General features: G+C 36.7%; 1 protein-coding gene across 6 annotated transcripts; it reads right to left on the minus strand.

Annotated features, from left to right (window-relative positions):
* Positions 1–1,232: 1,232 nt before the first annotated feature.
* Positions 1,233–104,184, minus strand: SNX7 (sorting nexin 7). Of its 6 annotated transcripts, none has more exons than XM_063799181.1 (10): positions 103,324–103,514; positions 102,418–102,537; positions 76,817–76,999; positions 70,718–70,828; positions 70,208–70,372; positions 66,197–66,395; positions 63,007–63,206; positions 59,999–60,085; positions 23,296–23,448; positions 1,233–1,679 (listed from the first exon to the last, which is right to left on the minus strand). In XM_063799181.1, exons 3-10 carry the CDS (start codon positions 76,985–76,987, stop codon positions 1,602–1,604), a joined length of 1,164 nt encoding a protein of 387 aa, XP_063655251.1. In that variant the 5' UTR covers positions 76,988–76,999; positions 102,418–102,537; positions 103,324–103,514; the 3' UTR covers positions 1,233–1,601. The 6 variants fall into 6 exon arrangements, with proteins under 6 accessions (XP_063655251.1, XP_054541211.1, XP_063655260.1 ...); XM_054685236.2 differs by lacking the exon at positions 103,324–103,514 and adding an exon at positions 102,853–103,149; XM_063799190.1 differs by lacking the exons at positions 102,418–102,537; positions 103,324–103,514 and adding an exon at positions 104,046–104,184.
* Between the last annotated feature and the right edge of the window lie 39,995 nt (positions 104,185–144,179).

Raw genomic sequence — 144,179 nt, forward strand, 5'->3', positions numbered from 1 at the left:
AATACTGTTGGGGCAATTTTGATAAACAGGAAGGACTCCCACCTAAAATTTGTTTTGGATGTCAAGACTCATGATGCCACAAACACACCAAGAGGATATGACAAGGTTTATCGCTTACATCATGAGGCTTTCTGGGGAGAGCAAGGCTGGCCTCTTGGACTGATTCAAAAATGGTTTGAGACATTTGGAAAAGCAGACCAGCTAAGGTTTTTATGGTGGTTAGCAGGTAGATTCCCATCTGTCGGGAGGGGCTTGCACGGTTTGAACTTTATTCCAGTCAGTGCCAAAGGAGGGAGCACTTGGGCTCTCCAAGCAGCTTGCCCAGAAGATGTGGGGCAGAAGAGGAAGACAGAGGCGTGGGACTTATAAGCTGTCAGCAGCCAAAGGTCAAAAAATGGAGGAAGATTTTTTTATTACAAATGGTTTAAAAATTATATTTGCCAATATTTAAGAAAAGTGTTTCATTTTATATTTATAGCTGTGTGTGTATAAGTGAATCTCGTGTCTTAGTTAAAACAATTTAAATGTCTAGTTTTGTGACACTTGATAATACCCAAAATATGAAGTCATATGTGTAAGACAGCAAGCATGACCAAACTCCTCAAATTTCACATAGTCCTGAGAAATATCTATTTCTGAAAATCAGCAAAAATTAAATAATCAACACATTTAGCTTTTTTATATGGTTATAAAATTAATAGAAAAAATCTGTATGATCAGTATTACTAGAATGTAAGCTCTGAAAGTATCTTTTTCATCACTACAGAACATAAGCACCTACAACTGTGCCTTGCATGGAGTAGACAATAAATGAATGGGAAAATAAACTTGATAAACACTGTATATCTTAACAAATAAAAGCTAGGTATGAATTGTAAAGAATATGCACAAATTTTACAAAGCCCAAATATATCTACTAGTGGGAATATAATTATATAAGGATTTCTAACTAATAACTCAAATAACAATTTAAATCTTGGAAACTTTTTAATTGTGGAAAACAATTACTTAACTTTTAACAAATTAATTTTTGAACAGTTATCAATTTTAATAATGTCAATTTTTAGATATTACTTTGAGTTCCTAATATTAAACTGAATAGTATTTCAGAGGAAATGATAATGAAATAAAAATGAATACGCAGTATACTTGTTAACACATGCTGAACTCATTTTAGAATGTTTAAGAGGCTTGAGCTACTAGGAGGAAAAGAATACACTGCAGCCAACCACTTCATACTAAACTTTTTATTAAAACAGTCCTTACAACATATTTAAAATGGCATGTTCCACAGTCAAATATTTAAGAAAAAAAATCTATATGCAATTATTGGCACACAAATTTAAGAACATAATTAAAACCAAGCCAGATATCTCTCTGTATTTATATATCTATATACATATAGATATATATCCATACAGATAGATATATCTTCAAATTCATGTCAGTGACCTGGAATACCTGAGATTTCAAGTTGTTGGTTTTCCAGATGGGTACGAAACATTTTTCATCCACTTTATAAGGACACGGCAGATCCAGAAAGAATAACTTTGGTTAATAAATGCTGTCTCCCAAAGATCAAACAGAAGTCCTCAATGGGATTAAGGTTTATCTTCAGAGGCTTCTTCCAAGTGAAGGTTGGTCTGTGATGTAAGGAATGATTCCCACGTAGCAAGGCACTGAATAATGGAAACACACCATGAGGCAATCAACAATAGTTTACTTTCAGTGTTAAAGGATTAATAAATTCTAACACATCTGTTCCTACTGCAATCTGCTCTTTTCTTCTCTCCCATCAGCTTGTCAGAATCCTTGTCATTTTCTACATATTTTAATTCTTAATGAGGGATGCTACTGCTAAGTAAGGGGAAAACATATTAAAGGTTAAAAAGATTAGCAAGGATTAGTTTGCTGAAATAATCTACTATTACCCCATATTAAGAGAAAAATAAGAGCTCCACGTTATAGAGGAAAAGATGGACCCAGCTGGAGCTGAGGAGGAGTGATGATACAAACATACTTCAGTTCGATTTGAATCCCATTATGTCAATTGTGAGTTTGAGAAAGTTGATTAACCTTTATTAGAGTTTCTTCAGCTATAAATTAGGTTAATGATAGTACTTACCACTAGCACAACTGTGAGAATTAAATGTATATAATCTGTATAAGTCTCTATGCAGAATGCCTAGCATAAAGTGAATGCTCCAAAAGTTAGCAACTCTTATGATGGTCTGTTGGGATGGGGTGGAAAGACTTAGTTATTAATGTGCCACAGGAAATGAAACAGGATTGTAAGGGTCTGAAGGCGTTGGGAACACATAAACATAAATGTGGCCTATTTGATTTTGCCTGGGGATGATCCTCCTAATAGACTAGTCTCAAGCATCTGTATGAAGTTTATCTACAGCATAATTTTAATAGTCTGTACACATTTAGGATTCTTGTAAATCATAACTACTCTAATGTATATTCAGCCTGAGCTATAATGAATTTGGAAACAAATTATGTTTTTTTTTCTTCAAATGTGGATAGACTGCCATAGACATGTATGTTTCTACATAAACACTCCAAAGCTGGACTGATTAACACTGGTCCACCTGGCCCAACTACCTCCATGTCACTTCTTCTGCCTCTAATCCTTTCACAGCTTTAAAGTGTCCATATCGGACAACCAGCACTAATAACAGACTAGAGATTTCTCAAACACTGTAAAAACTCAAACGTTTAGAGCTCTCAAATTATAAGTGTGTTGCATTTCAAAAAGTATGTATGTATATACTTATGTGTGTGTGTGTGTATGCACAAACAAATACATTTTTTTCAAACTGAAGATTTAGAATATGGGAAATACTATGTCAAATCTGATTTTCATAAAGATTACATACTGTGATTTAATTCTGAGATAGGCTCTAATAACTTAGGAAGCTAATAATAAAGCTAAAAGATTCGTATAATTACATGAGAACAGTAAAACACTGAAAGACCTAATTGTCAAATAAAAAGATACTGGGTAAAATTTACCCAATAAATTACTGGGTTAAATAGTGGGTATTTATTTTGTCATATATTTTGAAGGCCAGGCTTGGGGTAATGTAGGCCTCATTAGAATAATCAAGTTTATCAAGACTTTAAGGGATACTTTTTGCTTTAAATAGCTTTAGAAGGTACTGAAAGCCAAGTACAATCCAAGAAGCACAGTCACTGTAATGAATTGATTCTGGGATTTGCTTTTATCCTCCAGTAAGTTACTAACTTTATGATATTGTAGCTCCTCAGATATTTAATAATAATAGCCTCTCTCATAGGGATGGAGAAATAACAAAATAAAATAGGAAGAGGAGGGGAGGGGAGTAGAGGAGTCAGGGTCAGGTAGTTACTACAGGAGCCAACTAGTAAGAATGGCCTCCTCTTAGACGGTACAGGAGAAGAATTTAGATATCTTTAACTGTATCCAAATGTCTATACTCATGAAAAGGCATAAAAGATGAATACTTCACATATAGTATATTTTTCAAATTTTGGACTGTAATTTATAATTGTCCAAACTATGCATGATTTGGGGGGCATGGAGGGTAGACACACAAAAATCTCTTCACTCAACAAATATTTTGGAGTTCTTACTATATGCCAGGCACTGTGATGATGCTAGCACACAGCCCACAAGCTAATAGAAATTATGATTTAGCATGAAACCTAAGTAAGCAAATATAATCAAGTATAGGGTCTGTGATGGTACAGGACATGATGGGAGTAACAGTAATAGGATCTAAGTCACATTGGAGTGTCCTAATGTTTCCTAGTGGAAGTAATCACTGAATGCAGACTAAAAGATGAGCAAAAGGTAGATCCCATAAATCTCTGCATGTTTGTGAAAGGTCAATGTGAGGAAGTATAGTGTAGTGATCAAGAACTCAGGCTCAGGACTTCTGTTGCTGACCCAGAGGGTTTAACAGGGACTGGAAAGGCTCTTTTACCTCAATCAGTCAATCAATCAATCAATCAGGTAGAAACTATATATATAAAGCAATGGTTTTCAACACCCTGGAAATCAGGCAACAAAGGATAGTGGTCCCTGGGGTGGGGTGGGGAAGAGTAAGCTCCATGATTACCCCAGTGTTATGGACTGAAGCTCTAATTCTAGTACCTCAGAAAGTGACTATATTTGCAGATAAGGCCTTTAAAGAGGTAATTAAGGTAAAATAAGGTCATGTGGGTGAGCCCTAATCCAATATGACTGGTGTCCTTATAAGAAGAGGAAATCTGGCCACAGAGAGGAAACCAGAAATGTGAGCAAGGAGGAAAAATCATCTGAGGACACAGCAGGAAGGTGGGCATCTGCAAGCCAAGGAGAGGGACCTTAGAAGAAAGCAGCCTGCTGACACCTTGATCTTAGACTTCTAGCCTCTAGAATTGTGAGGAAACAAATTTCTGTTGTTTAAGCCACCTAGTTTTTGGAATTTTGTTATGGCATCTGTATTGGGCTGTTCTTGCATTGCTATAAAGAAATACCTGAGACTGGGTAATTTATAAAGAAAAGAGGTTTAATTGCCTCACAGTTCTGCAGGCTGTATAGGAAGCTGGTGCCAGCATCTTCTCAGATTCTGGGGAGGCCTCAGGAAGTTTACAATCATGGCGGAAGGTGAGGTGGGAGCAGGCATGCCGCATGGCATATGCAGGAGTGGTGGAGGTGGTGCTACACACTTCTAAACAACCAGATCTCCTGTGAACTCAGAGCAAGGGCTCACTTATCACCAAGGGGATGGTCTAAGACATACATAAGGGATCCACCACTATGATCCAAATACCTTCTACCAGCCCCAACTCCAACACTGCGGATGACATTTCAACATGAGATTTGGGTGGGGATGAATATCTAAACTATATTAGCATCCCTCTAATATGCCAGCTTATTGCCTTAACAGAATTTCGAGGCCATGGTGAAGGGAGACATTACCTGGCTGACTCACTGAGTTAAAAGGATAGAGCTAAGAGTTAGAGAAAATGCAGCTAGAGTTCATAGACCAGAGTATCAGAGAAGAGAGTGGTGCATGGAAAGCTCTGGAGATATGCAGAGGGTGCCCCACACCAAGCAGAGTACTGACTGGCACATGCATGTGAGAAGACTACCAGAGACAGGGGAAAAAGCCATCGGGAAGGATTAAACAGTATCCAGCATTCTCATAGGGCCTATGATAGTACAGAATCCCATCAGGCAGACTGGAAAATCACTTAATTCATTATCTGCAAAATTTATCACCAGCAGAACACACTACAACCAATATTAAAAAAAAAAAAAAACTCATCTGGCAGAAAAAAAAGAGACCAGATAGAAATATGGATCTATAAACAAATGACATAGTAACTACATGAGTACATATGATACATACTTTTCCTATTATTTAAATGTATTTAAAATCTAATGAATTAAAAATAGCAAAATCTTACAGGGCTTATAATACATGTATAGGTAAAATGTATGACAAAAACAGCATAAAAGCCAGATGAAAGGGAATGAAAAAACACATTTGTAGGTTCTTATATATGAAGTATAATACTACCTGAAGGTAGACTATGATAAATTTAAGACACATACAGTAACCTAAAAATAACCACTAAAATAATAAAAGTTATACCTAATACAAAAGAGTTACATCTAATACACCACAAAGAGATGTAAAATGAAATCATGTAAAATTGTCTATCAATTCAAAAGAAGGCAAAAGAAGAAAATAGGAACAATGTACAGACAGGACAAAGAAACACAGCAAGATAAAAGACTCAAATATATCAATAATCCTACTCAAATGTCTACATGCTAAACACACCATTAAAAGATGCAGATTGCTAACTGAATAAAAAAACAAGACCTACCTATACTTTGTTTAAATTTCTTATAAATATTTTAAATATAAGGACAAATATAGTTAAAATTAAAAGGATTAAAAAATATATATATGGGCAGGCATGGTGGCTCATGCCTGTAATCCCAGCAGTTTGGGTGGTCAAGGTGGGAGGATCGCTTGAGCCCAGGAGTTTGAGATAAGCCTGGGCAACACAGTGAGATCCTGGGTTTATTTTTTTAATTAAAAAAATATATATGTTTTATTGTAACATATGTCAAAAGAAAAGCTAGCATGGCTACATTAGTATTAGAAATGTAGATCTCAGAGCAAAGATCATTATCAGAGATAAAGATGATCATTTCATAATGATAAAAGGGCCAATTCATCTAGAGGACATAATTTAAAATGTTTACACACATAAAAGAGTTTCATAAAAACTGACAGACATACAAGGAGAAAGACAAATCTACAATTATAATTGATTTTGATACCCCTCTCAAGAACTGACAGAATGTGTGGACAGAAAATCAGCACTCATATATAAGATCTGAACCACACTATCAATCAAGTTTGCCTAACTGAGATCTACAGGACAAAAGCAGAATACATATTTTCTTTCACATGCCCATAAAACATTTACCAATATAGATCACATTCTGGGCCATACAATAAGTCCTGATAAATTTTAAAAGATTCAAGTCATATAAAGTATGTTCTCTGAACATAATGGAATTAAATTATAAATCAGTAACAGAAAGATATCTTTAAAATCACCAAATATTTGAAATCTAAACAGGACAATTATAAAAAGCCTCCAGTGTCAAAGGACAAATCAATGGAGAAATCAGAAAGAGTTTTGAACTGAATGAATATGAAAACACAACACATCAAAAATTTTGGTATGCCATTAAAGTAGAACATAGAGATTTTTTAGCACTAAATGCCTACACATGAAAAGAGGAAAGATTTCAAATCAATGCCTTTAGTCTTTACCTTGAAAACCAAAAAAAGAACAATTAAATGCAGAAGAAAAAAAAAAACAAAAAACAGAAAAGAGCAAAGTGGGACTCAATGAAAGAAAAAACAAAAACAATAAAGAAAAATCAATGAAACTGATATTAGATCCTTGAGAAAATTAATAAAATTATTAAACTTTTAGCCATGTTGATCATAAAAAAAGAGATGACATAAATTGCCAAGGTTCAGGAATGAGAGAGTTAATGTTAGTTCGGATTCCGCTAAAGGAAAAAAGAAAATTATGAAGATCTTTATGCCTATACATTTGACAGTGTAGATGAAATGGACCAATTCCTTGAAAGACATAAACTACCAAAATTCACCACAGAAGAAACCAATAACCCAAATGAATTTGAATTTGTAGTTAAATATCTTCATACACATACACAAATTTCTAGGCCTAGAGTTCTTCACTAGAGAATTATAGGAAACATTTAAGGAAGAAATCATACTAATTCCACATAATCTCTTCCAGAAAATTGAAGACATGGGGATGCTGTCCAAAATACCAGAGCCAAAGATATTCCAAGAAAAGAAAACTACAGACCATTATTCCTCCTAAACATAGATGCAAAACTTCTAAATAAAATTTTGGTAAATCAAAGGCAGTAATTTCTATAAAGAATTATGCATCATAACCAAATGGAGTTTATCCCACGAATGCAAGATTGGATTAACATTCAAGTATTTATCAAATGACGATATTAAAATCTCAATAGACAAAAAATTTATCAAATTCCAATGTCCATTGCTTATTAAAAAAAATTTCTCAGCAAATTAGGAATAAAGGAGAAGTTCCACAACCTGAGGAACATCTACAAAAAGCTACAATTAACATCATATGCAGATATGCAGTAAATATTAGCTGTTATTAGTATTTTATTGATTTTTCAATACCAAGAAAAAAAAAGAAATTAAAACTCAGTTTCATAAACCACTCACAAATCTCCTTCACCAAATGTCAAGTATAAAAAAGAAGGAAATACAAAAATGCCAAAGTATATCTTTAAAAAATCTACCCACAATGTTTATAAAACAGAAAACTATTAACTGGGTTGAAAGGGCTGACAGGAACAGCACCACACTTTACATTTAGAGAAAAGCCCTCAGTTTCCTTTGCAAACCATCTTTCTACTAGAGCGCTCTGGTTTGCTCTCTGCAAACCCATACACAATCTTGTATCTGGTACCCCTACAGGGCAGCCCCAAAGCAATTACTACTTTCAGAAGATATATTTTTAATAACTGCAAAACTATCATTTAAATAAACTTCTGAACATTCTCCAGGTAAAATTCAAAATGAAATTCTAAGCAGTCTGCTCTATTTAGAATTCCTGTCAAATAAGTGATTCAAACTGCACCAAAGATGGCATTAGTCCTCAAGTGAACAACCTCCTATCATTTTCATATTCTGCATTAACGATACTAGTTTAATAAAGATCTAAGATATTCAGTAGTCGTCCATGCTAATTAGTGATGTGAATTAACATTTTCCTTTCTAAATTAAGTACTAAAAGGGACAGTAAAACATGGTAAGACAGACAAATTAGCTACTTCACGATTTCCTTATCTTCCATACCAGAGGCAGAAAAAGTATGTGTTTTGAAATACAGAACATTATAGAACAACTGACATAGGATAGCAACAGAAATAACATTAACAACTGCCATATACTGATATGAATACTTGGTCAGGCATTATAATGATTGCTTTATGTATCACCTTCTTTAAGCCTCATAATGATTTCTGTGAATCCTATTTTACAGGTGAGAAAGCTGAGGCTCAAATGGTCTAAGTGTGTTTATATGATAAATCTCGTAAATTGTATGCCAGTATTTATCCATTAACAAATGGATAGTCAATGTCCTGAACCATCACCAGGGTACATTTAATAAGTCACTGGGCCAAGAGAATGAGATGCCTTTCTTTCACATAGTAGAAGGATGATTTTGGAAGGAGAAGTAGGTAAGAAACCCTGACTGCAGGGGCATCAGGCTGATCACATTTTAGGAAAGAGTATTTACAAAAGGTGAGGGTATGGAAATTAATTCCCTTTATATATCTTGGAAATTCTGCATATATTTCTAGGAACAGATCTATACTTTGAAGAAGACTGAATTAATACATGCCAGGAATATGGTAAGTGCTCAGAAAATGCAGATGACTCTATAGAGAAGGAATATATTGAACAACTGATGCTAAGATGCCGGCCATCAGAAAACTGCACTTTTCTATTTGAACACTAACCAACTGATATCTTGGTTTCTATTGCTCTCCAAACATGTAAATATTAAGTTTTGCCCTAAGAGCCCGATCCCCATTCATGTTGCTGACCAATATGGTTTTTTTCTAGGCCTGTAAAGCTGAGAATCTGACCTTGAACTATGCAGCTCCTGACGCTACCAGATCACTTTGGGACTCTTGATAGCCGATTTTTAATTAAATAAATGTAATTGCCTGTTTCCACCAATGTTTAATATTCACCTGTGTTACCTGATATCCTGCACATATATCAAATTAATGTACACAAATCTTTATAAACAACAAAAAGATGATCTCTAAGGCTCCTTAAATTTCTTTGCTCTTGAGTATGAAACCTAAGGAAAAACTCAAGAAATATATTGTTTATACCATATAGTTAGGTAATTTATTACAGTGAGTATTTACTGTCCTCAGGATCATAATTGGAGGATATAAAGAATCATTAATACAACCAAAAAAATCTCAAAACCTAGTGTGAGACTTGCTTATAAGTTAGTATTTTTAAAACATGTTTCTATTTGTTATTTGGCTTTGCATTGTCATCAATTTTTTTACACTTTTAAATCATTACAGTGAGTGAAAAAAGTTAGTATCTGTCAAAATCAGAGTAGTAATAAAAAATATCCAGCATCACTGCTGGCCTGACATTTAATAGTTCTGGTTAGCTCATTCTAGCTTTGGATTCTCATACTATCATGGGAGAACCAAGAACAACAGGAGTTCCACTTCCATTTGAATAAGATGTCATCATTTTCCATACATACTGTTTTATTTCATGCAATAATCTTCTGATGAAATCAGGTAATTTCATTTTACAGTTAAGAAAACTGACTCTCATAGTGAAGTGCTGTGTTTTTTCCAGTGCTCTACATGAAACTATGGTGAACAGCTCCTTCTCGCTGCAGAAAAAATTAAGTTGATAAATATGCTATACATGCAATTAGCCAGGATGTGGGTTGACCAGAAAAAAAGCTTATCACAAATCCTTGTTAACTGAGAATCCAGTACACATTTCCCCCAGGTGGCTGCAGTTGCAGCCAAAGTCAAGTGCAATTTCTCTTTGAGGAGAGAACTCAGAGAAAGAGAGCCACCACAGGAAGGTGAGCCAGAGGTGGGGAAAACAGACCCAACAGGTAAACAAAGCCTTTTTGTTTCTACACACGGGCTGAAAACCTTCCTAAATGCAGTACACACAGATGGAATACATAGAAAATTAAGTTTTAATTCCAAAACTAACTTTCAGTTTTGAAAATAAATCTCTTGCTACTTCGGTAAAGGTGGTGACATTTTGCATTAGAAGAGGTAAATGTCTCTTCGGCTCTCATAAGTGGGTAGTAATCCCACAAGCAGATGTGATCAAGTTTTCTAAAGAGTAAATGGTGACAATAATGGTATTTCTACAGATACGATACAGCTTTCAATGGAAGCTTCCACATTTGAGAATCACTATTTTCTCAAGCTTGTGGGATATGAAGATGTTCTGTCCTACAGTGTGACTTCAGGCAAATTTCTTTATTGCTCTGGGCCTGTTTACCTATTCATAGTAAGGGGTTTGAACTATGTGTGTCCATTAAGCTTCATCCCAGAACTAAAACTGAAGATTTCCAGAGGCTAACTGTGGCTGACAAGAAGTTGGCAAATGAAATCATATGTAATGTATAAATATGCCTCGCTCTGCTTTGCTTGACCCAGTGTGGAATACAGCAAACATAAAATTTTACTTCTCCTCCTAGCATTTGGTATTTATAAGATAACTGTCGTTATAATTTCCAAAGATAAGATTCATAAATATATGAGAAATATTTTCAGTACCACTACAGCTGCTAGTACTACTAGTAGCCAACATTTACTGAATCCTTATTAGACACTGAGTTAACTGCTTTTCATTCATTCATTCATTCATTCATTCATTCGTTTAGCAGCTTTAAAACCTATTTTCTATGGTGGCAATTTTGGGCTCAAGTAAAATTAGTGGCTTAAGGCATATGCTGGTTAAGACTCCTGGAAATACCTGATGAGCATAAAATCTTATAAACTATTTTTAGTGACTCACTGGGAATGTTAAACTTTGCTTCTAAGACTTTTCTTTCATCTTTACATATTCCTTTCCATAAATACATATATGTATATGCATGTACATTTATATTTTTAACACCCAAACAAATCTATGGCATTTTCATCACTTCATCAATGAGGATACTGAGGCTCACTAAAATAAAAAAAGTCCTCAAGGTCACTCAGCTAAAAGTCAGAAGTCATGCCTGTCCAAAGCCCATCCCCTTAGCCACCATGTGATGCCTACATAACAAGTTGATATCTCCATAGGTAATGACACCACACTGTTGATAGAAACAGCTAATAGAAAATTTACTTTCATTCGAATTATTATATAAGTCAAAATAAAATATAATTATATATTTCTGTGGTAATAAAGTAAAATAACTAGACATTTACCTAATAATAATAATGATACTTATTATTATAGAATATGTAAAAGCCACACCTTCCCATATATTTATTTTAAAACTGGAAATTCCCATATTAAGCCATATAAAGCTGTTGTGCTTCTACTTTTCACCTCTAATCAAAAAGCAACTTTTAGAGAGAGTACCATGATAACTACATCTTTCTCAGTAAGCTACCAATTGGAAATATGACTGAGTTTCTTCTAAGTATTTTAACATTGTCTCAAATGATCCTGGACACAGATAATATCACCTACATTTGAGAAAACGTTGAAGCGCAAATTCGCAATCATTTCTATACTAGGCCAATAGCACCACGAAATTATTTATCATCTATAAAAATTATTAGGTTATGCCTAAAATGAGGGCAATAGGGTGTGTAACATTTTAGTAACTTTTTAAATCTCCTAAACCTAAAATTGAAACACTAATTAAAACTTTCAGGAGCTACATATTTTCAAATTCTGAAATGTAATCAATCTGGAAATTAGAGTTGATATTGCCAGAGAAAAACAACTTCTATTATTTTGCAATAGCTCAAAATTATTCATTATATTTCATTTTTGGAAAAGTCTAAATTCAGCTTCTGAGAATCATCTGCCAACTTATAATTTTAGAAATACCAATAACTTAAAAATAACAGGATTTGCATATTATTTTTCTAAAAATTACTTTTACATATCTCTCAAGAATGTAAGTGATAAGTGTACACTTGTAATTATTGCAAATATTTAAATGACTGCAACACAGATAGTTAATGCAAAAGGACTCATTAGCTACAAACGCCATCTTGTGGTCCATTTTTTTATTATTCTGTAGCATTATTCTGTAGATGTCTAACTCAAGATTGATAAAGACAGATGGAGCCCTAGATAAAATTTATTCCATTTCTCTCATTTTTATACATGGGGAAATTGGGGCTCTGAAAGGTCTAATATATTGGAAATCTTTATAGGAGAAATTAACGTAAGAGCCAAAATTTAAATTCATATCCTTACAAACTCATACTTTTTCTATACCACATCATTGTTGTTTACTTACAGCTAAGCCAATTACATGAAGTTTATCCAGTTTAATGCTAGACACTTCAGACATCAAGCTTATCTGTTTTTGTGTTAGCATACGCTGAAAGTACAACCAACTGTACAGATAAGCACATTTACCTCTGGATTATTAGAAAATTATTAAGGTGCAACTATGATGTTGAAGCACATTATTTTATAGCATGTTATATATGTGTTCCAGTTTTATTCTCCTAAAGACTTGTAAGGGGTGTATGTGAATGGGATGTGGGGTGGGGGAAGGGAGGAATACCTCTATTTGGCAGTTTAGCAAACTGGGTATATGGAGAAGACATGATTAGGACTTTATAATTAGCTAATGCAGGCATCATGGTACCCAACTTTAATTTTTTCCATTAGAAGACCCACCTTTCTTATTTGTGATAAAATGCAGTGTGTGTGTGTGTGTGTGTGTGTGTGTTTAAATCATTTCTTCCTTTTCTATACAGAAACTATTATATTGGCCCACAGTATGTAGTCTGTCATTTACAAAGCACAATAAGCAGAATGTCCTTGATTCAGAAACTAGACATTTTTAGAAATTATTTCATTATTATGTGTAATCTCCTTCTATGCAAATCCCTGATTAACTACATAAAAACTTATGTAGCCCAAAGGATGGGAAGAAGCACAGACTATGCCATGATATAACTGTCTATTTCATACCTAAGCTCACTTTAGTTGCATAGATAATTGAGAACAAATTACATTACAGAATATAGGGGACTGATGAGAATATTTTTCAATTGAAGTTTTTAAGACTGCAGAAACCCGGCTGGGTGCAGTGGCTTACACCTATAATACCAGCACTCTGGGAGGCCAAGGCAGGCAGATCACTTGAGGTCAGGAGTTTGAGACCAGCCTGGCCAACATGGTGAACCCTCGTCTCCACTAAAAATATAAAAAATTAGCCAGGCATGGTGGCAGGTGCCTGTAATCCCAGCTACTTGGGTACTTAGGAGGCTGAGGCAGGAGAATCGCTTGAACCCGGGAGGCAGAGGTTGCAGTGAGCTGAGATTGGAGCACTGCACTCCAGCCTGGGCGACAGAGCAAGACTCCATCTCAAAAAAAAAAAAAGCAAAAACCTGTAAAACAAAAATATTTAAGACTTATATGACACATAATAAAAGGTTCAAAACTAGATGGAAACATGAGCTATAGCTATGGATTTTGAAATTTTAATTCAGAGCAGAAATCACACTTAATCAAACAACAAAATAAGTACATAATACTTAAGAATTCTAAAAATGACAACTAGTTGATTCTAAAATTTCCTTAGAAATAAATAAAAATAAAATCCTGCTGCATTTAAACTTAATTCTACCATTGACTGCGTTTTATATGCTTTATATGATGCTTCAATATTAAATCGACTATAAACTTTTAAATGAGAAAGGACACTATATTAAGTGTAAGAGATCAACAGACTTGTAAAAACCAGAAGGAACTTCAGGCAATGCTTCTTAAACTATCTGTGGTGAAGAACAATTGTTTTGTTTTTTCTTCTTTCAGTCATCTAAGGACCATTAAATGGTCTTACTGGCCATGACTAGTCTGTAATTCATGCCACATGCAAATCACCACAAAAGCTGGACAATATTTGAATTGTTCCATAGAATTCAACAAGTCAAACCTCCTAATCACCTACTTGGTTGTCTTGGCAATGTCTAATTGCTATCGAAGATTCCAACTGATTACTTTCAACTTCTAAATTGAATCTGTAATAACTTATGGAATGAATATCAGTCCACACTTAAAGTAGCATTAGAGATCAACACTATTACCCAAGATTTCCCAAACTATGTTCTGTAGAACACTCATTCTGCAAGAAGAAACACTGATCTAGTCAAGAAAATTATTATGTCTTCAGATTCACAACCATACAAGCACATAAAGTACTCTGAGAACTTCTTTAGTAAATAAACCTGCTTAACTACTTAATAATTACTTTTTTAAGTCAGAAGTGTCTTCTAATACAGCAGGACCTTAATATGACTCTCATAAAACTTAACTTTTGAAGAAAATTAAGTTTTTTTCAAAATTAATTAAGAGGTCACCAAAACAAATACCCAGAAAATTAAATAAATTGACCTCTAAAAAGCATATTATCATTCTCCATGCTAAAGATTATCTTATTCAAACTAACTTTGGCTTGAATATAAAGATTCCTGCAGAAAGAAACTAGTTAGATTTTAGATTTACCTCCCGGAATGTGAAAGCAGGACCTTATCAATAACATAGAAGATAATATTTACCTTCTTATTTGCTATGGTAGGGGAATATTCATCTATACATCAGTGAAAAGTTGCATCAAATTATGCAAACATAAGTTCAAAGGCAGTTGGCTATAACAGAGCAGTGTTTTAAGCCATGTTGAATTAAAATCTGCTCTGTCAAGACCTCATGGTTACCTAAGCTCGTTCAAGTGGTGTTAAAATGAACACTCTAATGAGCGTTAGAAATCTTATATCTCTATCATGTGTTTTCCCTGTTTTCTAGAGAACATTTCAGACAATGACTCCATAAATGGCTTCTGTGAGCACAAATTCGGTATGTGAGAGGATAAAGAAAGGTGACTAGGTTTCTTTCCTAAGAATTTCTTAGAAACTTAAAACAGGCTAAGATGCATTGCCAACCTTCTCCAACAAAATGAAACAGTATAACCTAAATGGGAGTAATCTGGCTATCAAGTTGCCATCCTCTATCAGTGGAAGTAAAGGATTGTAGGATCATGTATACCACAAATATACAATAATTCGAGACCCAAAGAACTATGCCCAGGGACTTCCTCTGATATTTATAATAGTCAATTTTTAAAAAGTTATTTGTGAAATGTCTTAAATGTAGATTTCCCTGAGTTGAGCTTACAATTCTTGCTTCTTCACTTATCCAAATTTCCTGGTAATAATGTGTCAAACTGAGAAGGCAGTTTCACGGAGTCTATGGTGGCTTGCCTCCAAAGATGTTCTAGAATCACAGAAGGCTATTCCATTTCTGTATCTTTTGCTCTGATCATTTCTATGTGCCTTCAGATTCTATTTGAAAAAAGAACTGATTGCTCAACAAAAAAGTGATATATTTGGTTAAAAGGACAAGGTTAATCATTAAATAATCAATAACAATGCTGGGCTCTCGAAACACAAGGAGAAAACTCTATTAAATGTGTTGCCATTTAATGGCATTAAAAAGATGAAAAGTTGTTGTTTTCCTTTTGATGATCATCCCTAAATAAATTAGATGATCCACAGAAAAGTAGCAATGATGTAACCTGAATTTCTTAATGCATTCAGGCTTCCAGTGAGTACTTCCCAATGAATAAGACGGTAGAATAATGCAGGTACAAGGATGTAACGAATTGGAAAAGTTAACTGGTATAAAAATGGCTAGACTGAGTAAACTTCTAAGCTTCTTATCCTCTCAAGCTGGTGTGTTTGCTTTGCCAGAAATATAGCCTACATGTAAGTGGAATCTATTCAATTTTAGGGTGTATAATGTAGTTCTGAGATATTCTGCACATAGTTCCAAAGATATAGACTGCTCTTTTCTGAAGGCCTATTTTAGCACCATCAGGGCGTCTGTCTCCTGAGGTCTAGGGTTTAGGTCAGGCTTCAGTTACTACTAGGAGGCATGACTGTAAAAAGAAATGCACCTTGTTATGGATTCAAAATTCCCTGTCCTGGATAACTCTGGATTATTCCAGCTCTAGTCAACTTCTTTGTTTCATAATAAGGAAAGAGAATTTAACTTTAAAGAATGTGCCTCTTGACAGAGATTCAGCCTAGGAGCCTTTTTTATGGCCAACATAAAAAAAATGATTCAATACAGACCATCTATTACACCTCTGTTCCAACAATTTAAAAGAAAACTCAAACACTACCTGCCATTTCTTAGGCTCAAAACTATGCTGAACAACTCTATCTGGGTAACTCTCCTACCATATCCATCCTTCTCTCTCTAAGACAGGCTATTGACAAAGGGTTGAGCAAGTATTAGGTGACTGTGCATGGTGTGTATCAGAAATTACAGAGGAGGTTACTTTGGAAACATTGTTCCAGTATTGTTGAAAACCTTCTCTGGGGGTAATTTTAGGATTCACCTAGGAAAGTAACATGGCCTGCATTTCTTCTGGGTAAGTAAAGGTCTGTCAGTCTTCCTTCTATGAGTACATTTAGAATTAAGAGCTTCAACTGGGGCTTTGTAAGTACTGCTTTCAGGTTGGTAAAGGGTGGGCTTTTGCACCACTCACTGAAAAACAGAAGATACCCAGCCATCTCTTTTTTGCAGCAATGGATAGTTTTTGTTTTATTACCTCTTCAAATGTATTGGATTTTAGTTAACTTTTATTTGTATTTGCCTAATCCTTTCATCTTATACTTTCATTCTCCTTCATGGAGAAAACAGCAGTGAAATAGAAATGAGTTAGTTCTGTTTTCTTAGTTTCCATTACACAGTTTCCACTAGAAATTCATTTTTATTAATATTTTTGGTAACATATTAATTCCTAATTTTCTTGCTTCCAAAGATGCTCCTCATACCTACTCTCATTTGACTCTGGTGCTGTTTGGAAGCTCTTCACATTTTTTCCCCCAAAACCCTCTTCTTCCTGACATATGCTTTCACTGACATTGCCTGTTTTTTTCTGTATTCCTTCTTGACTGTATCCTCCTCTATCATCTTTGTTTCCATGATCCATGGTCCACAGGTATAATTGTGTCAGATTCTTCACCTGCTTCATTCTTTTCACTTTTTAGAATTGTCCACTCCTCTCAAGTCATATTCTCATTTAGAGTGTATGATTTTGAGAAAGTATAACTAACTTTTATCTAATTTTTTAAGCTACTTTACTAAATTCTAGGAAATATGACTGAGAATGGCCAAGTTTTCCTTCCTTTGCTTTCACCTCCCAGATTCTGGAAATAGTACTGTCTCCTGATGGAACTGTCATGTTAAGAAAACAGTTCTTTGTTAATCAGAATTAAGTCTAGGGAGACTATTCCCCTCATTGCTCCTTTCAACTCACAGATGAGCACATATCAATACTTTTTCTGATTTTCAGCTTTGAATAGAATGAAATTTCTGACAGGAATCTAAATGCCATCCATCCAAATCTTGCTTAGGTAGCAGTTTTATCATCATTATCAATATAGTTTAACCTCTTAAGGTCAGAATACTTGGAAATTGTCCTAATTTGGACCAGGATGTTTTCAAGTAAATATTTACAAAATCTACAAAATGTTCCGAAGTATGTAGTGTAGTATTAAGTTTAAAACAAACAACCATGTCACTAGAATTTATTTCACCATTTTCCCAACACAACAAGAAATAAATCCCTAAATAAGTAAAACTACACTTGAAGAACCTTCTGGACACTCAGTGCTTATTCATACTTAGTTTTTAGAGGACTGCTGTGAGATCTATTTTTACAAAATTTCTGTAATTTTTAAATGAGCCATAACTAACTAGACTTGGATTTTAAGAAAACATTAGTAGTACTGTTCATCTGGCTAGACAGATACCCTTGTAACGATTTTTTTCTTTTCCTCAAAATCTTTCAGAAATTTTCCTTTGCTAGAATTGTTTTTCTGCTTGCTAGATGTCCATATAAATATATTTGTGTTATCTGCTAAGAATAGAACCTTTTATTCAGTCTATCCATTACAATCAAGCAAAAAAACTAATTTAAATACTTCACCATTAGAAAAAAATAACTTTAGGGCTGTATTAATCAAATAAATGAATAAATATTTTTATATATTATTTTTCCCTAATCAACTTTAGCCTCCTAACAGCAAGACTTAAGTGTGAATTTGGATCACCTCTCCCCATGCCACGCCACCCCTGTGTTTAGCACAGGGCTTTGAGGATAACAGAATCTCACATAAATGAGTTTATATGAGGTAACTGACATTCCTAAATAAGACTGATAGAATAAGAAATGCAGTAATCATAGACCTGCTTATTTCTTGAAATTCTTACCAAGTAAGTTTTCAAAAAGCTAATATTTATAATTATTTTTAATAGTAATGATAGAAGAAAAGAAAAAAACAAATGTTTAACTATTATTATCTAAGCTAATAAATATACATCAGTATGATGTATCATAAGAAAATTATGACACTGTGGAAACATATGTAAAATAAATGAAAAATATGGAACTCAAAATACTATTCATTTTAATCATTGTGACACAAAATAAGTAAACATATGTGTTTTTATGCTGACACATTCCAAAGACCCATGCAGAAAATCTAACAATAATTTAATCTTAAAATAGCAAATTATTTTCTATAATTATATTTAAATGAACCACTCCCTAGGAGAAAGGATTATATGGGTATTCTTTATCCTCATCACACATTTTTGTACTGAGCTTTTGTTGTTGTAATTGTTTTCAGTGAGCCTGTATTAATTTTATAACCAGAAAAATAAGATAATAAAACAAGCATTTCCATATATTTACTAATAATTTTAAAATAAACTATTCAAAGGAATGAACTATATTATAAAATAAGCTATGCAAAGGAATAAACTATATTCCTTTATCATATTCACTTAACGACAAACTGCGTAATTTGGCAAAAATTAACATTAGTAGAAACTTGGGCCAGCAAGACTGCAGAGAGGAGAGCGCTATCTCCAGAGTTACAGAGACGGTCATGTGAGATGCCACATGTGAGATATAGAGCAGGGCCGGATCATAGCAGGTACTCAGAAATGGTAATTTAGCAGGCACACATTAAGAATCTGCTATGTGCCATAGACACCTTTGAACATAGTTCCCTTTACTAGCCCTACCCTCATCATTGGGAATATTTGTGAATTCCCTACCCTTTCTTACTATCCACCTTGTCCCTGATGTGTTAGAGACAAAGAAAGCAAAGACATTAAATGACCAAAAGGACATCAGAGCTGTCTGTCACCTCCTTAATAACAAAGGTGATTTCACTGGACTGGGTAAATGGTTCCCCATTTTTTGTGCTCATACTGACAAAAGGTAATTGTTCTATTTTATATTAATAGTTGTTGCCAAGTCCAGAGCTATTCTAAAGCAGTTCCTAAATAGCTGCACTTTCCTGCCAGAATTTCCAAATAAGCCCTCAAAGTCTAATTGTAAGAGGACATTGGATAGCCAAGTGAATTCAATGACATTAAAATAAAGCTTTGAGAAGAATGTGCTCTTCCAGTTCATAAGATCAGCCAGGAATCACTTGCTCTCAAGCCTTCATCATTAGCATCATCAGCATTGACAGCAACAAAGCAGATATTCTTTTGCACCTTCAAGAAAAAAGTTAGGAAATATCCATGCCCTGTATCCAGGGCATGGATGTTTTACTGTTTTAGAATCCCTTCACATTAGCAGGAAGTCATTTTCTTTCATTATTTGGGTATCAATATACTTTGAAATCATTCACCCTGCTCAAATGGATTTTTAATTTTATTGTTTTGTTATTCGTTTAAAAAGACTCAACACATTTATCCTTAATTATTGGTCATACAGAACAAAATGGGAACAACATCATTTTACCTAGTAAAAGTTTCGTTTGAGACACCTGTTCTGGATTTAGAATCAACTCTCTCCCAATAAATTCATACATCTAAGTACAACATGACATTGATTATTACATGTTCTTAGATGTAATAGATGCCTCTAAATATAACATGACACAATTATTGCACAATATGATAATAACTGGAGTTGGATACAGACCCATACCATGTATTTATAATATAATTTCCCTCTGCCATTTTGATATTTAACTTTTAATTTCTAAACAATCTGTGACCAGAACTTAATACAGGTAAATCCAAAGGCAAATGTATATATACCCTGTTTCATCCATCACACTAGGAACAGACCGTTTTGGGAATACTGATGAAAAAAGAAGTATTTCCATTAGAATGTGATGAAATTAAACAGGAAATGAATGACCTCTGGAACATTTCACTTCCCTGTATATCTGAGATTTTCTGATGTTAATAGTTAGTGACAGATTGTTGCTGTTTAGGCCTTAATCTTTCTGCTAAGAATCCCTGATCATTTAAGGGCTCCAACTTCTTGATTTTGTTTTACTGGACTGATGTGCCAAATCTGTTAAAAGTTTTCCATTCAGGAAAAAATTCAACAAACAATTGGAGCTATAAGGATCTCTGGAAGTTATACAAAAGAGAAACAATGATCCCTCCAAATTTATACATTTAAGATGGAGGACACGATATAATTTTGTAACATTTAGAAATGTAGTACACTTGGGGAAAGAGTTAAAAACATCACACACTGATAGAAACTGCTGTGAAAAACAAAATTTGCAATATGGCACAGCGATGCTCATTTAGCTGTTTCTAAGAAAGGAACATTTTGTATAAACTGAATTCAATCAATGAGACTGAAAAAAAAATACATTTTTATGTGAGAAGTACGGTCAAAACCCAAACATTTTAGTTGAAATTCTGTGGAATTGTTATGAACACTTTTAAAAAAATCCAAATTTAGAAAAATTGGCAGATCTTAACATTTAAAGGAAAATAATATTAAGTGCATTTGTCATGTGATTTTTATAACCTAATATACTTAGATTTTATAATCATTTATAGAAAACTGCATGTTTTAATTTAAGGCATTTTCTTATAAATTATCTCAATTAAAATTTTGGTTTTATTGTTTTGTTATTCATTACAAGTTGACTTTCTCAACAATTCTGTAATGTAAGCGTAGACAAGTTCTACTATAAAGGAGAGGTAAGGTTAGTTCTGTGGATTTAAACAGTTAAATGGTAATAAAGCCTTATGTTGATAAATGTGCTTTATTAAAAAGAAATACTTTATATCATTCAAAATCTGAGATTTATGGGAAATTCATTTTAGATACTTGAATTTACTTACGGTTGTTACCAGAATAAAAAATTATGGAGAGATAGAAAATGATCTTTCCAGTTCTACCTAGTTAAAAAACAAAACAAAACAAAACAAAACCATGGATCTGTTCCATAATCTCTAGCCCACTAACATGAAACTCCTAGGTCAGTTCACATCTCTGCCTTTCCTGCCTCCTAACTAGTCTCATCATGTCCAGTGTTGCCTAACTCTGACCCATGTACAGTCAGAGCAATCTTTCCAAAAGGCAAGTCTGATCCGGTCAGTTTCCTCCTGAAAACTACTCAATGGCTCCCATTTCCCTTAAAGGTAAAAGACTAAATTTATAATGCACTCTTCAGCCTAATCTTTCAATTCAACACTACCTTCACTCCTTCTTCCTCCAAAATAGAACCTCAGTTATCTGAACATGTTCTCTCTCCCTTCTACACTTTTGTGCATGTGTTTTCTCTGCTCCAACTCCATTTCTCACACTCTTATCTGGCAACTCCTTATTCATCATTCAGGTCTCTGCATAAACATATCCTTATTTTTTCTAGATTAGGTTATATGTCCCTGCAATGTCTTTCTATACCGAACCTTATACCATTTTATCATGCTCTCTTTGTGATTGTTTCCTTCATTGGCTGTAACTACATGAGAAACGGATTGTGTTTGTCTTGCATACTGTGGTCTCTCCAGGGCCAGGCACAATGTCTGGTGATAGAAGGGGCTTAATTAACTCTTGGTGAATAAAAACATCAATATCAGTTAATCTTTCAAGATATATAATATTTCAGTTTAAAGTTCTTTTAAACGGATAAGCACTATATACTATAAATTACAGGGGTCCTCAACCCCTGGGCCACGGACTGGTACTGGTCATTGGCCTGTTAGGAACCCAGCCGCACAGCAGGAGGTGAGCGGCGGGTGAGCATTACTGCCTGAGCTCTACTCCCTATCAGATCAGAGGCAGCATTAGATTCTCACAGGAGTGTGAACGCTATTGTGAACTGCGCATGTAAGGGATCTAAGTTGCGTGCTCCTTATGACAATTTAACTAATGGCTGATGATCTGAGGTAGAGCAGTTTCATCCTGAAACTAACCCCGCCCCCCACCTAGGAAAACTTGTCTTCCATGAAACCTGTCCCTGGTACGAAAACGGTTGGGGACCACTGCTGTAAGACATAATTTTGTTAATGTATAATTTCATATATTCATTAATTCAGCCAGAGATAAGGTTAAAGATGTTATTTTAAAATATACTTCCTAGAAAAAGTATGTTTACAATAAAAAAAAACTTCTCTGAGAAAAGTCCGTTGTAAAAAAATTGAAATACAATCATCTGAAAAACAAAATGAACTTAAAAAAAGATGTTGTTACTCTTTTGCTGATGGAATGGTGTGCTCCTTTGTTGATGGTTTCAGAATAGCTACAGAAGACAGGGATAGCAAGGACATAGAGAAGAGGCCCTGAAATGATTTTCTGCTCATTCAAGTCTCTGCTCCTTTCCTTCCTTTGCAAACTCTTCATAAACGGAGAAGGGAGAGGAAAGAGGAGTAGTTAGGACAATCATTAGAAAGCATTATCAAATGCTTTTGAAGAATCCAAATCCAAAACAACAAACTGAGGATAAACAAAACCAAATGGTAACTGACAACTTCATCGAAACCAAGCTACCAGAGAGGCATTAGAATGTGACACTTGTTCTTTAATACACTCTTTCAACATTGGACGGACCAAAAGTAAATGAGAATATAACTTTAAAATGAAGCAATATCAAATAACACTAATTACCTGTTCATAATAATGGATATTCTCCTCAGCCATATCTGTAAATGCTAACTTGATATCATTTTGCATATTTTGTTTCCATCTCTCCCAATCTGCTTTCAGGGCATTATTAGCGCATTCCACTTTATCTTCAAGTTTTCCAATCTCCTCTGGAAGCTGAATTAAGTCACAAAGAGAGATACATTGATCTATGAATTCTTTCCATCAGGTGAATTCATCAAATTTAAGTTGAACAAAATACCAAAACAGCCTAAATATAACTCTTTTTTGTTTTTAATCACCAGTATTTACTCTGTGTACTAATTAAAGTAAAAAGAACAGGGGTTCAGTCAGGTTGAGTCAGGGTTGTAGAGTACAGTTCTATGGTTGGCCACCAACTAGCACCTGGCCTTGGCTAAGTCTCTCAAATCCTGGGCTTCAGTTTCACTATTTATAAAACAAAGGCAACTGAACCAAAAATTAACTCCAAAGTCTTTTGTATTAAGACTCTCCTTACAACTACCATTTCTGGTGATAATATTTATATTAAAAGATATGGTGTCTTTCACTTCAGATTCCCCATTCTGGTCCTCATTTTTTAATGGTTTTTAGCTGAAGCCTCAACTGAGAGGTTATAACATCCATACTCTGTAGTCCCACCTGGAGGCCCAGGGGATTAACCTGCAAGCTCTACTCAGATAGCTAGTAACAGAGGCAAGTTTATAACTCAAGATGCCCAAATCCTAGACCATGAGCCACTGGACAGGCTTAGTGTAATATTTACCCTCTTCCCCCCCTTATCAACTTTTGAGCATGTAATCCATTGATTTATTCTTTTATATTTGGCATATTCATATATATGTATTTTTATATTTCTAGCTATTCATATATTCAGTATATATTTACTAAGTGTCTTGTCTGTAGCAGGCATTCATCTAAGACCTGGAGATTCAGTAGTGAAGAAAATACACAAAAATCCCTGTTTTTACCACAGCTTATACTGTACTGGGGAGAGACAAACTACAAGCAAGGTAAATAAAAAATGGGAAATGTCAGCTGGTAATAAATGCTAAAGAGAAAAATGAAGCAGAACGGTAGACAGGGAATGTTAGGATGCTGCAATTTTAGATAAGGTGGCCAGAGAAAGCCTAAATAAGTATGACTTGAATAAATATCTGAAGTAGATGTGAGAATGAACCATGGGACTCTCAGTGGAAACACATTCTCAGCAGAGGAAACACCAATGGCAATGACCTGGAGGTAGAAGCATGCCTAGGTGATTTAAGAACGGAAAGACCAGCATGGTTGCAACAAAAAGAGAAAAAAAAAAGAGGGGGGAAAAGTCCTGGGAGATGAGGTTAGAGAAGCAGTGAGTGGCCAGATCATACTGAGCCATGTAGTCTATGGTAAGGTTCTTGGATTTTATGGAGATTCAAAGCCAGGAAGATTTGAGCAAAAATAACATCATCTCTCTTATGTTTTAAAAGGGGCCTTATATGTTACTACCATTTCACGACAAAGTATTTGTAAGAGGCCATCTTTTAAAAAGAATTCCCATTTCAAGATGCTAAAATGTAAAAATGTCTTAGAACCAATAAAATGTATTACTTCTGATGCTTGAATTAGCTCCTTTTTAAATATGAAATTTCACTTCTGTTCTTATTTCACAGCAGCCATGTGTGCTTTCATTTCTGAAATAATAGATATTTGGTATTACATAAATCTCTCATGACCAATGTAAGATGTATTTCAGTAGAAAGGCTGACTTTCATGTTTGTGTCTGTGTTTTATTTTTTCACTCTCTTGTTTAGTTTGTAGGGTCAAACTATATCAGTGAGAATACTGTATGGGAATCTGTAGTCTTCTGGGTATTTTGCTGAATCTTAAAGAACATGTCTAATGGGAAGTTACTGAATAACTAATAATGATAGGCTGTGGGTGTTTGGAAATAGGCACCCACAGCCATAATAAAATTGTTGAAAGGCCAAACTCAAACAGGATCTGGGTCTGCTAGGAGACCTCAGGGACGTTAGAGAGCCTCCTCTGGATTGTTGGATGGAATCCTTTCATTTGCAGAGCCAGGTGGGGATTATTAACAGAATGCCTCCATCTAGGATCAAGGGGTATGTACATCAATTGTAACCACACTGTTAACTCTCCTCTGCTTAGGCTTTGCAGTTTAAATTGCCATGCAATGGCATGGAATGCCAACAGAGTGGTTCTACTGATATCGGCTTTCAGGAAACACAGTGTCTAAATCACATAGTCTATCTTCCTCTTCTGCCTGATGGAGCTTATAATGGTGTCACTGCCATAAAGGATTTACTGCAGAGAGTTTTTTCATGTCAATCTGTAAATCCCCCTCATTAAAGCCTTTGAAGTGGTGGTCTGGTTAGTTGGTGGCTCTGCTCTAACCAACAGGTACTGTGTTCCTAGAGAAGAACTTAAGAACTCACTCTCAGAACTTTGCCCTCACTGTCACCTGCAGAGAGAAGGACTGTAGCCTTATCAGTACAGCATTGGGATTAAGAGGACTGACAGTAGGTTAGCCTGGTCTCAGTTTAAGTCCCACTTCTGTCTTTTACAAGTTATGTGACATTGGGTAAGACTATCTGTTGAAGCTCTAGTATTTTTATCTGTAAAATAAAGGTAAAATAATAACATGCATTTCATAGGGATTCTTATAAAAACTGCAGCATGAAACAATGACCATTAATTGACTTACACAGGGCCTGAAAATTTGCCTACTAAATGTTCTCACCACCATCATCACCATCATCATCAGTTGGTGAAAATGACATTAACTTCACTGTCTTCTTCCAGTATTTTAGTCTCTGGTAATATGTCATTCTTCTACTAGTGTCTAGGTATTAAGTCAATTTCTAGTGCAATTTCCTCAATCTATTTTCACCAGTGCAGAAAATGACACATATGCCTTAAATATGTATGATCAATTCTTGTCATTTTTTGGTGACTATATCAGAGTTTTCTTCTTTCTTTGACGAGTTATTCATAAGTTTAGTTGGAAAAAAGGAAGGTAAAAAAATTAGGTATTTCCTCACAGTGAATCATCTTTCCATAATTTCAATTCTAAGAAACACTAACATAATAAGCACAAAACACCTAATTCAAATTAAGAATAATCTGCACTACATCTTTCCTAACAACTTACAAAAGCATAATATAATTAGATGTCCTTCCCCTTAGTTGACTTCAATTTTACTACGTTCTTTGGTACAAAGACTATGCATTCTGACTGTGCTGTCCATCCAAGTTCTAATAGAACAAATATACTCAAGAAAAGTTAATCTGAGGGGGAGAATAGCCCACTGGCAGGCTAAAGTCCTTCTGGTATTTTATTGTTCCCTCCAACACCATATGTCGGGTTTCAATAACTCTAACCATAGGAAATTCAATCCATATACTGCAAAACAGCATGGAAAAGACTGGGCTAGATAGGATTTAAGGCTTGGTATTATTCTTCTTTTCACAAGTACTGACAGCAGTTTAGCCCTCTGTTATTGGAAAAATTGAAGAAGCAAGCAACCCTTGTTGCCAGCAAAACGTTGTAATGCCAAAATAAGTAATAATAAAAGACTGTAAGATAGTGAAAAAATGCTTTATATTTAATCGTAAGACTAATGGGTAATTTCTAGCTTCAGTTATATTCAGCTAGAAATTAGCCACACAAAGTCATTAATTCTAAAAGCTCAAACAAAACAATATGTTTCTACGATGGTGACTACATATCTATAGTAACAGTAACAGCAGTAATCATGACTATTTTTTGCATTCTGCCATTGGCTATATGCTTTCCATACATTATTCCACTTAATCTGCATAAGCATGTTACAAATTTGGTATTATCATCTTCCTATTACAAGCTGGGAAACTAGAAGAAAGAAGAGGCAGAGATTATATAGCTATTTGTGGCATATTAGGGATTCAAACCGATGTCTGCCAGTCAAGACACATGCTCTATTCATACGGACTGAATAGCACCAGCCATTGATTGGACAAGCTTGTCTGTGGCTTTCAAGCTTAAACTGATATCGCTGTTATCTCAAGGATAATCAATTAGGTACAGATACACAAAAGTAAAGCAAAAAACCAAAGGCTATAATAAAAAGTAGAATGGGATACATACCATAATGGAAGGAAAAACGTAGAAGTGGTATTTACAGATACAGAACGGAAGATTGATTCTGATTGTGGGGTAGGGGACATTTTGACTTTTAATTCACTAGGCAGTGACTGGGACAATGAAACACCTATCTGAGGGTATGATATGAACACAACCACAGAAATAGTATGCTGCAGAGTGTGACAGAAGAATGGACAAGAGGCTGGTCTGGAGTTGGCAAGGAGAAGCATGGGAAATACAGCTGCAAATGCATATTAGAGACTGACCAGTAAAGGCTGGAAATGATATTGAGCATGAAAAGGATTTTGCAAGAGATGATAATCCACTGAAGGTTTTGATCAAGGCAGAGCTGTACTTCAGACAGACCGAGTCAGAGGTATGTGGAAATTGTTAAGAGAGAAACAAAGGAGGAGAAGAAAGGAAACCAGTTCATCTGAAATGGGACTAAGGAATCAACCATAAAAAGCAATAGGGAGGATCTGGTTGGTTCTCACTCATTCACCCAGCAGCTTCCACTCAGCATCCATCTAGTCTGCATTAGGAACGAAAATGGAGGGGGAAGAAATGGACCTTGCCCTCACAGACTCATGCTAATGGGGAGAAATAAATAAGTAATCAGGAAAAGGAAACTTGAAAGGCATTCATGCAAAGCAAACTGCAGACGTTAGTTCACAGAAGCATGTTTACCTTGGAGTTTCTGAAGAACTACAGATAGTTCTTTAAGGTTGATACCTAGAGTACGAGTAGGTGAAGAGCTAAGGAAAAGGAGAGAGAGGCAGGCAATGCCAGGTCCTAAAGGGATTTCTCCTGCAGGTTGTTCGTCTTTTCACAGAAGACAAGTGGAGGTGCTGAAGGAGTTTAAGAAAGAGGACTAGAGACCAGTGGTAAAGATCAGACTCCTGATGCCACAGAAACTGAAAAGCAGCAACTGAAATGCTAGGAGGCAGAGTCAGGAGGGTCTAGCCCTGATCTAGATGGTGGGCACTGAGAGAAAAGTCTGCATTGCTGATAAGGTTAACTGGAAGAACAAATACCGTAGGGTGTGATAGGAGATGATGGCCTCAAGGCTAACAGTGGTAATACATTCACTGTGCCAAATAGTATCGCAAAGTGAGGGACACTGTTATATAAACATTCAAAACCACTCAGTTGCATACAGAGCAAAGAATTTTTGGAGGCTAGCAGGAATCAAGATTAAAGTTAAGCTTTGAAGCTTCCAATAACACTTTGCTACACTAATTTGGGTGGTTTGGGCAGGCTGGGAGGTAATATGGATACACCGATTGACATACCAGTTGCACCGAAGCAGACCTGACATTTTAAATTAAAAGCTACAGGAATATGTCTAAGGAAATAAGTAAAACTGATGTGCAGCTCTGCTCTTTTGGGAGAGACCTCTCTCCATTATCAAGGTTTTTTATTTGATGTTTCAATGATGCTTAAACTGATTTGGAATCTGTTCATTTGGAAACTGTTAAAACATTTGGTCCTCTAAAATGATAATCCTCCTCAAACACATAAATATATAAATCTGTTTTTATTTATTGACCCTGACCTCTTTGATACCTCTTTGGATACAATCAATTATGGATGCTCTTGACTTACCGATGTGAAAGAAAACAAAAACTCCAATCTGAACCCCAATTCACTATGCTAAAGGAAAAAGATTAAGCTGAAAGCTGAGTCATGCAAGAAGCTGCCTTTCCTTTTGTTCCTAAGCAGATACCTATAGATAAAAAGATTAAATTATCTCCACAGGTCGCTACTCTATGTTCACCTTATCTTATGTAAAGTGCCCATCACTGAGACGGAGAGGAATACATAGTTGACTACTCCTCTACCTGCTCCTTTTCTCTTGCAACAAGTGGATAACAGTACCCTCCCTATTTCCCCTCCAGCCCACTTTTCCCCTATAAATACTGAAGCCTTCAAAATCATCTTTGGAGAAAGTTACAGGCCATAGACTGTTTCTGTGATTCCATGTTTATTTCCTCCACGCATGTCCCTAACCTTGGCAAAATAAACTAAATGGATTAAGACACGTCTCAGATACTTTTTGGGCTACACCTACCTCCCAATAAACCCACTGTTAGTTGAAAATATTGTAAGCCAAAAATGTATTTAATGCTGGCAACACAGCAGACGGTCTCCAAATTAAAATCATTCAACTTAGGATTTTTTGACTTTAGGATAGTGAGAAAGCCAACCACATTCAATAGAAACGGTAACCCCATCTTAAAGTTGAATAATCCTAAATGGAACCATCAGAATTCAGGGACCATCTGCATTTTGAAGTGCTAAGCTTTCAGGGCTATCTGAAAACTTATATTTAATTACATAAAAGCTTTAAGTTTGATGTACCCATAGCAGAATCAAGTTAATAAGAAATGCAAACAAATTCAGGAAACTTTGTAGAGTCATGTGCCACATAACAACATTTCAGTCAATGACAATCTGCATATATGACAGTGATTCCATAAGATAATCATATGCTATTTTTACTGTACTTTTTCTATGTCTAGATACACAAATATTTACCACTGTGTTTCAATGGACTAAAATAACATGCTATACAGGTTTTTAACTCAGGAACAACAGGCTACACCACAGAGCCTTGGTGTGCAGCAGAGTATGACATCTCAAGGCTGTGTAAGTATACTCTACAATAGTCACACAATGATGAGAAAGCCTAAAAACAAATTTTTTCAGAACATATCCCAATCATTTAATAACATATGACTGTATAGTAATTGAGTTATGGAAAGTTTGACATGAAAAATAGCTGAAAATTTTTCTACTGAAGTCCAAAGACAAAGAGGGCAACATGAGGGAATTCTGAAGCAGCTCATGCTCACCAAGAAAACTACTTTGTGAGAATTATGAACTAAAACTATGAAGTTCATTCACTTAGTTAATAAATATTCTTCCTGTCTACTATGGGCCAGTCACATGGTAGATGTTATGAGAGATACAATCCAATAAGCACATAGTTCCTTGAGGCACTTGAAGCTACATAAAACAGTATTCTTACACTTTTTAAAAATTTTTTATTCTTATAAAAAACAGTATTCCTATACTTCGGAGTTTTCTTTTGTTCATTCTAAAAAAAAAAAAAAAAGGCAGGAATACATTCTGAATTGTTTTTTAGTTAAAACTATTTTTCCTGAGAGGGGAATATGTTACACAGGTAAACATGTGCCATGGTGGTTTGCTGCACCTATCAACCCATCACCCAGGTATTAAGCCTAGTATGCATTAGCTAGTTTTCCTCATGTTCTCTTTCCCCACCTCCGCCACCCTGTGTCCACGTGTTCTCACTGTTCAGCTCCCATTTATAAGTGGGAATATGTGGTGTTTGGTTTTCTGTTCCTGTGTTAGTTTGCTGAGGATAATGGCTTCCAGCTCAATTTAACAGGAATAGCATTGAATCCATAAATTACTTTGGGTAGTACGGCCATTTTCACAATACTGATTCTTTCTACCTATGAGTATGGAATGTTTTTTGCATTTGTTTGTGTCCTCTGATTTCCTTGAGCAATGGTTTGTCATTCTCCTTAAAGAGGTCCTTCACTTCTTTTGTTAGCTGTATTCCTAGGTATTTTATTCTTTTTGTGAAATTGTGAACGGGAATTCATTCATGATTTGTCTCTCTGCTTGTCTACTGTCGGTGAATAGGAATGCCTGTGATTTCCGCACATTTATTTGTATCCTGAGACTTTGCTGAAGTTGTTTATCAGCTTAAGAAGCTTTTCAGCTGAGACAATGAGGTTTTCTAGATATAGGCTCGTATCATCTGGAAACAAGACAGTTTGATTTCCTTTCTTCCTATCTGAGTATTCTTTATTTCCTTCTCTTGCCTGACTGCCCCGGCCAGAACTTCCAATAGTAAGCTGAATAGGAGTGGTGACAGACAGCATCCTTGTCTTGTGCTGGTTTTCAAGGGGACTGTTTCCAGATTTTGCCCATTCAGTATGATATGGCTGTGGGTTTGTCATAAACGGCTCCTATTATTTTGAGTTATGTTCCATTCATATCTAGTTTATTGAGAGTTTTTAACATGAAGGAATGTTAAATTTAATTGAAGGCCTTTTCTGCATCTATTGAGATAATCATGTGGTTTTTGTCTTTGGTTCTGTTTACGTGATGGATTACATTTATTGATTTGCATATGTTGAACCAGCCTCGCATCCCAGGGATGAAGCCTACTTGATCATGCTGGATAAGCTTTTTGATGTGCTGCTGGATTTGGTTTGCCAGTATGTTACTGAGGATTTTCACACTGATGTTCATCAGGGATACTGGTCTGAAGTTTTCTTTTTTTATTGTATTTCTGCCAGGTTTTGGTATCAGGGTGATGTTGGCCTCATAAAATGAGTTAGGGAGGAATCCCTCCTTTCCAGTTGTTTAGAATAGTTTCAGTAAAAATGGTAACAGCCTCTCTTTGTTCCCCTTGTAGAATTCAGCTGTAAATCTGTCTGATCCTGGGCTTTTTGGTTGGTAGGCTATTTATTACTCCCTCAATTTCAGAACTTATTATTGGTCTATTCAAGGATTCAACTTCTTCCTGGTTCAGTCTTTAAAGTGTCTAGGTATCCAGGAATTTATCAGTTTCTTCTAGATTTCTTAGTTTATTTGCATAGAGGTGTTTATAGTATTCTCTGATGGTTGTTTATGTTTCTGTGGGGTCAGTGATGATATCCCCTTCATCATTTTTTATTGTGTCTATTTGATTCTTCTCTCTTTTCTTCATTACTAATATTAATTTTTCAAAAAAAAAAAAAAAAAAAAACCAGCTCCTGGATTTACTGATTTTTTGAAGGGTTTTCTGTGTCTCTGTCTCCTTTAGTTCCACTCTGATCTTGGCTATTTCTTGTTTTCTGCTACCTCTGGAGTTTGTTTGCTCTTTGTTCTCTGGTTCTTTTAGTTGAGATGTTAGGTTTTTGACTGGAGGTCTTTCTAGCTTTATGAAGTGGGCATTTAGTGCTATAAACTTCCCTCTTAACACTGCTTTAGCTATGTCCTAGAGATTCTGGTGCGTTGTTTCTTTGTTCAAAGAACTTCTTGATTTCTGACTTAATTTCATTATTTATCCAGGAGTCATTCAGAAGCAGGTTGTTCAGTTTCCATATAGTTGTGTGGTTTTGAGTGAGCTTCTTAGTCTTGAGTTCTAATTTGATTGTGCTGTGGTCTGAGAGACTGTTATGATTTCAGTTCTTTTGTATTTGTTGAGGAATGTTTTACTTCCAATTATGTGATCGATTTTAGAGTAAGTGCCATGTGGCACTGAGAAGAATGCATATTCTGTCGTTTTGGGGTGGGGGATTCTGCATACATCTATCAGGTCCACTTGATCCCTAGCTGAGTTTAAGTACTGAATATCTTTGTTAATTTTCAGTCTTGATGATCTGTGTAATACTGAAAGTGGTATGTTAAAGTACCCTACTATTATTATGTGGGAATCTAAGCCTTTTTGTAGGTCTCTAAGATCTTGTTTTATGAGTCTGGATGCTCCCGTATTGGGTGCATATGTATCTAGATTAGTTAGCTCTTCTTGCTGAAATGAACCCTTTACCATTATGTAATACCCTTCTTTGTCTTTTTTGATCTTTGTTGGTTTAAAGTCTGTTTGTCAGAAACTAGGATTGCAACCCCTGCTTGTTCCTGCTTTCCATTTGCTTGGCAGATTTTCCTCCATACCTTTATTTTAAGCCTATGTGTGTCTCTGCCTGTGAGATGGGTCTCTTGAATACAACACACTAATGGATCTTGACTCTTTGTCCAGCTTGACATTCCGTGTCTTTTAATTGGGGCATTTAGCCCATTTACATTTAAGGCCAATGTTGCTATGTTTGAATTTGATGCTGTAATCATGATGCTAGCTGGTTATTTTATAGACTTTAGTGCTTCCTTCAGTAGCTCTTGCAAGGCAGGCCTGGTGGTGATGAATTCCCTCAGCATTTGCTTGTCTGAAAAGGGTTTTATTTCTCCTTCACTTATGAAGCTTAGTTTGGCCAGATATGAGATTCTGGGTTGGAAATTATTTTCTTTAAGAATGTTGAATATTGGCCACCAAACACTTCTGGCTTGCAGGGTTTCTGCTAAGAGGTCCACTGTTATTCTGATGGGCTTCCTTTGTAGGTGACCTGGCCTTTCTCTCTGGCTGCTCTTAACATTTTTTCCTTCATTTTGACCTTGGAGAATCTGAAGATTATGTGTCTTGGGATTGATCTTCTCATGGAATATCTTACTGGGATTCTCTGGATTTCCTGAATTTGAATGTTGGCCAGTCCTGCTAGGTTAGAGAAGTTCTCCTGGATGATATTCTGAAGTTTCTTTTCCAACATGATTCCATTCTCCCCATCTTTTCCAGGTACCACAAACAGTCATAGGTTTAGTCTTTTTATATAATCTCATAGTTCTCGGAGGTTTTGTTCATTCTTTTTCATTCTTTTTGCTCTAATATTGTCTGCCTGTCTTATTTCAGCAAGATAGTCTTCAATCTCTGGAATTCTTTCCTCTGCTTGGTCTATTCGGTTATTGATACTATGGTTGCACTGTGAAATTCTCATGTGGCACTTTTCAGCTATATCAGGTCATTTATGTTCCTCTCTAAACTGGTTACTCTGTTTAACAGCTCCTGTAATGCCTGTAATGTTTCATCATGGTTCTTAGCTTCTTTGTAATGGGTTAGAACATGCTCCTTTAGCTCAGTTGAGTTCATTATTACCCACCTTCTGAAACTTCTACTTCTGTCAGTTCATCCGTCTCAGCCTCAGCCCAGTTCTGTGCCCTTGCTGGAGAGGTGCTGTGATCATTTGGAGGAGAAGAGGCACACTGGCTTTTTTAGTTTTCAGCGGGTTTTTTTTGGTTGATTCTTTCTCATCTTCCTGGGTTTATCTATCTTTAATCTTTGAGGTTGCTGAGCTTTGGAAGGGTTTTTGTGGGGACACTTTTATTGATGCTGTTGTTGCTGCTGTTTGTTTTTCTTTTAACAGTCAGGCCTCTCTTCTACAGGGCTGCTGTGGTTTGCAAAATAAATTTGGTAGAAAAGTAAACAATCATTTTTTAAAAACTTTATTTATTTGAGACAGAGTCTCGCTGTGTCACCTAGGCTGGAGTACAGTGGCGCAATCTCAGCTTGCTGCACGCTCCACCTCCCGGGTTCACGCCATTCTCCTGCCTTGGCTTGCCAAGTAGCTGGGACTACAGGTGCCCGCCACCATGCCCAGCTAATTTTTTGTATTTTTAGTAGAGACGGGGTTTCACCGTGTTAGCCAGGATGGTCTCGATCTTCTGACCTCATGATCCACCCTCCTCAGCCTCCCAAAGTGCTGGGATTACAGGCATGAGCCACTGCACCCGGCCAAAAAAACTTTATTTTTAAGTGCCTATTATGTGCCAGGCATTGGCCTAGACACAGGACCAAGGGTACAGGATGAATATGAGAGGGAAGGTCCTGCCTCTGGGAGCTTACAGTCTAGCAGGGACTTAAGATTCACATTGCACTGGGCATTCCCTGGCATTCTACCTTAACAGTTGCCTTAGAGTTTCTCAATGAGTTTTCTTTTTAAAATAAAATAAGTACCCTCCAAACTAAATCTTAAGAAATCCAGACAATCTAGATCCAAAAAAATCCCCTTAAAAAGGAAATATATCTCCATATTCAATGGATATTCCTTACTGGACTAAATATTCACTTGATGAAATTAAGGTACATACTAATATAGATAAGTAAACAATCAGACATAATCAAGCTCAGTTGAATGACATCTTTATTTCCAGGACATTTTTACATGTCCAGTGCTCTGCTACATGTGGGGAGAAAGACATGTACCTGTTACGAAGAGGATGCAACACCTGCCTCAACGATAAGTTTCCTGTCTCCTAATAACAAATGCTTCTGGCTTTATTTAGGTCAAGACTCAGATTATACTGGCCACTCAGGCAGCTCCACTTTGAAGAAATAACATTTCATCTTTCTCAGTTGCCTTAGGGTATTAACAATTTGGTGTTACCTGCTTCTCTTGCTCCTTTCTTACTGAACTTTAAAAATTTACAATCACACATATTTATCAGTCAGTGATCTAAAGTCTGGGCTCTGAAGTCCTGTGGGTTCGAGTCCTAACTGTGTGAATGCAGACAAGGTCATTTCCTTCAGAGGGTGCAGTTTCCCCCTCTGTAAAATGCGGCACCCTGGTGTGATTATGAGAAGATTTTTCTTAAGGTATCAGAATTGTCCTAAATGAATCTGCCCTCTCCCTTATCCTGTGTTAAGGAATTGAGGACCTGTAAGAAAAGAAAACCACAGGAGAAACAAAGAGCTATGTTATTAATAACTCAGTGAGCTCCTCAATAGCCCTGACAAAGCCTGAGAGTGTTGGTGGGTGAACTGAACAATGAAATGTTTCAGGCCAAAAAGTCTTCTCCAAATCAGATAGTTGAAGCCAAAAAGCCCAGAAATTACCTCTATTTTAGAAACTTAGGTTGCCACGCTACCTCAATAAATTATTCCTCTCAAATCCAAGAAATTTTAGTGTCTTGCAAATTATGGAATGTAAATACCCTAAGACAAAAATATGCAAATGGATGTTTTCCCCCTGAATCTGAAAGCACTTTAGAATATACTTCCTGGTAACTAAAAAAAAGCTGTCTAGCAATCTAAGAAGAATAAAAGCCAAGACCATCCCTTTCGACTTCCAAACATCTTTTTAGGCCTTTAGTTTTTTATTAGAGATCAGTTTTTTTAAAGTATATTAACTCAGCCAACAACTATTTCTTCAGCACTTACTTCATGCCAAGTACCATACCAGGCACAGTGCCCCCTTGTGAAATGTTTTTCTTCCTTTCTCATTCGTTTTTGGAACACTTCTTTCATAGAGGCAAATCTTTGCCTAATATCACAAAGTCCTTCCAATCCGGATATAGTCTCACGATGAGACCACTAAGGAATGCTTTAACATGTTTTTCTCAAATTGGGATTCCTATATCTACATCAACACTCAGCGATGGCCTAAGGATCGCCAAAGTCATGAATAAACATGGAATAATTTTCATAGATATTTTACAGAGATTAAACCATTTTTAAATTAACAAATATAAATATATCATGGAGTAGTGATATTCACACAAGATTTAAAACAGGAGAGCTTAAAGAAATTTTGAGTTTGCATTGCCCATGAGGGGGTACCTCTCAGACTTACTGGAGCATATATTCCAACTTTCCTATACCATAGAAAGTAAACTCTTTTGGTAAAAATGTTTGAACCATACACCATATTAAAATATGTGTTAAAAGAAACTCTGCTTGACTGCTAAACTATACATTTAATAAATAATTAATATACTTTAGCATGATGATTCTAGAGGAGTTAATTTTCATAATCACTAACAGTTTTATCAAAGTATCAATTATAAAAATTATGGATTGAGAAATCAGCTTCCCTACAGTCTGTTTCTCTAGGAATAGCTGCCAGAATGGCAGAAAATATCCAGTCAAAACCTTTTAAAATCACTGCAATTTATTATTGCTAAAAAGCAATCTAGGGAGAAATTTCAGTTCTCTAAGAAAGAGCCACCCATGTTGACTATTTAATTAATAATCTTCCATCACTTATCCCTGATTTTGTAATCTAGAACTAGAGCAAATAAGCATCCTTTATCCTTATCCCGTGATTGTCTCTATACATACAATAGTAAGGTCATATGTTAGCACAATTAAAATTTAGAGTCTTTCCAATATTATTACTAAGCCCCTAATGTCTAAACATCTTATGAGGTCTGCTCCTAATACATTATGAAAAGAGTTATTTCTTCATTAACAAATAATAGCATTCTCATACAAATTAATCTAGTATGTAAAAATTTATGAGGCTAGCATAACTTTGATACAAAAAGCGGCATTTCTGGCAGAAGCAACTGTAATTACAAATCATTCTTATTCAGAAATGTGGATACAAAAGTCCTAAAAAAGAAAGTGAGCAAGCCAAACCCAGCAATGGCCAGAGTGGGTTTACCCAGGGCCCCAAGAATGGTTAACATGAGAAAATCTCTAGTGTAAGTTGCCACAAGAAAATAATAAGAAATGTACAATTATCTGAGTAGACACAGAAAATCATTCTGAAAGTTCGATATTAACTTATGAATCAACTCTCATCAAATAGGAGTAAGAACTGCCCCAGCCTGATTAAAAATATATAGGATAAAAAACTATAGCAAACATTATTACTTATGACAAAAATCTTAGAAGCATTTACTTTACAATCAGGAAAAATACAAGAATGTTCTATCAGAACATTATAATTTTTTTGCCAGCTAACAATGAAAAAGGAAATATGAAGTCTAATTATTGAATAAATAAGACAAAACTGCCAATATTCACCCATAATAGAATTTTCTTTCTTTTTTTTTTTTGAGTCAAAGTCTTGCTCCATCGCCCAGGCTGGAGTGCAGTTGTGCGATCTCAGTTCAGCGCAACCTCTGCCTCCTGGGATCAATCAAGCAATTCTCCTGCCCCAGCCTCCCGAGCAGCTGGGACTACGGGCATGCACCACTGCACCCAGCTACTTTTTTTTTTGTATTTTTAGTAGGGATGGGGTTTTGCCATGTTGGCCAGGCTGCTATTGAACTCCTGACCTCAGGTGATCCGCCCACCTCGGCCTCCCAAAACGGGTGTGAGCCACTGTGCCCGACCTAGAATTTTCTATGTAGAAAACCCGTCTATAAATTATTAAAATTAAAAATAACTTAAATCATTAAATATAGAATAGGTATGCAAAAGTGAATTACTTTTCTCTAATTCTGGCCAAAAAAAGGCCATAAAATGTTTTAAAATAAAAAATTTATGATAAATATAAGCCAAAAAAATAAGGTACTTAGTAATAAATTTAACAAAAAGTATATACAGCCTTTTTGGGGGAAAAAAAAATTTAAAACTTTATTGAGAGATACCGAAGGAGTTTCAAAGAGTGAAGTATCTAAAAAAAATCACCTATTTTAAGTCTTTTGCTGGTTTTCTTTCATCTCAGCTTAAATAATAGTTCCCAGATAATGCTTCCCAAAACATTTATGTACAAAGCAGGGTTGTTGTTCTTTTTGTTTTTTGTCTTTGTTTTTTGCTATTTCCTATCTCAGTCCGTTCATTTCCTTAGCATTCATTAGATCTTGCAATTATTTTATTTATTTGTCTTGTACTTTTCTGTTGGGATGTAAGGTCTACCATGAGGGGCCTGGGGTCTATTCATCTTTTCATTGTTATCCCCAGTGTTTACACTAGGTGGGAATCTGGTAAATATGTGTAGATTGAATGGGTGATTTTAGGAAAGTGAAAGGTTAGTAATTAATCCAGGCTTATTTCTCCTACTGGCTTTATGAGTATTATTTCTTTACATAGATGTGTATCTACATAAAGATATATCACCAACATTTTTGAGCAAAATAATAAAATTTGAGGATGATAGTCATTCTTACTTAAAAATATCATCATTGTTTTCCTTTTTAAATGGCTTATCTGTTATTTCCTTTTATGGAAAAAAATCAACCATTCAATCTATTTATTCAAATGCTAAAAACTTCTCTTCATAATCAGAAAAGCTGGGAAATTATCATTTTGAAAAGTTCTTGAAAATAATATATCTAAATAAAAGGATTAAGATTGCCACTCCATCAGAAGACAATAGAAAATTCTGAAATTCATTTCTAATCTGACAGCTACCTCTTCTTAACAAGTATTAATTAAATTGCAGGGGAAAGATAAGAGGGCTCTTAACAATAAAACTGTATTATTTTCTGATTCGTGAGAGAGGTGAGATGTGTCTAAAGAAATTAGATGCTTGATTATACAATGCTGCTTAAGCATACATGTGATTACTAAGTAGTACCTTTTTTACATACTTTACAATACATACTTTTCTTAAAAAGTGGAAACCTCTCTCTCTGAAACCCACTGCAGATTTTGTTATCCAAACGTAACTTGTTCAGTAAAACACAATGCATTTTCTAAAAATGACAAATTGAGTCATAAAACACCCACAAATGTAGTTAACGCATCACGTTTCAAGCCAGCACCTTCAACACCATTAACATCCCTCAAATCATGATTATAATTTTTTGTGACATTGCAGGAAACAGAAAACCAATTATTTAAAGGGCCACATTTTAGAACAGGTAGAGATCTCCTCAGAATCTTCTATACAACAAAAGCCACTAAATATACATCAGAATATAAAGGATTCACTTCTTTCTAGGTGCTTCCATCAGTCATTAATATATTTCTATTAAAAAGAAATGATGTGGCTCCTTAAAAATAAAACAAAAAAATTCACAGTCCTTTACCTCTTTAGATGTAATTCCCTGTAGTTTTCTGCAAAATATAACCTAAGCCTAGAAAAGCAGTATGTTCAATTACCATTAGGCTTTCCAAAGTTAAAAATTATTTCAAAGCCAAAAATCAAAATTTATTTATTTCACAGAACTTCACAGGCCAATTTTCTGTTATTAAATATTTTTATTTTACTCACTACTTAACTAAACAATATCTCATATATTATCTCATTTAGTTCTCAATATACCCTGTAAGGTAAATATTATTTTTCCCAGTTTACTTACAAGAAAAAATAAGGCTTATTGAAATATAAAAGTGACTTATTTTGAAACTTTGATCTAGAACCTAGGTTCTCTATAGCTTGTGATGCAAACCTTAACATACTACAAAACTCCAAAATTGGGTAGATGAGGTTTAAGGCATATACAAGACAGCTCACAATACTACATAAAGGAACTTCCATTTATATTTAACTGCTGTGCATTGTCTTTAATGTCTACTTACATGCACAGTTTATAACACAAGTGAAACATGAGTACAGTACAGGTTAAGTATCCCTTATCCAAAATTCTTAGGATCAGAAGTGTTTCAGATTTTGGAATATCTGCACTACACCTACCGGTTCAGCATTCCTAATCTGAAAATCCAAAATCCAAAATGCTCCAAAGAGCATTCCTGTGAGCGTCATGTCAGTACTCAAAAAGTACCAGATTTTGGAGCATTTTGGGTTTTGGAGAAATGCGTTGGGAATACTCAACTTGAGGTGCAAGTAAATAATCTGTAAATTAAAAATGAACATCTATTGGGAGGTGTGCTTAAAAAATATTTATTTGATGGAGTATGGGATCAAAAGAGTCTGATGACTACCATATTATTTTTGCTCTAGTACTGTGTACACTGTAGTTTTAATCAGGTGAATTCCCCTGATGTTTCTTTCAGACATTCATCTCTTTTCTGTCTGAATCCCTACCAAAGCTAAAACTTCCATGAGAAATGATCTCCCTTCTTTGATTCGATCAACCAAACTACCATATATAAAAGACAGCACCTAAGGCTGCAACACACTGTAAAACAAATCCAGCCAAATAGAACATTCTGTGATGATAGAAATATTCCATTCTGGACTGTCCAAAATGGTACCAATAGCCACATGTGACTACTGAAATTCAGCTAGTGTGACTGAGAAACTGAATTTTTAGTTGTGTTTAATTTTAATTAATTCAAATGTAAGAGTAAATAGCACATGTGGCCAGTGGGTACCATAATGTATAGCATGGCTCTAGAAAGTTGTGATCATGTAACTGGAATAGTGTCATACGTATAGCTCAAGTATAAAAATTAGGGGTTCACTCAAAAAAGTATCCTTTAATAAGGATAAAATTGCTTTCATGTGTTTTCTTAGAAATACTCTAATATTACTGAATATTTTCTCAATCACTTCATTTTGAAAAATGAGGTAATATTTTATAAGAAATATTAGCCTGAGGCAAATTCAATTAATGGTAGTTTTAGATATACATAGTAGTCTACTAACGGAGTTATTTTTTAAAGAAAGGAGACAAAGATTAACAACAGTTATTTCTAGGAAATCTCTCATGATTCAGGTATTTGATTATTATTATAAATATTTTATAGTTTACTTTTAAAAGCTCTGTAAATAGACAAGCAAGAGGAACAAAGAGTGGGGGTAGACAAGTCCTGCCATTTATCAAACATATTACAAAACCTCCATTATTGACACAGTATGGTCTTGGAGCATTAACAGACCAAGAGAACATATAGAAAGTCTTATCATCGTTGCATATGAAAACGAATTAAGTATATTTCGAAGGCAGCATCAAATCACTAGGGAAAACATGATTATTCAATAGATAACGGCTACGACTGGGACAGTTATTAAAATATATACAGTTGAATAATATATATAATATACATAGTTGAAATATATATAATATATAGTTGATATATACCATTAAAAATATATATTATATATATAGTTGACTCAAAAACCTCATATTTATAAGAATCAATTTCAAATGGCTCAAAGATTCTATTGTAAAAAAGGAAACTCAAAAATTAATGGAAGAAACCACGAGACATTTTTTTCTGTCACCTGAAGTAGAACACTCTCTAACTCGTCCTTAAAAGTAAAATCTTTAAGAAAAAGATAGATAAACCTGACTTCATAAAAACTAGAAACTTCTGCTAGTAAAAATCAGTACAAAAAATTACAATATAAATAAAAAATAAAGACTAATTTCCTGAATAAGAAGTTCCTATAAATCAGAAAGACAGAGATCAAGAATTAATAGAGAAAATATAATGAACAAAGACCAGACACTGACAGATAAAAGCAATACAAATTTTACTTAAATATATAGAGCAATGCTTAACCTCACTCATCAGATGAGAAATGCCAAATTAAACCTACAAGGGGATACCATTTTTCACTTTTGAGGTGGCAACGATTCAACGGTTTGATATCTCCTCTTAACAAGACTGGGGGTGGAGGGTACAGGAATAAGCCAGCTGGTGAGAATGTAAATAGCTTTTCTGTGGACAGCAGCTGGGTGGTAACAAGAACAGCAGCAGCAGAAGAGCTAATTCTGTTATCTCTTCCTATGGGCCAGGCAATATTCTAAGCACCCTACATGGGTTAACACATTTAGCACTATGAGCTAGGTACTATTATTATCTCTAATACACGAAGTAATAAACTGAGGCATGGAGAAGTTAGCTAATTTGCTCAAGATCACTCATCTAGTAAAGGGCTATCAAAATTAAATACCCTCCGATTTAGCAATTTCACTTCTAAGTATTCTAAAGATCTACTGGTATACTTACAAATAACGTGTACAAAATTCTTCAGTAAAGCATTATTTATAGTCACAAAATATCAGAAATAAATATTTACCAGCAGGGGTCAGGTTAAATAAATTCTGCACAGCCATACAACGGGATATCATGTAGCTGTAAAACACCAATAAATGGAATGATCTCCAAGATATCTTATTACATTAAAAAAGCAAAGTGCAGAAATCTTTAGAGTGTATTACCACACGAATTAAAAAGTCAGAATGTATATTGGTATTTATTGCATATGCATAAAGAAAGTGGAAGGCTACAGAAGTAACTAACAATAGGATGCGCTTATACTAATAACATGGGTAGTGGGACTTGGGAGAATAGGATATTGGGATGGGCACACTTTTCACTGGGTGTGTTTTCTAAATTTATGAATTTTGAGCCATGTGAATATATTATCTTTTCAAATAAATCATAATTTGGGGTTATTTTTATAAGCAATGCACTAATTATGTTAGAGATCAAGACTATATATCTTACGAGATGAATGAAATGTTGAAGTACCTAATGTTATATAAATGAGTAGTGGTGGTTGGGAAGTAATATTTGTAGGGACACATTACATCTGGATTCAGAAAATAAGGCATAAAAATGGAGACTCTGAGTTCCTTTTTCCTGATGTGTGTATATATTTCCTCTTCCAATAAAAGTGTTAGATGATAAAAGAAGTATTGAAAATGCATGTGAAAGTGGAAAAGGTGTTATTTCTATATTAATGTATTATTTAATATATATTAAAAACCACACATTCATGTGTGATCTTGACTCAAAGTTAATTTAAATATTGTAACTAAAAATTTGACATTGGACAAAAACTATGTTTTTTGGTGAGGGACCTTCTTCAGGAAGTGTGTTAGGGAAGCCTTACATTTGCACTTCTATGTGCAATAAGTAATTCGCACATCTGGCACTTCTCTCGCCATCTGACCTATGTGCATGCCCCTTTCATTTCCTCATTTATGGAGTGCCCATTATATGTCTTGCATTTTCCTGGTACAAGGGTCTGCAACAGCTCTTTAAATGCATTAAGGTTTATTTTGAATGCATTTCACGGATATCTGTCTTTTTTCTTACTAAGTTTACATTAAAAGCTTCTAAATAAGAAGGTCTCAGAAGCAACAGAATCTGCCTCCTGGGAAGGACACTATCTTTGTAATTTTGTGTATTTTGAAAATGCCTCTTACCCTCTCCCTACCCACACTGCTTATGAGAACCACTGACATACATTAAGGAAAGAAACTGTACCTCCTTATCTCATTTCATACCCTCTTTGTGACTGAGAGATAAACAAGGCAGGTCAATTTAACCTAAAATAAACACTATTAAGACTGCCAGTTCACTGTAATAAAATATTTCAAGTCACCAATGATGTTCTGGCAAAGAGAATTTATCACGTGCAAATTCTGATCGGTATTAATTATTTGAAGCATGTTGGTAAGTATTTTCTGAGGATTGTTCTGGGATTAGATATAGCGGTTTCTGCAACGGGTAAAGCAGTAGTAGGCTATGTACAAGTATTGTCTTGGAATACAGTTTTGAAGTCCTGAAATATAGTTAATAGCACAATTTCTGAAGTTCTGCTTCAAAAATTCCTGCATGTGCAATGTTGTTCAAGTAATTCTATTTCTCTGTTCCTCAACTGTGACATTTATAAAACATATAAAACTTATAAAATGAGGAAAATAATAGTACCTACACCCCATTGTATTGTGTGAGACTGAAGTGAAACAATACACATAGAACATTTAGGACTCTGCCTGGCACATCGTGTGTGCTCAAGAAATGTTAGCTATTATTATTGTTATCATCAATTAGTTTTAGTATGACTTGTTGATCTAGTTAACACATAATTCTATATAATAATTCCTTGAAAGAAAAAAAGACTTTCAACTCTCTGAGATAATTATAACTCTATGTATTTCAAAGCATTTCCTAGTGGCAATTTACAATTTATTATGAAATCCAAGTTTTCTTTTAAAGAAGATAAAAGAAGAAAACACCAAACTTTTATTCCTTTTTGCTTTGATTTTAGTAGTAGATAATTGTTACTTGCCTTAAAATTTTCTCATCTCCCTATGTATTTCAAAGCATTTCCAAGTTGCAATTTATAATTTATTATGAAATCTAAGTATATTTTTTAAAGAAGATAAAAGAAGAAAACACCAAACTTTTATTCCTTTTTGCTTTGATTTTAGTAGCAGATAATTGTTACTTGCCTTAAAATTTTCTCATCTCCATGGACTTCAGACTCACCCACTGGGAAAAAAAAAATTGTATTTATGATACATCAGGGAGTACAGAGTTAGGTTACAACTCTGGCTCTTCTATTTAGCTAGCTGTATAACTGTGAGCAAATCACTTAACTTTCTTACCAAAATCTCCACTACTACCTTCTTTTTTTATGCCATCATCACCCCCTACTCATGGTAGTGGATTCAACACAGCTTTCTGTTTTCCCATGCAGGAAACATAATGAGCATTTGAGAGTAACTATAAACTCTTCCTTTCTCTTTTCCCTTCATGAACAACTCAGCTCTAAAGGTTAATCACTGCAGGTAGAACAAGACTAATGTCCACACTGGTGGAGAAAAGGAGGCAAAGTCATGGTGGCCTAGCACAGATTGTCAAAGCAGCGAGATGAGGAGGTAGTTCCTGCAAACAGTGGCCTAGAGTAGGGAGTAACTGCCCAAGTAGGATGAAGAAGGCACCATATGGGGATAGGAGGCAAACCTACCATGGGGAAACAGAAGTGTGGTAAAGAGGAGGTATGGCCCTTGCAGGGTGTGAAAGCCCAAGTGGAGTGGAAAGTGCCACCAACTTAGGAAAGATGACTTGGGCTATACAGGATTGGTTATATACAGGGGGATTAATCAAATAAGTAGATATAAAAAAGATGAGAGCCTATCTCTCGCTGTCAGAAAGGGAACTACAAATACGGAAAATAAAAGATATCAAGAATGAATCCCTATAACTAGATTAAAATTGGAGGCACTGGTGTAAATTCATTGTTTTTATATATATGTAAATACAGAAATACATCATAGATATAAAAACGTGTGTGTGTGTGTGTGAATATGATTAAACAGACATACTCCCTAGCTCTACTCATACAGAAGGTCTTGGATAGTGATACCTCAATAGCAATGAACACATCTAATGCCAAGATATTGTATTCTAAACATAACTTTTTCTACCAAAAGGAACCAGGGCTCATTAGAGAAATAACTGATTCCAGGGCTGAGCCAGGTAAAGCATACGAGAGTCAGAACGTTTTGTTGTATCAGAAGCAAAGAGGTGATCAAAATGATGTGAACATATCAAAAGGGCATAGAAGCCAGCTTGAAGATGGTCCCACTCATCAAATTTGGGTAACTCATGCATCAAAACAAGTAATGATAATAAAACCCATGTCTTAAAATAAAAACAAATTCATACATGAATAAATTGAAAGTTAAAGTACGATAAGACATGGGATCATCAGTCTCAAAGACGCTCCCCACAAAACACTTACTAATTACATTGGAAAAAGAGTGATTTTTATAGTGGAGAAGCTGGACGGACATTGCCTTAATCAGTCATCAAAGGGCGCAGAATCATTAATGGGACAAATAAACATCATATACTACCTAAAAGGAATCAATGAAAGGATCACAGTAACACTTAAGTGACATTCCCGTCAAAGACTGATACTATAAATCTAAGCTTAAGGAAATATGAAACAAGTTAAAATAGGAGGCATTCTACAAAATAATCTTCAAATGTAGAATGGCCATGAAAGTTAAGGGAAGATGAAAGACTGTTCCAGACTGAAGGAGACATCTAACTAAATACTGTCAAAAAAACATTAGAGAACTGGTGAAACTTGAATGGGTCTGAGCATTTGATAATATAAATATATCAACTTATTGCTATTGATGGTTGTACTATAGTTATATAGGAAAATATTCTTGTTTGTAAGAAACACACTATTCAAAGGTTATTAGATTTACAACTTATTCTCCAATGGTTCAAAAGAAATGCAGGTCTTTGAAGTGTACTTGCAAATTTTCTGTAAGTTTGTCACTTGGAAATAAATTTAAAAACATGTAACACATCAAATCACAACTCTTCCCCACTTGAAACCCTTCAGGGGCTCTTCATTGCAAACAGAAGAAAACTCAAGGCCTACACATTGTTCGTCCACTCGCTTTCAGTCCTCATGCCATAGTGCTGCGCCTCTGTCCTTCATATTCTAGCTACTTGCAACCTAACAAACCTCCTGGAACATGTGAATTCATTCTCATTTCAGAGGATCATGGCTTTTCCTCCTTCTTCCAACACTGGTGCTCCAGAATTTGGATCAATGGCCCCTTATGATGATTCAGCTCTCTTCTCAAGGTCATCTCCTCAGAAAGGCCTTCTCTGATCACTCTAGATACTTCCCCTCCTGGTATTCTTTATCATAGTACCCTGTTTTATTCTCTTTATAGCACTAATCACAGTCTAAAATTATCATATTCATTTAATTTTTTTACTTATTTTCAGCATCCTTCCACTAGAGAATAAGCTCCTAGGGAGACGGGCTTTTTCAGTCTTCTTAAGAAGCTAAGAACTATTTGCTGATTGACTCTCTAGGACTCAATTTTCCCATCCACAAAAATGGGAACAAATTACTACCTATCTCACAGGATTAGACATTGGCTGATATATGTGAATGCTTAGCATAGTGCCTGGCATACAACATGTACTAAATAGATGTTAAATATGCTTATAAAATGAAAACACTAGTTTGGGTCTAGAAATTCTCTGAAAGTTGAATGGCCATGTGATTGGGGCATTGACACCCCTCTAAATTGACTACTGACTAAGATTCACCAGAGAGAAAAGGCTTACTCTCCAAAGTCTACTAATTATACAACTATACCTCATTTTATTGTACTGTGCTTTTCTGTGCTTTGCAGATATTCCATTTTTTTTCTAACAAATTGAAGCTTTGTGACAAGCCTGCACTGAGTAAGCCTACCAGCATCATTTTTCCAACATGTGCTTACTTCACGTGTCTGTGTCACATTTTGGTAATTCTTACAACACTTCAAACTTTTTCATTATTATCATATCTGTGATGGTGATCTGTGATAAGCAGTCTTTGATGTTACCACTGTAATTTGGAAGGGGGGACGGAATTGTGTCCATATAAAGTAGTGAATCTAATCCATAAAAGTGTATGTTCTGACTGTATCACTGACCATTCTCCTGTCTCTGTTCCTCTCCTTCGTATTCCCTGAGAGACAATAATATTGAAATATGACCAATTAATAACCCTACAATGGCTTTTATGTGTTCAAGTGAAAGAAAGAATTGAGCATCTCTTACTTTAAATCAAAAGCTACAAATGATTAAACTTAGTGAGGAAGGCATTTCAAAAGCTGAGACTGGCTGCAAACTAGGCCTCTTGCACAGAACAGTTAGACAAGTTCTGGATGCAAAGAAAAAGTTCTTGGAAGAAATAAAAATGCTATTCCAATAAACACATGAATTATAAAAAAGCAAAAAAAAAAGCCTTATTGCTGATATGGAGAAAGTTTTAGTGGTCTGAATAGAAGATCAAACCAGCCATAACATTCCCTTAAGCCAAAGCCTAATCCAGAGCAATGCCCTAACTCTTCAATTTTATGAAGGCTGGGAGAAGTGAGGAAGCTGGAGAGGAAATGTTTGAAGCTAGCAGAGGTTGGTTCACTAGGTTTAAAGAAAGAAGCTGTCTCCGTAAGATAAAAATGCCAGATGAAGCAACAAATGCTGATGTACAAGTTATAACAAGTTATCCAGAAGATCTAACTATGATCATTGATGAGGATGGCTACACTACAAACAACAGATTTTCAATGTAGACAAGTTTTTTTTTTTTTTTTTTTTTTTTTTTTTTTCCTGAGACAGAGTTTCGCTCTTGTTGCCCAGGTTGGAGTGCAACGGCACGATCTCGGCTCACTGCAACCTCTGCCTCCTAGGTTTAAGCACTTCTCCTGCCTTAGCCTCCCGGGTAGCTGGCATTACAGGCATGTGCCACTATGTCTGGCTAATTTTGTATTTTTAGTAGAGACAGGGTTTCTCCATGTTGGTCAGGCTCATTTCGAACTCCCAACCTCAGGTGATGTGCCTGCCTCAGCCTCCCAAAGTGCTGGGATTACAGGTGTGAGCCACTGTGCCCAGCTGACAAAAGTTTTATATTGGAGGAAGATGCTATCTAAGACTTTCATAGCTAGAGAGGAAAAGTCAATGCCTAGCTTCAAAGGACAGCCTGACTCTCTTGTTAGGAGCTAATGTAGTTGGTGATTTTAAGTTGAAGCCAATGTCCATTTAACATTCTGATAATCCTAGTGCCCTAAAGAATTACTCTAAATCTACTCTGTCTGTGCTCTATACCTGAAATAACAAAGCCTGGATGACAGAGTTATGTGTTTATAGTATGGTTTACTGAATATTTTAAGCCCACTCTTGAGATCTACTGCTCAGGAAAAAAGATTCCTTTCAAAATATTACTGTTTATTGACAATGTACTTGGTCACTGAAAAACTCTGACGGAAATGTACAAGGGGATTAATACTACCTTCATGTCAGCTAATGTAACTTCCATAGTCCATGAGTCAATGAGTCATTTAGACTTTTGAGTCTTATTATTTAAGAAATACATTTTGTAAGGCTGTAGCTGCCATAGATTGTGATTCCCTTGATGGAACTGAGTAAATTGAAAATCTTCTGGAAAGAATACACCATTCTAGATTCCATGAAAAATACATGGGATTCATGGGAACAGACCAAAATATTAACATTTATAGGAATTTGGAAGAAGTTGATTCTAACTCTTATAGATGACTTTGAGCAAAGGGTTCAAGACTTCAGTGGAGGAAGTAACTGCAGGTGTGGCAGAAATAGCAGAGAACTATAATTAGAAGTAGAGCCTGAAGAGATGACTGAATTGCTACAATCTCATGATAGAATTTGAACAGATGAGAAGTTGCTTCTTATGGATGAGCAAAGAAAGTGATTTCTTGAGGCGGGATCTACTCCTGGTGAAGATGCTGTGAGTATTCTTAAAATGACAACAAAGAACTCAGAATATTATGAAAACTTAGTTGATACAGCAGTGGCAAGTTTTGAAAGGATTGGCTCCAATTTCAAAAGCAGTTCTGTGGGTAAAATGCTATCAAACAACATTGCATGCTACGGGGAATTCACTGGTGAAAGGAAAATCAATCTCTGCAGCAAACTTCCTTGTTCTCATATTTTAAGAAATTGGCATAGCTACCCCAATCTTCATCAACCACCACGTGATCAGTCAGCAGCCATCAACATAAAGGAAAGACACTCTACCAGCAAAAAGATTATAGCTCTCTGAAGGCTCATATGATCATTAGCATTTTTAACAATGACATCTTTTTTAACTAGATTATTTACATTTTTTACACATAATGCTATTGCATATTTAATAGACTACAGTATAGTGCAAACATAACTTTTATATCCACTGGGAAGCCAAAAATTTCTTGTGACTTGCTTTATTGTGGCAGTCTGAAACTGAACACAGTATCTCCAAGGTATGCCAGTAATAAATCAAAATGCATTTAATTTAATATATCCAAATGTGCTAGAGGAAAACTACTGGTTCTCTATTTGGTGGGAATACAATTTTTGATTTGCAGTACTAAACTATTTATACTTTAGGCCAGTCCTGTAATCCCAGCACTTTGGGAGGTCAAGGCAGGCGGATCACTTGAGGTCAGGAGTTCGAGATCCAGCCCGGCCAACATGGCGAAACCCTGTCTCTACTAAAAATACAAAAATTAGCTGGGCGTGGTGGCGTGTACCTGTAATCCCCACTACTTGGGAGGCTGAGGCAGGAGAATCACTTGAACCCGGGAGACAGAGGTTGCAGTGAGCCAAGATCGTGCCATTGCCCTCCAGCCTGGGTGACAGAGCTCAAAATAATAACTATTTATACTTTAAATAATGTTTTATAACACCATGATGAATTATCTAACATTTTACATATTCATACTATAACTTACCAAAATTTTTACTAACACAAGTCCTAGATATATAAACGTTAATTCATCTTCAAAAAAAATTCTTTAAGCGTAATTTCTGCATGTTAATGGATAAAGAATAATTAATGTCTGATTAAGGTCACAAGTTAAATAAAAGTGAATCAAAGCCTTCTCCTGGCTTCTAATTCCTAGTGTGTTACTGCTCTAAGCATTATGAAATATTTATTAAGTGCCCAGGCAGGGCCAAGAGTGAAAGAGATATGTAAGACAGATCCTTAGGACATATTTCTTATTAACAAAAAGTCTAAATTAAAAAGAAATTGAATCTGGTTTGAGTTTCTATATACGAAAGCTATTTAAACTTTCTATCTACGTCAGGCAAACCCCATAAAATACACCACAAATCAAAAGGACACCGTAAGTAGAATTTCTTAAAACCCTGAGAAGAAATGACTGGAATTTTAAACTACCCCTTTTACTTGTCCATCTGTTACTTTTTTGGTTGCAGTTAAGGCAACAGAAAAAAAAAATCTTCCTAGAGAAAGACACAGAGCTTAGTCTTTCTTTAGAAATTATCTGCAACATTGTTACACTGCTTCTCTTTTTCCACAGTCTTTGTCTTCTTCCTTCTTCTCCCCTTTCACCCTCACCCACCACAAACATACACAGGCCTTATTCATCAAGACTGTACATTTTTATGTTCTACTTTCAAATTAGCAAACCTTAATATGCAGTTACTTCTCTAAGCAAATTTCATTGGTAAAATTTTGAAAATAGTACGGTATGTTTCACCTCACCCTCTAATATCTCTTGACAAGTTTTCTGGGTAACGGTTACATGAGTCATTCCGTGTTCAGGTTTGTGTTCATAACAGACATGCTGCGGTTTATGAATTTCAAAAGAAATGACTAAAAACACACTTGGGCAGGGTGGGTCACAGTATGTTGTAAGAAATGTGTGGTCTTTAAAATGATTTGGAATACTTTACCTCTAGTTCTTATTAATTTGTTTCTAATTTATTCCTTATTAGATTCCATATTCCATATAAGAGAGCTTCCACAATTGTACTCTACAAGTTTAAAGACAGAAAGTAAAGACATTAGTGCAATGAGAACATAAGAGTAAGGAAAAAAACAAGGTAAAGCCAAGGGTGAGTTTGACACAAAAAAGACACACTTGCTAGACAGAAGTGGATCAGAATTGGGGCTCTCAATAGTCTAGTAACTACTGTAAAAAGTGAGATAAATGGGATAAGATCAGGTATAAAACCCAAGATGTGTACAAGCTGAAAATACACTAGCTACTCAGGAGAAATGAAACCATATTGCTGGTGCTGAGATGTAAATGAAAGCTTTCTCATGAGGTCTCATAAAAGAAAAATATAAAATAGTGCTGTTGATGTTTATCATAAATAGATCTATGGTTCTCCTTAAAATGTCCTTCTGATGCATCAATGGTACAACATCGAGTGAGCTGAGTTAAAGTAATTCCGTAGGAGTCCAAAGCACAACCTCTCAATAGTCTGCATAAATTCAGATACAATTTAAAGTATCTATGCAACTGCCTAGAGCGACCAGGTAGGGCAAATGGGAGTGGTCACTATACAGCTAAAGCTAATTGCTGCCTTGCTTTTTCTTTTTTCTTATTTTAACACTGTGGAGGTCTCAGAAGCAGGACTGCAGTTAACACTTTCCAAACTTTGATCTAGAAGAATGAAACTAATATATACTTCAAAGAAAGTTCCTTTAACATCGTTTATAGAAATATTTACAATCTAATCCTGGTTAGGCACTGGACTAAGGTTTCAATATGCTCATTTAACAACACTCTACGGAAGGCATTACCCACATCTCTCACAGTTAAGTAAACTAAAGTATGGAGAATGTTAAGGAACTTGGCCCAGAACTACAAAGGCAGTAAATGGCCTCTGCCACAAAATGCTGTGCTTTAAATTACACACAACTCTGCAACTGGGATTAAGACCTTATATTAAATACTTTACAGAGACTGCTCTGTTGGGAAGTGGCCAGGGGCACAAAAATAAATGACAGAGAGAAAAATCCAATATGGTAAAATTCCAACCAGAGATCTCAGGCTCAACAGACTCCTATTCATAAGGTAGATATGGTGATTTTTGCAATTTAATCAAATATTCATTATTATCCTTTACAAGTTTATATAAATAGGAGAACACAGTTTTGCTTTTGTACCTACCACTCAAGCCAATGAAGCCTTGAATGAGACAGGGCTGCCCGAGAAGACAGAAAGGGAGAGGAATTCTAGGCACTCCCTGGTACTTTCTTCTGGGAGGAGCTGGCTGCTGAGGGCCTTCTTGATTACAGCATCACTCATGCACCATTCCAAATTCCCCGCCAGCTGTGTGTGTGCAAACCCACTACCCTGCTGCACTGTCTGTGACCAGCATTTATTAGTGTTTTACCCAGAATCCATCCTCTACTCTCCACGTTACATTCTGCAAAGGCCCCAGTTTTTTCAGGTATCTGTAACTGGGTGTGTATTGCAGCTGATAAGTAAATTCTGATGGCCACATTCCCACTCCATGTGACTGGTTTGATCCTGACTTTTCACAATTCTGACCAACAAGTTTTGAGGAAATGTCAGCCAGGTGCCTTTTAGGATAAACTGATAAAAGGAAATATGCAAGAAAAAAAGCCTCTTCTCATCCCACTGGACACTGTCATGTTCTTTACTGCTGTGTGTGTGTGTATATGTATACATGTGTGGATGGATATGTATCTGTGCGTGAGAGACAGACACATAGCTGTAAACAGACAAAAAGAAGCAGAGTAGAAAACAGATTATATTAGGAAATGAGGCATATAGAAAGGAATAATTTTTAAAAAGTTCAGGAGAGAAGTGAGCCAGAAAATATTTAAGAAAAGGAAGCAGCAACCTTCAGCTCTGATCACAAGCAAGGCTTGCTATGTCAAAATTATTTCTTTAAAGCTTCCTAGAATTAGAGAGAGAAGGCAATCTTGCTCTGTGCACCATTTATACACTACCAAGATCATCTGAAAATTAATAACCTCTATTTAAGGATGAGAGTAAAACACTAGCCAAAAATAGCATGTCATACTGAATAAGGACCAGCTTGAATAATCTGGTATCTGTTTGTATCTACTGAATGTGGCTGTGCAAAATTCCAGACTATGATGATCTTATGAAAATGCATTTCTTTGCTCACATAAATATACTGCTAAACAGCTATGGCATTATATCTAGATCCAACTTTCCAATTCTATGCACATATTGCTAAATGTCAAATGTATTCATATTCATTTATATTTGAATGCTGCTTTGAGTGGAAAACTATAAATCATCCATTCAGAAATAAAAATAAAATAGATATGCAGTATTATTTAGCACCACAGATGAACCTTATTTATTTTACAGTTAAGCAGTGAAGTGAATAAGCATTTTCAAACAGAAGCTCTGACTCTGAAAACTTATAACAAAATGGCAAAACCCATAAGTTTCTCCAAATATCTGAGTTTCCTCATAATCTCAGTTATTATTATACCTTTATCATCCCAGTCAAAAATTATGGCTTTCATAGGATGGTATCTATCACATTGAATATCTTCTTTACTGGTGCACATAATGCAACTCAATTACTCTTGAAATATTTTAATTATCATATATCAAATTGTTTTTTGAAATGCCTCATAAATGGAGAAATGGTTTAAAAAGTTGGATGACCCTAATCAGATCTGTTTAGTTAATCTTACTGGTGCAATGATCTATCACCAGACAAAGCTACATCAAATTCTTTCCCTTCTCCTCCTCAGCCAAAACTTCTGATTCTTCCATTATCATTAATCTCTTAATGTTGAAATATGCCAAGCCTCTGACAGGATAAAGTAAAGGCTCATACTTTAATGACCTTGACAAATCTTATAGCTTTAAATACCATCTATTTGCTAATAATTTCCAAATACATATCTTCAGCTGAACCTATGAATTTTTACATGTAACTCCCTACTCAATAGCTCCATTGGGTGACTAATAGGCAAATCAAACTTTACCTTTCCAAATCTGAGAAAATTATCTTCCCCATTAAACCTGTTGTTCCCAAAGTCTCCTCATCTCAATTAATGCCAACTATTACCTTCCAGTTGCTCTGTCTAAAACCTCAGAATCATCCTTGCCTCTCCTTATTGGCTCACGATCCACAGCCCACCAAATAGCAAACAGCTCTTCCTGTGAAATATACTCAGCTTCTGACCCCTTAACATCACTTCTGCTCTGGTCCAAGCTATTATGTCTCACTGGAAATACTTTAAGAGCTACTCTCCGGCTCTGGCTTTCCTCCATCCCATGCACATACCACATGCACATCATCTTGTGCTTTCCCCAAGCACAATAATCATCTTGTAACTTAAATATGATTATGTTACTCCTCTGTTCAACTATTTTCCTATCTCACTGAGACCAAAACCTTATAAAGCTCTATATGGTCTAACCCCTGGTTAGACCTGACTTCATTTCTCACAACTCTTCTACTTGCTCACTTCATTTCTGCAACACTGGTCTTCTTGCTTCTTCTGGAATGTACAAGCATACTTTCATTGTGCATGTACTGTCCCCTCTGCCTGAAAGGCTCTTCCCCCAGGTACACATATTACTAAAACATTACCTCCTTGGTGAATATTTTACTGACCCCTAATCCTAAATTGCACTGCTCCTCAACACTCTGTCTCCTCCACGCTTATCACTATATGATAATATATTATAAATTTTAATTATTTACTCTTTTTTTAACCCACTAAAACATAAGCCTCAATGAGGACCTGGTTTCTTTCCCCAGTGCTGGGAACAGTGACGTTCATATGGTAAATAGTCAATTAACTTTGCTGAAAAGTTTTTGTTGAATACCTCATCTTAAATATCATCTTATCATTATGTAAAGCTGCACACCTCCAAATTTCTTCTTCACTTTTTATTCTGTAGCTCAGTGTAGAGAGCCACGATCTGCCCTGCTGCAAGTTAGAAATGTTAGTTATTAACAACTTGAAACATTGGCTGCCCTTCATTCTTTAAGTGATGTGGATTCTACCCTCTGCCTACGTCTCTCTCATATTAACTCTTCTCTGCAACTCCACTGCCACCTCTTCAGTTCAGGTTCCCACTGCATCCATACTGAGCAAAGGATAAAGTACATATTTCTCAACCTGACAGATAAGGCCTCCTTCCCACCTGACTACAGTCCATCTTTAAGTCACATCCCCTCTTCCTTACTGTACCCTCCCCTCCACAAACCAATCTGGTTTAATCAATTTAGCATGCTTTTTGAGCTTCTAAAGCTTTTCATAATACCCATTCTACCTGAAATATTCCTTGTGCTTTGCAATGAATAATTCCATAGTCATTTTATAGGACCAATCTCAAACATTACCTCTATACTGTCATCAAAATGACAACAGCTAAAAGCTACTGAGTGCTTACTATGATCCAAGCAATTTATTTGCATTACACAATTTAATCCTTAAACAAGCCTATTAGAAAGGTACTAATAATTTCCTCAACCTACACATGATAAAATGAGGCTGAAAGAAGTTAGAAAACTTGTCCTGGGTCACAAAATTCATAAACAGGTAAGCTAGGATTTGATCTTTGATTTATCAAGTTCCAAAGCTTAGATGACAAAACTCTACATGAACAGCTGAACTGACCTTCAAATGAAGATTCCGAATGTCTTTACTGACTTAGGTAATTTTGAAACCATTAATTTTATTGCTGTGAGATAAGAACTACAAACCACAAACTCTAAGAAGGAGCCACTTTGCAACTAACCATGTAATGCATCAAGGACTCACTGTCAGATATTATTTTAGTTTGCAGAAAAACACATACCTTTTGTGGGTATATCTGTGTGGTAAGAAAAAGTAACTGTAATGCCATTATTGTTCAAATGCAGGATTATAGGAAAGGTAAAAAGACCAGAGCCCTTGTATTTGCATGCCACAAAACCCACACAAAGGTCACCTGACATAGTCAAATGTCCTCTGGAATGTTACATAACTGCTGTCTTTCTACCCAATAACTATAACTCCTCTAATCTTTGCTTTTCTTACTAGAGCTTCATTTCACTGACCTTTTCATTATCAGTTGCTTTGCTGGGTTTGCACGTAGCATCCCACCCAAAGGTGACTTTGATGGAGTCTCTGAAGGCTGCCCCAATGTCTCCACAGAAATGGCCCCTGGGTTGTCTCCAAAATGGCCCTGTCTGAGTTGCCATGGTAAACAACCAGGCAGACAGCTATATTCAGTTCTCTGCCAGGGTCGCCATGGTGACTGCAAAGGATGGCTCCTGAGAAGGACCTCACAAGGGCACGTTGCCATGGTGACCCTATCCTGCATATTTCTAAGCAACTTCCTTTCAGTCTTTCTGTGACCAATCAAGGCCGGTTCATTTTTAGAGTAACTCTGGTAGATTTCTCCTGAAGATACCATCATAAGGCACAGGGATTTTAAAAGTGAGAAGGCCTATAAACAAATTAATTATTTGAAAATATAAACAGTTCCATTCACAAATCATTAACTCAGTCCCCATAAACTTTAGGAAAAATTTGTTTTGATGATAAACAAAAAAATACCTGCAATGTCTCTGTTAAATGTGTCTGTTTTGAAACTTAATCAACCAAAAGTATCTTACAGAATATAATGCAGATAATTAAAGTTTCAAATTTTTCCAGTCTTACAATGTAGCAGCTACATGGGTATTAAACACTTTAGAGTAGACATGACACACACACCCAAGTGAAATCATAAATATATACTGATTAAGTTATAACAAAATATCAAAAAAAATTTTATACAGCAGAAGACAAAATATTTGCAAGCCCAGTGGAAAAATAAAGTGTTTTTTTTTTTTTAACTGAGTTGGGAAATCCCAGCCATATTTGGACCCAGGCTATTTTTTTCCTTGTGCTTTTGTGTTTGGAACAATCCCGGTTAATCTTCTTTTCATTTTAAAACATGAATATAGGCCATTCTTAAGTTATGCTTGGTTTTTCAGCCATGCTATTATTCTCCTGAAACTTTAAAATATTCTACTGTTTCTAGTATTTCATCAAGAGCAAAATTTTGTCTAACCACTAACTTCAATATCCTTACTTAACACCTAAAAACAAATTCTAAAATTCAAAAGATGCAATTACAATTTCTATACACATGTGCAGCCTTTCACAGTCAATTCTAGTGACTCTTAACTCTATATATATATAGTTAAGAACTATATGTATATATGTATATATGTTTATATATACACATATGTATATATATCTTTATATATAGACGTATGTATATATATGTTTATATATAGACGTATGTGTATATATGTTTATATATAGACGTATGTGTATATATGTTTATATATAGACGTATGTCTATATATGTTTATATATAGACGTATGTCTATATATGTTTATATATACATATATATATAAACATATATACATATGTGTATATATATGTTTATATATACATATATATACATATATATACATATGTGTATATATAAACATATATACATATGTATATAAATATATACATATGTATATAAACATATATATACATATATACATATGTATATATATGTTTCTTAACTATATATAGAGAGAGTGTTAGGAGTCAATTGTTTCTTATTAAATAGAAAAGGTTAATCTGGGGTTCTCTCTAAATAATAAAGATGAGTTTTCCCTTGAGCACTAGTTCCTCTAGTTCTACGTTTTCTGTTATTCTCTCTCACAGATTCCTTTCTCCTACTCTGTCTACAGCAGCCCACCACTCCCCACTCACATTCCACTGGAGAGAACAGAATTTCAGTTAATATACATAGTCAAGAAACGTGAGAATAATTCATAGTATAATAATTCTAAGTTGCATAGAGCCATGCAAGTTAGACTTCGTAGACACAAGGACTCTTTGTATTTGTACTCATCTTTTCTGGTTTTCACAATATTAATTAAATAATGAAATAATTGCACAGTCTGATTTTGTAGAGACTTCATGCTTCAAGCCTTCACTATGCTTGCACAAATCAGAGTAGTCACTGTGGCTTCCACTCATTCCTTCACTACATATTTATTGAGTGACTACCATGTGCCAGGCAGTGCACAAGGGTCTGGGAGCACTCCAGTGAACAAATAAAAAAAATCTGCCCTTAAGGAGTTTCAATTATGGAGAGGGAAAGACAGAGAAAAATATACAAAGAAAACTAATTAGGAAGTCATATGTTAGGAAGTGATTAAAGTTAGGGAGAAAATTAAAGCAGGGACAGGGAATGCAGAGTCCTTGGCCAGGTCAGGGCAGAGGAGGCTGCAATATTACAGATTTACAGGGAAGTTTCAAGGACTCCCCCACTCACCTGATGTAAGTGCACTCAATATTGTATTCAATAATAACCTAAATCCTTAAATTTAAAGCAAAATTTAAAAAATATTTCATAATGCACTTAGTAGAAGTTCGTTAGATTAAAAGTTCACTTTTCCCACTTCTATACCTGCTTTCTGATAGGCAGCACTGTCTGAGGCAGGCAAGAGACACCATCACCTCCAATCCTATTCTGCATTTCAAGACCTATATATAAACTTAGGCAAATTACTCTACCTTTCAAGTGTCTTCTCACTTTTAAAATGAGAATAATTATTCCAACCTGATAGTATTACTCTGAAAATGCAAAGATACTAAAATATAAATATAAAAATACCATGGATAAAATAATCTATATCTAGAATTTGCTTTAGAATACTTCAGTAAAAATTTAAAAATGAGGAGAGACAACAAAAAAAGTTGAGCCAAATGGTGAGAATTAATGAAGCCCAGTTATGAGTATATGAGAGCTCATTATATTATTAGATCTCATTTTGTTTGAAAATTTCCATAATAAAATATCTTAAGGTAAAGATTAAACTTGCAAACACAAAGATATTACCTTTCATAAAGATTTTAACAACACTTAGAAAAAAAGTATACAGGAACATTAATGTATATAAATATCTCAAAAAACTATAAAAAAGTAGATTTACTTACTGAGTACTTACTAGCCTGGAATAATGCTAGCATTGCCTTTCATACTTTCTTCCAACACATTATCTCCTTTTTACAAAATTATACTTTCTTAATAGTACGAGACATAAGTCAGAAAGGCAGAAAACCATCATTGTTAAGCTTGTAGACTCACATGGTATCCAATGTATAACAGATTTTAGGAAGAAATTTTACTATAATTTGCTGAATGCTTAGAAACAATCATATAAGAAACAATCATGTAAAGACAATCATGTAAGGACATTGCTAATAAAAATTTTAGACAATGAATTCTATATGATTGTATCAAGAAACTTAAAAACTTACCAGATCAGTATCTGCCTTTTTATAGGTCAAAGCTTCAACTTTGGAATCCAGTTCTGCTTGTATTTGGTCTCTTCTTTTCATAACACCCTTTACATTAAAACACACAGATAAAATAGGCCGTACTTAGTTTTAATAATCTTTCCTATAGCAAAAATATATATTTCAGAATACAAATAGCATCTCTTCCCCAAGCCATCAGTCATTTGGGGATATAATACATTTAAAAAGTTGTGTGTTTTTTTTTGTTGTTGTTACTCTCTAAAAACTAAATTGAAAGCAAGTATTTAAGAGGGTTTTTTTCCTATAAACGTTTTATTAGTTTTCCTAATGCACATTTTACCCATTTAAGCATTGTACATATGTACTACATTTGGTGGAATATGCATGTACAATTCTTCAAAAATAGTAAAGAGCAAAACAAACAAAAAATAGTAGAAGCACTGGAGAAATACACTATGGCATAAACTAGTTACGGGTGGGATGTCACATGGACCATATCTACACTCTGTGGCAACCTTCTTACCTGACTCCAAAGGATCAAATAATCAAACAGGAAATTATGGTAGGAAATCAGAAAATTGAAGTATGCATTCATATCCTAAGCATTTTATTTTAGCTCAAAATATAAAATATTCATCAGTTAGCCAAGCTTTGGATGAGAGATCATAGCCTCCTCTTTGATAGGAGTTTCATCTTGTTTTCTTGATTTCATGTTTCAGAGTTTTTAAACTTAAAGCACCCATGTGAAGAAATTTGAGTGCAGAATTCAACTACATCTTTCATTTTTGCCGAACTTTTACAATGTCTTTAAGTGATTCACATTTCTTCCAAGACATGTAACTTAGACTTTATGGATACAAGGACTCTTTTTATTTGTACTCATCTTTTACTGGTTTTCACAATATTAAATAATGAAATTCTAATAAGAAGCACAAATGGCCTGAACAGGTTAAGGAAAAAATAAAACTAAGTTTGGACAAGCAAACAATTCAACCAGCTAGAGAAGTACAGGGTATAAAAGAGAAGGGCCTCCTGGTGTTTTAAAGAAGAAGGAAAGAAACTAGACACAAATCAGTTACATGGAGGTCAAACTAGATGGCTCTACACTATTTAAATGATAACCAAAAAGCATTAAGGATTGAGAATCACTTAGTACAGTTTTGCACCTGGTGGAATGACTCTTAAGACATTCAAAGCAGGCCAGGCACAGTAGTTCACACCTATATCACCTCTCAGCACTTTGGAAGAAAGAGGTGGGAGGACCACTTGAGCCCAGGAGTTCGAGGCTGTAGTGAGCTATGATTATGCCTCTACACTCCAGCCTGTGCAACAGAGTGAGACCATGTCTCTTAAAAAAAAAAAAAAAATCAAAGGAAGCTAACATTTTTCCTAGTTGCAAAGAAGTCCATAGAAAATTCAACTAATATCTCAAATTCCTTTATATTTATCTCAATGTTTAAATACCATTAATGTCAAGAAAGCCCTTCCTTTCTTTGACCAAAATGACTCACTCTCTAATTCAGTCCTATTTATTTAAGGTTTGTTTCAAAAAAGATGAAGCACTGGTTTTCATATGCACAAATACATTTTAAGTAAAAGGTTGCTTCAGAGGACAACTGGTGAAAATTACATGAAATTAATCATTTTTATGGAAGGATTATTTTTCATTACTTTAGCTGAAATTGAAGAGAATGTTCCAATATCAAACAGAACAAGAAATGCAATATAAGTACTACTTATTATACCCTAGGCATCTAAAAATTAATTCAATCAAACGAGGACCTATAAAATAATTCTAATTTTTCCATACCCTTAATAATGTAATACTTCAATTACATAATTTCCATCTTGATATAATATAGGAGAAAACACTAATTAATGGAACAGAACATACAAATCTGATCTTCTTGAAGATTGACACAAGGGGGTGACCCCAATAATGAAGTGAAACCAAAGGATGTAGCCAAGGAAATGGATAGAGAGAGGAAAGAGAATCATCAACAGTGAAACATTGAAGGCTTTTGGGAAGCAAGAAGCTTTGTTTACAGGAGGACTCCAATAAAGTTAAGTATAGCCAAAGCCTGAAATGTCTGTGCAATATTTAATGACTCTGTCAAACTAAACCTAAACATGATCAACAAGAGAGAGGCAGATCTCATGCTGAAACACAAAGTGAGCTTTTCAGACCAAAACAAGGAAAAGTTTTTAAAAAAGAAAAAAATTGAAAGAAATCCCTAGAAATCAAGGGTACATGTCCAAAGAAACCATGGTTCCAATTATAAAGAATGGAAAAAAGGAGCTGTATCTGAATGCAAGCTGACTCCTGTCCCCATCACCACCCTAAAACACTGAGGGTGCCAATTTGCCTGTGCAAAGTATTGTAGGCACAGAAAAATACTGGATGAAAAATATTAGCTTTGCAGATAGCATTGCTAAATTCCAAATATCTGGAAACCTTAACTTGAACTGAGGAAGTAAAATGCAAAACTTTGATATAAGAGGAATAAAAGCCTTTTCAAGTAGTGAAAGAAAAATATTTTAACTTGAAAGATTTCTTTTAAAAGCAACCAGAAGGCAGAACATCAAGATCCAACTCAAGTACTTTCTACATAATGGTACTAAATATATTGCTAAATCAAATGTACCTAGAAGCAGGAGAGCAGTTCTTTCAAAATCCCCAAAACACTAAAAAATTTTAAAGTAAAATTTCACAAGGTTTGGAAAAACTAATCATATTCCCTATGTAAATTTTGATTGAGGATGCTTCAAGTCTATGTATAATCTGATAAATTGTTGGTGTTGCTATTGAGTATTCCTGCTTTTTAACAACGGATTCTTTCCTTCATCTATTTAGGGACACAGTGAATAAATATTTATTGAACATCTACATGCAAAACAACCTGCGAGGACAAAAAGATAGAGGTTTTAAAGAAAAGAAATACAGTTGCCTTTATGGAGCTTATAATCAGGTAAGGGACTGAGGTAAAATTAGAATTAGGTGTTCTTACCATTAACATTTCACTATAAAGCACATACTCATGTACAACAGGAAGCAGGGCCTCTGAGAGTCCAGACATCCGCTTTTCAGTGGCCTTACAGCATCTGTCAATGCAGCTGGCAACATCCTTTAGAGTATCAACCAGATCCTCTTCTGACGCTGACCACAGAATATGAATTGGGCCATATTCTTTCATTTCATCAAAATATTCTAAAAAAATAAAAGACTTAATAAGCTCTTCAATAAACAAAAGTTTTCAAAATACCTGTATCCTAGAGAGTAAGAAAGGGCCTTATTTCTCTCACAGTGCACATGTTCTTACACAAGAACATAAGAAAACAGATATCATCCTTCATTAAATCAACCAGCCATCACAGTTTGCCCCAGGTCAGTCTTTGAATGACTACTGTCCAAGTGTAATCAATAATAACATACCTTTTCAGTGTCAAAAATGTCTTGGCTTGAAAAATAAATTATATGACCATCATATCTATTTAGACTTCTGCCTACCACACAACTATATCTGAGTGCCTCACAGGCAACATGCCCTGAAAAAAACTTAGCATCTTCTTTCTCCCCTTCTTCTGACTATATATTCTACTTAGTGGTAATTACTATCCATAAATCTAAGCAAAAAATTGGGAGGTTATCCTAGAATCATACTTACACAGAGCCAGTAAATCCCCAATTCCAAAACTTCGAGATCTTAAACTATCCATCTACCTATGTACTTATCTTCACTTCCACCACCATCAGCATCTCTAATCTGTACTGCTTCAAGGGTCTCCTAACTATTCTCCCTCTATTTTTATCAGAGTATAGAAACATTGACTCTTTGTAGCTAAATTAGAATTAGTTAAATTAAATTAGTTAAATTAGTCCTCACCGTCTGCTTCTCCAGGTCCAATGTGAAATTCTCTGCCAAAGAATTTAACTCAAGCCAAATTGCTTGTTCATTCATGAATAACCCATGATTTCTCTTTACAAAAACATTTGCACATGTCCCTCTGCCTTGTCCTCCATTTCTATCACCTGACAAACTACTTCTAATCCTTTAAATTCCAGTTCAAATAAATCTCCTCTGATTCTGTTCCAAAGGATTCATAGATGCTTTGGCCCTCAATGAGCTTATCATAATTTTATACTTCTATTAAAGCATTATCCCACTGTATTATAGATGTCTTATAACTCAAATGCTCTTGGCCACATACTCCTTAAAACAGGGACTGAGTCTTATTATTTTTCTATCTCAAACCCTTATATGTAATGAGTTCAATAAATATTTTCATATCAATGAAAGAATGCATACATGAGTAACCAAAGACCATTCAGTGTTTGATACGCTATGTATTCAAAAATTTTTGGATTTCATTTTAAAATGTGACTGTCTTTACAATTTTACATTCTTACTTTCACACTTAATTTTCAATGATGTATAGCTTTTTGTGGTGGAAAATTTATAAGCAGTGACCGTTTTTTGTTCACTATCCATATAAATACAATCAAATTATCTATATTTAACCATCTTACAACTCATTAGGATTTGCTGATATCTGTCATATTTCTCTAAACTACTAAAACTTTAAAAGTCTGTATTAAATAAAAAGTTTAAAAATATGAAATTTAAAAACAATGGAGATACTAGTTGTTACGTAATGAACATTTAATCACCTCTGTAGTCCTTCCAAACTCCACCTTCCTGATCCTAGGCCTGTCTTTATGTTAAATAATGACCATACTGAACTAATTTCTAGAAAAGAAAATTTTCCACTTTCGTTTCTCAATTGAGTCAATTGAGAAATCTCAAATTTCTCATTTTCTCAATATATGTCAATGTCAGTCATTAAACCTGAATAATATTTATGTTTATATGCAAAGCTGCCCTAAAATTCTAAACTGTGCTTACATACCACTCAAATCAATCTGTATGCAAACATTTAGTTAGCTGCACTGTAATTTATCTGTTAATATACATATTTCCCAACTAGACTGTGAGCTTAACAGGTACCATCTTAATTACTCTTTGATACTCATTGATAGTTTATAAAGCTCTTAACTACCAATAGTTTCCAGACATCTCTTTGAATTGCCATACCACCTAACTATGCATCCAGAATCTACTTAATAGAACTGGAATCACAGAACCTAGTTAAAATAATTCACTTATTCAGGTTAAAAAAAAAGACAAATAATAAATGTAAGGGCAAACCAAAGAGGTTTAAAATAAATTATTATACTACTTTCAGTCACTACAGTAATCTCATCAGGGGTCAATGCATGAAAAAAAGGTAGATATGGGGCAAAGTACATGCAGTTATAATTTTTTTCTATATCTCTTTTTAAAACCAATCAATTCTTAATAAAGCACCTTTTCCTACACCATTCCAAATCTTATGTTCATTCGTGGTTTTTTTTTCAATCACTGAACAAATTTTAATTAAGTACTTATTATGTTTAAACACTGCCCGGATACTAGAAATAAAATATTTCCCAGCTTATCCTGACCGGCAGTACAGTTAAGAAGAGGTCAATTAACAAATAAGCCATCAACTTAGGAACTTTTGTTTGTCTTTATGTAGTTCCTCATCTCTAATAACAAATTATATTAGGAAATTATTTGCTGACTCAGTTATCTATTTTTTAATGTAAGTAAATGCGATTAGAAAATTAGGGGAAAAAATCATCACATGATTAGAATTAGAAAAAATTCACCAACAATTCTGATTTATAAACTAAAAAAAAAAAAAAGAAAATAGGAAAAGAGGCAGATTTTCCAATACGTAAATCTCTCTGCCATACTTCGACAGGTTTAATACAGAGTTATCTGTTCCCTCCAGAAAAAAATAATTACCAGAAAATATGAAAACCCTATTTCCTGAAACATCACTTCTTTGATTCTGAGCTCTGTTTCATGTTGAATACAAACAACCACATCCACAATCTTTAACTCGGGCTTACTTTACCACTATTATCTATGAATGGGAAGTAGAGCAGCTAGTGATTGATAAAAGTGAAAATGGAGACTGGCCATAACTACCTTCGAAATCATTTAGGAATCAGAAATGTCCATAAGATGGCTAGGAATAAGCCACACTTTGAAGCTGACATTCTAACTGAATGTTGCTATATTACACCAACAAATGTGAAGATTCATCAGAAACTGAACAACTTTGAAATCACATTTCAGTAATTCTACTTACCCCTTTCTTCCTTATAAATTCTCTGAGATATTTTATCTATCAAATTTATTTTCTGGCTAAATAGTTCAATAAAGTTATTCATTTCCATGAACTCCTCTGGGCGGTTTTTAACTCCTCTCATTGAGGACGCAACAGCTCTGACAGTTTGCCCCATCCTGCTTAGCAAGCCAGGACCTTGCTTCTTGTGAGAAGAGAGTTCCTAGAAACAAAAAACCAAGTATTTCTAGTGAAACAAGTCTCAATATTCCGAGACTCAATACAAAAATAAACCTAATTAAGAGAATAAAATTAAGATAAAATGGTTTCATAGGCATCAATCTTTTTTAATGTTAGCTTGAAGCAGATGAGCTTTATTAAGGTACAGTGTTTCCTCTAAGTGGCAGCTTCAATAATATTCCCTTTCACAGTACTCATGTAAAACAGGTATATAGTCTTTTCTCAGACGGTAAATCTTTAAAAGAACAGGGTTTAACAGACAGAATAGTGCTCAATGAGATACTAGAGGAGATAAGGATAATATGACATACCATCTATATTTTATAACAGGAATTTAATGGAAAATGATTGAGAGAAGATTTCTCAGGGCCTAAGTTATACTCCAAAAAAGAAAATTGGAAAACTTCATTAATTCTTTAGATGTAATAGTAGCTAACATTTATTTAGAGCTTAATACATTCTGGGCCCTATACTGACATTTTAATACACGTAATTCACCATAAACCTATGAAGTAGGTTTTATTATTTTCCTCATTTTACAGAAGAAAATAGAGGCACAGGAAAGTTAACTAACTTGCTCAAGATCCCAGAGCAGGCCGGGTGCAGTGGCTCACGTCCGTAATCCCAGTACTTTGGGAGGCCGAGGAGGGCATACATGAGGTCAGGAGATCGAGACTACCCTGGCTAACACGGTGAAACTCCGTCTCTACTAAAAATACAAAAAAATTAGCCTGGCGTGGTGGCAGGTGCCTGTAGTCCCAGCTACTTGGGAGGCTGAGGCAGGAGAAGGGCGTGAACCCAGGAGGCAGAGGTTGCAGTGAGCCGAGATCATGCCACTGCACTCCAGCCTGAGCCACAGAGCGAGACTCCATCTCAAAAAAAAAAAAAAAAAAAAAAAAAATCCCAGAGCAATTAAGTGGTAGAGCAAGAACTGGAATCCTGGAAGTCTGATTCCAGAGGCTTCACTATTAAGCACCAACTTGCTCTGCCCGCTTAAAGTCATTAGGATGGTTTGTAAATAGATACTACCTGAACATAGCACTTCAACCAAATGAAGTGGGTAAACTGTGACACCACCTTCACCAACTGGCTGTCTACAGAGAAAACTTTTTTTTTTTTTTTTTTTTTTTTTTGAGACGGAGTCTCGCTCTTTCGCCCAGGCCGGACTGCAGTGGCACAATCCTGGCTCACTGCAAGCTCCGCCTCCCGGGTTCATGCCATTCTCCTGCCTCAGCCTCCTGAGTAGCTGGGATTACAGGCGCCCGCCACCGCGCCCGGCTAATTTTTTGTATTTTTAGTAGAGACGGGGTTTCACCATGTTAGCCAAGATGGTCTCGATCTCCTGACCTTGTGATCCGCCCGCCTCGGCTTCCCAAAGTGCTGGGATTACAGGCGTGAGCCACCGCGCCCAGCTGAGAAAACTTGTAATAAGATACGAAACTAGTTATTTCATACTTAACCTAGGAGGGACGACTATAGACTTGCAAAACAGAAAACATCCTATAAAAGAATATACTACACAGAAACATATCCCTTGAGAAGTATGGCATAAGTTAAAAGAACAAATACAAACAAAAAAGGACAAGGGATTTTAATAATCATTGTGGCCCTTGTTGAAACACAAGCTTGGGATCGAATAAAATATATGATCAAATAAAATACTGCTGACTACCTAATTTACAGATAAAAATATTATATATTATTTACCCAAATATTAAATAACACATTGTCTATCTTCCTTCAGGTTTTCATTCCTGAATATCTTGCAGAAAATAATACATACAAAGTAAACTTGTTTATTTCCAATTCTGTGTGATTTCTTTTGTGCCAATAATAACAGATGCCATCCTTGACCAGGCAACACATCCATCCAAGAGTGCTACAGCCTCATTTGATAGAGTAAACATTATCAGAGACAGCTCACGTCACAACTGGCAAGCTGTTACTGAAACTGTTGACTGTAGAAAATATTTCTAACAGCTTCTATGGTTCTGAAGTCAGGCCACATATTCATTTCACATAAGTCACAAAGGGCTTCCATAGAAGACTATCTGTCAAGATTGAAATGAACCACTTTTTAGCTTCTACCACTGGCAACAACTGAGAGATATAAAACTCAACATTTGCCAGTAACTGTTTAATATTGACCCTTTGTCCTGTCTGGTATCTTTCTTGCAGAGTTATAGCTTTATAGAATAAAAGAAAAAACAAGTAGAATGGATAAGATTTCTGTATTAGAAATTAGACACTCCCCCACTTAGAAAATTAAAGGAAAAGTAAGGAGATTATATTATCTATCTGTCCGTCCATCCATCCATCCATCCATCTCCATTCATCCATCTACCCATTTAATAAGGACTTTTATCCTAACTTAAAAAGCCCTGATCCATTATTACTCAAAATAAAGTAGACCCTTGAACAACACAGGTGTGAGCTAAGCAGGTCCACACATGTGGACTTTTTTCAATAAATATACTGGAAAATTTTTTGGAGATTTGCGACAACTAAAAAAAACTCACAAACCACATAGTCCAGAAATGTAGAAAAAACTGAGAGAAAGGTATGTCATGAATCCACAAAATATATGTGGATACTAGTCTATCATTTACTACCCTAAAATGTGTATAAATCTATTATAAAAAGTTAAAATTTATCAAAACGTATGCACATATTTTGACTTACATGCCACCATATGCAGTTGAGAGAAATGTAAACAAACATAAAGATGCAGTATTAAATCAAAACTGCTTAAAATTAACTACACTACACACTGTACTATTGTACTATTTTTGTAGCCCTCTTGTTGCTATTTGTGGTGAGCTCAAGTGTTGTGAATATCTGCTTAAAACGCCATGTGACGCTGATCATCTCCATGTGAGTAGTTCATCTCTCCATTAAATTGGGTGTAGCAGTAAAAAGTGATCTCTTGTGGTTCCCATGTATTTTTTTTATCGTGTTTAGTGCAATACTATAAACCTGAAATAATACCATGGGACCCATATGAAGTGCCACTAGTGATGCTGGAAATGTTCCCAAGAAGCAGAGAAAAGTCATGTCACTACAAAAAAAGTTGAATTGCTTGCTAAGTACCATAGACTGAGGTCTGCCACTGTCATTGCCCTCCATTTCAGACGGACAATTCATCTTGTAAACAGACAACATAAACTTGGTATCAATAAATACAGTAGAATACTGTTGGTATATTTTGTCTTCCTTAGGATTTTCTTAAATAACATTTTCTTTTCTCTGGGTTACTTTATTGCAAAAAATACAGTATATAATACACAAAAGGTATACATATGTGTTAACCAACTGTTTATGTTACAGTTAAGGCTTCCAATCAACAGGAGCCTACTAGTAGTTAAGTTTCTGAGAAATTAAAAGTTACACAGGATTTTCAGTTTCATAAGGGGTTGGCTTCCCTAACCGCCATGTTGTTCAAGGGTCAACTACAGTGTCAATGAAAGAAATATATTTATACCTGTTCAGTATTTGCTATTTATGCAAGAAGCACCTTGACATAAAAACATTAGAGAGAGAGAGAGAGAGAGAGAGAGAGAGAGCGCGTGTGTGTGTGTGTGTGTATATGGAGAAGATACAAGATTTCTGTAATATTTATATGTAGATTTGACACAGGGTTATATCTGAAGGATAACTCTCCAGTGTTTCTGAAAAATTCCATCTCAATTCAAGTACACCACTGCGTGATTTGTAACGGTAAACAAGAGGAACAATACAATCTACTATAGATACAGACACTCAAAGATTATATGAGTATAAATAAAAATCATTTACCCAAGCTTGTGCAGTGAGAAAAATTTTGAAGTCTTCATTAAATGTTAAAGTTGGATGATCAGCAATTCGGTTCAAAAATTTATGTAAAGCCTTCCTGCGTGTCTCAATGAAGTCATCGTTAAAGCGTTCCACCATTCCTTTTACTATAAACTTTTCTGGCAATGGCTAAGGCAAAAAAAATTAAAAAGGTATTCAAGTATTATTAGCCACAGGTTTATAAGCAATTCTACGCTTTCCCTTTTTGGAAGACTAGTTGAACATCTGATCATTTCTTATAAAAATAATTTTTAAAAATTCACAATGTTAGAACCAAAAATGAGAAATCATAACACATTATGAAGAGTTTTTTTTTTTAAATGTACATTGATTGAAACATTTAGAAATAAATATTATTCCTAAGATAAATGAATTACAGTGAACTTAAGGTCTGAAATTAGGTTTTAGGCATTCAAAAAGACTCACTAGAAAACTCGTAGCTATTCTATGAAAAAAAAAATTTCGCAAACTTACTGGAATAATCAGAGTGGGGTGTGCTTCTTCTAGTTTTCCCTTCAACCAAAGGAAATCTTGATATCGTCTCCTAACTTCAAATTCACTGGAGTCAAATTCCCCACGAGATGTCTGAAGAAAGTAAGAGAAAATAACAGCACATGCAATATAAGATAGAAGATATTTGCCTAATGTTATTTTAGACATTGTGAAATAAATGGGTCTCTAAGAAAAATTAACACATCCTAATTATTCAGTGTTTGTCAGCCTGTAATTTTTTTCTTTTTTGTCATCTATTCATGTAGCAGATGAAATAAAGCAAACTTTCTGGTATTTCCAGAAAGAAAGCAAATATCATACTTAAATTTAAAATCCAAACTGAAAAATCTGTCTTACAACAACCATCTGCCTTCCACAAGATTTTAACTACTATTATCTTTGGCATGACTTTTTTGCTAACAAGCAAGTGTGTTCTGAATTTAGGTTTCAAATATATTTCTTTTCTCAAGATGATCAGAATTCAGAATTTGAGGAAAGTCCTATTTTTGCAATTTGGAAAATAACCTGAATGTAACTGAGAAAAATGTTTTCTTGGAATTTGCTCAAATGAATTGCTGTGCTAGGATTTGCTTTTAGTATATGAAAATTCTAACATTTTAGAGTGATTTTACCACTGTTTAAAAAGAAGTAATTAATAGATATTTGATGTGAAAAGAAAATCTTCCTGTCATTTCTCAAAGAATTTTATTTTGGGTTATATGCCTAAACTCCTAAAAATTAAGCAAATACATTAAAATATCTGTTCTCAACAAACCAAAAATCCATGCCAACACATATGACAAGAAGAACATGGGTACAATATCAACCTCATTTCTATTGCCTGAGTCCCAAGCCAAAGATAAAAATGTGAGTTATCTAATGTACACTCACCTCTCATAGGAAAACAGTCACTCACACCAATACCTTATTTAACTGAATTTCTGCATATTAAAAATTACATGCAGTAATATTTAGGTTGAAATTTTCCTGCAGAAGTAAACATGGAATAACACATTGCATATATATTTCACACTCACCAGAAATATCAATCACCCACACAGATGTACACAATTGTAAATTAAACAGTCCAAGTCATAAGATGCAATCTTCATTGTCATAAAATAAGGTCCATGAAAGCTATACTTTCCAAAGTTTATTCTCTTAAAATGAATGTTCAGAATATCATACAATGTATCTTTGTACAACATTCCCTTTATAATGGGAAAAAGTGGGAGCGAATGAAATGCAGAAATCTAAGAAACTAAATGTTCACAAAACACTACAAAATCTTAACTATTATGCAACATGGTACATGATATGGAAATGGTAAAAACAGGAAAACTAAATCAAGTACCAGCACAGTTTAATAATATAGACTGGTTGGTGTATGTCCATATGCAAATAGATGCATGCACACATACATACGCACCCAAAACATGGTTTAGAGTAACTCATTAAAAAATATTACTGAGCATCTCCTTGTACCGGGTACATACGTACAGGTCCACTACCAATTTCTAAGAATATAAATTGCCATAACGAACAATGAAGCACTCAAAAGAAAAAAAACAGCAGTTAAAATAAGATTGAGCTGTATATGTCCTTAAGAATATCCAACATTTTAAGTAAGCATAAAACAATCTAGTATAAATTCCAGTAAGAAGGTATAAAATCAAGTCAAATAATTGGTTCAGTCTATCCTCATCACTCTGTCACTGACTCAAAAGAATTCTCTAATGTAGTGCAACAGAAGAAGAAAACAGAGGATAAGTGCAAGCAACGAGAAGAATATGTTATTTCTTCCTACTGTAAGATTTCATTCTTCTCTTGAAGGGTTGTAAGAGACACACATATGTAGGAATATGATAAGGAAAACAGTCATTATCAGCAGGGTTTGGAACAAGACTAATTTCCCTACAGCAAGGATTAGAATCATTGTCCCTTCTAAAGTGGACAAATTTGATCATTGTAAGATGTCGCAGTGGCTCACGCCTGTAATCCCAGCATTTTGGGAAGACGAGGCAGGCAGATCACGAGGTCAGGAGTTCGAGACAAGCCTGACCAACATGGTGAAACCCCGTCTTTACTAAAAATACAAAAATTAGCCAGACGTAGTGGCACGCACCTGTAATCTCAGCTACTCAGGAGGCTGAGGCAGGAGAATCGCTTGAACCTAGGAGGCAGAGGTTGCAGTGAGGTAAGATCACGCCACTGTACTCTACCCTGGGTGACAGAGCGAGACTCTGTCTCGAAAAAAGAAAAAAAGAAAAAAGATGCACAAAAGCTTCCAAACTGTAGAAATAACTGGGTTTGATAACATATATCCAACTTAGAAATATCATGTATTTCATAAAGTGCCTTTGGAGTACAAATAATGCTTCTAACATAGAATACAGTTTTCTATGGAAGCAACATTGAAAATGCTGGCCAATTTTTCATGTTTGACCATAAAAGCTTGGGTACTTGAAGTTTAGTACTAATGAACTCGTGTGATCTCTACCCCCAAATGCATTTATTCCAAAAATACCAACCTTCAGTCAAGTGTGAACAGTTATTCTAAACTCATTATTTAGAAAACTTTTTTTGAGGGAAAATGAAACCTAATAGTTCAGCCAATCAAGAATATAGCTTAACTCCTAACTATACAATGACAGGCATTTATAGGTTTGTTTTCACAAAGAGGAAGTGGAAGGAAAGCACCTTGTTAAATCTCTTCATTCTTACTCTTATATGTACTAAGAGAACATACATCTTTAGATCTCCAAAAGAGAAAATACTTCTCTATAACAGTCACTTAAAATATGCTAACCCAGACAACAAAGGGTAATTTCCCATAAAAAGAACAGATGCCACAAATGTGGTCTTCCCGATACAATCATTTACAGTTGGATCATTCTTAAGTATTCCTAAATAGGTAATTGTCCATGTACGTATGTGTATATTCATTTACCCTTACAATCCTTAGTACCCATGAATATAAATATTTACAAAACTAAGATTTTCCCAGGAAAGCCATCTTTCAACCTCCAAATTAGATGGCGTATCCCATGCTCATAATATCCAATATTTTTCCTTCAAAATATTTATAACTATAAAGAAATAACTTAGTATATGATATGGTTTGGCTGTGTCCCCATCCAAATCTCATCTTGAATTGTAATAATCCCCATGTGTCAAGGGCGGGGCCAGGTGAAGATAATTGAATCATAGGGGCAGTTCCCCCATACTGTTTTCATGGTAGTGAATAAGGCTCATGATATCTGATGGTTTTATAAATGGGGGTTCCCCTGCACAAGCTCTCTCTTGCCTGCTTCCATGTAAGATGTGTCTTGCTTCCCCCTTGCTTTCCGCCATGATTGTGAGCCCCCTACTCCAGCCATGTAGAACTGTGAGTCAATTAAATGTCCCTCCTTTATAAATTACCCAGTACTGGGTATGTCTTTATTACCAACATGAGAACAAACTAACACAGTATAAAATTAATTATTTAATATCATCATATGCAAACACCCCTTCTTCAGAGTGAAAACACCAGGAAAGCAGAAAGTTCCTTTTGTCAGACCTATCCTGATCACTGATATATTCTTAATATATAAGCACAATACTTGGGACAAACGGGGTACTCAATAAAAGCTTGTGGAATAAGTAAGTAAATGATAAGAAAAGACTATTTGATAACATGATCTACCTGTACTATTTATATATTTGTATCTGTAATATATATTTCTGTATATATATAGTCTATATACTATGAAATAGTAAAAGTAATTAGAAGTAGAACAATGGAAGTCATTTATAATAGTTAAACTGAAAGTTTACCACATCCATACCTAAATGCACAAAAATATAATAGAAAAAATGTATACTATGAAAGTAAACTGTTTGGATTTAAATCTCAGCTCAGCTAATTACAATGTTGTGTAACCTTTAACAAGCTACTAAGTTTCAGTGTCCTCGTGCATGAAATGGGGGTAAATCATAATATCTATGTTTGAGGATTACTGTGAGCCTCAATGAGTTAACATGTAGAAACTGGTTATAATATTATCTGGCACAAAGCAGTCACACAGTAAATGTTTGCTAGTTTATACACTTTCATATTATTATTACTACTACTATTACTACTTCTATAAGACCAGTCCATTTAAAGTATGTGTAAATAGGAAAACTCAGAAGAACAGTATGTCTATGATCAGAATGAAACTCACAAGATGGCTTCAGAAAGAGTGTCTTTCTGAGAGACGCAAATGATGGAAAAATAATTCAGTTTCACAAATTATTTGCTAGAATGGATAATGACAATAGATAATTTTAACAGTAGTAATAGAAGAAATTTGGCTCTACTCTAGCAGTATGCCTGTATTAACATATTCAATCTTCATAAAGACCTTATGAGGTTAGTACTGTTATCCTATTTACAAACAAGAAAACTAACATAGAGAGGTTAATTAAATTGTCCAAGTCACATAGCAAGGAAGGAGAGAAATCAAGATTCAACTCCATGTTGTCTTGCTGTACCACATCTTGATATAGCTAAGATAATTCCTTCACTCATTCATCAACAAAATAAATAGTTTACTTATTATGTCCTAAGATTTGTGTTTGGAATTATGGATAACTTAAAATATAGTTACCTTCCTTGAGAAACTCACAAACTCACTGAGAATAAATACAAATAAACATCTATTCACATACAGGTAGATGGCAATTACTGAACACTTATTGTGTGTTAGGCACTTTACTAAGTGGGGTGTGCATTGATTACTTATTCTACTGCAACCCTACAGAAGTGAGTTATATTATCTTAGTTTCATCGATTTAAAAAAACAGCTTAGTTGGATTAAATATATGCTTTTGATATTTTGCTATATTGACTCTTATGTTTTACATTCCTTAAGAGTTCAATAGAACAGTATGAGAAAACAGAGGAAGAATAACTATTTCAGCCAGGGGACAGTAACAACTAGAGAAGCCTTCACAGGCATCTAACATCTTGAGTTGTATATTGAAAACTAAGCATGACTTCTTCTGTCTAAGAAGGGGATGGACACAGCAAACAGAAGGAAAACTATATGCAGTTTTGAGAGCAAGAGATCCCCTAAATATTCAGAAAACAGAAGCAGCTCTACATGAGTAGAGAGCAAGGTACTGAATGTGAGGTGTAACAAATAAGTCTTATATGGTAAGTGGGCACCAGACTGAGAAGCCTCTTTATATGTCATACAAGAAAGTCTGCACTTTGCTCTGCCTGAAATAAGGGGCCAAGAAAGGATTTTAAGAATTCAAGTGAAGAAATAAGATATATATATCTTCAGGAAACATAACTAATAGCAGTGTGGCAGTTTCATTGGAAGAAGTGATTATAGGAACATAGTTCAGAACTTTTTCAGCTAAAAAAAGAGATGTACTTTTTACATTTATGAAATATAAAAGTCTAGGGTGATGCTTCATAAACAAAATATTATAAAGAGAATTACTTTAAAATGCTATTAAATAAAGGACTTAAAATACAGATTATACTAGGTGGTTGCTTAATTGTGTCTGAGGTAAACTGTCTTTGTAGCACTTTGCCCTACGATTAAAGAGATCTGTGTTCTAGATCTACTTTGCTCTTGAATTATTGCACACATAACAGTATCTCATACATGAGACAAAGTGGCCACCCGCCCCACTTTGAAAAATAAATGGTACCATATTTTATAATCTTCCAAAGAAATCTGAATACGTAATATTGCGAACTGTTTAAGCATTTTCTTTTTTTATTAACAACTTGAGGCCCATCTTTTCCAAAGGTATTTCTTAATACTTTTTTAAACTAAAAAACTAGATATTATTATTCTAGGAAGTATAGCTGCTATAAAATGAGTGACTATTTCTCAAGTCAAGTTGAATTTCACTGACTTAATACAGAACAAGTGAAGGGCAGAGAATAAGCAACGTGTTAGCCAAAAGGTTTGAAAAAGTAAAAGTCAATTCAGCTAAGATCCTGGAATGTTGAGAATTATAATGAACAAGAGGTACTTACTTCCAAAGCTTCAAAAAAAGCAGCTATATTCAAGAAAATATTCATCCAATGTTTACCTTAGTAATAATCCTATACGTAATGAAAGTTTCTATTGTAGTAACATGACTTTCAGGTTCATCAACTGTGATGAAGAGATCCTTTAAATCTGATTCATCCTCAAACTTGATTTGGTTTATCATTGATAAAGGGGATGTTGGCATCATAGGGCTGAAGGAGTTCATGTCCATCAATGAGGCATCCTAAGAAATAAAACATTCAAAAATTAGTATCAACAGAAAAATTAAACTCTTCTATTTCTAGATGCTATCAATATTAATGAAATATATCAAGAACAAAAGGGATTATTGGACTTTTAGTTAAATGTGGTATACTGAACATGTATTTTTATCTGTTTCCTCTTGAAAATCCCACCCAAAAGATGACAGTAAAGAAAGAAACAAACAAATGAAAAGTATAAACCCTCAAGGATTGCTATGGTTTGAATGTTTCTGTTCCCTCCAAATGTCATGTTGAAACTTAATCCCCAATGCAACAGTATTAAGAGGTGGAGCCTTTAAAGGTGAGTAAGTCATAAGGGTAGAGCCCTCATGAATGGTACTAGCCACCTTATAAGAGGGCTGTCGGGAACGACCTAGTGCCTCTCCTGCCCTTTCACCGTCTGCCATGTGGGGACACAACAAAAAGACACACACCATCTTGGAAGCTGAGTGCATCCCTTGCCAGATGCCAAAACTGCCAGCATATTGATCTTGAACTTCCCAGCCTCCAGAACTGTGAGAAATCAATTTCTATTATTTATAAATTACCCAGTCTCAGATATTTTGTCACAGTAGCACTAATGGACTCAGGCAAGAAGAAGAAGAAAAAAACTATAGTAAACGAAATGTGCCAACTGCTTTTTGGAAACTGGAGATCTGATCGTCAAGTGGTAACTAAAATAGTAGTGCAGAAAAAACTGAAAAGCAATCTTTCTAGAAGAGAACAGTAAACTAGGAAGAAGCAAGGATATTTATGATGTAGAATGCCAGAAAGTTTCAAGAATTGGAGGCAGCAAGAACCTGTGGACATAAAGGTTGTGGCAGAGCAGAAACCAGATGATTGGTTATTAAGAAGATCTAATAAAACAAGAGTTAGAACCTCAGATTCCCTCACCTACCCTAGGCAATCAGGTAACTTTCCCACCCCAATTTGGTAGAATACTGGAAGTCTACTTTCTGAAAGGTCTGAACTCGAGGGCATCCAGTAGGATAGGGAAGAAGTCCTATGACAATACAGATACCAAGTGAAAGTCCTGCATACCAGACCAAAAGACATGCAAACCTGTTCATCTGGTCCCAAGAACGTTGGCAGGAAGGTGCAACCCCCACCCCATCATAGTCAATTCAGGCTGTTATTAAAGAAAACTACAATAAACTAGGTAGCTTACAAACAACAGAAATTTATTTCTCACAGTTCTTAACTAGGAAGTCCAAGATCAAGATGTCAGCAGATTCAGCGTCTGGTGAGGGCCCACTTTACAGAACAGCTTCCTTTCACTATAATCTCACATGGTAAAAGGGGGGAGGGTCTCTCTGGGGTCCTTTATAAGGGCGCCAATCCTAATCATGAGAGCTCCACGCTCATGACCTAATCACCTCCCAAAGGCATCACCTCCTCCTATCATCAGCTTGGCAGTAGCATTTCTATGTATGAATTCTGGGTGGACACAAATATTCATACCACAGCACCCACCACAGTTGGAAGTTTCCTCTCTTAGCTGATCTTGGAGAAAAACTGACAGTTGTAGTCCCCTAATGAATTAGCCAGGTCTCTGCATAACCACCCTACATCAAAGCCCCTACCATGCATGCAGAATGTCTACTCTGCTTTTTATTATTTGGTGTAGGATCTACCAAACATCCAAACATGAGGAAAGGCTCTGACGTGAAATAAAGTCACAAACAAACCAAAACAGAAGATTAGAGGAAGCAGATAGAACAGAGCATAAACACTTTTTAAAAAACCATGAAATCACCAGAAAGATAAGAGAAAATATTAAATCCATGAATGAAAGCATGCTCTTTTTAAAAAGAAAATTCAGAGAACAGCAACACCACCAACCAAAAAAGAGACTCATGAAAATTAAAATATGATAGCAATATAAAAACGCAACAGAAAGTGTGAAAATCAGAGCTCAAGAACTGTCCTACTATGTGAACCAAAAGAACAAGAGATGGAAAATGAGAAGATTTTTTAAAATGAAAGGATACAGGCAGGCAGTGCCTGAATAAAAGGAATTCCAGAAAATGAGAAAGAAAAATATCCTTGACATAAAGTTGATAGGGCCTGTGAGGTCTCCCCAAAATGAACAGGACACTGGTTGGGTAGGTTGTACTCCTACAAGCATCCATCACCATGACATTTCATAATACTAGAGATTTTTAAATTCCTGAAAGATTTAAGAAACAATATAAGTAAAATAAAGGAGGAATCTTGGGAATCAGAATGGCATCAGAGTTCTTAAATGGTGATGCTGGAAACTACATGATAATAAACTAATGTCTTCAAAATTTTGAGAGAAAAGTATTTTCAACCTAGAATTATACATATCCAGGCAATTGTCATTCAAATATACAGGTAGAATAAAGCCATTTCAGACATAGAAGATTTCAAAAACTTACTTCCCATGTACCTATTCTTTGGAAGCTTCTTTACTTCTCCAAAATAAGAGAATATGCCAAGAAAGAAAAAATAGAATCTAAAAACAAGAGATACAACAGAAGATCAAAGTAAAGGGAATTCCCTGGAAAATAATGTTCTACGTTGACAGTTTTGCAGCAAACCTAGAGAACAACCCATATACACTGGACCAGGAAAATAAATATCCAGGGTATCAAGGAGATGACAAGGAGAAAGAATAAAGGAAGCGAGGGATGAAGGAAAAGGGGATGGTGGAGAACAGAATAGGAAAGGGGAATAAGCAGAGGAGGAAAGGAAAAAGAGAAGGTGAGAGAGAAAAACAAGGAAGAAAGGGAATTAAAAAAAGGAAGTAAAAGAAGGACAAAAAAAGGAAGAAAAGAAAACTGATAGAATAATGACATAAATGTGATAGGAAGCATGCCTATGTTAGATCTGTAGATAAATTATAATTGGTACAAGAAAGTTAAGGAGAGAGAAAGCAAAAGAGAGAAAAGGAGGGATGAGAAAACTTTTACTTATTTAGAGTAAGCTAGAAACATGTTGCCCCATTATTCCTAAATAGGTCTGTGTGTATTTTCAGAAAACAAGAATACTCTCCTACCTAACCATAGTACCGATCCAGGTATTTGAATCGGGAAATTAGCACTGACGCAATACAACAGTCTAATCCACAGACCCTTTTGAATTTCTCTGTCCCAAAAATATCCTAAAAAGAAAATGTTCTTCCCCTCTAGTACAGAACTAAATCCAGGTTCATCTGTTACATTTAACTGTTATATCTCTGGTCCCCTTCAATCCGGAACCATTTCTCACCTTTCACTTTCTATTATGGTATAGACCTATTCGAAGCTACTTTATAGGCAATGTTTCCTTTCTCTCAAATATATACATACGTTTTTCTCTCTCCCATCATCTTAATTTATCACCATTTTAAGGTAGATAGAGGTTTAAGAAAAAAATTATTTTTATTCACAGCCAAGCCATATAGTGAATTATGATTACATTTTCATTCTTCTACTGCTTTAAAAAATATCTTATAGTGATAAGGTCTTGCTATGTTTCCCTGGCTGGTCTCAAACTCCTGGCTTCAAACAATCCTCCTGCCTTGGCCCGTGACAAGGTTTGGTTGTGTCCCCACCCAAATCTTATCTTCAATTGTAACTCCCACGATTCCCACGTGTCATGGGAGGAAACTGGTGGGAGATAATTGAATCATGGGGGCGGGTCTTTCCCGTGCTGTTCTCCTGATAGTGAATAAGTCTCATGAGATCTGATGGTTTCAAAAATGGGAGTTTCCCTTCACAAGTTCTTTCGGCCTGCTGCCATCCATGTAAGATGTGACTTACTCCTCCTTGCTTTTCACCATGATTGTGATGCTTCCCCAGCCACGTGGAATTGTAAGTCATTAAACCCTTTTCCTATACAAATGCCCCAGTCTCAGGTATGTCTTTATCAGCAGCATGAAAATGGACTAACACAGTAAATTGGTACTAAGAGTGGGGCACTGCTGAAAAGATACCTGAAAATGTGGAAGCAACTTTGGAATTGGACAACAGGTAGAGGCTGGAACAGTTTGGAGGGCTCAGATGAAGACAGGAAAATGTGGGAAAGTTTGGAACTTCCTAGAGACTTGTTCAATGACTTTGACTAAAATGCTGATAATGACATGGACAATGAAACCCAGGCTGAGGTGATCACAGATGGAGATGAGGAACTTGTTGGGAACTGGAGCAAAGGTGACTCTTGCTATGTTTTAGCAAAGAGACTGGTGGCATTTTGCCCCTGCCCTAGAGATTTGTGGAACTTTAAACTTGAGAGAGATGATTTAGGGTATCTAGTGGATGAAATTTCTGAGCAGCAAAGCATTCAAGAGGTGACTTGGGTGCTGTTTAAGGCATTTAGTTTTACAAGGGAAGCGGAGCATAAAAATCCAGAACATTTGCAGCCTGATAATGTGATAGAAAAGAAAATCTCATTTTCTGAGGAGAAATTCAAGCCAGCTGCAGAAATTTGCATAAGTAACAAGGAACTGAATGTTAATCCCCAAGACAGTGGGGAAAATCTCTCCAGGGCATGCCAGAGGTCTTCATGGCAGCCCCTCTCAGCATAGGCCCACAGGCCTAGGAGGAAAAAGTGGTTTTGTGGGCTGGGCTCAGGGTCCCCATACTGTGTGCCACCTAGGGACTTGGTGTCCTGTGTCCCAGCCACTCCAGCTGCTTCAGCTATGGCTGAAAGGGGCCAACATAGAGCTCAGGTCATGGTTTCAGAGGGTGCAAGCCTCAAGCCTTGGCAGCTTCCACACAGTGTTGGGATAGACAATGCACCAAAGTCAAGAATTAGGGTTTAGGAACCTCCACCTAGATTTCAGAGGATGTATGGAAATGCCTGTATGTCCAGTCAGAAGTTTGCTATAGGGATGGAGCTCTCATGGAGAACCTCTGCTAGGGCAGTACAAAAGGGAAACGTGGGGTTGGAGCCCCCACACAGAGTCCCTACTGGGGCACCACCTAGTGGACCTGTGAGAAGAGGGCCATCATCCTCCAGGCCCCAGAATGGTAGATCCACTGACAGCTCGCACTGTGTCTCTGGAAAAGCCACAGACAGACACGCAATGCCAGCCCATGAAAGCAGACAGATGGGAGGCTATACCCTGCAAAGCCACCGGGGCAGAGCTGCCCAAGACCATGGGAACCCACCTCTTGCATCAGCGTGACCTGTATGTGAGACATGGAGTCAAAGGAGATTATTTTGGAGTTTTAAGATTTGACTACCCCACTGGATTTCAGACTTGCATGAGCCTGTAGCCCCTTTGTTTTGGCCAATTTCTCCCATTTGGAATGGGTATATTTACCCAATGTCTGTACCCCCATTGTATCTAGGAAGTGACTAACCTTTCGATATTAGAAGCTCATAGGTGGAAGGGACTTGCCTTGTCTCACGTGAGACTTTGGACTGCAGACTTTTGAGTTAATGCTGAAATGAGATGAAACTTTGGGGACTGTTGGGAGGGCATGATTGTTTTTGATATGTGAGGACATGAGATTTGGGAGGCGCCAGGGGTGGAGTGATATGGTTTGGCTGTGTCCCCACTCAAATCTCATCTTGAATTGTAACTCCCACAATTCTCATGTGTTGTGGGATGAACCTGGTGGAAGGTAATTGAATCATAGAGGCAGGTCTTCACATGCTGTTCTCATGACAATGAAAACGTTTCACGAGATTTGATGGTTTTAAAAATGGGAGTTTCCCTGCACAAGCTCTTTTGCCCTGCTGCCATCCATGTAAGATGAGACTTGCTCCTCCTTGCCTTTCACCATGATTGAGGCTCCCCCAGCCATGCAGAATTGTAAGTCCATTAAACCCTTTTTCCTATATAAATTGCCCAGTCTCGGTTATGTCTTTATCAGCAGTGTGAAAACACATTAATAGTGTGAAAACAGATTAATACATCCTGCCAGAGTGCTGGAATTGCAGGTGTGAGCCACTGTGCCAGCCCAGTTTTTGTTTTCCTGAGTGTTCATTATTCATTTATTCATTCCCTCTCACTCCAAACTATATCAGTGTATATATGTATACTGCTATTTTTTATTTTTCAATGTTGATATCATCAATAGGTTTTCCACTAAGGAGACTAAAGAGTATAATATTTTGTTTAAATTAATTATATGACTATAGACTCAAATTAATTGTATGACTACAGATTCACAGATTCCTATTTTATTCAGTGGATATAATTCATTAACATCATAATTTATTTTGATGTCTAAACAGTCCCAAGTTTGACAAGTGGGAGCCCCTTAAAGCTGCACCAGTATGTTTTTGCTATGTCTTCATTATTCTTTGAGCACTTTACTTTTTAGAACAAGATGTTTCAAGTTTATAATATTTTGTTATTTCCCTGCCCAAGCTCTGGAATGAGACATTTCTCCGAGGAGCTCTGGTTCCTTTTAGAGAAGATTGGTATTTACAAAACCAAGATATTAGTGCTAGGAAATAAATATATGAGACATACACATACATATGTACACTTATATAGTTTGGATGTTTGCCCTCTCCAAATCTCATGTTGAAATGTGACCCCCAATGTTGGCAGTGAGGCCTAGTGGGAGGTGTCTGGATCATTAGGGTGAATCCCTCATGAATGGCTTGGAGCCATCCTCATGTTAATGAGTAAGTTCTCAGTCTATGAGTTCAGGCAATATCTGATTTATTAAAAGACCCTGGATCGTCCTCTTTCTCTTGCTCCCTCTCTGGCCACATGACATGCTGGCCGTCCTTCACCTTTCGCTACAATCGTAAGCTGCCTAAAGCCCTCACTACAGGTAGATGCCAGCACCATGCTTCCTGTACAGCATGCAGAACCATGAGCCAAAATGAACCTCTTTTCTTTATAAATGACCCAGCCTCAGGTATTTCTTTATAGCAATGCAAGAACAGACTAACACACACACACACACGCACATACACACAGACTCATACAGCTCTAGATCTATGGCTAGATACAGATATAAAATACCAAGAGTTCACAAATTAGAATGATATACCTCTATTTCTTTTTTTTTTTTTTTTGAGACAGCATCTCGCTCTGTCACCCAGGCTGGAGTGCAGTGGTGCGATCTGGGCTCACTGCAACCTCCACCTCCCGGGTTCAAGCAATTCTCCTGCGTCAGACTCCCGAGTAGCTGGGATTACAGGTGCCTGCCACCACGCCTGGTTAATTTTTGTATTTTTAGTAGAGACGGGGTTTCACCATCTTGGCCAGGCTGGTCTTGAACTCCTGACCTCGTGATCCACCCACCTCGGCCTACCAAAGTGCTGGGATTACAGGCATGAGTCACTGCCCCTGACCTATATGCCTCTATTTCTAATTTGACATGTCATGGCTTGTCTAGCCTTTCCCTTTTCCATATTTATAACTCTTTTAGTCAGCAGTGAGAAGCCTGGCTCCTATTATCCCAAATATGTTTACTTATTGGCTCAATTCCCCTGTATGTAACCAATCTCCCAACCACACCGGCTTCCTCCTCTGCTCTGACCACGTAGGCCAAGGCAGCCTTATTCTCAACCCCAACCATGCAGGATGCCTCCTCAGCTTCAATTTCAATTGGCAACACTGGTCATCTGCTCAGTCACCTTCAATAGTTTTGTCTAAATAAAAGAAAGAAAAAGATGGGAAAGGAAGGGCTACATGTTATTCTTTATAAATAAAATTAATTGAAACATAAGGATAATTACAGTAAACTTTAAATTCAAATAATGGTTCTTTCACATGCAAAGATAAAACTAACACTCTCAATAGAATATTTGAGTTATCTCTGCAGTGGTAGTAAGAACTTGTTCTCCAACTCTATACTTTTTCTTTTAGATACATTTGTTCCCCTAAAGCAGTGATACAGATGTTGGAATCAAAAGTTTTGTCTGTTGTTATGTGTAAGATTATAAAGTTAACTGATGTATTTGAATATTAAATCTGCAACAAAGCCCATTTTAGCTTAGCAACAAAGTTGGCCAGTACTGAGTAAAAAAAAAAATCATAAAGGAAGCCAAAAATGGCTTCTGGTCCTATCTCTGCCATTGACTAAGCAGGCACTGAACCACTAATTCAGCCTTTCTATGTTAAATTACAAAGTTGGACCTGATGATTTCCAAAATATCTCAGATCCAAATGCATTAATATAGTACAATGTAATAAATTCTGATGTTTTAGGAAGAGATACTTTTTTGTGAACCTATGAATAGGAAAAAAAGATGAAATCATAATATGGACTTGTTTTCTCTTCAAACCAAATCAATAAAAATGCTTTTGAAGCATCGATAATACTCAGAGCACTGCTTTAAAGGCTCTTCCCACAAAAAGTTTAGCTCTGTGAACTACAATGCAACATTTAGGTCATCCTTCAATGTAATAATAGAAGAGATATTATCACAGGATATGCTAACTGAAGAAAGAAGAATAACAATAGTCATAAAGATTACGAAGGTTCGGCCTATTATCACAAAAAGATTTGTGATCATTTAAGCATTACACAAGGAGTAGAAGATAAATTTCAGTTGGATTAATCAGACACAGAAAATTTAGAAGCAATAAATGTCTTGCAAAAAAAATTCAGTGAAATAAATCATTTTATATCTCTATGGGAGGATATAATGAATACTATCCATATGATAGAATACAACATAGTGACTTAAAGATGATTTAGAAGAACATACAATAACTTGGAAAAAGTTTCACAGTATGTTATTCAGAAAAAAATGGCAAAATATAAAATTTGTGTAAAACCAGATTCCAATGTGTGTGTATGTGTATGACTGGGGGGGATGGGCAGGGAGGGAGAGAGGGAATTTAGCAGCTATTAAAAAAAAAAGTTAACAGGAATTATTCCAGATGTTGGGATTGCTGTTGGGTTTAATATTTTTCTATGTGATTTTCTTTATTTTCCAAATATTCTAAAACATATGTTATATTTTGTAACCAGAAAAAACGTTAAAATTGTTAGAGTCAACATTGTACATGATGTGCTAAGAGACAGTAAGAACCGTAGTGATAAAACAGTTGCCTAGGGCTGTTTTGGCAGAATACCTCGGATTATATTTGATTTTTTTCTTAACAAGGTTGCATAGATAAATAATAAGTTATGGGATGCTAACACAATGAAATACTAAGCAGCCATTAAAACCAGAATTTAGAGCTTCCAAATAAATGTGTAATCAGCATGTACAAAAATCTCTCTCAAAAACCATTGCATATAAATAGCAACTTTGTAAGCTGACAAATTTTAATTTGGTGGGCAAATGTACTTTGTATTTTACTGACATTACGTACAAACGTGCTTTGGCATTCTTTTTGCTCATCCTCCCAACTCACCACAGCCTACTTCTTTTACCTACTACATAATTTAGCATTCTATTTCTTCCGCTTGAAATGCATCCTTTTGTGGAGTGGGAAAAATCTGCATGAATTTACAAAAGGCTCACAATTCCAATGAGTACAGTGTGGTGTCATAAAAATATGCTTCGATATCTAGCAAAGGCAGAAAATTACAGGCTGAAATTTAGCAACATCCAAGATTTCAGTAGAAGGATTTAAATTACTATGAATCACTCAAAAGCATTCTTAAAACCTCAATAAAACTGACTATCTAAAGTGTTTTATATTCACTTCAAAAAAAGGAAAGAAAATATACTAACAATACTTAAAAGACTTAACATTTGGACATGAATAACTGAAGAAAATAAGTGTTTGGGAAGATCCAAAGAAGCAATTAACCAAAAAGAACTCCATTTAACCTTTTGCGGTTGATGCGTTTCAGGAGAAATGGATGAATAAAATTTGTTCTTTCCAAACAAAGGTCTCACCTCCACAATAATGGATGTGTGTCTCTCTGTCTCTATTTGGATATAAGACCATTATCTTAGGGTCATTTAAATGGTGAAAATATATCTTTTTATTTTTTCCTTCAACAGATTACAGCATAATAAAAATTATCTGTGTGACAAATCTCTACTTCTTAAATAATGTTTACTCCTGTAGCTAGAACAGTGAAAATGCACACACACAAGAAAATCCTGGGATGGGTTCAGGCTGAGATTTGAGTGTGTTTCATAGAGAAGAAAGCCTGTGTTGCAAGAATTCATGGTCTCTTATCCTTACTCCAAAACAATACATCCACTGTCAGAAAAACCACTTAAATAACTTAACTGAAATAAATGGATTAGATTGGTGTTAGCATGATAATAGAATTTATTGCAAAAATCACAAATTAAGTGTAAGTTTTTCTGTTGTTACTCGGGGTTTATTATAAGCATTTGTTATGGGTTGAATTGTTCCCTCACCCAAATTTATATGCTGAAGCCCAAATCCCCAGTACCTTGGAGTGTGACCTTATTTGGACATGGGGTCCCTACAGATCTGATGAAGTTAAAATGAGGTCATTAGGATAGGCCCTAATCCAATTACGACTGCTATCTTTCTATAAAAAGGGTAAATGTGGACACAGAAACATGGATGGAGGGAAGAGGATGTGTGGAGACACTGGGAGAACATGGATCTATAAGCCATGTTGGGAAGTCTGGAACAGATCCCTCTCTCACGGCCCTCAGAAGGAACCAACTCTGCTGACTTCTTGATATCAGACTTCTGGCCTCCAGAACTGTGAGTCAATACATTTCTGTTATTTAAGACACTCAGTCTGTGGTACTTTGTTACAGCAGCCCTGGCAAACTCACACAGCATTTCTGCACTTAAAATGGTACACAATAAAAATCTGAGGATGGAGGCAAAGCTAAAAGGAAGAAATCATGATTAAAATATTTCAACTTTGCTCCATTCTTTTTGACAGGTTAGTAGTCAACTCCAGGAATTTCTGGGAATGTTTTTTTCCACCCTCCTTTAATGCAATTAGATGATTCCAACATTCTACCACTGAAATAAATAAAACAGATAGCTGAAATTTAAAATAAATGATGGTTTGTCAATATTTGAGTGCTCAAGTGATAAACACCAATAGAAATAGGTTAAAAGGTGAGATATGACCTCTTAAGAGGTTTCCTTCCTTAACGTCCCTCGCTGAATGCTACTCAGGAATGTCTCATAAATATAACGTGAATTACTCTGATAATACTAAATCACACCCACCATCTGTGCACAAACAGCTATTTTCTTTTTACAAGTCACAGGGAAAAAAATCCATGTGAGAAGTGTAATAAATCAGAATACTGGCATGAAAAGGCCATGCAAATAAAATTGCTGATGCACAAGAAACACACACACCCAAAAGACATCTGGTAAAAAAAGCAACTTAAGGTGGAAAGAGTTTGAGAAACCATGTTGTTAAGAAGGACACTCATATTGATAGGCCTAAATTTAGACTTGCCAGCTGTGTTTTGGTTTACAAATCCTTCCAATCTGCCTGCTTATAATAATAATAAAAATGAGAAAGGCTTTCTGTGGAACACTGTTGAAAATGTGACTGGGGGAAAAGTCAGCCTCTGTCATATTCTACAAAGGGGCATACAACACCCTAATCTTGTTTGACATGATTTCCATCACTACATAGTATATACACCCTTGCATACATATATCACAATTTATTTATCCATTCTTCTGTCTCTAGTTTTTCTACTTTCTAATGGTGCTGCCTTGAATATGCTTGTACTTCCTCAAGTTTTATATACCACAGAGCTATAGACTGACCTTAGAAATTTTTCACATAATTTTATTTAACATAATTTTCCCTTCTGGCAGAAAAAAAGAGTGGTATAATAAAAGAAAAAGTCTCTGTACATAGGCAGTGCTAAAGTTAATCCAAGTTTACACATGTACCAGCTGAGTGAACTTGGTCAAGTAACTTTTCTGAGGTTCAGTTTTCTTTTCCTTGCAACTTCTTAGAGAGGTCATAGCTCACCTTAGATCACAGAGGACTAACAGGACAAAAAGAGATAATAAATGAGTGGTACACAATGTCTGCTTGAAGGGTTTATATGAATTATCTTATGTAAACCTTACCACACTCCTGCAGAGCATATTTTTCCCCCTTGTTAGAAAGACAGAAATACTATTGGTAAGTGCTCTTTCCTTTCCCCTCTTATTTTCAGATTAAATTACTTGTTCAAACAGTAACTGCTATTAAGTGAAATAATCAGGATTTGAGCTAATGGCCAATAAGCTCAAGTATGACAGGGGTTAAAATCTTACATCAAAATATGACAGGGGTCCCTGGGACTCATCACTGAATTCAGCTTTTTTCAGTTTCCCATGAAGTTAAATAGAAATCTAAAGCAAAAATAAATAAATGTACGTGGTCAGTATACAGCTCTGTAGCATCCAGAACCTGAGGAAGTACAAGTGTATTCAAGGAAGCATTGTTGGAAATTAGAATACCAGAAACAGAAAAATGAATAAATAGTGAAATATGCATATAAGGGTGTGCATACTACAGAGCTATGAAAATAAACTACAACTTCATACAGCAATATGGCCAATTCTCATAAATTATTAGGAGAAAAAAAGCAAATTATAGGAGAATTTGCACAGGATGGTATCATTTTTGGAAGTCCTAAAACATTCAAGGCCCCAAAATCAGTAAATCTTTAAAATATATTACTTCAAGATACCTATATAAACTTCCATAAAAACCAAACAAATGACAAACATAAACTTCAGATTATTAGTTTCTTTTTCACAGGAGAAAAAATAATCTATGGAGGGGAACACAGGGATGTCAAAATTTTTGAATGTTTTATTTCTTAAGCTGAGGAGTGGGACATGGATACAAATTTTATCATTCTATTACCAAGAATCTGCAAAAATTTTCTGTAAAGGGCCAGATGGTAAATATTTTGGGCTTTATAGGCCATCTGGTTTCTGTCACAACTTCTCATCTTGGCCACTGTAGTGTAAAAGCTGTCACAGACAATACATAAATAATTAGGTATGACTGTGTCCCAATAAAACTTTATTTATAAAAGGTCAACCAGATTTGGCCCACAAGCTGTTGCTTGTTCCTACTTTACACTATAGATATTATATAGACAGCTATATAATATAGACAGATATTTTATAAACATGTATAGTGTTTCATATGTATGAAAAAATTACATAATAAAAATCATTTTGAAAGTTTTCAAAAGGTATGTTTGAGTAGGTAAAGTATACAGTGTCTTTCCACAGTTTTGTTCTGATTTTTGTTTTTTGTTTTAGAGACAGGGTCTTGCTCTTTTGTCCAAGCTAGAGTGCAGTGGCGCAGTCACATTTGAGGTTACTGTAACCTCAAATTTCTGGGCTCAAGAGATCCTCCTTCTTCAGCCTTCCAATTACCTGGGACTATAGGCAGGAGCCACCATACCTGACTATTTCTTTAAATTTTTTTTGTAGAGACAGGTCTCACCATGTTGTCCAGGCTTGTCTCAAACTCCTGGCGTCAAGTAGTGCTCCTACCTCAGCCTCCCAAAGTGCTGGGATTATAGGAGTTGGCCACCACACCCAGCCTCTTTTCAGTTTTCCAATGAAACTTAGAAATAAAAACAAAGTCCTCTTGACAAGTGGTAGGTAGGCAGAGGTAAGTTCCAGATTTGTAGCATTTCCCTTTCTGCTAGGGACATTTTTTACACTCAGACAGATACCCTCACAAATCAGTGTTTTTAATCACCACAATAAAGACAACTCCATATATAAGCAAGAACAAGTCAACAACAACTAAAATACTAAGACTGAAAGGTAGGCAAGGCTCCCTCCCCAACTAAGCGCATCCGCCAGCACACTGGTGCAGTTCGCACGTGTGCCTCAGCGATATGTCATATTATTGCATGTCAAAAATATTTTAAAGCCATGAATGCTAAATCTACAAACGATAGAACATCAACTGAAATTGCCTTAAAACAAGTTTGGGGTAATGGATACGCACTTAAAACACAGTATCAGCCAACTATCCAACTGTGTTTCAATGATGACTAGCTGGAAGCAAAACAAGCCAGAGAAAATAATTTCTCTAACCAGAACTTATGAAGAGGTTTAATATATGTTCTACAGACAGATAACGCTGCAGACCCAACTCAGGAATGTAATCAGAAGTGGTTTTAAGGAGCACAACCAGCTGACTATGCCCTTAACAGGCATGGCTAAAATGGATCCTGTCTTATCGTAAACTACAACTATTCCCCTAAACCAAAGTGTTGTCTTTATAGATATTCTCCAGAGAAAGGGCCTAGATATCTAACTCCACCAACAAATTGACAGAGAATTTCTCAAGAGACAATATATGCTTATACATATATCGGGAAAACCAGTCGGTGATTAAAACAGATTCACCAAACATTCTAATCTCCCAGGAATTCTAAATTGCCTGGCAGATATTACATGAAACGACTCACTCAAAGAGGGAATTATACACATACTGTATCACTTAAGAAACAATACTGTTGAAAGTGAGGCCAAAATTCTGGTAATTTAAAAACATGTGCTCTAATTATTTCAAATTAAAAGTACCCTACCCTCCTATGTTTTATCTCCATGGAGCCTTTATATCCACAGAAAACTTTTCCAAACTTTCCATACTTAATTAAGTAGATGTACATATAGCCCTATCTAGATTATCAATTTATTGCCACAATATTTTCCCTTAAATAAGTATAGGTTCCTCAAAGATAGAAACCAGTATATTTTTGTGATCCTCTAAAGATCTCACTACAAATTCAAAGTGGCTGCTTACACAAGTCAAAAACAAAATATTAATCTTATATACCATAATAGCAAATACTGAGAGTTTTCTAAGTGCCAGAGACTATGTGCCCTAGCAACACATACATGCATTATTTCATTTAATCCTCTCCACAATCTGATGGAAGTATAATTATCATTGTCCATATTTTACAGTTGAATAAATTTGTGGTATAGGGATGATAATCATTCTCCCCAAATCACTTATCTCTTAATTGATAGCAAGACTCAACCACCCTCACCATCCATGTGCACACGAAAAGCGCTCAGTATAGTACTTTGATTTCATTTAACAAATGTTCACTGCATGTCACCCAGGTGTCAGGCACTGGGCTGGGGATACGATAGTGGCCAAGACTGTAGAGTTCCTGCTCTCATGAAGCTTATACTTTAGTTGAGAGGGAAGGGGAGGGTACATATAATGAGCAAATAAATATATAGATAAGTAAGATAATTTCAGACAAGAAGAATAAGTGTTAGGAAAAAATGGAGCAGGTTGCTGAATAAAGGGGCTGCAGGGAGCAGGAAGAATGCTTTCCATAGAGCTGTCAGGGAAAGCTTCTTTGAGGAGGTAACGTGAGAAGGAGTCAGCTATATAAAACACTTGGAGAGCAGGATTCCAGTCGGACCAACCAATGAGGCCCAAGGCAGGAAGAATATTTGAGGAACAGAAAGAAGACATATGGCTGGAACATAGACTATGATGAAGGAATGACCAGCAAAGCTCATTTTCACATTTGCTGTATCAGAATTCAAGTATTCATACATTTTATCTAATAGTCTTTTAAAAAGGGAGGAGCACTCTGTGATAAATGAATGTTACACCTGAAAATCCCAAAGTAAAACACTTGTTGCACAGCTAGAGATTGTTAAGCATCTGTATGGTCTTATTCAGACTCTTCATGAGCATTAGCCAATTGGAGGTGATTAATCATATCAAATGCAGCTCCATTTATCTTGATTACACTTGAATAATTTCTTACTTAGTAGAAAATGTTACCTCTTGTATTTAATACTCTATTCTAAAAATTTGGTTTTATTCATTCAGAAAGGTCCAAGATGCCATTTGCCTATAACTTTGCCACAAAACCATTGTTAGAGGTGGTCTGCTTGTTCCTAATGATCCGCCTTCTTTCTTCCTGTGAGCGCATTACATCTCCTGGCCAGCTGCCAGGTGATTTTCAGTGCCTCCCAATTGGTTTGACCAGTTACTTGCTTTGGACAATGGCAGTATCTGGGTAGAAGATCTGGGAGCCATTGTCTATTTCCACCAGTGCTCATATTATTTTCCCTCTGTCACAGGAGTGGCATGTCCCAGTTAGGGGTTACTGCTTCAGTCTTGATCCCAAAATGAAGAAGATACGTGGAACAGAGTCAAAGCCGAGAGCAGAATCACAGTTTAGCCACAGCTGACAGATAAACGAGCAAGAAAGAAAACTTAATTGTAAGCAAGCCACTGAAATCTCGAGGTTGTACTGCAGCATAACCTAATGAAAGCTGATGAAGAGAGTATTCAGTGTTCAATTAGATTACAAAATACATATGCACATTTTTCTCAGAACAAATTAGGGATTCATTTTTTCTAATTTTCAAGATTCATATAACAAGAATTTGCCATTTGTTTCTGGTTACACATAAGGCTTTAATTTTCATTCTAAACAGACTTTTTTTCTTAATATTTCACTTTAAATGATTCAGCTTGTTTATCTTAAAAACTTATCTAAAAATAAAACTATGATATAAAATCATTTTTCTAATAGAAATGAACCTAAAAATATGACAAATGAAAGAATCTCAAAATTGTGATAAAGCATATATGATATGATTCTATTTATTTGAAATTACCTAAAAAGACAAATTTATATAAACAGAAAATTTAGATGAGTGGTTTTTGTCTATGACAGAGAGAAAACAGAGATTAACTGTAAGCAGGCATAATGGATCATATTGGGGAGATGAAAATGTTCTAAAACTGGTTTATAGTGATAGTTGTACAATCTGGTTAATTATCTTAAAAAAATCGTTCACCCAAAATGGGTGAATTTTATGGTATGTAAATTATACTCAATAAAATTGAATTTAAAAAGAAAAAAAGAGCATGTCATATAAAAGCATTTCTCAAAGTCAAAAATAATAAAATTTTTCCATTTCAATGTTAAAACTGTTGGTTTAACCCTATGTTTTAACACAAGCAGATTTTTATGTCAGTATTTGCTAATAATTTTAATTGTCTTTTTTTTATTAATACTAGAGGTAACACACTATTATCCAGCTTGATTGATATATGCAATCCAAAGTTAATCAAATATTCTGTTTAAAATGAGCAAAATCTTTTAAGCATGTAACTCTTTACCTGTTTATTGAGAAAACTGTATATACTTAAGGTGACTCCAATGAAAATGTTTAACTTTTAGTCTCATATCTTCTTTGGAAAGTGTGGGACACAAATAAATAAACATGAATAAAATAAATTTTTAACACTGTAACCACATAGCTATTGAATCTGTGTTTCTTTTTGATCGCACTAGCTACTTGTAAAACTACAGCAGGCTATGAGGGCCCTCAAGGATACAAACATAAAACTTTATCTTTAAAACTCACGGAAATAAAGTATTCTTTTTAGAGTACACTAAGTTTAAATCTGGAGCCTTTTAACATCATTTTCTCAAAATATTTGTAATAACTTTCCTCATTGCTCCTGACCAATAAATAAATAAATAAATAAAACTCACTGTCTCTACATAAAAGAGCTGTAGCTCTCTTTCCCATAGGTCCTCATAATTTTTTTTTCTTTGTTTATACAACATCCAATCCCCTTTCCAAATACAGGCATGTGTCATTTAATGATGGGGACAGGTTCTGAGAAATGCATCCTTAGGAAATTTTGTCATTGTGTGAACATCATAGAGTTCACTTACACAAACCTAGATCATATACCCTACTTCACACATAGGCTAGATGGTATAGCCTATTGATCCTAGGCTACAAACCTGTACATGTTACTGTTATGAAAACTGTAGGCAGCTGTAACATATGATTAGAAAAGGTACAGTAAAACACAGTATTGCAACCTTAGGCAGTCCATCATTGACCAAAACGTTCCTTACACAGCACATGACTATATACGATTGGCTATAGTTTCTGCTAGCGCCTGTCCCTTTCTGCAGCTGCATTTCCAGCCTTTACATCTACTCTGTGAGCAATCTAATATTCAAGATTGCACTTCTTTCCTGCCAGAGTTGGCTTCCACTACTTGTAATCAAGCTCCCTGAGGCAGGTGCTATTATAGTATTAATAGCTTAATATGGTTTTTTTTCAAGTAAAAGAACGTTTCTAAATTATTATCTTGGATTGTTTATGCTTTGTGTTTATTTCTTCTAATATAATCTAAATGGGAGATTTTGTTCAGGATTGAGGCTCAACATAGCTCTCTGTATCATCAAACAATAACATTACTCACCATTAATTAAGACTAATTTAATTCTATGTAGTTTAGTATCCTGACAGGAAAGACCAGTATGATACAAACTGAATTCACTAAAAACAGATCACCAGCAAATTGCTGTAATAACTGTCTCTATAAATATGAAAAAAGTCAGAGGCTACGTCATTCATTTATGTATTTATTCTGTAAATAGAGTTCCTACTCTCCTACCTTCGAGAGCTTAATCTATTGAAAATAGACGAGCAATCAAGATTTTGGAAAAGAGAAATAATATCTATTTATAAGGCAGAATGTATTAAGCATTAGATGATTCAAAACACTAGTATGGAGAGCACAGACTGGAAAAAATTAATTCCAGCTGAGGATTGAAGAAGGTTCTTAGGGATGATGAGTAACAGAAAAGGTTTTGTTTCACTGCCCTAACAATAACTACACAAAAGTAGAAAAATACACAGTAAGTTCACATAGTGGCAAGTGGACCAACCTAGATCAGTGCTTCTCAAATTGTACGGTGGAAACAAATTACCACAAATCCTGTTTAAATCAGATTCCAATTCACTGGGTCTGAGACTGCATTTGTAACCAGCTCCCAGGTGATGTAACAGTCATGGAACTGAATAGTGAGGCTCTCCAGGAAAGAGAGTGGTGGTGAAGGAGAAGGCTGACAGCCTAAACATCAACAGCTGTGAATGGCAAATGGTGACAATATGATCAGAGCTGTGTGCTCTGGAAACACTGATTTGCTGGGAACACATAGAATGGGGGCAGAATATTAGGAGAATGAAGACCTTATGAGGCTATTTTAATAGTTCTCAGAGGTAACTACACAACCACTCCAAACATAGGAGAGGAAACTGAAAGGAGGCACTAATTCCAGAGATATCAAAAAGGTAAAAATGATGGGGACATTCAGATATATGAACAGACATGGAGAGTGCATGAGAGGGATGATTAGAAGGTAAACACTGAGGATTTTATCCTGGACACCTAAGGAATTATTACATCACTAGGAGAAAATTAAATGGAAAAGACAACGGGTTGGGGAAGAGAAATTAAGAATTGGAGAATGGCAGAACATAGTCCAGTTGGAAATAAACTGAAGGGATGAATAGGCCCATCTAATTAAGACTTTCCACTGCTCTTACAGTTAAATTTAGTAAGTTAAAATTCCATTGGAACAGCCTTAGTAAAAAAAGGACAGTTCAACTGTCACACCCTCCTCTCCTCTGGGACAGTTAGTCATCCAGCTTGTACCAAAACATTTTTAGTGACAGAATTCACGATCCTGTTGGGCAATCCCTTTCATTTTGGAAACTTTAATTAGAAATCTATTTTCTGAATTAACCTGAAACTTCTATTTTTTGACCCAGTGGTCCTAGTTTTGCCCTTCAAAACTGTAAACATTTAATCCTCCTTGATCATAGTAAGTCTTCATAAGGAGTTATTAAAAGAATTAACCCATCTCTTCCAAGCTAAATCACTTTTTGTTCTTCACCAGACTTTCTTCACAGGCCATGGTTAACAGAACATATCATCAGTGAAATCCCTTAGTGGATTCTCTTTCATGGATAGCAAATACGTGTGACAAAACTGTTGCTACTTCCTGTGCCAAAGGAAGACAGTGTTAATGGATCTAAGCCCTCTTTCTAAGCTCAGACCAGATTTCAGCTCCATCTTAACACAGTATTCCAAAGAATCGATAACAAGGCACTGGCATCTGAAGATGAGGCCTTACTCCTCTGCCATTTTTTGACATCAACTGTTAACTCTCCTTTTAAAATGCTGAGAGTGGAATGGATCTTCTGAAGTGGCATGGAGAGTTCAAATTTACATTAAAATTAATACCCTATATGACCTTGAAAATATGGTGTTTAAATTCAATATCATGTCATTTGAGTATACTGGTTTTTCAGTCACTGAAAACCACTAGGAATGTTTGCACATAAAATGGTCCTATACAAGGTCTCCCCAAACTTATTCTGAAGTTTCCTTGTTTTGGTTTTATTGTTGATCATATATGCTACCTCAAAAAGAGAAACTTAGAGCTTTTTCACCTTCTTTCTATTTCACCTACCTAGACTTCCTCCCCAAGGAGAAATATAAAAGAATACTTAACCTATAAGAGAGCTATAAGTGAAATTTTTTGCAAGAGAAATATAAGTAGTCCTGGATCAGCCCTATTTTGTTTTATTTTTTGTTTGTTTGTTTGTTTTGGTTTTTTTTGTTTTTTTTTTTTTCCTAATCATCAAAATGGTAAGGCCCACTAAGACAAGATCAGGATGTAGGCCTTAGGGAAAGGGGAACATACATATTAGGGCATGTAATCGTCATTAGTATTTATCCTCATTTTACAGATGAAAAATCTGACGCATTGACATTAAGTTACTTGCCTTAGGCAATAATACTAGTAAGCAGTGCAGCCAGGATTTCAAATGCAGGCAATGTAGTTAGAGTCCCTACTCCTGGACCAGGTGTGGTGGCTCACACCTGCAATCCCAGCACTTTGGGAGGCCGAGGTGGGCAGATCACCTGAGGTCAGGAATTCGAGACCAGCCTGGACAACATGGCAAAACCCCATCTCTACTAAAAATACAAAAAAAAAAAAAAATGCTGGGTGTGGCAGTGTGCACCTGTAGTCCCAGCTACTGGGGAGGCTGAGGTAGGAGGATAGCTTGAGCCTTGGGAGGTGGAGGTTGCAGTGAGCCAAAATCACGCCACTGCACTCTAGCCTGGGTGACAGAGTGAGACCTTGTCTCAAATAAAAAGAAAAGAGAGTTTCTACTCCTAACCACTAAGCTTATATCTTAATGGTATTTTTACTTACAATGACTAATGGAGCTTTCTTCAGAACTTCATATTTATCCCAATTAAATTCCATAGTCTACTTCTGAGTAAAATGTTCTAACTTATCAAAAGATTTGGAAGGCTGATTATGATATACAGACTATTAGCTATTGTTATAGTTACTACTGCTGTGTAACAAACCATCTGAAAACATAGTCATATAAAACGATTTTATTGCTTTAGATTTTATTATGCTCACTGGTTTACGCAGGAATTCAGGAAGCACACAGCAGAAATGGCTTGTCTCTCCTCCATTATACATGAGGGCTCAACTGAAAAGACTTGATGGCTGAGGGCACATGAATGCTGGAGGCTGAAATCATATAGACATCTTCACATGAAAGCCTGCCACTTAATGCTGGATAGTGCCAGGGACTTCGGCTAGGGCTGCTGACCAAGCATTTACATGTGGTTTCAATGTAACATGGGTTTCCTAACATGGAGGTTTTAGGTTGCATTTCTTACATGGTGCTCCAAAAAGCACAGTGTCCCACTGGACAACACGAAACCTACATTCCCTTTCATGATCTAGCCTGGGAAGTTGCACAGCATCACTTCCACCATATCCTATAGATCAAGGCAGTCATAATCCCACCCAAGTTCAAGGAAAGCAGCACTTATTCCATCTCTCCGTAAGAGAGTGGCAGGTCACATCATAGAAGAGCATATACAATGAGAGATACTGACACAGTCACCTTTATTGAAAGTAACTCTCCACATTGTTGTACTATGTCCTACGACCCCACCCATCTATTTTCTGTGCCCTAGGAGGCTGGCACCTATAGATGACATCACCTTAGCAAGATCACTCAAAGAGGAGTGCAAGCAGGAGATCCAAAGGCAGGAAGAGAGGAATTCAGGAAACATACCCCTTATTTCCTCCTGCTTTGGCACGTTTCCGGCAGTAGCTACCTCTCTCTGTAAATGCAGTTCCTGAAGAAGTGTCCCCATCTCCACAGCTCCAGGTCTGACTGGTTTCCAGCAATGCTATTTCCATATCTTGTCCCTTTAAAGCTAGGGATGCTAATAGCTTTTTCCCACTACAACTCTCTAAATGCCTCAGTATTCCTTGTTTGTTCACTAACTCTGCCAATAATTCCATAAATAGTCCCCGCATTCAACTCTCATTTAAATCATTGGAGAGAATTCTGATTTTTCTCAGAGTGATGACTGATATAGGCACACAACAGAAACCAAATAGACTGTGCAGAGAATGTATGTGAGAAATTAGTAAGCAGGACTTCCTAATCTTTTTCTAATTATTTGATAGAATAGATGAATAGTATAATTATGCCGCTCCATCACTATACTGAATTTCCAAATTGACAAAGAAAAAAATATATATATACATATAAAGATATGTATACATGTGTATGTTAGATGTCTCAACTTTATTCTTTCAGAAATAAACTTTTCAGCTGGGCACGGTGGCTCACGCCTGTAATCCCTGCACTCTGGGAGGCCGAGACGGGTGGATCACTTGAGGTCAGGAGTTTGAGACCAGCCTGGCCAACATGTTGAAACCCTGTCTCTACTAAAAATACAAAAAATTAGCCAGGCATGGTGGCACATGCCTGTAATCCCAGCTACTCAGGAGGCTGAGGCAGGAGAATTGCTTGAACCCAGGAGGCAGAGGTTGCAGTGAGCTAAGATTGTGCCACTGCACTCCAACCTAGATAATAAGAGCAAAACTCCATCTCAAAAAATAAACAAATAAATAAATAACCTTTTCTGAAGAAATGAGTGATTTTTTTCAAAAGCCTTGCTCAATCATGTCATTATAACTCTGATTTACCATAAACACAATCTTAAGTCTTTCATTATTCTTATAAAACTTGTAGCTTCTATTGATCATGTTTTTTTCAAAGTGTGTATAAACAACATACTAAATAATTCATTTCATGGCTTTTTTGGAGATTGAAATGAAACCTACTGTTCGCTACCTTCCAGAACTTCCATTTTGCCCATTATTTTTAAAAACAATATTTACCTATCTCTAGTTTCAGGGAACCATTATTGCATTTCATGATTTCTCAAAGATGACTAGTGGTGATGAGGATGATTACACCTGTAAGTTCCCTGATTATCCTAGATGATATATATCTCACTTTATGATCCCGAATATCTTTAAAGAGGCCAATTAGAGCTATCATTTACTGAGTACCAGATAAGCATCTCAGTGCTTCATTGTGGCCTAATCACATACACTGTATCCACAGCTGTTTCTTTTATACAGTATTCAATAAAAATAAAGGCAATTTATTTTAATGTATTGTTTTTCCCCAAAGAGGAGGATTTTTTCCTTTAAACGTGAAGAAACTGGCCCTTTTTCTCCAGTTAAATTTTTTGGAAGCCTCATCTCATTGTGACCTAGTTCTAAAATAATTCTTAGGCTCTTGTTACCATTTGTGTATCTTTTTTATTTTTTTATTTTACTGTTTTTGTATGATTGGTTCTGTTCTCTTCCTTCTAACATCTATCCCCGTTCTTTTAAATCAATGTCCTCTGCATTCTCTTGAGGTCTGGCATCATTTTCTTCTCACTGGATTATAAGAAAATTCAGAACAACTTTGTTTTACTTTCCATCCCTCTTGATTTATATTGCCATTTAGAGTTTGTCACATCTTCCCACCTGGAGTATAAGATTGTGATAGCAAGAACTAAATCTTGTATTTCTTTTTTTTAAAGCATACTTAACACAAAATGTATATTTGCCATGTACTTGTAATACGTTGTGGAAAAAAAATAATAAGAAGTTGTTTTGTTTTTCTTTTGAGACAGAGTCTCACTCCGTCACTCAGGTGGGAATGCAGTGGCGTGATCTCTCAGCCCACTGCAACCTCTGCATCCCGGGTTCAAGAGATTCTCCTGCCTCAGCTTCCCGGTTAGCTAGGATTAAAGGCTCCCACCACCACACCCGGCTAATTTTTATATTTTTAGTAAAGATGGGGTTTCACTATGTTGGCCAGGCTGGTTGTGAACTCCTGACTTCAAGTGATCCGCTAGCCTCAGCCTCCCAAAGTGCTGGGGAAATTCATACTCTTTAAAAAGCTTCTGGAAGAGTATACCAGACACATATTCACAAATAATCTAAGAGAATAAGGGGACTATAAAGGTGAATGTAAATTAAATATGTAGTTTGCCAATCTCAAATTACTAAAAGGGAAGGACAGTTTGCTTCATAAGTAATTGTGAGATTCCATCCTAGGATAGGCTGAACAGCAGTGGTGTTTGTTTTATAGAGGAGCAGGCAAGGAAGGTAGTGGAAAGGGAAGGCCACGTGGAGCAGGCTTTCTTAAATTTGCTTAACTACAGATAACGGTTGAGAAATTCAACTTACTGAAATGGATGAAAGTGGCTAATTTTAAACTTTTCCAACTACTCTTGTTGGATTTTCACTAATATTATATCTTTGCCTTAATCTACGTGGGCAGTTTCTACAGAAGTTGTTCTTAACTTTTTCTAAGCATCCAACACGCGCAGTTAACACTAACAAGCAGGGTGGACCCAGGTGTACGGGCTTTTAGAGTTTGGAAGGTCCCCTTTTAAAAGAATACAAAATTAGGTGGAAAAACACATTATTCAGAATGAGAAAAGAAATCTCAATAAATGATTGGAGCCATGGAGATCTAGATTCCTTAGTCTGAGAGAGCTTTAGGCAATTCACCAGAAATGCTTATTTAGAAATGCTTCTAGTCCGGACCTGTCATTTCCTTCCCACCTAGAACATCTGCAACTCCAGCAACCCCCAACACGCCCAGAGGTCTAAGCAAACGAATAGCGCTGAAGCTTCAATTTCATTAGCTTCACCTTGGATCTGCCTCTGACAAGAGGACCTCACTTAAACATTGATTCTTAAGAGTCAGCTAGAACACCTAGAATCTGGGGAAAGAGAAACCACTTGACAAGTTTAAAACAATCCGAGTCACTGTGGCTCAAGCCTGTAATCCCAAACCCTTTGGGTGCTGGAGGTGGTAGAATCCCTTGAGGCCAGATGGGTCCAGCCCCGACAAAAAAAAAAAAAAAAAAAAAAAAAAAACAGAAAGAAACCCCGATGATTCTGATACACTATTGCTATTTCCAACATCCCATCCCAAAGTTTCACAATGCATAACCACAGACTAATATTCCTTATCCAAACAGCAATGTAAAGAAGGAAAGAAAGTAAATAACCAACTGGCCAACTGTCGTTGATCTGAACATTAAGTATGTGTGGAATATAAAAAGGCAGAGTTTACAACTAAACATAAAATAATTCCATTGTTTTACTACTTAACAGAAAAGTCAAGAGCACAAAACTGTGATAGTCTGTTTAAATATTCGGAATACAAACCTGGGCCTATCATTCCATTTAAACCGAAGTAGAAATAAGTTTTATATACTCCTCTTTGGAGTCAGAGTATGCATGGTCACTTCCTAACTTTGGTTTGCTCTCCCAGAGTAAATGCGGTGGTTAAGTAGGTCGTTTGCTTTACCTAATATCTCCAGGTAACGTTAAAATGAACAGGCTTCTTAGTAATGAATACAGCGTTGTGATCTGAACTCAGGTCTTCTCTCAGCAGCAACTTGAGAAACTGGAGTGACATTCAACCTCCCTGCAAGAAAGGTATTTTTCTTTTCTAAAACCCTTTTAAGAAATTACAACCACCAGTCTACACGTACCAAAAGTCTACCACTAGCCCCCACAAGTCAATTTCCCTCCAACAGTAAAATAAGCAAATAAGAGCCTTTGGTCCTAAATTTCCCGGGGGCAAGGAAAAACGAAAGCACTGGCTGTGGGTTGGGTGGCAGTAGCTGACCATCTGAAAAATCCTTAGCGCCTCAGCGGAGGACCTTCCTGTTAGAAACAACCGTTTTCTCCTGTTCAGGGAGATTTCCTAGAACCTATTCCCACAGGACCCGAGACTCACCCAAGTCTCAAATCCACAAGCAACAACACTAAATTAAGAATAATTTCTCTAAACTTGGCTGCTCTCCCAGAGTTCAGGGCTGGCCTCGCCCGAAAAGCAGCTGGCGGGAGCGGTTTTGAGCCACCAGCCTCCCAGGTTCGGGAGCTGCCGCGAGGAAGATGTCTGTGTCAGAGAAGCAGAAAGGGAAAACAAATCACAACTTTGCAGACTCCACTAAGCCACAGCCCCGCCGAACGGAAGGTCAAAGTGCGGAGGAGGGAGCGGCTGAGGTTTGAGGCCCCGAGGCGACGCGGCCCCGGGTGCGGCCAGAGCTGGCAGGCGGGGTCCAGCAGCCCGGGGGACCTCACCCGTCCCCAGCTCAGAGCCACCGCCCCGGGAGGGCAAGCGCGCCAGAGGCAGCCGTCGGCGCAATGCTGGCAACTCCCGGAGTTGCCTTGGAAGTTTCCCGGGACTCGCCGCCGCCGCCCTCACCTTGCTGAACACCTCCAGGTCGTCCTCGTCCTCGTCCAGATCCAGCACCTCCGCCTGCAGCACGGCGGAAGAGCCGCTGCTGCCCGGAAAGGGGGCGCCGCCCCCCGGGCTCTCCCCGTCGGCGCCCCCGGCCGGGAGGCCCGAGGAGGGCGCCTGCGATGCCCGGCGCTCGCCCTCCATCCCGAGAGTGCGCGCCCGGCCGGCCGCCACCGCCGCCGCCAGCCCGGCTCCCCCGAGCGTGCCCATTGGCTCCCACGTCTCCTGCACCTCCCCGGCCGGCCCCGCTCCAGCCCCTCGCCCGCTGCGCAGACGCGGAACTGCCGGGACCAGCGCTGGCCCGGGCCGGGCGCATCCCCACCTGGCCTGGGGCGGGCTGGAGGGGCGGAACTGGGACTCTCGGACTCCGGCTACGTTGGAGAAAGGGTTGGCTGTACCCTGGAGAAGAGGAGAGACTCAAAGGTAGGAGGTGGGCGTCCTCGCATTGACCCAGTCGGGGGCCACCGAGTGACGGTTGCCGCAGTGGCGGGGTCTGGGAAGAAGCCACGAAGCGAACCGTCCACTTCGCGGGATCCACAGCGAGGCTGGAAGGCACCCGACCCAGCCTTGCCAAGAGAAAAAAAAAAAACAGCAATAACAGTACTGTATTTCCTGTATTCAGTGGTTGCCTTTCTTCTTGGTTGTGATTTTCGAGCTAATGTAAAAATAAAGACATGAAAACTTACCGTTTTGTTAATTGATTTTTGACCCAGTGACTGGCCTATGCGGTCATTTCACTGTCGAGCCAGGAAAGCTGAGTTTTACAAACTATTTTCAGCCACTTTCAAATGCATCTTTACTCCTGGACGTCTTCCTGAAGTTAATGAGCAGAATGTTACCAAGACCCAAGGACAACTAGCAAGTCTGGAAAATTGCCACCGAGAAATAATCTTCAGTCCTTGCATTGCCAAGGCAAAGCTTTAATTATTTAACTGTTTATTCTTCAAAAACAAAACTAAGTTCCAAAACTAATGGAAAATTTTGCCCACGTTGATATATTTTTTAATTTATCTTCAGGTTTTATTTACTTCCGTCAGCCCCACCTCTTTTCTGTAGGCCATTTAAAAATTTTTAAATACATTAAGCTCTATGTAAGAATTCCTTATTTGGGGAAATAGAGAATATCTTTATTTCTGATTAGAGGCAAGGCCTTAATAATATATTATTTCCTAATCATTCAAATGTATTCCCATTGATTTCAGACGTGCACCCACCCTTCAGTCAGGTTGGTCACTGCCCCATGAGTATCCACATTTGTTCCTGTGCTTGATGATTTCTGTACTTTAAATGCCATCTCCTGCCCATCCTTCAGAAATTAAATATAGTCCCATCTCTTTCAGAAAGACTTTCTAAATGACAGTCTGTTCTCAATTTAGCATTTAATTTTATTCCATCTTGCAGATTGTATTTGTTTCATGTACAAGTTTTCCATTCCTTAGTAAATGATAACATTTTCAGGTTGGGGATCCTGATATGTATTAACCACAGTATCAGATGTACTCTCAAAATGCTCTCTGCTAATTTCTGTAAATAATATAAGTTATTAAAAGACTATTTTTTCCTTGATAAGCTTATTCTGACTAGTAAGGAAGATTCAAGGTTTTCTAATTGCAATCTGAACCAGGAAATTCTTAATAATGCTGTAACTCAGAATTGCTAGAAACCATAGAGAATGGGCTCAGAAAATGGGCAGAATAAAGCAAGGCTGCACAGCTTGGATTATAGCCAAAAGCCAGGCCACAGAACCAGTGGTACAGACATTGCTGCTACCATTGCCTGATACTGGATGCCACACCATCTTCACCAGTGTCAATATTGTCATTAACACTGATGTTACTGGACTCCAGTTGCTTTCCCTGGCAGCAGTACCACAGCTACCTCTGAGAACTTCCCTGCTATTACTGCCACAAAAATGTCTCCATCACCCTGTTTCTCTGTTTTGATTTTTCTAGTATTAAAACCCTGGAGAGTATGTGTGCTTGGCCAATCTGGCCAAGTTTCATGGAAATTCCTAAGGCAGAGAATTTTCTAAACATAGAAAGGCCATATTGATGCTTGTCAACCAAAAAGAAGAAAAATAGGAAGAGGGGTAGGATGAGGAAGAAGAGTAGGGAAAACCTGACTATAATTTGCCCCTTTGGCTGTCCAATTAATATTACCTTTCTTCACATACTCCCCCTACCTCCATGCTTTGAGCACCTGAGCATGCAGTTCACAGCCCCTCAAAGGGAGATAATCCCAAACCTACTCATTATTAGTACAACTCCAAAGCAGTATGTCTATTCCTCCTGTAGTCTCAGCTTCCTATTAAGTGGGACTATCACTGGGTTTTTTTGTTTGTTTGTTTGTTTGTTTTTGAGACAGAGTCTCACTCCCTCGCCCAGGCTAGAGTGCAGTGGCGTGATCTCTGCTCACTGCAACCTCCGCCTCCCGGGTTCAAGCGATTCTCCTGCCTCAGCCACCTGAGTAGGTGGGACTACAGGCGTGCGCCACCACGCCCAGCTAATTTTTTGTATTTTTAGTAGAGACGGGGTTTCACCATGTTGGCCAGAATGGTCTCGATCTCTTGACTGCATGATCCACCCGCCTCGGCCTCCCAAAGTGCTGGGATTACAGGCTTAAGCCACCATGCCCAGCCTATCACTAGGTTTTTTAATGGAAGAATTCTTACTTGGGTACTAAAGCCTTTAAACCAGCATAGTCCAAAACTTGGAGTGCAAGTATAATATTAAGAGCAGCCCTACCCACTCCTGTCCTGTTTAAGAGAAATAATATCATACATTAATTTATGGTTTCATGAATATACATCTTGTCAAAAAGCTTTCTCTCCCTTATACTTTCCAGATGGGATCTCTTCAGACCATAACTCGATCTTTAATATTCCATTCCACCATCTATGAAGTCTGCTGTTTCTAGTAATGGGTTTTGTGATGAGACAAGTTACCCCATGGGCATTGCCCAAAGGCTTTACTTCTTTTGCTAGAAAGTGATTTAACTAGTTAGAAAAAAATATAATGTGCAAAATCTACTGAGGAATAGACCAGTCAATAAGTTCATGGACGAGCGTGTTGAGGGAAATCTGATGAGCAGAAAAAGCAAAGCCAATTTGACTTTTCCACTAAAGACAAATCATGGCATCCTCCAGTGTGGCAGGGTAAGGGTCCTGCATAGTTGCTGTGGCAAGCTGAGTGCTGAGCAATGGAAGCAGCCAATTATCCTTTAGTGAGAGGAAATCCTTATTTTTGAGCCAATGCATAGCATAAATCCCTGCCACCATGGCCACTTGGTATGTGAAGCCATAGAACAAGCACTGGAGTTTCTAGAAAAGCAGTAAGATTAACATCCACAGGAGAATAAGCATTATTGTCAAACTTATTTCTGATGACATAAATTCATCAAATGAAAAGGCTTTTTTGGAGAGCATTGTTGTGGGCTACATACAAATATGCTTTTATTCTGGGGCCATTCCAAGAAACTCACCTACATACATTTTCTCAAACCTTCTTGACCCCGAGATCCTACCTTGTTTCTTCTAAGTCTCATCAAGTCAAACCTCTAGCCTTTGTCCTGGAAAGAGCATAGAATCCTCATTCTAACTCCCCTTTGAAGCATAGTGGGCACTGTTCTATACCAAGAGGAGGATTTCCCTTGTCCACTGCCCTTTTGCACTGCAATAACTACTAACTGATTCCCGCAAATGATAAAGATCCATCTGTAAACCAGATTTGGAGTTTTTACCTCTTAGTTAACTGTTCAGATAAAACTCCCTATGAGATCATAGGGGTAGACCTGCTGAGAGTAAAAGCCAAATGCTCATGCAATGTATGCTTATAGGACCACTTTCAAATATTACATTTCCACATGAGCATGGCTTGCTGAACTAAGGCTGGATCAATTTTAGGATTTTTTTCATTATAGTACCCATTTCATGAGGAGCTGCTTGGATCACATAGTCACCTGATGTCACATGCTTATGTATCTAGTTGATATTGTTTGGCTATTTGTCCCCTCCTAAAGTTATGTTGAAGTGTGATCCCAAATGTTGGAGGTGGGGCCTAATGGGAGATGTTTGGGTCATGGGGGAGGATCTCTCATGAATGGCTTGGTGCCCTCCCTGTGGTAGTGAGTGAGTTCTTGCTCTATTAGTTCACACAAGAAATGATTGTTTAAAAAAAAGAGCATAGCATCTATCTCTCTCTCTCTCACTCTGACTCTTTTTCTGAGTCTCTCTCTCTCGCTCACTCCCTCTCTTGTCCTATGACATGCCTGTCTGTGCCCCCTTTGCCTTCTGCCATGAGTGTAAGCTTCCTGAGGCCTCAGCAGAAGCCAAGAAAATGCTGATGCCATGCTTGTACAGGCTTCAGAACTGTGAGCTAAATTAATCTCTCTTCTTTATAAATTACCCAGCCTCAGGTATTCCTTCATAGCAATACAAAACAGACTAACGCACTCATCTTCGCCAAAACCTGGTAACAAGCCAATGGCTGGTTTCTTAAATCTATCAGAGAGAGCACATTTTGATCTAAAACATTAGTCTTTTTGATTTTCTGTCAGAACTTGTCACAGGCCCCACAGAGTATCCTTATTCTCTACAGGCTCATCAGTAATATTAACAGTGAAAGGTAGGCCGGGCGTGGTGGCTCACGCCTGTAATCCCAGCACTTTGGGAGGCTGAGGCTGGCAGATCACGAGGTCAGGAGATCGAGATCATCCTGGCTAACACGGTGAAACCCTGTCTCAACTAAAAAAAAAAAAAGAAAAAGAAAGAAAAAATTAGCCAGGCGTGGTGGCGGGCGCCTGTAGTCCCAGTTACTCAGGAGGCTGAGGCAGGAGAATGGTGTGAACCCGGGAGGCGGAGCTTGCAGTGAGCCGATATCGCGCCACTGCACTCCAGCCTGGGCAACAGAGTGAGACTCTGTCTCAAAAAAACAAAAAACAAAACAAAACAAAACAAAAAACAGTGAAAGGTAGTGAATGTCTACTTGAGTCAGACACTCTTATAAGTGCTTTATGCATGGGCACTCATTTAATCTTCACAAACACATTAGGATGTAAATGCTATTATTACCATCCCCATTTTACAGATGAGGAGACTGATGAACAGAGAAGTTTAGTAATTTACCCAAGGTAAGTAATAAGTGGGAAATAATTTACTCCTCACTGAAAAGAATGTTACATAATGTTGTCTTTAAAAATAGAAAAGAGGCCAAATACGGTGGCTCATGCCTGTAATCCTAGCACTTTGGGAGGTTGAAGCAGAAGGATAACTTGAGTAACTTGAGGCCAGGAATTCGAGACCAGCCTGGGCAACATAAGGAGACCCCATTGCTTCAAAAAAAAAAAACAAAACAAACCAAACTTTTTTTTTTTTTAATTAGCTGTTTTAAATTTTTTTTTAAATTAGTGGTGCATGCCCGTAGTCTCAGCTACTAGGGAGGCTGGGGTGTGAGAATCTTTTGAGCTCAGGAGTTTGAGGCTTTCCTGAACTATGATTGTGTTACTGCACTCCGGACCGGTGACAGAGTAAGACTCTAAAGAAAAATAAAATATAAAGGAGGATTTATAAGGATATTCAGGGATTCTCAGCTCTTGGAATTTAGCAGAACAGATAATTCTAAAATTCTTCCACTACCAATTCTGAAGAACTGTAACAAGAATCTTTAAATTCATGGTTGAATTTGCAAAAAAGTAATTAAGGAGACAAGAAACAAAGTAACCTTATGTCAGAGAATGAAATTTGTAAATATTTGGGCTGCTAGTCTGCCTGTCCCCAGGGTGGAATGTGTAGGATTGGTCTCAATAATCTAAAGGTTTGTGTTTGAACTATCATAGGAATAAGGGAAATATAAACTTATAAGAGATTCAGTCAATAACAATACTCTTTTGGATCAGCCTGGGCTCCACGTAGGAAAGATATCTGCCCGAAAATCTTACTCATGGTTTGGGAAGTCACAGTTCAAAATATTAAAAGTGTTCTTGAGTTAGTGATATAACTGGGGTCTCTGGCATAATCAAATAAAAAGATCTCTTTCTCAACTCACTCTCGACAGTTTCAACAGATAAAACTATACTGCAGATGAGATCATAATACATAATTTAAAGCATTTGAGGAAACTATCATGGATCAGAAGCATCATATAAAACTTTTAGGAGTGGAGCCTCAAAGAACTTTAAATAAACAATATACAAAATATAAATTATTAAATAAAAGAATAACTACAACAGACTATAAAAAGAACCAAAAAGTCTAGAAATGAAAAGTATAGTCAGTGTGCTGATTGTTAATTCTTTGCCTCTCTGCTCCAAATGGACTCTCATTGCCTGCTCTGTGATAGTGGAGATGAGCCTTATAGATATTTCTCCTTTGCCACCTGTCAAGATGTTAAACATTGTCAGTAGAGGATCTGGAGGGATACTGCAGAAGGAAAGGTTTTTCCTCTTCCTGTTTCTGGTGTGCTCTCTTACCAGTGTCCTGCAGAGAGCTCTTTTTCTCCACTGTTCAATGTGAGGTTCCTGTAGGGCAAAATTTTTTATGATATTTGACTCACTATCAAACTCACACAGCTGTGTTGGCATAGTCCCAGATATTGTGGGCCTGCCCCCAGCCCAGGTTGCTGCACCCCCTTCCCTCTTCTTAGTCCCAGGCATGGACACACACCAGGACACTGTAGTCCAGCCATTCCCTGACGTCTGTCAAGCACAGCAGCCCAGAGCTGACCCAGTGCACTAGACTCCTGAAGAGGAGGACTTTGTGAGACTCCTGAGTCTGATAGTTTCCAACAGGCAGCAGCTTCTTCTGGCATCTAACAAGCTCTGAGGCTCAACACCTACCAGAGGGTAGATTTCCATTGAGTCCTACCATGAGGTACTTCATTGACTTCTCCAACATTCAGGAAGCTAAGGTGGAGCTAAGGTGGTGACATCTGGATCTCACTCCTAGCAAGAAAGGGCTTGTCCGTGGGTACTTAGCACTATGGGTAGTGGTCACATTTTATATTTGTGTACTTTTAGAATTATTTTGACTCTCATTAGCCAATTCTTCATCACTCCAATTCCCTGTTAATAATGCTTTATATAAAAGTTTGCCTCCTCAAATGACTGTGTGATTTTTATTGCCTGACTGGACCTGGAACAATACAGAATTGCTACCAGGAATGGTCCCAGAAGACAGACCTGCAAAAATGGCATTTTGGGAATCTCCTTACAACGAGGTGACTGAGGAAGAAAAACCTTGAGCCTGGCATAGAGATAGGTCTTCACAATATGCTAGCACCATCTGAAAAGAGCAGCTGCAGCACTGCAGCCCCACTCAAGGGTAAACCTGAAGGGCAGTGGTGAAGGAACATTGTCCCATTGACCAGAACTTCAAGTGTGACATTTGGTCATCTATATGTCTGGAGAGAGAGATGACTGGAAATACAGGTTCATATAATGCATGGGTAGTCGCAGATAGTTTAGTTGGATTGTCAAGGACTTGGAAGGAACAGTTTTAGATGATTAGTCAAAAGGGAGCTTACAGAAGAAGTATGTGAGTTGACTTTTCAGAATGGCCACAGATTAAAATATTTGTGAATGTGCAATGCCCACCAGAGGGCCACTACTGCAGAGGTAGCTTTAAGTGGATAGAATTATGCACTCCAGGATGTCAGTCAACCTTTCTCCCTAGCCATTATATTCTTTGTTTAATCTGTCCACGAACTAAGTGGCTATAGTGGCAGGGATGGAGTCTACGCATGGACTCAATAACATGAACATCCCTTTACCAAGGCTGATCTGGCTAATGTAACCATTGAATACCTGATCTGCCAACAGCACAAACCAACACTGAGCCCTCAATATGGCACCATTCCTGGGATATAGGGGCCAAGCCAGCCAACTGGCAGTGGGTTGATTATGTTGGATCTCTGCCCTCATGAAGTAGGTAGAGATTCATCCTCACTGAAATGAACACAATCTGGATATAAATATACCTTCCCTGCCATTAGTGTTTCTTCCAGCACCACTATTTATGGATTCACAGAATGTCTTATTCACCACCATGGCATTCTGTAGAGCATCACATCTGATCAAGGAACTCACTTCATGGTGAAAGAAGTCATCGTGGGCTCATGCACATAAAATCAACTGTTCTTACTATATATTTCATAGGTTGGAAGTAGCTGGCTTGACTGAAAGGTGGATTGGCATACTGTAGACTCAGTTATGCTGCCATTTTGGAGACAACATCCTGAAATAATGGGGTTCTATCTTAGAGGATGCAATGTACACTTTGCATCATAGTCCATTATATAGTGTGGTCTCTCCCATAGGTAGAACACATGGGACCAGGAATCAAGGAGTGGAAGTAGGAGTGACTCTTCTTGCTGTTACGCCTAATAATCCACTTGCAGAATTTTTGCTTTCCATCCTACCCCTTCTGGCCCAGAAGTAACTCATGTTTCTTTTGCTTGTGACTCATTGGCCAGAAATGATTGCGCAGCTCCACTCAAACTAAAGGGGGTCATGAAGTACAATCATACCCTGTGCTCAGTAGTCAGAGGTCAAAAATACTTGAATAGCACAAATGACAGTTACAACCTAAAAGCACTTAATTCTAGGTGATTAAAATGAGGTATAGCTAATCTGATGGAGAGGCTATAACCCTAAGCCTGTGATTAACACCCAATTATTCTGCAAATGGACAGATCTTTACATGAAACTCCTTACTGGCTTAGAGAACTCAGGCATGTATTTTAAATTATTAGCTTCAATTTTCCCATCAACAAAGTAGAGATAATTGAAATATATATTCAAAGGTTATGAGAATCAAAGAAACTAATATATGTGAAATCATTTGTGAACTAAAGACCTATATCAATTTTAATTGTGTTATTACTATTACTGTTAATATTATTAATTTCAGCTGTAGCATATGGTTGCCAAATTTGACCCATAATTTCATTTGGACTCTCTAGCAATAATATTTGGGTTAGTTCTTGTAATGTAACATAATGCTTTGTAGCTTTGACTAGAATATGTGTTTTGTAAAAAGGTTTTCCTTACTATTATGGGAAACTGGCAATTTCAAGTCTTCTGTCATTTACTGTAACAAATAAATAAATGTGTTAGAATAATAAGGTAACATGATTTTAAACACCTTTAGACTAGCAAAACCCAAAGGATATGGAATATGCATGTAATTCCGTGACCTATTATGGCCTGCTTTTCTCTTAAACTGGATACAATAATCCTACTACCAAAGAAAGGAATCTAGGAATGATTTTCTTTAAAAACAAAAAGCAAATTTATTATTTAACAAAACTGAAAATACAGAGTAGGTCAAACTCTAAGCACAGTGAGATAATTGTTCAGTAAATATTATCTAATTAATTCTATAAATGAACTAATTTAAATATGGCTTAATATTGCCAAGCTTTTTTCTAAAGTGTTGATGTTTTTAACTTAAAATGAACATTTAGCTGTTTTTGAAAGCTTCTCAGATTCACTGTACTCAGCTTCCATGGACAGACTCACAGGACAGATCATTGCTATCACAGAATTTCATTTAAGTGGTACCAGTATAATGAAAATTTATCTGCTGTTCATTTCATTACTATAACAAGAGTTCCTTTGAATGTATTTCCTTTAACAAAACTTTAGAAAAAAATTGTTTTAATAAATCATATACATTTGTTGATGGCCTTAAGTGAAGGTGTTTTAGAATATAGAGGAACCATATCTTAAAAGCAAGACTCTGACATTTATTTTCTTTTTCTTTTTTTAAAATAAGACTTATTTATATATAATTCACATAGCATACAATTCACTTAAAGCATACAAGTCAATGGTTTTGAGTATAACCACAGAGTTGTACAATCATCACCAAAATCAATTATACAACATTTTCATCAAAACCCCAAAAAGAAGCTCTACACTCACTAGCAGTCACTCCTATTTGTCCCCAGTCCCAGCCCCTGGAACTGCAAGCCTACTTTTTATCTCTATACATTTGTCTATTCTTCACATTTCATATCAGTGGAATCATATAATTGTTGTCTTTTGTGGCTGGTTTCTTTTATTTAGCATAATGTTTTCAAGGTTTATCCATGCTGTAGCACACATCAGTACTTCATCCTTTTTATCACGAAATAATATATCTTGTTGTATGGATATACCACATTTTATTTATATTTTCATCAGCTAATAGACATTTACGTTGTTTCCACTTTTTGGTTATTATTAATAATGTTGCTATGAATAATTCATGCAAGTTTTTGTATGGACAGCTATTTTCATTTCCCATGGGTACATTAGGAGTAGAATTGCTAGGTCATATTGATGACAGCAACGACCCACCTGGAGCAGTTGCTGCAAAGACACTGGCTGCAGCTGGGAAGGCACTACTGGGGATGTGCACTCCACAGGCCAGCCGGAGCCAAGAACAGGCAGAAGCCCCACCCCTTTCTGAGTTGGAGGGGTGGGAGCCCCGCCTCCCTGGGCAAGCTGGAAGTCCCTCTGCCCTGGCAGACTCAGAAATGCCTGCTCCCACTGCCCAGCCTCTCCCGCCTCCCAGTGCCATTCCAATTTTGGTACAAAGTTGAGGCCAAGCTTGGGCCCTGTCCTGGCCCAGCTGGGTGTGCGTGCACTCAGGGAAGTGCTGGCACGCCGGGGCCGTGCTGCCTTGGCCCCCTCTCTGGACTTTGGGTGCCAATGAGCACTGGTGGGAGGCTGAAGGGGAGCTGAGGGTGGCTCAGTGTGGGCCTGCAGGCGCCCCTCAGCACGAACATCCTGGGTGCCAGGGACATTAGGTTGATGGCAGTGGGAGGCAGACAGGCTCCTGGGCAGAAAGGAGTGGGTCCCTGGTAATGCCCCACCTTCAGGCCTGGGACAGCCTGAAGCCCGAGGGCCAGGCTGCCAGTTCCATGGACCAACATGAGAACTCATGGTGCTTTTTCCCAGCCACACATGGCTGCCCTCAGAACAATCAGCATGTACTTCCTCCACCTGAAGCCCACAAAAACCCCTGACTCAGCCAGACTCGGGAAGACGTCAGGATGAACTGCCTGCAGAGAGGAGCTACCCACTGTTGAGTTTCCTGTAGCTGAGAGCTGAGCAGACATTGAGATGACCTGCCTGTGGATAGGAGCTACCCACTCCAGGTATCTTCTCCACTGAGAGCTACACACTGGACAAGACAATCTGCCTGCCGATAGGAGCTACCCACTCTCGTTCGCCTCTCCACTGAGAGCTACACTCGTCGGGATGACCTACCTGTGGAAAGAAGCTACACACTTCCGGTCTCCTAAGAGCTGTACTGTTGCTCAGTAAAGCACCTCATCACCTTACTGACCCTCCAGTTGTCTGTGTACCTCATTCTTCCTGGATGTGGGACAAGAACATAGGACCCACCAAACGGCAGGACTGAAAGAGTTGTAACACAAACAGGGCTGAAACTTGCCCCTTGCTTACCACATTGCGGGTGACAAGAAAGAGAGAAGAGAGGAGGAGAGAAGAGCTGCAGCCCTTTGAGGGCCCAGACCTAGGATCTCCCTGAGCCAGGTCTCTGACACTCTCTTTGAGGCTCTGCAGTTTCTGGCATCTCCAAGCTTCCGTGCACCACCATGTTCCCTGGTGCCAGCAGTGGAACCCACTTGCAGTACACCTGGTCCAGCCTCAGGATCACAGGGAGCTGACACCTGTGCCTGTACCTGGAGCTGCTTGCCCCACCACAGCCAGTGTGTCTGGACCCCACATTTGCTCATTCATGCACTCCTCACCACTCCACACTTCGTTCATCCTTGACAGGCATGGGATTTGGGCCAATAGTGCAAACTGAGTGCAGCCTGCCAGGCCAAATGGGAAGAATGAGCCCAGTGATCTCCAGCAAAACTCTGGCAAAGGCCACCACTAGCCACCAAGGTTTCCAGCTGGCAAAGCAACACCCCAAGGATCCTGTCACAATGTCATAACTCTGTGTTTAACCTTTAGAGCAATTATCCGATTGATTTTTCAAGCAGCCATACCATTTTACGTTCCCACCAACAGTGTATGAGGATTCCAATTTCCTCACACTTTTGATATTACTTGGTATTTTCCTTTTGGTTATAGCCATTCTAGTGGATGTGAAGTGATATGTCATTGTGATTTTAATTTGCATTCTGTGATGTTTAATGATATTGAGTGTCTTTTCATATGACTATTGGCCATTTGTTAATCTTCTCAGTAACGTATCTATTCATATCCTTTCTCCAATTTTTAAATTTGGCCATTTGTCTTTATTGTAGTGATATAAGAGTTCCTTAGAATTATAGATGAAGTCTCTTATGACTTATGTTTTATATACTTTCTCACATTTCTTATATTTTCTCACATCCTATGAGTTGTCTTTTCACTTTCTTGTTGACATCCTTTAAAGTAAAAAAAGTTTTTAATTTTGATGATGTTCAATTTATTTATTTTTACTCTTGTTCTTTTAGTGTCATGTGTAAGAAAGTTTTGCCTTAATTCTAGATCATTGCTATGGTCTGAGTGTTAGTGCCTCCCAAAGTTGATATGTTGAAATCCTGACTCCCAGGGTGATGAGATAATTATAGCAGAGTACTCAAGAATGGAATTAGTGTGTTTATAAAAGAGAAAAGAGACCCCAGAAAGCTAGTCTCTTCTGACGTGATGTTATAGTAAAAGGATAACTGTCCATGAACCTGTAAGACCCTCACCAGACACTGAGTTTGCCAGCACCTTAATCTTGGATTTTCCAGGCTCCAAAAGGAAATCATTAAATTTTCTGGAAACTTTAAAATAACTTTCTGTTTATTTGTAACTACCCCATTGTGGTATTTTGGTATAGCAGTTCAAATGGACTAAAACAGAAAATTGGTACTGAGAAGTGGGGGTGCTCCTGTAACAAATACCTAAAAATATGGAAGCAGCTTTGGAACTGGGTAATGGGTATAGGCTTGGAGCATTTTGAGGTACATTCTAGAAAAAGACTGTATTGCGGTGAATAGAACATTAAAGAAAATTTTGATGAAGAAATAGAAGAAGGAGAAGAGGGGTGTAGAGAGAACCTCAGTCTTCTTAGAGAACATCTAAGTGGTCATGAACATAATGTTGATAGAAATATAGATAGCAGAGGCCATTCTGATGAGGTCTCAGACAGAGCGGAATATAATATGGGACAACTGGGAAAAGGCCATCCTTATTATAAAGTGACAAAGAACTTGGCTTAATTATGTTTATGTCCTAATCATGTGTGGAAGATAGAACTTTGAGCAATAAAATTGGATATTTGGCTGTGATAATTTCTAAGCAAAGCATTTAAGGAGCAGCATGGTTGGACTTTTTAATTGAGTGCTTATAGTAAAATGCAAGAAGGGAGATGACTTAATAATGAAATCGTTAATCAAAATGGAAGCAAAATGTAAAAATTTGGAAAATTATCAGCCTATCCATACTGGAGAAAATGAGAAAGCTTTTTGGGAAAGAATACAAATGATGTGACCAAACTTAATGAGTTTATTATGGATCAACCATCCCATCAAAAGCTACGTGATATTCTTGTAGACAATGGGGAGATTTGTCAATCGTCTAAACAGAAGCCAGGACATACTATCCAAGACAATGGAAGAATGACCCTAAAGCCATTTTGGAGGCAATCAAGGCTGTCCCTCTTATTACAGTCCCAGAGTGCAAGGGCATGGGAGGCAAAACTATTTCAAAGAAGGGGCCACCAGTGCTGGTGCCACCTCACATGGCAGGCTTGTTCCCCACGTTCTGTCACAGCACTCTGCAGCCACCCCAGATGCAGCTCCAGTAAGCCAGATGCAGTGTGCATTGTGCTTAGCAAAGCTGTGAGGGTATAGCTACCTCTGTCTGGATCTCCAAGGCAGAGCACTGCTGTTGGGAAGAGCCACCATAGAGACTCCCCACTAGGACAATGCAAATCCATGGGAGTAGTGCCAGCTCCACAATCCCATACAGACAGAGCCAAGAGCCTGTGATTACAGCTTGGGAGCACTGCAGGCATCTAACTTCAACCAGTGAGAGCTGCTGTATAGGTAGCATCCAGCAAAGCCATGCAGTCAAGGCTGCCCACATTTGCAGGGTGAGATTTCTACACCAGTGGACCTAGAGGGCAGAGCATCAAAGAAGATTATTCTTGAGACTTAAGTTTTAATGTTGTTTGCTGACTTGGAATTTGGACTTGTTTAAGACCAGTGACTTCCTTTTGGACTTCCCAGCCTCCAGAACTGTGAGAAATAAATTTCTGTTGTTTATAAGCCATCCAGTCTATGTTATTTTAGCAGTTTGAACAGAACAAAACACTCACGAAGATACAAGATACACCCCTATGTTTTCTCCTAAGAGTTTCATGGATTTACCTCTGCATTTGGGTTGGTGATCCATTTCGGTTGATGAGTTTATATTTTCTATATGGTGTGAGGAAGGGGCCCAGCTTCATTCTTTTGCATGTAGATACTCAGTGGTCCCAGAACCACTTACTGAGAAGACGATTCTTTTCTCACTGAATTTTCTTAACATCTCTGTTGAAAATCAATTAACTGTAATTGTGAAGGCTTATTTCTGGACTTTCAATTTTGATCCATATGTTTATCCATTGATCCATATGTTTATTCTCCTGACAATATTACACTAATGCAGCTTTATAATAAATTTTGAAATTCAGAAGTGTCAGTCCTCCAACCATGTTATTTTTAAAGATTGTTTTGGCTATTCTGGGTCCTTTCTGCTTACATTTTAAGTGTAGGAACAGCTTGGCAAATTCCTTAAAAAGACACCTGCAAATTTTGCTGGGATTTCATTGAATCTTTTGATCAATTTGTGGAGCATTGCCATCTTAACAATTTTGAGTCTCCTATTCATGAAGGAATTTTTCCATTTATTTGATCTTCTTTAATTTCTTTTGACAATGTTTAGCCATTGTCGGCATATACATTTAGAATTTGCTTTGTTAAATTTATTCCTAGATATTTATTCTTTATAATGCTACTGAAATGGAATTGTATTATTAACTTGATTTTCAAGTTGTTCATTGTTATTGTATGGCATATAATTGAATTTTTAATATTGATCTTTTAAAAAACTCTTTTTATTTTTCATTTTTGTGGCTACATGGTCAATGTATGTCTTTATGGGGTACAGGAGTTATTTTGATGGCATGTAATGTGTAATAATCACATCAGGGTAATGAGGTATCCATCGCCTCAAGTACTTATTCTTCATGTTACAAACAATCCAACTATACTCTTTTAGTTATTTTAAGATGCACAATTAAATTATTATTGCCTTTAGTTACTCTGTTGTGCTATCAAATACTAGATCTTATTCATTCTTTCTAACTCATTTATGCCCATTAATCATCCCCACTTCCATAACCCCCCTCCCCACTATACTTCCTAGCCTGAGCAACCATCATTCTACACTATCAGTATTAGTTCAATTGTTGTAACTTTTTTTTTTTTTTTTTTTTGAGATGGAGTCTCACTCTGTTGCCCAGGCTGGAGTGCAGTGGTGTTATCTCGGCTCAGTGCAAGCTCTGCCTCCCAGGTTCACACCATTCTCCTGCCTCAGCCACCTGAGTAGCTGGGACTACAGGCATCCACCACCATGCCTGGCTAATTTTTTGTATTTTTTCAGTACAGACGAGGTTTCAACTGTTAGCCAGAATGGTCTCGATTTCCTGACCTTGTGATCCACCCACTTTGGCCTCCCAAAGTGCTGGGATTACAGGCATGAGCCACTGGGCCTGGCCCAGTTGTTTTAACTTTTAACTCCCACAAATAAGTGAAGAACATGGGAAGTTTGTCTTTCTATGCCTGGCTTATTTCACTTAAAATAATGTTCTCCAGTTCTATCCATGTTGTTGCAAATGACAGGATCTCATTCTCTATTATGTCAGAATAGTACTCCATTGGGTATCAATACATTTTACTTTTCCATCCCTTGATGGACACTTAGGTTGTTTCCAAATCTTGGCTATTGTGAATGGTGCTGCAATGAACATGAGAGTGCAGATATCTCTTCGATATCTTAATTTCTTTTATTTTTGGTATATACCTAGAAATGGGATAGCTGGATTATATCGTAGCTTTTAGTTTTTCTTCAAGGACCTTCAAACTGTTCTCCATAGTGGTTGTACTAATTTACATTCCCACCAATAGTGTACCAGAGTTCCCTTTTCTCCACATCCTTTCCAGCATTTGTTATTGCTTGTTTTTTGGATAAAAGCCATTTTAACTGGAGTGAGATATCTCATTGTAGTTTTGATTTGTATTTCTCTGATGATCAATGATTTGAGCATTTTGCATATATCCATTTGCCATTTGTATGTCTTCTTTTGAGAAATGTCTGTTCAGATTTTTTACCCATTTTGCATTGGATTATTATTTTCTTATAGAGTTGTTTGAGCTCTGTATATATTCTAGTTATTAATCCCTTGTCAGATGGGTAGTTTGCCAATATTTTCTCCTATTCTGTGGGCTGTCTCTTCACTTTGTTTATTGTTTCCCTTCCTGGGCAGAAGCTTTTTAACTTGATGTGATCTCATTTGTCATTTTTGCTTTGGTCGCCTGTGCTTGTGGGATAATATTAATCATTTATCCTATAACCTTGCTTAACTTGGTTATTACTTCTCATAGTTTTTAAATGGATTCTTTAGGATTTCAAAAAATAAAACCAAGTAATCTATAAATAGAGATAGCTTCACATCTTGTTTTCCAATATAGGTTACTTTAATTTTATTTTCTAGTTTTATTTGTCAGAGTTTTCTAGAGAAACAAAAATAATACAGGATATCTGTCTGTCTATCTATCTATCTAATCTGCCAACCTATATTTATAAATAAAGAGGTATATTATAACGCATTGGCTTATGTGATTATGGAGAGAGACAGGTCCTAAGATCTACAGTTGGCAAGATGGAGACACAGGGGAGTCACTTGCAAAATTGCAGTCTGAGTTTGAAGGCGTGAGAACCAGGACTGCTGATGGTATAGTCCATTCCAAAGGCCAGCAGCCTCCAAACCCAGAAAGAGGCTGATGTTTCAGTCTTGAGTCCAAAGGCAGTGAAAAAGCAATGTTCCATCTTGTAGGCAGCTACGCAAGAAGAGTTCCCTCTTACTCAGACTTTTTGTTTGATTTGGTCCTTCAACTGATTGGATGAGACCCACCCACATTAAGGAGGGAAATCTGCTTTATTTGGTCTACAAATTTAAATGTTAATCCATTTGGTCTACTCATCTCAGTCTACCTTATTCAGTTGACTAATTTAAATGTTAATCTTTTTAAACAATCTCACAGACACACCCAGAATAATATTTGATCAAATAACTCCGCACCCCATGGCCCCAGTCAAGTGGATACATAAAACTAACCATCATAAACTACCCTTTGTCAACTGCACCTGTGATATTGTGATATAATAAGAAGTTAATAGTTGCTTTTTATCCCTGATTCCTGGGTAGTTCTCCTAAACCCCTTGTAATATCTAAAGTGATTTTCCTGGTTGCCAGGAGAATCAAATATGTGATAAGGAGGTTGAAATTTTCAGCCCTACCCTCTAACCTCTAAGGAGGGGAGAGAAGCTCCAAGTTGACTTAATCACAAATGGCCAATGATTTAATAAATAATGCCTATGTACTGAATTTCTTATAAAATCCCAAAGGCTGGGGTTCAGAGAGCTTCCTGGTTGGTGAACATATGGAGGTGCTTGGAGAGTGGTGTTCCTACAGACAGTGTGGAAGCTCCACACTCTGCCCCCATACCTCACCCTAATTCTTTCTTCTATCTGTTTCTGAATTTTATCCTTTTATAATAAACGTAACCTAGTAAGTAGACTTTTCCCCCAAATTCTGTATTTCTAGCAAATTATTAAAACTGAAAATGGGGTATGGGAACCCTTGTTCTATAGCCAAGTTGTAGAGATGTTGTGGGTAACCTGAGGAGACACTACTTGCAATTGGCATCTGAGGTGATAGGAAGTAGTATAGTGGAACTGAGCCCTTAATCTGGGGATATGATGCTAACTACAAGTAGATAGCTGCAGAATTGCATTTAATCAGATGACATCCAGTTGGTGTTTGTTGGATAATTAAATTGATTTGTTGCGGAAAATAAAATCACACACACACACAGAGACACACATACACACACACATCCCATGTCAGGAGTGAAGTATTGAGAGTGTTGGGAATGTACAGAAGAAAACCAGAGTTTTTCCTTTTCAGCACTCATACGCATTACCTCACTTTAAGCATACTTAATCTCCAAATAAAGACAATAACAAGGTCATAATTCCATCTAACATGATACCACTGTCCTGCATACGACTGTACATTCACTAACCCCTTTTCCAGAGGAGAAGGCAAAGTCTTTGAGTGATAATTACTCTTCTTTATATCTTGCAATTTTACTATGATGTAAAATTAACAATATCTGAATACTATGATATAAACTCAGTGTATCTTATATTACATGATAAAGGAATAAGAAAGGAAAGAAAGCAAAGACATTTGTTTTATACTCATGACAATTATGTCCTCATTTTTATAATTGGTCTTGTGGTTGTAGCTGAAATTTATAACTACCTTTTTCCATACCCATTCTGCGTTCCCTTTGCCTTTCAGCAAGCACCTCAACTGGTCATGGCTCTTTCCCTGGTGGGATGACCCAAACCTTCATTCCTGAAGGGTCTGGACCATTAGTAATACTATGTCATTTGGATCGTTGTAGTTTTCCATTGACTTTAATCATAGGGCATGGTTATAAGATATGCCCTAATGAATCTCCTAAATTCTGGACACACTCTTTCTTACCTCCATTGTGGAGTAGTAGTCCAATTTCTTCTTGGTAGTTAGGATCAGTCACCCCAGCCAGCAAGGTAACTCCCTTCTTTGCCTGTTGGTTTAGAGGTATGAGGAGCCCCAAGTGGCTGGGCAGCAGTCTTCACATCCACTTTCATTGGTCTATGTCTGTTTTTAGGCCAGTACCATGCTGCTTTGGTGACTATAGCATTGTAGTATAATTTGAATTCAGGCAATGCGATTCCTCCAATTTTGTTCTTTTTGCTTTGGATGGCTTTGGCTATTTGGGTCTTTTGTTGTTCTATATAAATTTTAGGGTTGTTTTTTCTATTTCTGTGATGAAGGTCATTCACATTTTGATAGGGATTACATTGAATCTATAAAGTGCTTTGGATAATACGGGCTTTTTAACAATATTGAGTCTTCCAATCCATGAACATGGAATATTTTTTTTTTGGTGCCCTCTTCAATTTCCTTCATCAGTGTTTCATTCTTTTCATTTTGGAGATCTTTCATTTCATTGGTTAAGTGAATTCATAGGTATTTAATTTTTTGTGTGGCTATTATAAATGGATTTACTTTTTTATTTCTTTTTAACATTGTTCAACATTGGCATATAGAACTGCAATTGACTTATGTTGATTTTGTATCCTGGAACTTTACTGAATTTGTTTATCAGTTATAATAGTTTTCTTACAGAGTCTAGGTTTTTCCAAATATAAGATCATATCATCAGCAAACAAGGATAATTTGATTTCTTTCTTTCTAATTTGGATGCCCTTCATATATTTTTCTTGTCTGATTGCTCTAGCTAGGACTTTTAGTACTATGTTAAATAACAGTGGTGACAGTGAGCATCTTGTTGTGTTCCAGGTCTTAGAGAAAAGGCTTTCAGTTTTTTCTCATTCGGTATAATACCAGCTGTGAGTCTGTCATAAATGGCTTTTATTATGTTATGTTCCTTTTATACAGTTTTTTGAGGGCTTTTTTCTTAATCGTGAAGGGATGTTTTGAATTTTACCAAATGCTTTTTCAACATCAATTGAAATGACATATGGTTTTTACCATGCGTTCTGTTGATATAATGTGTCATGTTGATTGATTTGCATATGTTGAACCATTCTTACATCCAAGGGATAAATCCCACTTGGTCATGATGAATGATATTTCTAAAGTATTGTTGAATTTTGTTTGTTAGTATTTTGTTGAGGATTATTGCATCAGTATTCATCAGTGATATTGGCCTGTAGTTTTCTTTTTTTGTGTCTTTTTCCGGTTTTTGTATCAGGGTAACACTGGCTTGTAGAATAAGTTTGAAAGTGGTCCCTACTCCTCTATTTTCTGGAATAGTTTGAGTAGAATTGGAAAATTAGTTCTTCTTTAAATGTCTGGTAGAATTCAGAAGTGCAGCCATTGGGTCTCAGGCTTTTCTTTACTGGAAGACTTTTTACTAAGTCTTCAATCTCATTATTTGTTATTGGTCTGTTCAGGTTTTGGAAATCCTGATTCAATCTTGGTAGGTTGTACTTATCTAGGAATTTGTTAATTTCTTCTTGATTTTCCAATTCTTTGGTATTTAGTTGCTCATAGTTGCCACTAATAATCCTTTGAATTTTGGCAGTATCAGTTGTAATGTTTCCTTTTTCATTTCTGACTTTATTTGGATTTTCTCTCTTTTTTTCTCAGTCTGGCTAAAGATTTGTCAATTTTGTTTAACTTTTCAAAAAACAAACTTTTTATTTTATTGATCTTTTTTTAAATTTCAATTTCGTTTATTTCTACTTTGATCTTCATTATTTCTTTTCTTTTACTAATTTGGGGTTTGGTTTGCTCTTGCTTTTCTAGTTCTTTAAGATGTATTGTGAGATTGTTTATTTGAAGTTATTTTTCTTTTTTGATGTAGGCACTTATAACTATAAACTTCCTTCTGAGTATTGTTTTTGCTGTAGCACATAGGTTTTGGTATGTTGTGTTTTCATTATCATTTGTTTCATGAAATTTTTCAATTTTCCTTTTAATTTCTTCATTGACCCACTGGTCATTCAGGAGCATACTGTTTAACTTCCATGTATTTGCATAGTTACCAGATTTTCTCTTGTTATTAATTTGTAGTTTTATTTCATTGTGGTCAGAAAAGATGCCTGATATTATTTCATTTTTTCTCAATGTTTTAAGACTTATTTGTGAACTAATATATGGTCTACCATTGAGAATAATCCATGTGCTGAGAAAAAGAATGTATATTCTGCAGCTCTTGGATGAAATGTTCTGTAAATATCTACTAGATCCATTTGGTCTATAGTGCAGATTAAGTCTGATGTTTCTTATTGATTTTCTGTCTGGAAGATCTGTCCAATGCTGAAAGTGGAGTGTTGAAGTCTCTAGCTATTATTGTATGAGGGCCTATCTGTCTCTTTAGCTGTAATAATATTTCCTTTATATATCAAGGTACTCCAGTGTTGGGTGCATATATATTTAAAATTGTTATTTCCTCTTGCTGAATTGACCCCTTATCCTTATATAATGACTTTCTTTGTCTCTTCTTATAGTTTTTGCCTGGAAATCTTTTTTTTTTTTTCTGATATAAGCATAGCAACTCCTGTTCTTTTTTTGGTTTCCAATGGCATGGAATATCTTTTTCTATCCCTTTATTTTCAGTGTATATGTGTCTTTCTAGATGAAGTGTGTTTCTTGTAGGCAACAGATCAATGGGTTTTGTTTTTTCATCCATTCAGCCAGTCTATGTCTTTCTACTGGAGAGTATAGTCTATTTATATTCAACGTTATTATTGATGAGTTAAGACTTACTCCTGTCATTTTGTTATTTGTTCTCTGTTGTTTTATAATTTTTTCCTTTTTCTTTCTTTCCTGTCTTCCTCTAATAAAGGTAATTTTTATTTGGTGATATGATTTAGTTTCTTACTTTTTATTTTTTGTGTATCCATTGTATGTTTTTTTGGTTTGAGGTTACCATGAGGCTTAAAAATACTATATAAAATACAATCCTTTTAACCTGATAACAACTTAACACTATTTGCATAAACAAGCAAAAAGAAAACTAAAAAAAACCTCTATGCCTTAACTTTATTTCCTTACTTTTTAAATTGTTGTTCCTATTTACATCATATTGTACTGACTTTGTCTTGAAATGTTGTTGTAGTTATTATTTTTGAATAGTTCACTTTTTAGTCTTTCCACTTAGGATAAGAATAGTTTACACACCACAGTTACATTGTTAGAATATACTGTGTTCTTCTGCAAACTTACTGTTACCAGTGAGTTTTCTACCTTCAGGTGATTATTTATTACTCATTAATTTCCTTTTCTTTCTGATTGAAGTGCTCCCTTTAGCATTTCTTGTAGAACAGGTCTGGTATTGATGAAATCCCTCTGTTCTTGCTTGGCTGGGAAAGTCTTTATTTCTCCTTTATGTTTGAAGCATAATTTCACTGGGCATACTTTCCTATAGTAAAAGTTTTCTTCCTTCAACACTTTGAATATGTCATGCCACTCTCCGGTTCTGTAAGGTTTCCACTGAAAAATCTGCTGCCAGGCATACTGGAGCTCCATTGTATGTTGTTTCTTTTCTCTTGCTGCTTCTAGAATCCTTTCTTTATCTTTGACCTTTGGGAGTTTGATTATTAAATTTCTTCAGGTCATTTTCTTTCAGTTAAATCTGCCTGGTGTTCTATAACCTTTTGTACTTAGATATTTATATCTTTCTCTAGATTTGGAAAGTTCTATTATTAACCCTTTCAATAAACTTTCTAGCCCTGTCTCTTTCCCTTTCTTCTCTTTAAGGTGAATAACTCTTAGATTTGCCCTTTTGAGACTATTTTCTAGATCCTATAGGCATGTTTCAGTTTTTTTAATTCTTTTTTTTTTGTTGTTTCCTCTGACTGGGTCTTTTCAATTAGCCTGTCTTCAGGCTCACTAATTCTTTCTTCTGCTTGATCAGTTCTGCTATAAAAAGACTCTGATGCATTCTTCAGTATGTCAATTTCATTTTTTAGCTCTAGAATTTCTGATTAATTCTTTTAAATTATTTTAATCTCTTGTTAATTTCATCTGATAGAATTCTGAATTCCTTCTCTGTGTTATCTTGAATTTATTTGAGTTTCCTCCACACAGTTATTTTGAACGCTTTGACTGGAAGGTCATATATCTCTGTTTCTCCAGGATTGGTCCCTGATGGCTTATTTAGTTTATTTGGTGATATCATATTTTCCTGGATGGTGTTGATGCTAGTAGATGTTCTTCAGTGACTGGGCACTGAAGGGTTAGGTATTTATTGTACTCTTCACTCTCTGGGATTATTTGTAGCCATCATTATTGAGAAGGCTTTTCAGATATTTGAAGGAACTTTGGTGTTGTAATCTAAGCTGTTTCTTCTTTAGGGGCACCCCAGTAGCACTGTGGTTCTTACAGACTCATGGAAGTGCTGCCTTGAAGGTCTTGGACAAAATCCATGAGAATTCTCTAGTTTACCAAATAAAGACTATTGTTCCCTTCCCTTACTTTCTCCCAAACATAAAGAATCTCTCTCTGAGCCACCTAAGGCTGGGGGTGGAATGACACAAACACCCCTGTGACCACAACCACTATGACTGCATTGGGACAGACTTGAAGCCAGCGCAGTGCTGGGCCTCGCCCAAGGCATGCTGTAATCACTCCCTGGCTACTGCCTATGTTGATTCAAGGCCCTGGGGCTATAAAATCAGAAGGTGACAAATCTAGCCAGACCTGTGTCTTTCAATTCAGGGTGGCAAGGTCGCCCAAGACCCAGGTGGGTCCAGAAGTGTTGTCCAGGAGTCAAACTAGAGTCAAAACCTGGTATTCTGGTACGGTATTATACCAGTTGTATTGTATTGTGGCTTAGGTGGCACTCAAGCCACACAACACAGTCCTTTTCAGTCTTCTTTACCCTTTCCAAAGGCAGAAGAGCCTCACCCCGTAGCCGCCCCCTCCACCCCAGGCCATAAAGAGTATTGCCAGACTACTACTGATTTTCCCTTAAGGCCCAAGATATCTTAAGTCAGCCTGTCATGAATGCTGCCTGGCCTGAGACTCACCCTTCAGGACAGTGGGCTCCCCTATGGCCCAGGGCAGGTCCAGAAATGCCATCCAAGAGTCAAGTTCTGGAATCAGAGATCCCAAGAGCCCACTTGGTGCTCTACCCCACTGTAATCAAGCTAGTATCTGAAGCCAGCAAGTCTCAGAGGTTTACCCAAGACCCTTGATGTGGTACCTGGGTATTGCTGCTGGTTTTTCAGGGCCTAAGAGCTCTTCAGTTAGCAGATGATGAATACTGCCAGCACTTGTTCCTTTCCTTCAAGACAGCAGGCTCTCTTCTGGTCCAGGGTGTGTCTGGGAGCTAGTGCTTGGAACAGGGGCCTCTTGACTCTGTTCAGCGGCCTACCCTGCCATGGCTGGGCTGGTATCCAAGAAGTAGGACAAAGTTCTCCCCACTCTCCCTTCTCCTCTCCTCAAGTGGAAGGAAGTGGTCTCTTTTGAAGCTTCAAGCTGTACAGTTTGGGGCTAGGGGAGGGGTGATGCCAGCACTCCCTTGGCTTCCCCAGCTGGTATCTCAGTATGTTGTGTGCTGCACCCCAAACACCCCTACAGTACACTGTTTCTGGGCCTAACTCAGCTTGAGGACTCGCCTGTGAGTGCAGTCCTTATGGCCTAGACTGCCTCTCAAGTTTACTTGCAGACACAGAGTGCTATAGCCCATCATGGTGAGGTTTGAGGGAACTCAATTTCAGACCACTATGATCATCAATTCTCCTCTGACTAGGGCTGGTTTAAATGCTCCCTCTGTGGGTTAGCATCAGCTGAATTTGATCCAGTTTTCCTTCCTGCTCTAACAGGACAGCACTGAGTTCAATGTCTCACAATTGCTGTGCTCTCCCTCCCCCAGCACCCAGAGATGCTCACCGCACCACACCACTGCTGCCAGGGGTGGGAGAGGGTAGGCATCAGCAATTCAAGGCTGTTTTTTTGTTTTTGTTTTTGTTTTTGTTTTTTAATCTCTTCAGTGCTTCTTTCAGCAACGTGAAGTTAAAACCAGGTACTGTGAGTGATTTTTGGTTTGTACAAAGAATTTTTTTTCTGAGTATATAGTTGTTAACTTGGTGTCCTTGTGGCAGAGGTTGATCAGTGGAGCTTTCTATTCTGCCATCTTGCTCTGCCTTCCAAGTTCTTTTTTAAAATCATGGTTTGCCTTTGCAGAGAGGGAGGGGGATATGAGAGGCCAAAGGCAACTTTAGCTTTTATTCGTAAGATGCATCAAAATACTATCTCTAAAATTATTATAAAAGGAGAATACATTCATGTTTTCCTGGTTTATAAAGAATTTAAAATTTTTAAAGTTTCTTCTGTCAAATACACCAATTCAAGCATTGTGTTTCTTAAGTACAATACTAAATTGTTCTAGCTTACTCTTTCAACCATTGTCTCTATAAACATTCTAGTATCTCTTGAGGCCCTTTACTTCTCCCTAATACTTCTCTGTGCAGCTTAGATTTCCCAGTGCTTCATTTCAAGTATTCTAATACTCAAACCCCTTCTTCCTCTTTTCTTCTTTTGCTTGTGCCTCTAATGCCTCCAATCTTACAACCATTCCTTTCCCAATATTCACACCTGAGTAGCTGAGTGCTCGTGGAAGAGAGAATCACTGAACATGACAAGTCATTACCAGCATAACTTTATAGTCACCCACTTCGACTGGATCCTCACTGATGCTCAGTTATTCTACTGTATTTCTTTGTTCAACTCTTGTTATTACTCCCTGCAATGACTATTTCAAATGTCTTCTGAAACTTGCTTGCCCAGCCTCCCTTCTTACTCTCAGCAGGTGACTTTATCTTCTACTTTATAAAGAAAATAGAAGCTCCAGTTTTCAAACATAAAGACCCAGTAACGTCTGCCTACATGCAATCCTCCTTTCTTCTTTTTTAAATGGAATCCTTGTCCCACTTTTGAAAACCTGGACTTTGTCAATTCTGCATATGACATCTGGAAATTTCAAGCCTATTTTGGGACTGCAAGAAGATTTATCCTGAAAACAAAACCAGCACGATGAATGTAGCAGACCAGAAATGGGAAAATATCTGCATTTTTGATAACAGTATTAAGTATTTTATCAAGTATATTTGGAAGTGACCTTATCAGACATGTCACAGTTTTGTATGAAGAATGAAATGATAAATATCTTTGTTATTTAAGTTATTTGAATTATCCCTTTTTCTTGGTATTTACATAGCAAAGAACTCCATATTCTGAAAAATAAATACTAGATTCAAAGAGATTTGAAAGTGGCTACATGAGAGATTCACTCCCAATATACTCCTACTCAGATGTGTAGCCCTTTGGGAAGCTAGCTTATTGTGACAGGTGACATGAGGTGCTCCTATTAGACCCTCACATTATACAGGACATGGACTCTTTTGTCTACTTCGATGAGGCTGAAAACTCTAAAATTCTATATTTCTGGGTTGCCAAATACCTTCAAAACAAAAGCACATTTCATATATTTTGAATACTTAATTCAACTTTTTTCTGATACAGAGGTTGATCTGAAATACCTAATCTATTACTGGAAATAGATGCTATTATAGCTTTTAAAATTATAATAAGCTTTACTGGGCTGTAGATTACATTCAATATATTTCACCAATTTTATTATCACCATTATTATTTGAAATGGAGTCTTGCTCTGTCATCCAGGCTGGAGTGCAGTGTCATGATCTTGGCTCACTGCAACCTCCACCTCCCATGCAAAAGCATTCCTCCCACCTCAGCCTCCAGAGTAGCTAAGATTACAGGTGTGCACCACCGTGTCTGGCTAATTTTTTTTGAATTTTAATAGAGATGGAGTTTCACCATGTTGGTCAGGCTGGTCTTGAACTCCTGACCTCAGGTAATCGCCTGGCTTGTCCTCCCAAAGTGCTGGGATTACAGGCATGAGCCACCACACCTGGCCATATTTCACTAACTTTAAATGTATAATTTGATGAGTTTTAACAATTTTATACAATTATGTAACCATGACCAAAATTATGAAATAGAATATTTCCATCAGTCAAAAAGTTTATTGGTAGTGTTTGTCATATAAAAAATCTGAATTCACTGAGTTTAAATTAAAAACATAATACATTTTTCATATGTACATATTCTTTTTGTTTACTATATTTATATATAAAATCTATAAATAAATATTTCCTTTTACCTTCTTCTATATTATGTAAAAATTGTAGTATATTTTTGATTATATAAGCAAGGAAAGGAAAAGGACTTGTGTAAAGCAGAGCATTTTGAGACAACTGATAAAGTTAAGTCGCTTAAATGAAGGCATGAGCAGATGGTTGTGTTAACTTAAAAGAAGGTGCATTTTGAGAGAGGAAGAGGACCAACATTATTGCAAGCTGACTATGGTAGGCACTTATGTATATCATCCCATTTTGTACTCACAAATAACTCATAACATTGATTATTTATAAAGTCACTATACCAATTAGTGTATAGGAGCTCAAAAGAAATATGTAAATTATCCCAGCTCACAGGGTTAGTAAGCAGTAAAACTGAGGTATGAATACAGATTTACTTACAAAGTGCTTTCTTTCTATTTCACATGATCATCCTGTGCATTGGAAGTAAAATAGACAATAAGTTCTTCAAAGATAGAAACTCTGCCCAAGGCACCATTGGGTTTGTATGTGTGTTTGTGTGTGTGTGTGTGTGTGTGTGTGTGTGTGTGTGTGTTAAGTGGGGGGCATCCATGTGAGATCTGATAGGATTTCTTGCAGGAGGTAACATCTAAGCTGAAACTTACGGGGAAAATACGGACAATCTCTGTGAGGTAAGTGAGGGGTAAAGGTGTGAAGTGAGTTCTAGGAAGAAGGAATTAGATGTGTAAAGGCACAGAAATAAAGAGAAGCATTCTTCAGAAATTTAGCAGGAAGGGAGTGGTGGGAGAAGAATTTAGAAAGGCAGATAACACGTTGGTCACTTAACAACAGATATCCCGCCCAGAAGTATGTCTTGGATAGGATGGATCTGTTAGAATTGCATGTGGGTGCATATTGACTATAGTGGTTGCATAATATCTGGAGTAACTTTAACAAGTAAGGAGTTATTATTACTGTTGTTGTTATTTTAGACAATGAGAAGTCAGGCATTCCAAATATTAGGTAGCTGGTCAAGGTTAGATGATTCTTCTAGCTACATGCTTGGCCATCCTGACTTAACATGTGACTTCTGTTCTTCAGGTTTTATGACTGCTTTACCTTTATATACTGAATCTGCATTTTAGTTAGGAAGAAGTAGGAAAGGCAAATAGCAAAATGTAAATATCATCAATCTGTCCTTTCTTTTCAAAATCAGGGAAAGACATAGTGTTTTGGAAGCATGAATGAGTAGTCACCCACTTATGTCTTATTAACTGCATCTGTGTCATAAGGTCATCCCTAGCTGCAGAGGAGATTGGAAAATTCAGTTGTTTATTTGGTTTTCTTTTCTTTTTTTTTTTAATTAGGCAGTCTGGATTTGTTAGTAAGATCTTGAATAAACATCCAATAATGTTCACAGTACCCAACATATGAACACTTTAATAAATAATTGTTAAAAAGTTCTTCAGAGAATACCACCTAAATGTTACTCTCAGGAAAATATGGAAAAGGTGAAATCCATAATAGGAAAGTAGACCTTCTTCAAGGTCACTTTTGGGTATTTAGGGTGCCCTCACCATAAACCATGAGGTATCATAGCAAACTCACCCCAAGATAATTTGTGTCACCGGATAGTAAGAAATAATACTCCATGACAAGCAATTCAACCAGAAATTATTTTGCCAAAACTTATTTTGCCAAAACAAGTAGAAAGATGGATTGTCTACTTTAATTAAGTTTCGAATTCCTGATAGGAAGTGTCTGATACGTTATGTGTCACAACTTGCAGGTAGTATAGGGGATCTATACTGGCAACTAGAGTGATAGGCAATAGGGATAGGCACAACTCATTAATTAATTAATTAAGCATTTTCCAAGTGGATGCCTTTTGGTACGCTGGATCATGGCTGGGGCAATAGTGTACTATTTTCTACAGTTACTCTCCCCTCTCCCCTGTGGTCATATTTTTTGACTACCACTTTTAATTTTTCTTAAAAAAAAATTTGGTCCATTTCATTAGTAAGCATGACCTGTATTGCAGTGTTATTCAACCTTCTTATTCCACAAGTTCCTATCTCTGTTTCCTTCATGACAGATTCTATTCGATTGGATTTTGTGGACTCTGTGCTTCTGATTATTCTCTTACCTCTCTGGGTGCTCCTCTTTACTCTTTGTAAGGCTTTTCTTCCTCAACCTGTCCTTAAATGCCAGTGCTATTCAGAATTTCGTCTTTTACCTCCTTCTCTCTGCACAAACTCTCCCTCAGTTATATCATCCACTCAAAGGGTTTCAATGGTTTCTGTAAGTCAACAACTGTTAAATGTATACTTTTATTTTTTGCTCTTTTAAGCTTCAGATTAACACACCTAACACTCTGCAGGTCACCTCCCCTTTCAGAATCATTGATCTTAACATTTTCTAAGTTAAATTCAGAGATACCTGCAGATCTGTGGTCATATGGATCCAACAGTTCCTATGCAACAGTCTCTTCACCTTATTGTTGTAGTCCCTTCCCCCGCTTTCTGCAATGATCCTTTTGAATAAAGTTTCTCTTTACTAAATCAGAATTTATCTTTTATTTGATAATTAATGGTTCCTTGCCTTCAAGGAAGTGCTGACCACCCCCTTGGATCCCACTGTCTTCATCCAAGTATCCATGCTGGCTCTGGAAGCCCTTGTGTCCTTTCCTGGTGGGAGAAATCAGGATCCATGGTGATGCATCACAACTCCTCATTTAATCCAGTGCTCAGGATACTTGTCTGTTGTAGCATGATAGTAAGAAGTTACTTTTCTTCTTTGTAGCAAAGAGAGTTTCCTTCGCCCACTTCTATGAAGCCTCTTCCGTGTCTTGAAGGATTCTTAATCTGGGGATTACAGATGAGAATTTCCTCAGCTTCCAGAACCTCAGAGATTGTGTGTGTGCTTCCCTTTTCCCTTGGTTCTCTGACTTTGTCTTAACTATATGATAATCCAATGAGTAACTCTCATTATGACTCCTTCTTTCCTCTTCTTCTCTGTTGACTACATGTGACAACATACTTCACCCTCTGGCACTGACTCAGTTTAATATCCTCAGAAATAGTCATATTTCACCAAAAGCAATTTAGAACATAATGGCCTCTTTGCGAAACTTAAGAACTCTCTAAATTGGCTCATCTGACATCTTGAGATCTCTCCCTTTCCATCATTCCTGTTACCCTTTCTTCCTTTTCACCACATCAGACCTAGATTATTTCTAATATTCCCAGAAATTAATGAAAGTAAACTTATTTTGCCAAAACTTTGTTTCAACAGTAGTTATGTTTGTATGTAATACATCACATCAAAGTTTCCAAGGTCTTTCATGAATTTAAAACCTTAGGCTTTTGTAAATTAATTATGCAAGGTAGCAGGTTGTGTTTTTGTTAAGAAACAAGAAGAGTAATTTTGATCTAAAGTAAAATGACTAGTCATTCCAGGATGAGAAAGAGGGAAGTATAGGACAAAATGTGAATGGATATGAAAAGTTGTAGGAGGTTTGCAAAAAAAATTAGGAATTTTATTTCTTGTTCAAAGCTAAAATTTGATGGGTTTATTTATAGGATTTCTTAAAGAAGATTTAGTATTAAATTTTATACTGATAGAAAACTACAATTTGATTTTCTCTTCACTTAAAAATGACAATTTTTCTTCAATTAGTGTTCTGCTCTTTATAAGAGATTGTAAACAGTTTTTATTTACTTGCTGAGTAAGAAAAGATTCTGCATCCTATCAGAATAATTTCCTGAGCTTATGTTGACTTTAATTCGTTATTTCCCTCCCCAATCGTGATTTTCCTCGTTTCCCTATTACAGCAAGTGGCATGACTATCAAACTAATCAGCCAAGTCAGACACCTAGATGTAAATGCTCCCTCTCCCTTCTCATCCCCATCATCTAATGCACCAAAAGATTCAATTGATTCTTCCTTAAAAGTATTTTGAGACTGTCCAAAAATACACATTTCAGTATAATCAGCACATTCTCTCCCTCCAGTGAAGCAACAGAGGAACGAAAGAACCCAAGTCATAAGATGCAACTGCACTGGTTTGTCTTAAGACATCACTCTCACAGGGATGGAAGACGGCCGTGTATACTTGTTTATGTTGGCAGACCAACGTGGGTATCAGAAAGTGATTTTTTACATTGAATAAAGGAAGTTAGAGGAATAATTTGTTCAATAGTATTAGGCTAAGTAAGAAACTGGGACATAATATAGCTATGATAAAGTAAGAGTGGTCTTTTGATGCAAATGGAAAGATTTGAAGTAATTGACTATAATTTCACACATTTATCTCAACAATAGGGATGGCATGCCAATGAAATGTAAAATACTTGGGGTTCAGGGGCTGAGACTCTCCATTCCCTAGAAGTTACTTAGATGGTCATAGATAATGCTTGCTTCTCTGACTCTGATTTTTATTTTTATTTTTTTATTATACTTTAAGTTTGAGGGTACATGTGCACAACATGCAGGTTAGTTACATATGTATACATGTGCCATGTTGGTGTGCTGCACCCATTAACTCATCATTTAACATTAGTTATATCTCCTAATGCTATCCCTCCCCCCTCCTCCCACCCCACAACAGGCCCTGGTGTGTGATGTTCCCCTTCCTGTGTCCGTGTGTTCTCATTGTTCAATTCCCACCTATGAGTGAGAACATGCGGTGTTTGGTTTTTTTGTCCTTGCGATAGTTTGCTGAGAATGATGGTTTCCAGCTCCATCCATGTCCCTACAAAGGACATGAGCTCATCATTTTTTATGGCTGCATAGTATTCCATGGTGTATATGTGCCACTTTTTCTTACTCCAGTCTATCATGGTTGGACATTTGGCTTGGTTCCAAGTCTTTGCTATTGTGAATAGTGCCGCAATAAACATATGTGTGCACGTGTCTTTAGAGCAGCATGATTTATAATCCTTTGGGTATATACCCAGTAATGAGATGGCTGGGTCCAGTGGTATTGCTAGTTCTAGATCCCTGAGGAATCGCCACACTGACTTCCACAATGGTTGAACTACTTTACAGTCCCACCAACAGTGAAAAAGTGTTCTTATTTCTCCACATCCTCTCCAGCACCTGTTGTTTCCTGACTTTTTAATGATTGCCATTCTAATTGGTGTGAGATGGTATCTCATTGTGGTTTTGATTTGCATTTCTCTGATGGCCAGTGACGATGAGCATTTTTTCATGTGTCTTTTGGCTGCATAAATGTCTTCTTTTGAGAAATGTCTGTTCATATCCTTCGCCCACTTTTTGATGGGGTTGTTTGTTTTTTTCTTGTAAATTTGTTTGAGTTTATTGTAGATTCTGGATATTAGCCCTTTGTCAGATGAGTAGATTGCAAAAATTTTCTCCCATTCTGTAGGTTGCCTGTTCACTCTGATGGTAGTTTCTTTTGCTGTGCAGAAGCTCTTTAGTTTAATTAGATCTCATTTGTCAATTTTGGCTTTTGTTGCCATTGCTTTTGGTGTTTTAGACATGAAGTCCTTGCCCATGCCTATGTCCTGAATGGTATTGCTTAGGTTTTCTTCTAGGGTTTTTATGGTTTTAGGTCTCACATGTAAGTCTTTAATCCATCTTGAATTAATTTTTGTATAAAGTGTAAGGAAGGCATCCAGTTCCAGCTTTCCACATATGGCTAGCCAGTTTTCCCAGCACCATTTATTAAATAGGGAATCGTTTTCCCATTCTATCTGACCCATCTTCTCTGACCAATATATAACGCTCCTGACATGGAGGACATTTATGATGCTTTCAGTTGACAGTAAATTGTGAAACTTACAGTTCAATTCTGTTTATCTCATTTCTGAATAATTAACATTTTTAGTTAAAATAATTTAAGTTCAAAAAGTAATATTCATTTCAATTCTCACATTATATTTATCTAGGTACCAACACATAATAAATTTGAATTACTCATGAGAAATTAATTTTTTCCTTTTTCCATATTTTTTAAATTTAAAACTCAGAAAGTGCTATATTATATAAGAACTAAAGTGAGACATTTTTATTTTCCAAAGATAAGTATTAAGGCAAAATTACGTGTCAAGTGAAGATCCTTCTTCCTTTCCCACTCACTAAAGCTATTATTTCATGCCTTTGATTTTCTTCTTAAATTTCTAATGCTGACAGCCTATCCTCCTTGCCTAAAAAAATCTGTAATTGCTATCACATTTCAAGAAAAAATTTCGAAACTATCTGATGGGAACTTAATCATCTTCCACCAGCAGATGTGTTGATGCCAACCTTCTTCCCTTGTTAAAAGGAAATAAATTTCCTTCCTCTTACGAAAGACTAGTCTCTTGTACCATGCTCCTGCTCCTAAGCCCTCTCATTGTCTTGCTGGCTTTATCATGTTATAAATTTGAAAGGTTTGACATAAATATCACAGGCTAGGTTACTGAAACAATGAAAATTTATTTCCTCACAGCTCTGGAGGGTAGAAATCGGAAATCAATGTGTTGGCAGGGTTGATTTTATTCTGAGGCTTCTCCCCTTTGCTTGTAGATGGCCATCTTTATCTTCTCCCTTTGTCTTCACATAGTCTTTCCTCTGAGCCTGTGTTTGAATTTCCTCATCTTATGAGGACACCAATCATCTTGATTAGGCACCACCCTAAAGATCTCATTTTAATTTAATTACCTGTTTAAAAACTTCATCTTCAGATATGATATATTCTGAGGGTTCAGACTGGGGGTTAAAACTTCAACTTATAGGCTGGGCATGGTGGCTCATGCCTGTAATCCCAGCACTTTGAGAGACAGAGACGAGCATATCACCTGAGGTCAGGAGTTCGAGACCAGCCTGGCCAACATGGTAAAACCCCACCTCTACTAACAATACAAAAATTAGCTGGGCATGGTTGAGGGGAGGCTGTAATCCCAGCTACTTGGGAGTCTGAGGCTGGAGAATCACTTGAACCCAAGAGGCAGAGGTTGCAGTGAGCCGAGATCACAATATTGCACTTCAGCTTGGGCAACAAGAGCGAAACTCCATCTTGAAAAAACAAGAAACAAAAAACATTCGACTTATGCATATGGAGAGAACACAATCCAGCCCGGAACAATCAGTTAGGGCTTTTTCTCTCTACATTATCAAGTTTATTTTTTCTTTATGACTCACAACTGCATCATTACCCAAAGCATAAAGCATGCTGTAGAATTTCCTATTCTAAAAAAATCACCCTTTGACTCCACACTCCACTCCAGCTTTTGCTTTATTCCTTTGCTGTCATTTAAGCCATGTTAGTGGCACCTCTTATACATGCTGTGCACATCTTCTCACCACACATTCACATCTCCCCCTTCTCCAGTGTGGCTTCTGCCAATTGGATTTTGTAAAATTAAACATAGTTGATGGCTCCTTCAGTCTTGATACAGTTACCTACCTTGACATCTGTGACATCTATAAAGACATTTTGGTTATTCAGCATCCATGCCTTCTTTCTCCCATCAAGTAGCAGATTTGAGTTGGGGTAGGATTCAGCCCACCCCAGTTTTAGCATTGGGTCTTTACTGGACACCGTGCCCTTGCCCATAGTGATTGGTTCAATACCAAGTATGGATCTGAGATTTATGTCAGTCAGCTCATAGCATTCACCTGATAACATTGGTGGGACTTTTTTTTTTCATTGATTTTTTTGTTGTTGTTGTTGTTGAAAGGGCTCTTCTTTCTCCTTTGGAAGGATTTTTGTTGTTGTTGTTGAAAGGGCTCTTCTTTCTCCTTTGGAAGGAAATGAGGAAGCAAGTAGTTCCGTGTTTTGCTGACATCCATCTTGTGATAAAAATAACACTAGCCTGGGGAAAAGCTACCACCTGGAAGAAAACAATTATGAAAGAATATCAGAGAGACAGAAACAGAATCCTGAGGGACTCATGCCTGAAACTTTTTAAATCTCTGGACTTCTCGCTGAAGACAGTCAGTAATCCCTTTTATTGTTGGTTAGATTGAGTTAGATTTTCCATTTCTTGGAACTGAAAGCATGTTAAATGAGTCAACACCTACTTGGCTGGTCTTCCTCCCATCTATGTCTCTCTTCATGTCTCTTTGTCTGTCACAGTATTCATCTTCTCACCTGAATATTTTAGTTTCAGTTTTCCAGGACATGGTTTTGGGCCTTATATCTTTCTTTCCAAACACTGAGGTGATATGTAATAGGGCACAGAGTGCACATTGAGAGAAAGATTATGTACGGAGCAGGCCCCAGGAAACTGTCAGGGAAGACCACAAGATGAGAGGAAAAGCTTCAGGAGAACTCCTTCTTTCAGGGACACACTATCTCACAGCAATCAATATATTTTTGGCTCGTCTGTGTGAGAGGAATACAAATGAAAAGACAGCTAAAAAAATTAAATTCTTGCCATATTTTATATGTCATGGTACAACTTCATTTTGTTTTGAATTTTTAACGAAGAAACAACATGATAAAATATATGTATTTTTAAAATTTTAAAAGTAAAAAATAAAAACAAATTTAAAAAAATAGAACTTGCCCTGTGAAGACAAAACAAAACAAGCAAGCAAACAAACAAACAAACACAGTGTTCTCATAGCTGTGGTGAGAATAGCTCATTGAAGAGGCAAGACAGTGAAAGAGGGTCTCAAGTAGGGAGGATAGCCCAGGAAGAGATAATGGTGACATTGTTGAGGGGATAGACATGTCCAGCAAAATTCAAACCATTGGCCATGGCCTACAACTTCCTGAATGATAAGAACCCTGACAACCCTTCCAATTTAACCTTGTTCCCCTTCCCCTTGCTCATTGTGCCCTAGCCGCATTGCTCTTCTTTCAGTTTCTAACAATTACAGAGCTCTATCATCAGCTTAAAATGTTGTTTTCTAAGTGAAATCAATCCTGAACATCTTGTCTGAGTTAACCATTCCTCTACCCATTATCCTGTATCACTTTATCCTATTTGTTTTCTACATAGTTGTTATCACAACTGTGTAATTATTTAATTCAGCATTTGTTTACTTATTTATTGTCTATTTCCTACTACTGATTTTGGAGAGGAGGAGTCCATGAGGAAACAGATACATCTCCTTTTCTTACCACTATATATCCAATATCTAGTAAAATGCCTGGCAAATAGGAAATGCTCATTAGATATTTATTGCATGAATGATTGATTGAGTATGGTTATCCAAAGGAGTTTCTTTAATATCATTATACTGTGTTTTCAGTAGTGAATCAAAAGCAATTTCCAATCAAGGTTTGGATTCCAAATCTGTGGTTGAACAACCAAAAGTTTCAAATTTTGGCTTACAACTTAAAATTTTTAAAAAATTCTCTTTATCTATCTATCTATCTATATCTACCTATCTATCTGTATCTATATATCTATCATCTATCTATCTATCTATCTATCTATCTATCTATCTATCTACAGAGAGAGAGAGAAAGAGAAAGAGAGACAGGGTTTTGCTACGTTGCCCAGGTTGGTCTTGAACTCCTAGCCTCAAGCAATCTTCCTACTTCAGCCTCCTGAATAAGATTTTGCTTATGTTTAACTCGGTTTCTGGCACATTCATGAGATATCTTAGAAGTACATAATTTAATTAAAAATACTTAATTTACTTCTTAACAGAATGTTGATGGTCCAATGTCAAAAACTTCTCAAATTAAAATTCTGAAAGTTATATAGGCTTTGATTTTTCGTTGTTAAGACTGCAAATTTAAGACCTAGAGATACTATTTTAGGTTTTATTCAAGTTGGTATGAAGGAGAGAAAACATTTCAAAATATCTACATGGTAGCACTTAGTATGTTTTCAGTTGAAAGTAAAAGAAAACCCAATGAACACATAAATAATAAAGGGGAGTTAGCTCTGTTAACTGAAAAATGTAGTAGTTCTCGTTATAAAAAAAAAATCACTTGGGTGTTGAACTGAAAATTGATTGAAGGTGGGGCAAAGCTAGAAGCAGAGAAGCCAGTTAGGGGGTAGCTGCTATATTTTGGTGAGAAATTATAATGACTTTAGCTGAGAAAAGGTAAAATATTAGGGATATAATCTACTTTTTTATTTTTTTTGAGACAGAAGTTCGCTCTTGTTGTCCAGGCTGGAATGCAATAGCTCTATCTCAGCTCACTGCGACCTCTGCCTCCCAAGTTTAAGCAATTCTCCTTCAGCGGATCTCCCTGCACAGCGTTCGAGCTCTGATAAGGAACAGACTGCCTCCTGAAGTGGGTCCCAGACACCCGTGTATCCTGACTGGGAGACAACTCCCAGTCGGGGCCAACAGACACCTTATACAGGAGAGCTCTGGCTGGCATCTGGTGGGTGTCCCTCTGGGATGAAGCTTCCAGAGGAAGGAGCAGGCAGCAATCTTTGCTGGTCTGCAGCCTCCACTGGTGATACCCAGGCAAACAGGGTCTGGAGTGGACCTCCAACAAACTCCAATAGACCTGCAGCAGAGGCCCTGACTGTTAGAAGGAAAACTGACAAACAGAAAGGAATAGCATTAACATCAACAAAAAGGACATCCACTCAGAGACCCCATCCCAAGGTCACCGGCTTCAAAGACCAAAGGTAGATAAATCCATGAAGATGGGGAGAAACCAGCACAAAAAGGCTGAAAATTCTAAAAACCGGAACACCTCTTCTCTTCCAAAGGAACACAACTCCTCACCAGAAAGGGAAAAAAACTGGATGGGAATGAGTTTGATGAATTGACAGAAGTAGGCTTCAGAAGGCGGGTAATAACAAACTCCTCCGAGCTAAAGGAGCATGTTCTAACCCAGTGCAAGGAAGCTAAGAATCTTGAAAAAAGGTTAGATGAATTGCTAACTAGAAAATCAGTTTAGAGAAGAAAATAAATGACCTGATGGAGCTGGAAAACACGGTATGAGAACATCGTGAAGCACACAAGTATCAATAGCTGAATTGATCAAGCAGAAGAAAGGATATCAGAGATTGAAGATTAACTCAATGAAATAAAGTGAGAAGACAAGATTAGAGAAAAAAGAATGAAAAGAAACTAACAAAGCCTCCAAGAAATATGGGACTATGTGAAAAGACTAAATCTATGTTTGTTTGGTGTACCTGAAGATGACGGGGAGAATGGAACCAAGTTGGAAAACACTATTCAGGATATTATCCAGGAGAACTTTCCTAATCTGGAAAGGCAGGCCAACATTCAAATTCAGTGAATACAGAGCACACCACAAAGATACTCCTCAAGAAGAGCAACCCCAAGACACATGATCATCAGATTCACCAAGGCTGAAATGAAGGAAAAAATGTTAAGGGAAGCCAGAGAGGAAGGTCAGGTTACCCACAAAGGGAAGCCCATCAGATTAACAGGAGATCTCTTGGCAGAAACCCTACAAGTCAGAAGAGAGTGGGGGCCTATATTAAACATTCTTAAAGAAAGGAATTTTCAACACAGAATTTCATATCCAGTCAAACTGAGCTTCATAAGCAAAGAGGAAATAAAATTCTTTACAGTCAAAGAAATGCCAAGAAATTTTGTAACCACCAGGCCTGCCCTACAAGAGCTCTTGAAGGAAGCACTAAACATGGAAAGGAACAACCAGTAACAGCCACTGCAAAAACATACCAAATTGAAAAGACCATCGACACTATGAAGAAACTGCATCAACTATTGGGCAAAATAACCAGCAAGTATCATAATGGCAGGATCAAATTAACACATAACAATATTGACCTTATATGTAAATGGGCTAAATGCCCCAATTAAAAGACACAGACTGGCAAATTGGATAAAGAGCCAAGACCCATCGGTGTGCTATATTCAGGAGACTCATCTCAAGTGCAAAGACACACATAGGCTCAAAATAAAGGGATGAAGGACTATTTACCAAGAAAATGGAAAGCAAAAAAAAAACAGGGGTTGCAATCCTAGTCTCTAATAAAACAGACTTTAAATCAACAAAGATCAAGAGACAAAGAAAGGCATTACATAATGGTAAAGGGATCAATGCAACAAGAAGAGCTAACTATCATAAATATATTTGCAGCCAATACAGGAGCAACCAGATTCATACAGCAAGTTCTTAGAAGTCTACAAAGAGACTTAGACTCCCACACAATAATAATGGGAAAATTTTACACCCCACTGTCAATATTAGACAGATCAATGAGACAGAAATTTAACAAGGATATCGAGGACTTGAACTCAGCTTTGGACCAAGTGGACCTAATAGACATCTGCAGAACTCTCTACCCCAGATCAACAGAATATACATTCTTCTCAGCACCACATCACACTTATTCTAAAATTGACCACATAATTGGAAGTAAAACACTCCTCAGCAAATTCAAAAGAGTGGAAATCATAGCAAACAGTCTCACAGACCACATTGCAATCAAATTAGAACTCAGGATTAAGAAACTCATGCAAAACCACACAGCTACATGGCAACTGAACAACCTGCTCCTGAATAACTACTGGGTAAATCATGAAATGAAGGCAGAAATAAAGATGTTCTTTGAAAACAATGAGAACAGACACAATGTACCAGAATCTCTGGGACACATTTAAAGCAGTGTGTAGTGGGAAATTTATAGCACTAAATGCCCACAAGAGAAAGCAGGAAAGCTCTAAAATCAACACCCTAACATCACAATTAAAAGAACTAGAGAAGCAAGAGCAAACAAATTCAAAAGCTACCAGAAGGCAAGAAATAACTAAGATCAGAGCAGAACTGCAGGAGATAGAGACACAAAAAACCCCTCAAAAAATCAGTGAATCCAGGAGGTGGTTTTCAAAAAATATCAACAAAATAGATAGACCACTAGCCAGACTAATGAAGAAGAGAGAAGAATCAAATAGATGCAATAAAAAAAGGAAAAAGGGGATATCACCACCGATCCTACAGAAATACAAACTACCATCACAGAATACTATAAACACCTCTATGCAAATAAACTAGAAAATCTAGAAGAAATGGATAAACTCCTGGACACATACACCCTCCCAAGACTAAACCAAGAAGAAGTCGAATCCCTGAATAGACCAATAATAAGTTCTGAAATTGAGGCAGCAATTAATAGCCTACCAATCAAAAAAAGTCCAGGACCAGACATATTCATAGCTGAATTCTGCCAGAGGTACAAAGAGGAGCTGTTACCATTCCTTCTGAAAGTATTCCAAACAGTAGAAAAAGAGAGATTTCCCCACTAATTCATTTTATGAGGCCAGCATCATCCTGGTACCAAAACCTGACAGAGAAACAACAAAAAAAGAAAATTTTTGGCCAGTATCCCTGAAGAACATCAATGCAAAAATTCTCAATAAACTACTGGCAAACTGAATCCAGCAGCACATCAAAAATCTTATCCAATACGATCAAGTCGACTTCATCCCTGGGTTGCAAGGCTGGTTCAACGTGCGCTAATCAATAAATGTAATCCATCACATAAACAGAACCAATGACAAAAACCACATGATTATCTCAATAGATGCAGAAAAGGCCTTCGACAAAATTCAACAGCTCTTCATGCTAAAAACTCTCAATAAACTAGGGATTGATGGAATGTATCTCAAAATAATAAGAGCTATTTATGACAAACCCACAACCAATATCATACTGAATGGACAAAAGCTGGAAGCACTCCCTTTGAAAACCAGCACAAGACAAGGATGCCTGCTCTCACCACTCCTATACCACATAGTATTGGAATTTTTTGCCAGGAGAATCAGGCAAGAGAAGGAAATAAAGGGTATTCAGTTAGGAAAAGACGAAGTCAAATTGTCTCTGTTTGCAAATGACATGATTGTATATTTAGAAAACCCCATTGTCTCAGCCCAAAATCTCCTTAAGCTGATAAGCAACTTCTCAGGATACAAAATCAATGTGCAAAAAT

This window comes from Pan troglodytes, chromosome 1 (assembly GCF_028858775.2).
Source record: "Pan troglodytes isolate AG18354 chromosome 1, NHGRI_mPanTro3-v2.0_pri, whole genome shotgun sequence".
Taxonomy (NCBI): Eukaryota; Metazoa; Chordata; class Mammalia; order Primates; family Hominidae; genus Pan; species Pan troglodytes.

Excerpts from the sequence above, each read along its gene's own strand:
- SNX7 (XM_001158484.6), bottom strand. The coding sequence starts at position 103,503 with ATGGAGGGCGAGCGCCGGGCATCGCAGGCGCCCTCCTCGGGCCTCCCG. Across the intron at positions 70,829-76,816 it reads CGTATAGGATTATTACTAAG|ACATCTCGTGGGGAATTTGA; the intron begins GTAAACATTGGA and ends TACTTTCTTCAG. Across the intron at positions 63,207-66,196 it reads AATTTATAAGGAAGAAAGGG|AATATTTTGATGAAATGAAA; the intron begins GTAAGTAGAATT and ends TTATTTTTTTAG.